Raw genomic sequence first — 106,500 nt, 5'->3', positions numbered from 1 at the left:
GAAAAATACAGAGTTTCTGTGGCTTTTGAAAACTATGATTGCTAGGAAAAATAAAAGTCTTGAAAGAAATGCATGAAGTGACAAGTATTTAAGTCACCAACCTAAATGTTCTCATCTATTTCTTTGCCTCAAACAGAGTGAAAGTATTTAGCCTTCAGTATGGCTCAATGACAGACAACACAAGGGAAGCAATTTATGAGTACTTCATGAAACCATACTTGATTGCAAAGGCAGCCAATTCCAAAGGTATTTTTCCGTGTTCCCTATTCTGTTGTTAGCCAAAGGTGCTTCTTGTCTCTCTTCACTGTGGTTAAAATGTCAGTTTCCTCTTTGATCTTGGAGTTATTTTATACCAGCTTGATAGAAAATATCTTTGTTTTCCTTTAGTTAATTGCAATGCTGGAAGCTTCCAGAACTGGCAGGATTTGAACACTGGAGCCTTTTTCTCCTACTTTTCACTTCAAGAAATCCTAGCACTCTATGGATCATTTACACCGGTACGTCTACTGGAAACTGGTTGAAGTTTGTAGATCCTAGATTGATGGTGAAAGGGCTTAAACTAATCACATGAAATGGGTTCCCATGCTGTAGGGATGTTTACTGCTATACATAGGTTTTGGTCGCATGAGTTAACTGCACACATCTTCCGTGTGTTGTAGAAGAGGAATTGGGATATGCAGAGACAACATCAAATTACTAAAATTGAACTCAAAATACTGTTTCTGAAATGGGTAGTAAAAGGCTGAAGGACTAGAGAAGTGTATTTCAATGTTGGCTCCATCCGGGAAAATTAATAGAATGATTAAAAATAAAATGATAAATTCAGTTACTCTAACCATTGTTTACTGACAAGAAAAATATGATAACTCTTTTCCAGAATGACAGTCTCCAGCAGTCCTGGCTGAATTTGTGACCAAAGGTGATGTTCTCCTCAATGCAACTTTGCTGGAAACATATCTAAGCGCCATCGCATTACAAAATGTCACAGTCTTCCTGCAAGCTCTCTCTACACAGCAATTCAGGTAAATATGAAAGAGCAATCCTTAAAAACATTGTGCTTTGACCAGAAGACTTCTAAAGTTATGCGGTTTTAGGAGACTCTGGTATTTATGTTTGATTAGCATGCAAGCAATAGCGTCTTTTTGTTAACTTTTTCAAAAATCCTTGATTTCTACATGTAGGCAAACTTGTCAGAGGAGCAAGTAACAACAATAAAGACAACACTCCTAGCCACACAGCTCAGGAATCATCAGGCCAACTTCACTATCTATACAACAGATGAGTGGATGGTCTTATTCCAGGATTACTTGTTTAACTTGACTATGTATTTCGACCAAACCATTCTTGAGTTCATTCCTCAGTACATACCCTGCTCATCCTACCAAGCAATGTAAGTACAAAGATGTCTAAGTCAGAAAAATACAGAGTTTCTGTGGCTTTTGAAAACTATGATTGCTAGGAAAAATAAAAGTCTTGAAAGAAATGCATGAAGTGACAAGTATTTAAGTCACCAACCTAATCGGGACCTCCTTCCTCCCGCTGGTGACCCCTCTAGTGATATAAAGATCTATATAGAGGAATCAGGACCTCCTTCCTCCTGCCGGTGACCCCTCTAGTGATATAAAGATCTATATAGAGGAATCAGGACCCTTCCTCCTGCTGGTGACCCCTCTAGTGATATAAAGATCTATATAGAGGAATCAGGACCTCCTTCCTCCTGCTGGTGACCCCTCAAGTGATATAAAGATCTATATAGAGGAATCAGGACCTCCTTCCTCCTGCCGGTGGACCCCTCTAGTGATATAAAGATCTATATAGAGGAATCAGGACCTCCTTCCTCCTGCTGGTGACCCCTCTAGTGATATAAAGATCTATATAGAGGAATCAGGGACCTCCTCCTCCTGCCGGTGACCCCTCAAGTGATATAAAGATCTATATAGAGGATCAGGACCTCCTTCCTCCTCATGGTGACCCCTCTAGTGATATAAAGATCTATATAGAGGAATCAGGACCTCCTTCCTCCCTCCGGTGACCCCTCTAGTGATATAAAGATCTATATAGAGGAATCAGGACCTCCTTCCTCCCTCCATGGTGACCCCTCTAGTGATATAAAGATCTATATAGAGGAATCAGGACCTCCTTCCTCCTGCCGGTGACCCCTCTAGTGATATAAAGATCTATATAGAGGAATCAGGACCTCCTTCCTCCTGCCGGTGACCCCTCTAGTGATATAAAGATCTATATAGAGGAATCAGGACCTCCTTCTTCCTGCCGGTGACCCCTCTAGTGATATAAAGATCTATATAGAGGAATCAGGACCTCCTTCCTCCTGCTGGTGATCCCTCTAGTGATATAAAGATCTATATAGAGGAATCGGGACCTCCTTCCTCCTGCCGGTGATCCCTCTAGTGATATAAAGATCTATATAGAGGAATCAGGACCTCCTTCCTCCTCCTGGTGACCCCTCTAGTGATATAAAGATCTATATAGAGGAATCAGGACCTCCTTCCTCCTGCTGGTGATCCCTCTAGTGATATAAAGATCTATATAGAGGAATCGGGACCTCCTTCCTCCTGCTGGTGATCCCTCTAGTGATATAAAGATCTATATAGAGGAATCAGGACCTCCTTCCTCCTGCTGGTGATCCCTCTAGTGATATAAAGATCTATATAGAGGAATCAGGACCTCCTTCCTCCTGCCGGTGACCCCTCTAGTGATATAAAGATCTATATAGAGGAATCAGGACCTCCTTCCTCCTGCTGGGGGACCCCTCTAGTGATATAAAGATCTATATAGAGGAATCAGGACCTCCTTCCTCCTGCTGGTGACCCCTCTAGTGATATAAAGATCTATATAGAGGAATCGGGACCTCCTTCCTCCTGCTGGTGATCCCTCTAGTGATATAAAGATCTATATAGAGGAATCGGGACCTCCTTCCTCCTCCTGGTGACCCCTCTAGTGATATAAAGATCTATATAGAGGAATCGGGACCTCCTTCCTCCTGCTGGTGACCCCTCTAGTGATATAAAGATCTATATAGAGGAATCCGGGACCTCCTTCCTCCTGCTGGTGACCCCTCTAGTGATATAAAGATCTATATAGGGAATCAGGACCTCCTTCCTCCTGCCGGTGACCCCTCTAGTGATATAAAGATCTATATAGAGGAATCAGGACCTCCTTCCTCCTCCTGGTGACCCCTCTAGTGATATAAAGATCTATATAGAGGAATCGGGACCTCCTTCCTCCTGCCGGTGACCCCTCTAGTGATATAAAGATCTATATAGAGGAATCGGACCTCCTTCCTCCTGCCGGTGACCCCTCTAGTGATATAAAGATCTATATAGAGGAATCAAGACCTCCTTCCTCCTGCCGGTGACCCCTCTAGTGATATAAAGATCTATATAGAGGAATCAGGACCTCCTTCCTCCTCCTGGTGACCCCTCTAGTGATATAAAGATCTATATAGAGGAATCAGGACCTCCTTCCTCCTGCCGGTGATCCCCTCTAGTGATATAAAGATCTATATAGAGGAATCAGGACCTCCTTCTTCTCGGTGACCCCTCTAGTGATATAAGATCTATATAGAGGAATCAGGACCTCCTTCCTCCTGCTGGTGATCCCTCTAGTGATATAAAGATCTATATAGAGGAATCGGGACCTCCTTCCTCCTGCCGGTGATCCCTCTAGTGATATAAAGATCTATATAGAGGAATCAGGGCCTCCTTCCTCCTCCTGGTGACCCCTCTAGTGATATAAAGATCTATATAGAGGAATCAGGACCTCCTTCCTCCTGCTGGTGATCCCTCTAGTGATATAAAGATCTATATAGAGGAATCGGGACCCTCCTTCCTCCTGCTGGTGATCCCTCTAGTGATATAAAGATCTATATAGAGGAATCAGGACCTCCTTCCTCCTGCTGGTGATCCCTCTAGTGATATAAAGATCTATATAGAGGAATCAGGACCTCCTTCCTCCTGCGGTGACCCCTCTAGTGATATAAAGATCTATATAGAGGAATCAGGACCTCCTTCCTCCTGCTGGGGACCCTCTAGTGATATAAAGATCTATATAGAGGAATCAGGACCTCCTTCCTCCTGTGGGTGACCCCTCTAGTGATATAAAGATCTATATAGAGGAATCGGGACCTCCTTCCTCCTGCTGGTGATCCCTCTAGTGATATAAAGATCTATATAGAGGAATCGGGACCTCCTTCCTCCTCCTGGTGACCCCTCTAGTGATATAAAGATCTATATAGAGGAATCGGGACCTCCTTCCTCCTGCTGGTGACCCCTCTAGTGATATAAAGATCTATATAGAGGAATCGGGACCTCCTTCCTCCTGCTGGTGACCCCTCTAGTGATATAAAGATCTATATAGAGGAATCAGGACCTCCTTCCTCCTGCCGGTGACCCCTCTAGTGATATAAAGATCTATATAGAGGAATCAGGACCTCCTTCCTCCTTGGTGACCCCTCTAGTGATATAAAGATCTATATAGAGGAATCGGGACCTCCTTCCTCCTGCCGGTGACCCCTCTAGTGATATAAAGATCTATATAGAGGAATCGGGACCTCCTTCCTCCTGCCGGTGACCCCTCTAGTGATATAAAGATCTATATAGAGGAATCAAGACCTCCTTCCTCCTGCCGGTGACCCCTCTAGTGATATAAAGATCTATATAGAGGAATCAGGACCTCCTTCCTCCTCCTGGTGACCCCTCTAGTGATATAAAGATCTATATAGAGGAATCAGGACCTCCTTCCTCCTGCCGGTGATCCCTCTAGTGATATAAAGATCTATATAGAGGAATCGGGACCTCCTTCCTCCCGCTGGTGACCCCTCTAGTGATATAAAGATCTATATAGAGGAATCAGGACCTCCTTCCTCCGCTGGTGACCCCTCTAGTGATATAAAGATCTATATAGAGGAATCGGGACCTCCTTCCTCCTGCCGGTGACCCCTCTAGTGATATAAAGATCTATATAGAGGAATCAGGGACCTCCTTCCTCCTGCTGGTGACCCCTCTAGTGATATAAAGATCTATATAGAGGAATCAGGACCTCCTTCCTCCTGCTGGTGACCCCTCTAGTGATATAAAGATCTATATAGAGGAATCAGGACCTCCTTCCTCCTGCTGGTGACCCCTCTAGTGATATAAAGATCTATATAGAGGAATCAGGACCTCCTTCCTCCTCCTGGTGATCCCTTCAGTGTTGCACCCCAGAAGAAGTCTATTGCCTTTCCCCTTCCCAGTTACATCAATATAACTAAACAGAAGGTTAGAAGGAAACTTGGGGGTCAATCACATCATGCGTTTCCCCCACAGGAGTCACCACAAATATTCCTGGGGGTGGGGGGCCCTCTAGGAGGCTCAAGTCAGCGGGGGGCCCTCTAGGAGGCTCAGGTTAGTAAGTGGGGAGCCCCCCCAAGGTTAGGGTTAAACACTTTCAGGCAGAAGCGGCACGCTCATGCAGAAATACCCAACACTGGGGGCAGGAGAGAGAATCCCAGAGGCGACATCTGCAGGGGGCAGGTCAGGAAGAGAGTCCATCTGAAGATAGTAAGTGGTGGAGTGGTGATAGTAGACAGGATGTGAGCCGGCCCGCGGGGGAGGTGGTGCGGAGAAAGGGGGACATGGTGCAGGAGAAGCATTGGAAGAAGAAGCGGAGGGGTGGTGATCAGAGCTGAAGGACTGTCCGTGAGAGAGGCTGCGCATTCGGTGGAGGGAGACTTTGCTGGGCCGGTAATGGACGGCCGGTGGGGCGGCTTCGCTCACCACGTAACCTTCTACCAACCTCTGAGATCCTAGGGTGGAATGCCCGGAGTCCACGTGCCGCTGCCGCAGGCTGGCCAGGTTGGGAGCTGTGGAGAAAGAAGAATACAATGAGATGGTGGAAGTTCAATGACTCCGTCAGCTTGCTGCACGTTCCTGGAGGTTCTCCTGGACTTCGAGGTGGAGGAGGTCCTAACCCCATGAAGGTTCAGGAGAATCGGCCAACCGAGCCAGGAACTGGCAAACAAGGCGACATCCTTACCGTCTGCCCCCCTCCCCCAGCATGCAATGTGCCCAGACTGTGTGAACATGCCGAGATCATCAATAAGCCATGCAAGACGTGTGTGAGGACAATTCTACGGAGCTGAAAGAAGTGAACATCCATTCCTGGAAGAGGGCTGCCTACAGAGGACAGGCATGTGGGGGCATGTGTGGGGGGAGGGGGACCAGAAGAGGTCTCATCGCTAAGAATACAGAACGAGAGGTTACCTTCAGTACGTCACAATGATCAGAGATAAGCAGCTGAAGTCACAAACAAATCGTTTTCTGTAACAGGTGGACGTCTCTCCCTGTTGGTTCCCTGAGTTCCCTCTCACTGGGAAGACTTGATTTTCTTATTTACTTGTATTCTCTCCCTGTCAGAGCACAGCCTGCTTGAAGGCCCCACAGAGGCTGTCCTGTGTCCTGCCTGATCTCAGATAACCAACCGGGAAAGAAGATCAGCCAAATGTAGGTTTTCCCTTCTCCAGTCATATATATGGAGCTCTGGATGGAGACAGGACAGCGCCAGAACCCTATATTTACCCCCTGGAACCCCTATCAAACCCCCCCCCCACTATCCCCAATCTCCACTTCCCCAACTTGTCTATCCACCCCCCGGATTTTCCCTTCCCAACGGTCTACTCACACCCCAAATAACCCCCCCAAAGAAACACGTTTACTCCAAGGACCCCCAACCCACCAGGACACTCTCCCTTTCCCCAGAACTGTCCAATAACACCCCCGACATCCTCCTCCCCTCAACTGTCCACTCCCAGGACCCCTCCCCATCCAATAACCCCCAGGACCCCTCCCCATCCACTCCCAGGACCCCCCCACCCAATCACCCCCTAGACACCCCCCCAACTGTCTACTCACCAGGACCCCTCTCCATCCAATCAACCCCTGACACCTTCCAACTGTCCACTCCCAGGACCCCTCCCCATCCAATAACCCCCTAGACCCCCCCACCCAATCACCCCCTAGACACCGCCCCTCCAACCTGCTACTCACCAGGACCCCTCTCCATCCAATTCAACCCCTGACACCTTCCAACTGTCCATTCCCAGGACCCCTCCCCATCCAATAACCCCCTGGACCCCCCCAACTGTCCACTCCCAGGACCCCTCCCCATCCAATAACCCCCTGGACCCCTCCCCATCCACTCCCAGGACCCCCCCACCCAATCACCCCTAGACACCCCCCCCCCCCCCAACTGTCTACTCACCAGGACCCCTCTCCATCCAATCAACCCCTGACACCTTTCAACTGTCCACTCCCAGGACCCCTCCCCATCCAATAACCCCCGGGACCCCCCCAACTGTCCACTCCCAGGACCCCTCCCCATCCAATAACCCCCTGGACCCCTCCCCATCCACTCCCAGGACCCCCCCACCCAATCACCCCCTAGACACCCCCCCCCCCCCAACTGTCTACTCACCAGGACCCCTCTCCATCCAATCAACCCCTGACACCTTCCAACTGTCCATTCCCAGGACCCCTCCCCATCCAATAACCCCCTGGACCCCCCACAACTGCCACTCCCAGGACCCCCACCCAATCACTCCCTAGACACCCCCCCCCCCGTCTACTCATCAGGACCCCCCACCCAATCACTCCCTAGACACCCCCCCCCCCCCGTCTACTCATCAGGACCCCTCTCCATCCAATCAACCCCTGACACCTTCCAACTGTCCACACCCAGGACCCCTCCCCATATCCAATAACCCTTTGGACACCCCCCCAACTGTCTACTCCCAGGACCCCTCCCCATCAAATAAGCCCCTAGACCCCCCCCAACTGTCCACTCCCGGGACCCCTCCCCATCCAATAACCCCCTGGACCCCCCCAACTGTCCACTCCCAGGACCCCTCCCCATCCAATAACCCCCTGGACCCCCCCCCCTCCAACTGTCCACTCCCAGGACCCCCACCCAATCACCCCCTAGACACCCCCCCCCCCCCCCCCGTCTACTCACCAGGACCCCTCTCCATCCAATCAACCCCTGACACCTTCCAACTGTCCACTCCCAGGACCCCTCCCCATATCCAATAACCCCTGGGACCCCCCAACTGTCCACTCCCAGGATCCCCCTCCCCCCAATTTTCCACTCCCAAGACCCCCTCCCCATCCAATCTCCCCCTAAACCCCCCCCCCCCCCAACTGACTACTCACCAGCACCCCTCTCCATCCAATTATCCCCTGACACCTTCCAACTGTCCACTACCAGGACCCCCTACCCATCCAATCTCCCCCTAAACACCCCCCAACTGTCTACTCACCAGGACCCCTCTCCATCCAATTATCCCCTGACACCTTTCAACTGTCCACTCCCAGGACCCCTCCCCATATCCAATAACCTCCGAGACCCCCCGTCCATTCCCAGAACCCCACCATCCAATCACCTCTTGGACCCCCCCCCCCCAATTGTCCACTCCCAAGACCCCCCTCCCCATCCAATCACCCCCTGGACACCCCCCATCCAGACCCGTCTGATCACCCCCTGGACCCCGCCCCCAAGACATCCCCATCCAATCCCCCCCAGACACCCCCCCCCCCCACATCTGCCCCTCCCAGGACACCTCCCCATCCAATGACCCCCAGTCCCCAGAGAGCCCATCGGGGGGCGCTGTCAGTAAAGGGAGGAAAGGGTTAGAGCGGAGAAGTGACAGTTGGAGTTCTACCAGCCGAGTGACAGACAGGAAGTGAGAACATTCCGCCAAACCCGTAAACTTCCAGAGAGCCGAGTCCTCGGAGCAGGTAGACGGGCGCTCGTTGTATCTGCGTCCCATCAGCCACGCGGCATCTGTCTCAACCAATGAGGGGGGAGAATGAGGTGGGAGGGGATAAAAAGTTCTCCCTATCAGAATACACAACATTCACTTCTGGCTGGAGCTCCTCCCCCTCTGGGAATCAGCCACCGCCGGTCCTGGCTCTGCCCAGGTGACCCGAATGAGACTACCAGGGCGGGGATTGGAGTCGGACAATGGTGTGGGGGATGGAATATTAAATGGCAGCAGGTGGGCGGTTCTACCTGCCAGACTCCACCCATTAAAGTGGAACTCTAGGAAACCTGAGTAGGATGATGAATTTGTGATTCTGTCCGGCCGGTCTGGTGATTACCGATCACTGGACTGAGGTGACGACTCTCCATCCAATGAGGAGGCGGTGACACCGGAAGGAGGACTCGGCGACATGCAAGTCACAAGACCGTCTGCACAGAACTCCACAGTTCCATTTCAGTCCCTGGACCTCTTCCTGCAAACACTTCCCGGAGCCGACTTCCTGTTGTGTCTCTGGGACAGGAAGTGAAGGGAATCTTCCTCGGGGGGACACCGACGGGTTTCACCTCCTCTACTCCAGAGAGCTGAAACTAATCTCTGGCGATGAATAGGAGCGCTCCCCTCTGGACGGATCGCCGGTGACCCCGGATCACACTATTAAAGGGCCAGTACACTCCAATGACAACCTCAGGAGGAGGCATCTGGGCTATATACCCCCCCCCCCCCCCCCCCCCGTGAGGGAATACCCCATATTGTACCAAACATGTCACACTTGTGGAACGGCGACTGACAGGCGTCATCGCCAAAGGTTTACAGGTTACCAGCTTGGCGTTTCAGAGGAGTCCTGGGGATAGAATTATCGATCTCACTCACGGCGATACCTCACTTGTGTGGTGTGATCGCCGTTTACATATGTGGGTGTGGCCTAAGTATGTGTTCAACACTGAGCGCGAAGGGGGGCGGATCATTAATAAAATGTTTGGCTTTTTTACTTATTACATTTTTTTTTTATCACTTTTATTCCTATTAGGAGAAATGTAATTATCCCTTGTGAGAGAAATAAGGGGACAACAGGTCCTCTTTATGGAGACATCAGGGGCCAATAAAGCCCCCCAAATCTCACACCTCCACAGAGGCCCCCAAATCTCCCCCCTCCACAGAGACCCCAAATCTCCCCCCTCCACAGAGACCCCCAAATCTCCCCCCTCCACAGAGACCCCCAAATCTCACCCCTCCACAGAGACCCCCAAATCTCACCCCTCCACAGAGACCCCCAAATCTCACCCCTCCACAGAGACCCCCAAATCTCACCCCTCCCACAGAGACCCCCAAATCTCACCCCTCCCACAGAGACCCCCAAATCTCACCCCTCCACAGAGACCCCCAAATCTCACCCCTCTCCACAGAGACCCCCAAATCTCTCCCCTCCACAGAGACCCCCAAATCTCACCCCTCCACAGAGACCCCCCAAAATCTTTCTCCTCCACAGAGACCCAAATCTCACCCCTCCACAGAGACCCCCAAATCTCACCCTTCCCACAGAGACCCCCAAATCTCTCCCCTCCACAGAGACCCCCAAATCTCTCCCCTCCACAGAGACCCCCAAATCTCTCCCCTCCACAGAGACCCCCAAATCTTTCTCCTCCACAGAGACCCCAAATCTCCCCCTCCACAGAGACCCCCAAATCTCCCCCTCCACAGAGACCCCCAAATCTCCCCCCTCCACAGAGACCCCCAAATCTCTCCCCCTCCACAGAGACCCCCAAATCTCTCCTCTACAATGGAAAGCATTAGATAAAGAAAAACATGGATCTAACCAAAGGTTTACATTGGCCTGGAACAGGAAGTGATGTCATGAGGTCACTCCGGTCCTCCTAGACCATAGAGATGAGTGGAGGCCATCAGTGACTGCAAAGGGGCTGCAGGAGATGTAACAAAAGTGTGGCCCCCGCTGACTTCCTGCCCAGGAACCTGATAGGTGTCACTTCTAAATCTTTCCGTGTACTGGCCCTTTAATAAAACGCAGTGACACACCGCTCCCCACACGCAGGCAGAGGTGAAGGACGGGGGTCCCACCAAGGGGGGGAGGGGCCAATTGCACTTACACTGCATGCTGATGGGGGACACAATCTCCCTCATCGAGGTCGTCCAGGTCATCGGTCATTATAAAGTGGGCGGGCCAGGCCGGGCTCCGCCCACCAGACTGGGGTCGAGGTTCAGTGATGCCATCAGGAGGTGGATTCCGGGGTTGTTGACGATCTGGAAGCCGCAGAGAGTCTCGATCTGCTGCCAGCGATGGAGGCGTTCACGGAGCGCCGCGGTCACCTCGCTGAGCGCTTGCCTAGGAGGGGGGAGGAGGGGAGAAGGTGAGACGCCACGGAGTACAAAACCAAAAGGAAAACAAAATGATTCTTTTCTGTGCAGGACTAAAATAAAACTTAATTTCAGCAAAAGGTGGGATCATGCAAATGTCGCATTTCCATTTCCAGCCAGCAGATGGCACTCCTTTTATGAATGTTTACCAGGCAAATCCTAACTGCTTTGCTGAAAAGAAAAGTCCCTTTAAAGTGGAACTCCAGGAATATTTTGACATCAATGGGAGGGAAATTGAAAGTCTATGGCTGCCCAGACTGTTCCGTAAAAACAATCAACAAAAAGGTCAAGCAAAAACACAGAACAGAGGGGAGAAGCAGAACACTCTGAATAATAAAGTCATCCCATATGGAGAAGGAGCATTGAGGAAGACTCAAATCCCTTCAAAAACATCTCATCCCCGATTCCTTCCATCCCAGCCATACACCGAGACAGAAGAGTGGACATCCATCAGACCCAACCCAAGGGAAGTGACCTGAACATTGGGGACACGGGACAACCCAACACAGGAGGGGGGATTCTACAGGCCAGGACTCGCCTTGTATGGAAATGGGACCTTCTTTGGAGGACATTGAGGTCACATTTTGGGCAGAGAGAACAACTGGTCCCCATCAGACCATCTTCACCAGACTGGAACCACCATCCATGAATGGAGATGGGCGCCTTCAAACACGAAGTGCCTTCCATATATATAACGTTTTATCTTCTCCACTCCAATAATGTGACAGATGTGTGACTAGAAACATTATACATCCATCCTTGGTGTCATAACAGGGGGGCTCCACAAATCTCACCCCCCACCCCAAATGCCGTTCTTTGACAATCGACCTCTCCCCCGTCCATAGTCACTGAAGGGTCGGTGCTCCCTGTATGGATATAAAAAGACTAGGGGGATGTTCCTGACACTCCGGGGACTGGAGAAACTACGAAACGTTTACCCCATTCCACGTGACCAACTACCACCAGCTTTGGGTTCCATCTTACTTTGCCGTTAGGATTTTGTGGTCCACATCATCGAGGGAGGAGCTGTGAGCCACGTGAAACGTCCCGAACAAAGTGTTCCTCTTCTTCTTTATCTTCTCTGCCTACGAGACAAGACAGAAGCAATGAGAGACCGTCGCCCCCCGGAGGTCAGGGCTTTGTACTACAAGGGGGAAGATTATACAAGGGGGGGGGAGATTCTGACCCCCATAAAAGCTGCCCAAGGCGTTCTTCTCCCTTTTTAGGCGACGCCCAAATTAAACTCCAGTATAGAGCCGCCTCGCTGAACCTTTCACCCCTGAGGAACCATGGAAACGATTATTTCGGTCCGGGGAAACCCCTTGTAAAACCAGATCACTGGGAAGTCATAGGACCAAGGTAGTGATGTCAATATTCCCCCAGGTCACAGACCCCGGTGGTATCAGAGCTTGCCCAATGGAAGCATGGCAATGGGAAGAAGGGGCGGGCACAGTGAGTATAGGGGGGGCGGGGGGCCATAAAGCAGCAATAGCGGCCTCTGCTGACAGGCTCTTCCATTAGCAGCTTTTCACCAATTTTATTGGACAATTTCTCCCATTGGGTCTGCCCACCCCCTCCCAATCATAAGAGATTTGTCAGCAGGACTGGGGTGGGGGCATTTTATCCGGCTGTATAAACCCCCCCCCCCTTCCGGGTCTTACCCCTTCTTTGGCCAGCAACAGCTGCTTCTCGGCACTCTGCTTCTTGATGTTGTAGTATTGGATCTCCACCTCGTGCGTCAGCTGAAGCCACTTCTGGAGGGACTCCGGGGCCGACCAATTGCTGTGCGACTCCAACTCTTTCTCTGCATTGCGTAGAGCCATCCGCACCTGACAACGTCACACAGAGAGGTTAGAGAGAGGGGGCCGGGGACACTCACCTGATGCGACCCATCGATGTCTGGACACTTTGTATCATCATGGAGATTACTATTCCCTATGACTATGGGGGGTGCCATGGAGATTACTATTCCCTATGACTATGGGGGGTGCCATGGAGATTACTATTCCCTATGACTATGGGGGGTGCCATGGAGATTACTATTCCCTATGACTATGGGGGGTGCCATGGAGATTACTATTCCCTACGACTTTTGGGGTGCCATGGAGATTACTATTCCCTACGACTATGGAGGGTACCATGAAGATTATTCCATATGACTGTAGGGGGGGGGGGGGGGGGGGTGCCATGGAGATTATTCCGTATGACTGTGGGGGATGCCATGGAGATTAATATTCTGTATGACTATTGTGGGTGCCATGCCGGCCCCCCTTTAATTACACAGACAGTTGGGGGGGGGGGGGCTGGGAAACTCACCTGGATGTGACCCATCAACGACTGGACACTGTATCGTCATGGAGATTACTATTCCCTATGACGGGGGGGGGGGGGGGGGTTGGGGTGCTATGCTGGCCCCCTCTCATCACTAAGAGCAGTGGCATCACTAGGGGGTGGCTACTGGGGTTATAGCCCCAAATCTGTGGTCCATAGCTACAAGTGACCTAGGGAACCCTGATGTAATGAAGGGGGGGGGGGGGGCTCTGATGTAAGTGGGGATACACACATGTGTATGCCCGCCCAAGAATACGTCTCTCTTTACTTCGCCTGTATGGGCTCTAGCCCCAAATCTTTTGTAGACCTAGCAATGCCCCTGACTAAGGCAGAGGGAGGGACCCGGGGACACTCACCTGATGTGACCCATCGATGTCTGGACACTATATCATGGAGATTACCATTTCCTAATTTCCTATGACTATGGGGGGGGGGGGGGGCCCCATGCTGTGGGGAATTTGGCCTTGGGGGTTAAAGGGCACTATAACCAATGACCATGGGCAGCATGTGTGGGGGGGGGGTACGGCTGCAATGAGGTCTGACAAGGGGACGGCGCTGAAATAAGGGACCCCAATGGCTGGATTCCCAATGCCCCGGGTATACAGATAAATTTAGTTCCAGGTCATTCAGATGTAGGAGATGGAGTTCAGAGCCCTCACCTGCTCCAGCTCCTGCTCAGCATACTTCTGACGGCTCAGCTCATTCTCCGTCCCCTCCCGGAGCTCTCGCAGCCTCTGCGCCTCATGCTTGGCCAATTGGATCTCACTCTGCAGCTTCTTCTCCAGATGGACCCTTCTCCACCTCCACCGTCCGGTGCTCCTCCTGGGCCTTCTGCAGTCTGAAAACACACAGATAATGACTTACTACTCTGGCCTTCCATCCCTGGGGTCCCCCCCGGTTCAAATCCCAACCAGTATCTGCATGTGCTGCTCCCTGTGCTTGTGGGGGGGGTTTCCTCCAGGTACTTCTGGGTTTGGAAGAAAACCTCGCACAAGGACCACATGTGAGAACAAACAAGGAACCCAACTTACTAATAAGGGAAGCAGAGGGTACATTCCTGAGACACCGATGGAGGGAATGGAATGGAGGACATAGGAAGGAACCAAAGGAAGGAGGAGGACACTGCCTGAGAGAAGAAAAAACACCTTCTTAGAAAGGTAAAAGAGGGAGAGCTCCGAGACCTTGAAGACCACCTTATGGGACAATTTCAGCGAAGGGATCTTCCGAATATGAATAGAAGTTTCTAGAAAACTGAAGGATCAGATTAGGATTAAACGGCTTGAATAGCCTGGACTGTAGGAGTGACACGAGTCCTCCCAGAAATCCATCTGGAGCGATATCGATTGTGGACAACATATGGCAAGTAGGTAAAAATCCCCATAATAAAGCTTTGACCAAACCTTGGGGCTGGAAACCGAGGCAGTGATCAGGAAGGAAAGAGTGTGGAAGCCTGGAGATACGGCTTCCAGGAACCTTCTAGAAATGGTCACAGAAGATGGAGAAGAAAAACGCTCAATGGAACCATATGTGGAGGACAAACAACGAATCCTACTTCCTAATAGAAGAAGACGCAGAGGGTACAATCCTGGGACACCGAACCATGCCCTGGGCATGGAGGACGGAGAAAGGAGGCTTATGGAAGGAGGACACTGAGGGTGGAAGGAGGGAGTCAGATGGAAGGAGGACACTGAGGGTGGAAGGAGGGAGCCAGATGGAAGGAGGACACTGAGGGTGGAAGGAGGGAGCCAGATGGAAGGAGGACACTGAGGGTAGAAGGAGGGAGCCAGATGGAAGGAGGACACTGAGGGTGGAAGGAGGGAGCCAGATGGAAGGAGGACACTGAGGGTGGAAGGAGGGAGCCAGATGGAAGGTGGACACTGAGGGTAGAAGGAGGGAGCCAGATGGAAGGTGGACACTGAGGGTGGAAGGAGGGTGCCAGATGGAAGGAGGACACTGAGGGTGGAAGGAGGGTGCCAGATGGAAGGTGGACACTGAGGGTGGAAGGAGGGAGCCAGATGGAAGGAGGACACTGAGGGTGGAAGGAGGGAGCCAGATGGAAGGAGGACACTGAGGGTGGAAGGAGGGAGCCAGATGGAAGGAGGACACTGAGGGTGGAAGGAGGGAGTCAGATGGAAGGAGGACACTGAGGGTGGAAGGAGGGAGCCAGATGGAAGGAGGACACTGAGGGTGGAAGGAGGGTGCCAGATGGAAGGAGGACACTGAGGGTGGAAGGAGGGAGTCAGATGGAAGGAGGACACTGAGGGTGGAAGGAGGGAGCCAGATGGAAGGAGGACACTGAGGGTAGAAGGAGGGAGCCAGATGGAAGGAGGACACTGAGGGTGGAAGGAGGGTGCCAGATGGAAGGTGGACACTGAGGGTGGAAGGAGGGAGCCAGATGGAAGGAGGACACTGAGGGTGGAAGGAGGGAGCCAGATGGAAGGAGGACACTGAGGGTGGAAGGAGGGAGCCAGATGGAAGGAGGACACTGAGGGTGGAAGGAGGGAGCCAGATGGAAGGAGGACACTGAGGGTAGAAGGAGGGAGCCAGATGGAAGGAGGACACTGAGGGTAGAAGGAGGGAGCCAGATGGAAGGAGGACACTGAGGGTGGAAGGAGGGAGCCAGATGGAAGGAGGACACTGAGGGTGGAAGGAGGGAGCCAGATGGAAGGAGGACACTGAGGGTAGAAGGAGGGAGCCAGATGGAAGGAGGACACTGAGGGTAGAAGGAGGGAGCCAGATGGAAGGAGGACACTGAGGGTAGAAGGAGGGAGCCAGATGGAAGGAGGACACTGAGGGTGGAAGGAGGGAGCCAGATGGAAGGAGGACACTGAGGGTGGAAGGAGGGAGCCAGATGGAAGGAGGACACTGAGGGTAGAAGGAGGGAGCCAGATGGAAGGAGGACACTGAGGGTGGAAGGAGGGAGCCAGATGGAAGGAGGACACTGAGGGTAGAAGGAGGGAGCCAGATGGAAGGAGGACACTGAGGGTGGAAGGAGGGAGCCAGATGGAAGGAGGACACTGAGGGTGGAAGGAGGGAGCCAGATGGAAGGTGGACACTGAGGGTAGAAGGAGGGAGCCAGATGGAAGGTGGACACTGAGGGTGGAAGGAGGGTGCCAGATGGAAGGAGGACACTGAGGGTGGAAGGAGGGTGCCAGATGGAAGGTGGACACTGAGGGTGGAAGGAGGGAGCCAGATGGAAGGAGGACACTGAGGGTGGAAGGAGGGAGCCAGATGGAAGGAGGACACTGAGGGTGGAAGGAGGGAGCCAGATGGAAGGAGGACACTGAGGGTGGAAGGAGGAGTCAGATGGAAGGAGGACACTGAGGGTGGAAGGAGGGAGCCAGATGGAAGGAGGGACACTGAGGGTGGAAGGAGGGTGCCAGATGGAAGGAGGACACTGAGGGTGGAAGGAGGGAGTCAGATGGAAGGAGGACACTGAGGGTGGAAGGAGGGAGCCAGATGGAAGGAGGACACTGAGGGTAGAAGGAGGGAGCCAGATGGAAGGAGGACACTGAGGGTGGAAGGAGGGTGCCAGATGGAAGGTGGACACTGAGGGTGGAAGGAGGGAGCCAGATGGAAGGAGGACACTGAGGGTGGAAGGAGGGAGCCAGATGGAAGGAGGACACTGAGGGTGGAAGGAGGGAGCCAGATGGAAGGAGGACACTGAGGGTGGAAGGAGGGAGTCAGATGGAAGGAGGACACTGAGGGTGGAAGGAGGGAGCCAGATGGAAGGAGGGAGCCAGATGGAAGGAGGACACTGAGGGTGGAAGGAGGGTGCCAGATGGAAGGTGGACACTGAGGGTGGAAGGAGGGAGCCAGATGGAAGGAGGACACTGAGGGTGGAAGGAGGGAGCCAGATGGAAGGAGGACACTGAGGGTGGAAGGAGGGAGCCAGATGGAAGGAGGACACTGAGGGTGGAAGGAGGGAGTCAGATGGAAGGAGGACACTGAGGGTGGAAGGAGGGAGCCAGATGGAAGGAGGGAGCCAGATGGAAGGAGGGCACTGAGGGTGGAAGGAGGGTGCCAGATGGAAGGTGGACACTGAGGGTGGAAGGAGGGAGCCAGATGGAAGGAGGACACTGAGGGTGGAAGGAGGGAGCCAGATGGAAGGAGGACACTGAGGGTGGAAGGAGGGAGCCAGATGGAAGGAGGACACTGAGGGTGGAAGGAGGGAGTCAGATGGAAGGAGGACACTGAGGGTGGAAGGAGGGAGCCAGATGGAAGGAGGACACTGAGGGTGGAAGGAGGGTGCCAGATGGAAGGAGGACACTGAGGGTGGAAGGAGGGTGCCAGATGGAAGGTGGACACTGAGGGTGGAAGGAGGGAGCCAGATGGAAGGAGGACACTGAGGGTGGAAGGAGGAAGCCAGATGGAAGGAGGACACTGAGGGTGGAAGGAGGGAGTCAGATGGAAGGAGGACACTGAGGGTGGAAGGAGGGAGCCAGATGGAAGGAGGACACTGAGGGTAGAAGGAGGGAGTCAGATGGAAGGAGGACACTGAGGGTGGAAGGAGGGAGTCAGATGGAAGGAGGGAGCCAGATGGAAGGAGGGAGCCAGATGGAAGGAGGGAGCCAGATGGAAGGAGGACACTGAGGGTGGAAGGAGGGAGCCAGATGGAAGGAGGGACACCGAGGTGAACAGATGGAGCCCAAACAGAAAACCATCTTTTTTATAAAGGAAATGGAAAGACGCGAGCTCTGAGATCTTCAAGACCACCTTACGGGACAAGTTCAGCAAAAGGACCTTCCTAATTGGAATGGAAGATTCTGGAAAACTGAAGGATCAGATAAGGATCCTACGGCTTGAATGGGCTGGACTCCCAGAATTCCACCCTGGAGCTGCATCAATTATAGACACCTGGACAACAGGTAGGAAGGCGATGATCCAGTCTCAGCCGCAGAAAAGCATGAAGGATTGGAGGATACCACCCAAGGTTGGCCTTCCAAAATCCCATGACAAACTTTACAGGTAGACCGAAGAGCCTTATGCATGGCGGGAACAACACACTCCAAGACTCCTATAGCTCCACCACTTCGGCTTCCAATACCGTGCCATTAATGCCAGGGACTGAGAATTAGTGCAATGGGAGACCTTCAACAACAGATTTGAATGGTTGAGCAGGTGGCACCGTCTCCCAGGAGAGGAACCAGATCCATGCAGCAGGGCTTCCTGGGCCAAGCTGGGGGTTGAATGGAATAACTTCCCGATCAGTAGGGATAGCAGAGATGAGAACTTCCCTACAACATATGGGGAATCATGCTCTCGGCCCAGTGGCTCTCAGTGGAAGGGAGGCAGGTTGGTGTGAAGTGGAGCAGAGATCCAAGAAGCAGAGATGGCGGCCTTGTGTCTGCTAAGAGCCCTACACTTCCTGTATGATGCTTCCCACAGGGGAAGGACCAGGAGGATCCCTGCCTTAAAGTGAGGGTAAAAAATGCCTAGAAACAAAATGTCGGTGGGAGGTGCAGGAAAGAGACGCACCGGCAGTGTATTGGTAAAATTCCAGACCTAAACTGCCGAAAAGAGGTCTCCCTGCCACCCCCCACCCCCCCACTTTCTTAAGGATCAGCACAGGAGCAGTAAACAGATACGATGATTCTGTGGGGATTCGGGGGGCCCTATGGGATCAGGGTCCATTGGCTCTAGAAGGACGGGGTCACTTATGTGACTACAAAGATTCCAGATTGTCACCCCTGCAGGGCCCATGTAGAGCAAGCACCAGGTATGGTCCAGTGCAGAGTCCTGAAAATGTAACCCCCTCATTCCCAGGGCTCCATATCCGACTGGAGGGAAAACTGGGATCAAAAGACATCCGGAAACTTCCAGAACGATCTTCATGGAAAATCCTCCACAGCTTGGAACCCGAAGTCCGAAAAACCTCCCGGCATCTACTAAACGCAGAAATCCCAGTTATAGGTGGAGGGAGCGAGCTCTAGAATCGTTCTCTGGATTCCGGACCAATATATAAACCACTGTGTAGAAAATATACCCCCCCCTCCCCTCCCAGGCAGATACACTCATTATTGACAGGCAGCACCGTGCAAAGACCTCCACTAGGGGTCAGTGTGATGACATTGGAGAACGGAGGGGTCATTCGTCACTGTACACCATTCCCATGACGTTCCCAACATAACCCGGGGGGGGGGGGGGGGGGGGGTGAGGAGAGGAGACTTACGTTATATCACAGACAGGAGGGGGGGGGGGGGGTGAGGAGAGGAGACGTACTATATATCACAGACAGAAGGGGGGGGGGGAGGAGGTGAGGAGACGTACGTTATATCACAGACAGGACTGGTGGGGGCGGGGGGGGATTGGTGAGGAGAGGAGACGTACGTTATATCACAGACAGGACTGGTGGGGGCGGGGGGGATTGGTGAGGAGAGGAGACGTATGTTATATCACAGACAGGAGGCAGGAGGGGGGGGGGGTGAGGAGGAGGAGACATACATGTTATATGACAGACAGACAGGACGGGGGGGGGGGGGGGGGGAGGAGACATTGGTCATATACAACATGTACATTGTAGGACTACGACATAGTGGCAGGGAGGAGCTGGACCAGCATTGACAGTAGTCTATAGACAGAAGACGTGGTAGAGAAGGAGGGGGCTACGACGCGGTAGAGAAGAGGAGGCTACGACGCGGTAGAGAAGGAGGGGGCTACGACGCGGTAGAGAAGGAGGGGGGCTACGACGCGGTAGAGAAGGAGGGGGGCTACGACGCGGTAGAGAAGGAGGGGGGCTACGACGCGGTAGAGAAGGAGGGGGCTACGACGCGGTAGAGAAGGAGGGGGCTACGACGCGGTAGAGAAGGAGGGGGCTACGACGTGGTAGAGAAGAGGGGGCTACGACGTGGTAGAGAAGAGGGGAGGCTACGACGTGGTAGAGAAGAGGGGGCTACGACGTGGTAGAGAAGAGGGGGCTACGACGTGGTAGAGAAGAGGGGGCTACGACGTGGTAGAGAAGAGGGGGCTACGACGTGGTAGAGAAGGAGGGGGCTACGACGTGGTAGAGAAGGAGGGGCTACGACGTGGTAGAGAAGGAGGGGGCTACGACGTGGTAGAGAAGAGGGGGCTACGACGTGGTAGAGAAGAGGGGAGGCTACGACGTGGTAGAGAAGAGGGGGCTACGACGTGGTAGAGAAGAGGGGAGGCTACGACGTGGTAGAGAAGAGGGGAGGCTACGACGTGGTAGAGAAGAGGGGAGGCTACGACGTGGTAGAGAAGAGGGGAGGCTACGACGTGGTAGAGAAGAGGGGAGGCTACGACGTGGTAGAGAAGAGGGGAGGCTACGACGTGGTAGAGAAGAGGGGAGGCTACGACGTGGTAGAGAAGAGGGGAGGCTACGACGTGGTAGAGAAGAGGGGAGGCTACGACGTGGTAGAGAAGAGGGGAGGCTACGACGTGGTAGAGAAGAGGGGAGGCTACGACGTGGTAGAGAAGAGGGGAGGCTACGACGTGGTAGAGAAGAGGGGAGGCTACGACGTGGTAGAGAAGAGGGGAGGCTACGACGTGGTAGAGAAGAGGGGAGGCTACGACGTGGTAGAGAAGAGGGGAGGCTACGACGTGGTAGAGAAGAGGGGAGGCTACGACGTGGTAGAGAAGAGGGGAGGCTACGACGTGGTAGAGAAGAGGGGAGGCTACGACGTGGTAGAGAAGAGGGGAGGCTACGACGTGGTAGAGAAGAGGGGAGGCTACGACGTGGTAGAGAAGAGGGGAGGCTACGACGTGGTAGAGAAGAGGGGAGGCTACGACGTGGTAGAGAAGAGGGGAGGCTACGACGTGGTAGAGAAGAGGGGAGGCTACGACGTGGTAGAGAAGAGGGGAGGCTACGACGTGGTAGAGAAGAGGGGGCTACGACGTGGTAGAGAAGAGGGGGCTACGACGTGGTAGAGAAGAGGGGGCTACGACGTGGTAGAGAAGAGGGGGGCTACGACGTGGTAGAGAAGAGGGGAGGCTACGACGTGGTAGAGAAGAGGGGGCTACGACGTGGTAGAGAAGAGGGGGCTACGACGTGGTAGAGAAGAGGGGGCTACGACGTGGTAGAGAAGAGGGGGCTACGACGTGGTAGAGAAGAGGGGGCTACGACGTGGTAGAGAAGAGGGGGCTACGACGTGGTAGAGAAGAGGGGACCTATGACGTGGTAGAGAAGAGGGGGCTACGACGTGGTAGAGAAGAGGGGGCTACGACGTGGTAGAGAAGAGGGGGACTATGACGTGGTAGAGAAGAGGGGGCTACGACGTGGTAGAGAAGAGGGGACTATGACGTGGTAGAGAAGAGGGGGCTACGACGTGGTAGAGAAGAGGGGGCTAGGTCAAGGAGGAAAAACGCTGGAATAAGATCCACAATCCACGATTTTGCCTATACTGGGATTCCTGAAGTTGATGACGGGGGTCTCTTTGCATTTTTGCAGTTGGAGGCAATCTATACAGTTCCAATCTCGGACAGTTTGGTGATGGGGTGGGGGATGGGTCAGATCCTCAAGGAGTAGAGAGGATCCAACGTACTTCCTCTCAGAGGTCAATCATCGGGGGATGTGCGGGTATTTATATCGGGATATATTTAGTGCCGAGGTCGCGGGACGGTATAAATAGACGAGCCGAGCGGGAGGAAGGAGGACGAAGGTTGGCAGAGCAGTGCTTGGCCGGTGAAGACCATTCTGTGGCCCAGTGAAATGAATGGACTGCAATACACATCCATGGAGGACAACCTGGTGCCGATCTCGGGACACCAATCCACCTACCGATGTGAAGATCGGTGTATCTCACGCCTGCCTGGAGTTCATTGGTAACATCGTATAAAATGTGCAGATGACATAACACCATTAAATAGATGACATCACACGCTTCCACCAATCACTGTGGATACAATCTTATTCCCATATATGGACATGCCAATTCCTAATATAACGAAGACGGTGAGAGGAAACCTCTTACCACCGGCACTTCTCAGTGCCGAATTCCTCAAAACGCGCCGATCCTAGGGAGCGACTCTCCATTGATTTTTATCATTCGGTAATCTGAGGTCTGACCAAAGGCAACACCAATCGCCCAACGCACTCCACCCAGCCCATTGGACGGCGGCTCACCTCTCCTGAAGGTCGTGCAGGCTTTGCTCGGCGTGGTGCAGACCCTCCAGGTCCTTCATCATCTTCTTCATGTGCTCCTTGGAGTAGCGATTCTGGATGTAGGCGAACCAGCAGCCTCCCACCCCGATAACGATGGACACCACCAGCATGAAGTCCTTCAGGTGATTGTGACGGGTCACTGCGAAAAAGGAAGCCGAGAGGTTAGTTGTGAGGTCAGAGAGAAGGAACAAGAGCGGTATAAAGACTGGAGGAGTGACAACTGGCTGATATCGGTCAGCGATCAATTCGAGAAGCGGGGTAAAGGAGTTCTTCACCGCTTCCCTTGTCCTCCACCACCCCCCTCACCCTCCATAGTCCCCTGGTCCTCCACCACCCCCTCCCCTTGTCCTCCACCACCCCCTCACCCTCCATAGTCCCCTGGTCCTCCATTATTCCCTCCCCACATTCTTCTTCACCCCCCTCACCCTCCATAGTCCCCTGGTCCCTCCATTATTCCCTCCCCACATTCTTCTTCACCCCCCTCACCCTCCATAGTCCCCTGGTCCTCCATTATTCCCTCCCCACATTCTTATTCACCCCCCTCACCCTCCATAGTCCCCTGGTCCTCCATTATTCCCTCCCCACATTCTTATTCACCCCCCTCACCCTCCATAGTCCCCTGGTCCTCCATTATTCCCTCCCCACATTCTTATTCACCCCCTCACCCTCCATAGTCCCCTGGTCCTCCATTATTCCCTCCCCACATTCTTCTTCGCCCCCCCCCTCACCCTCCAACCAGATCGTTATCTCCGCTCTGGCATATTTCACCTCACAACAGCAAAACGACTTACAGGATCTCCATCTTATGGTGGAACCTTCATCTATGGTTCCCCCCGTGGTGCAGTTTCTTCACCCCAGTGCCAAATACAAAGCCTTCAACTTCTGGACAGATTCCAACATAGGGGGTCCTAAACCTTCATTCATACAGAGGTAGAGATAGGCAGCGCGGAACATATTCCAGAGGGTAGTATTGGGGGGCATTAGTGGTAGGTTGACTAAAACACATAAACCCAAAAAGGAAAGTATAGTAACAAGTCCTAGTTGCAGTCTCGGAACACCCAATAAGAGGATAGTATGCGACCAATCTAAACTACGTGGCATGGCCACCAATGCCAGGAGCCTGGCGGACAAGATGGGGGAACTAGAGATCCTGTTGTACGAGGAGGATTTGGATTTTGTGGGAATTTCAGAGACCTGGTTCAACAGATCTCTCATGATTGGCTGGCAACCACTCAAGGGTATTCCCTTTATCGCAGGGATAGAGAGGGTTAAAAAGGGGGGAGGGGTATGTCTATATATCATGAATAATGTACAAGTGAATGTGAGAGATGACATCACTAAGGGATCTAGGAAGGAGGTGGAATCCTTATGGGTAGAACTCCAAAAGGGATGAAGCTAAGAGGAAAATAATACTGGGAGTATACTATAGGGTCCCTGACCTGAGGGAGGAGGGGGGAGGGGGATCTCCTATCACAATTTGGATTAGCGGCAAGGATGGGAAGTGTTATCATAATGGGGGATTTTAATTATACAGACATAGACTGGGCGGAGGGAACCGCGCATTCATCTAAGGCTCGCCAGTTCCTAAATGAACTTGCAGGACAATTTCATGGGTCAGATGGCAGACGCACCAACTAGAATAAAGCGTTACTGGATCTACTGATTACCAACAATACAGACCTGATCACGGATGTGGAAATACGGGGCAATTTAGGGAACAGCGATCACAGGTCAATTGTCTTCAGTATAAATCACACAATAGAAAACATAAGGGGAATACAAAGACACTGAATTTAAAAAAAGAGCCAACTTCCCTAAACTACGAACCTCACTAGAAGGCCTGAATTGGGATAAAATCTTAGGAACAAAGAACGCGGAGGAGAGATGGGTTTGCTTTAAGAGCATATTAAATAAGGGCATTAGTGAATAGCTGTGAGTAAGCGCTGTTTGTAGCGCGAAACGCGTCAGCAACCTTGTTCAAAAATCTTTTCTGTTCCCCTTTGCTGTGATGTATTGTTCAATGGAGTTTTGCACCTGCATTTGAAGTAATAAAGGCACCTAATTTTTACTCAACCCGGAGTGCGGCTATCCAGAGTTTTGTTCTGCTTCTACATACTATGTAACACAGACAGTCCTAGGACTTCTCTATTGGTGTGGAGAGATGCCAAGTTTATAGAATCACAATGAAGAGGAATGTGACAGCGGCCTCTCAGCCAGCATTCCTCCAATTTCCCGGATATACTGGGAACGTTCGATGTGGTCATCGTGTAGTGGGGGGGGGGGTTCTCTGTGACTGGAAGGGTTATGAAAGGTGGGGAAGGCTGGTCTCCAGTATGGTGAGATTCCACCAGCAGGAGTTTTGGGTCTTGTGTTGCCATCGCCGTATCCACCAAGTCCTGGCTCTTCTCCGCACTCCCGGCACGTGAACTCCTGGCTCTTCTCCGCACTCCCGGCACGTGAACTCCTGGCTCTTCTCCGCACTCCCGGCACGTGAACTCCTGGCTCTTCTCCGCACTCCCGGCACGTGAACTCCTGGCTCTTCTCCGCACTCCCGGCACGTGAACTCCTGGCTCTTCTCCGCACTCCCGGCACGTGAACTCCTGGCTCTTCTCCGCACTCCCGGCACGTGAACTCCTGGCTCTTCTCCGCACTCCCGGCACGTGAAGTCCTGGCTCTTCTCCGCACTCCCGGCACGTGAAGTCCTGTATATCGCACCGCGGAGGTCCGCATTCCTGAACAACTATTCTGACTTCTTACAAACTCCAGAAAGCGATTCACAAAGCCGAATTAATCATCAGAAAACCTCCGTCTGCCGCCTTCGCCGGTCACGCCGCGCTCATGTCATCCATCACGGGGAACGCAGATCATTATCTACAATTACAGACGCAGCCGCTGGGACTGCGAACTCCTCCGCCTGGCTTCATCTTTGCAGAGACCGCATTGTATACAGAGCATCCGGAAAGTACTCACAGCGCTTCACTTCTTCCACATTTTGTCATGTTACAGCCTTACTCCAAAATGCATTCAATTCATTCACTTTCCTCAAAACTCTACAAACATCCCATAATGACAACGTGAGAGAAGTTTGAAATCTTTGCAAATTTATTAAAAATAAAAGGGCAGTCGGGTCCTGTCAACAGGGGTGCAGCAGTGGAGACCCAGGGACACAGTGGAGACAGCAGGGACCCAGGGGGACCCAGCGGGAGACAGCAGGGACCCAGGGGAGACAGCAGGAGACCCAGGGGGGACCCAGCGGGAGACACAGGGGGGACCCAGGGGGAGACAGCGGGGGACACAGGGGGGACCCAGCGGGGGACACAGGGGGGACCCAGCGGGAGACAGCGGGGGGGACCCAGCGGGGGACACAGGGGGAGACAGCGGGGGACACAGGGGGAGACAGCGGGGGACACAGGGGGAGACAGCGGGGGACACAGGGGGAGACAGCGGGGGACACAGGGAGGGACAGCAGGGGGACCCAGCAGGGACAGCAGGGGGACCCAGCAGGGACAGCAGGGGGAGACAGCAGGGGGAGACAGCAGGGACACAGGGGGGACCCAGCGGGGGGACCCAGCGGAGACAGCGGGGGGACCCAGCGGAGACAGAGCCCACATGTTGTACTCCATATACACGACCTCCGCTGTTGTGCTTAGGAATACACAGGGACCTCCAGCAGGGAAAGGGGTCTATACTTTCATCAATGGGACTGATGTGGTGAGAAGGTCGGAGTCCAGGAAGACCTGACATTTCAGTTTTGGGTGGATGGATAAAGGTGCAGCAATGACATCTGCAAGTGCAAACTGGTCTATCAGAGGGGTCCTCTTCAGGGTTAGAGGTTAGTCAAGGAGGAGGAGGTGTTGTAGAAGGTGAAAACGTTGAGGGTGGGGGTTGGATCCATTCAAGGAGTCCGGTTAAGTTTCTAACTGGAACGGGGGGGGGGGGGGGGGGGGGTTGAGGGTCGGGATCGAGGTCTCCAGATTGGGCTAAGGGTCGGGACAGAGTTAAATGCTGAAGACCAGGGGGGGTTAAGGATCTACTCAGAACCTTGACTGGTTTGTATGAATCTCCGTGTCCCCACCAGCGATTTCCCCTCAACTCCTGTCCCAGTGACACCACTTGTCCCGGTGTGGGGGTTCCAACACTTCTTCACTCCACAAAAAAGGGGGAAAGGAAAAAAGTTTTGTCTGGAGGTGCCCTTTAGGTTGACATTCTCCATGGAGCAGGGGTCTACCAGTGGAGGCGCTCTCTGTGCGGACGGAGTAACGCAGCCGTGCCCGGGTCATTCCGGTCGGCGGCCCCTTTAATCGGCTCAGCGAGGATTCGGCGGTGGATTCCACCCGTTGACATTCTCCTGAGCCTGGCAGTACGGTCCTCCGGCCTCACATCCGTCACACGCCCCCGGCCCCCCCCCCCCAATCCCGGAGGACTCCGCTTCCTCCTATTATGAAGAAATATTTTGGCCGCCGTTGGCCGAGCGGGTCGGGTTTCACGCCGTGCGAATTTATAAATGAAAAGACCTAAAAATAATCTGTGTTTATGGAAGGCGCGGTGTGTACTGAGGGGCCGCCGGTTACCAGGGAGAGAGGAATGCAGAACTCACAGCAGAAGCCTTCCAGAAAAAAAACGTCCTCCAGGGGGGGACAAGACGGACGCAGCGCGGGCCAAGGAACCCGGCCAATCACAGGCAGGAATTCCACACAGATACATATTCTGGGGCCCCAGAGAATTCCATGGACGGGACGCTATCCAGATTAAGATTTTATCTCCGTTGCAGTCCAGTGCTGCGAGATTCCGCAGGAGGATCCAGGAGAAGACCAGGAGGGACAAACAAGTCTACAACCAGCAAAACCCAAGAGCCTTCACAATACATACATTTTAAAACGCCAGCGTCCTTATCGACCAGTAAATATCATGGTTGTTAAGGAGCCGGCGGCCACTGCGTGCTTGACAACCATAACTCATCTGCTGTCTGCAGGGTTCCCCAAGCGTGACCCCGCCCACTTAAGAAGTCATCGGTCAGGACATACTGGGTCAATACGGCAAAGCATCAGGTGTCCTCGACTAGAGACCCCCTTTACATCAGGGGTCCCCAACAGAGTCCCCCTTTACATCAGGGGTCCCCAACAGAGTCCCCCTTTACATCAGGGGTCCCCAACAGAGTCCCCCTTTACATCAGGGGTCCCCAACAGAGTCCCAGAGTTGTTGCGTGCACCCCCCCCCCCCCGTACTGGGAAATCAGTACCCACAGCATGTCCTTCCTCTTTCCACGCAGGCGACAGGTCAGAGGGAGGGAAGGACACATTCCGCCCTCAATCCTCTGCAGTACAGAGCCAAGACTGAGCACAGTTCTCAGTCTCAGCGCTGAATCTTTTCTGCCCCCTGCAGGCTGGAGAGAAAAGAAAGCCGAATTCTCCTTCAAGCAACAGCTATCGGCAGCCACGCCTTCCGACACTGCAGTCTGTCAGTAAGGAGGGGGACGAGTGGCCAACTCAGCAGCAACACAGCGCCTGGGGAAAAGTGCCCAACCCCCACCCACCCCACAGTCCCAGCTCTAAACCTGAATGTTTCTGATCTCCTGTGTCCCTCAAAAGGACGATGGAGAAGGAAATGGTGGGGTGACCCTATATGGCGATATCAGGGGTGCCCAGGTATTGGTGGGGGGTTCTGGGGGTACTCACACAGCGGTGGTCCGAAGAGCACAGTGTCCAAGGCTTTGAGCTGCAGCTTCTGCCGGTGACTCCGGTCCGTCATCTTCAGGAGGGTTCCTGTCATGGTGGCGTTGGTGATGGCCAACCTGCGGGAAAGAGAATGGAGTCAGAGGAAGCCATAGACCCCCCCGACCCACAACAAATAAATCACATTACATAAGAGCAGCCAATCAGAAATCTCAGCTCACAGACTTGACACACGGCATTCTGGGTAATTCTCCTGGTTGGTGACGCATGTTTCCCAGCCGGATCATTACCCCGAATTAGGCGTTATCACTCTGTACAAACAATCAGCCTCATTATCGCTCGTCAATCTGCGCTAATTACATTCGGTGATCCGCGCCGTCTGGGCTCCGAGCCACCAGGATAGGAAAGGATACCGCCGTCACCATGGTGATGACACCATGGCTGAACTATGCAACTGAACCCACTGCCCCAACCTAAAGAGAAACCATTATGGCCTCAAGTCCTATCCCCGGTCCTCGCCTGCTGGTGTCCTGCAAATCAATGTACTTCCTGTATCAGTCCATTCACCTCCATGCACAAACCAGGCAACCAATCACACGGGAAAGGACGGTATTTGTATGAAAGGGCGGGAGCGGCCATGAGAACTGCCGCAGGTTCTGTGCAACACGTCCCGATTCCTACACACACAATAAAGGTTTGCATCCGTGAGCCCGTTCCGTACTTTCATTTCTTGTCATGTGACAAGGATGAGGGGGGAGGGGGGGAGTCCTAGTACAGCGACACCCTCACAATTCAGTGCGGGGGTTTTCATCTATAACCGAACCGTCAGGCATCTCCGGCTCTGGTTCACACTCCATAACTCCTGCTGTAATGAAGTCACCTTCATAAGGAGCGGCAACATTAAAGCAGGAGGTCCGCCCCCCCCCCCACCACAAAAAAACAAGTTCTGGTGACCTGGGACGCCCCCCCCCTCCCCTAAGGTATTCCTCTGATTTGCAGAGATTTCTTCCCACTTCCTGTGTGGCTACGGGACAGGAAGTGAAGGGAAATCTCTGCAATGGGAAACAGTTGGCAGGAAAAAAATAAAAATAAAAAAAGGTGTAGGTAGTTTTGCCTGTAGTTCAACTTTAATGTAACACAAGGATAAGTTAGACACCAAACACGTCTCTATTACTAGGGGCAGATGGCGGATGGGTGGGGACACCTCCTAAATCAGATCTCTATCATATTTGGTGTCTAACTAATCGTAATTTCATGCTGCTAAATGGTTTGTTGGTTGTTGGATTGTAAAACCTTGTCAGATGGGAATATAGATGTATATGGGGCAGGGGGGCAATTAAAGCAGAGTTCCACCCAAAAATGGAACTTCCACTTTTTGGAATCCCCCCCCCCCCCCGGTGTCACATTTGGCACCTTTCAAGGGGGAGGTACCTGTCCAATACAGGTATTTTGCTCCCACATCCGGGCATAGATACCCACTCCACCCGTGGGTATCTAAGCCACTTCCTGTCCCATCCCCCCCCCCCACCCTGCTGTCTTCTGGGAGACACACGGGTCCTAGGAGACAGCAGGGACCAGTGGGAACGCGCATGCGCAGTAGGGAACCAGGAAGTGAAGACGCAAGTCTTCACTTCCTGATTCCCTTACAGAAGATGGCGGTGGCGGCAGCAGCAACTGAGAGCCGAGGGACAGATCGGCTTTGGGTGCGGACATCGCCGGCACCCTGGACAGGTAAGTGTCCATATTTTAAAAGTCAGCAGCTGCAGTATTTATAAAAAAAAAAGTTGCGTCTGCTGAGCATAATAAAACACGCTACAACACACCTACCCTGGACCCTTTGATTGGTGGTATTTAGATCTGTGACGTCCTCTCCGTGGGCAATAAAATACCGCTGCATTTGGGAACTCATTTGACAGACTGGACTCAAGCCGGGTATTCCCGTCCCGAAATCCACCTGGTTCTTTTCAATCTGTGTGTTGCCCCTCTGTATTTAGAAAAGCATTGGATCGTGGCTTGTGTGGACGCAGGGATCCGTCTTTCTTTGTTCATCTGCTCTAGCCAGGAATGAAGGAACTCCCACCATGGAGTCATCTCCTTTACATTCCTGTCTGGATGTGGCAGCAAACAATACCGACATTTCCTTTAAATACCAAGTTGTGCGAACGGTGCCGGTTTCCGGAAAACGATTCAAGCATCGCTTGTGTGGATGCAGGGATTGGTCAATTTATTTTTTTTCCTCCCTTCAACCTGATCTAACCAGCAATGAAGGAACTCCCACCATAGAGTAACCGGTTACATTCCTGTCCGGACGTGGCAGCAAACAAAAATTTCTTCTAAACGCTCAGATGCGTGAACGGTGCCGGTTTCCGTTACCGTTTTCAGTGAAGAACACCGGCCCCGGGGACAATCGCTCAGAGTCTGCTGGTGCTCAGATTGTTGTCCCTCGAGCTGGAAAATCTCTGCTCAGGGTGGGATCTTTCACTAGTTATGGCTGTTCATAGTTATCTGCACTTTGCTATGTCCCCACAACCCACCTGCTCATCTCCTGCACAGGTCCAGCAAAATTTCAGGCTGCCAATCAAAAGGCCCACATGATGGTCAGGCCACTGAGATGCCCCATCCACAATGCAACCACACCACATATGCCCTTGTAATTGTAGAGCAGAAATAGCTTGAACACCTTACGATATCGGTTTGGCCAGACCACCAAATAGTGTAACCTAAAGGACAAAATCCCTCCCCCCGCCCACCCAAGGGACATGAGAGGCTCCGCCCCTTATATTTATTGCCCCATTGGTGTATTTAAATGGAAAAAAACAAATCTTCCTAAAAACAGATAATTTCCCAAATTCTAGTCATGTGATCTAGGCACCACCAATTACAATTGGTCATTGGCGGGGTGAAGGACGAGAGGCTCCAGCATGCTGGGAAATATCTGGGTCCTCCCGGGGGTGGAAATAGATGATAAGGGCCCCTCACCTGGGCATATCCCGACCGCTGAGCTGCAGCTTCCGGAAGATCTCTTCGTACTGCGGCAGCTCCACATAGTTCTTCAGCCACTCCACCACCTCGTCCAGCGTCCAGTTATATACTACGGGAGAGGAGAGAGGCGGGGTCACACAACACAGGGGAGGAGCCAAACACACATTCATTATTTATTCACATGCAGGTTCAACAATAATCCCGATGTCCAATCAGAGTACCGGGATTCAGAGGTTTGTCGTTCGGGAGGTACCTCCTTTATCTACAATCCGGAGATGAAGATGGGACAACCTTCTCAGGAGTTTCCCACTTTACCAACCAATCCCATCTCCGCAGAGGTGTACAGGAGAGCAACGTGTGCCAGCAAGTCACATGTCCGGCCAAGATCCCCCACAGACCCGGACTACGGCTCTGCAGAGGGAATTTCAGGAACTTCTGCCCCAGGGTGGATAAGCCAGAGGCTTCCAAGAGTGGAGACACATGGGTAGTTGGGGTGCAAATGTATCCCACATCCTCCTACACCTTCCGCCAGGCTCTCCTCCAGGTTCCCCCTACACCTTCCGCCGGGATCCCCCTACACCTTCCGCCGGGATCCCCCTACACCTTCTGCCGGGATCTCCTCCAGGGATCCCCCTACACCTTCCTCCAGGGATCCCCCTACACCTTCCACCAAGATCTCCTCCAGGGATCCCCCTACACCTTCCGCCAGGCTCTCCTCCAGGATCCCATCCCCCTACACCTTCCGCCGGGATCCCCCTACACCTTCCGCCAAGATCTCCTCCTCCTACACCTTGCGCCAGGCTCTCCTCCAGGATCCCCCTACACCTTCCGCCAAGATCTCCTCCTCCTACACCTTCCGCCAGGCTCTCCTCCAGGATCCCCCTACACCTTCCGCCGGGATCCCCCTACACCTTCCGCCGGGATCCCCCTACACCTCCCGCCAGGCTCTCCTCCAGGATCCCCCTACACCTTCCTCCGGGATCCCATCCCCCCTACACCTTCCGCCAGGCTCTCCTCCAGGTTCCCCCTACACCTTCCTCCAGGGATCCCCCTACACCTTCCGCCAAGATCTCCTCCAGGATCCCATCCCCCTACACCTTCCTCCGGGATCCCATCCCCCTACAACTTCCGCCAGGCTCTCCTCCAGGGATCCCCCTACACCTTCCGCCAGGCTCTCCTCCAGGATCCCATCCTCCTACACCTTCCGCCAAGATCTCCTCCGGGATCCCCCTACACCTTCCGCCAAGATCTCCTCCAGGATCCCCCTACACCTTCCGCCAAGATCTCCTCCAGGATCCCCCTACACCTTCCGCCAGGCTCTCCTCCAGGATCCCCCTACACCTTCCTCCAGGGATCCCCCTACACCTTCCGCCAGGCTCTCCTCCAGGATCCCATCCCCCTACACCTTCCGCCAAGATCTCCTCCGGGATCCCCCTACACCTTCCGCCAAGATCTCCTCCATCGGGATCCGTCTAAACCTTCTGCCGGGATCACCCTACACCTTTCGCCGGGATCCCCCTACACCTTCCGCCGGGATCCCCCTACACCTTTCCGCCGGGATCCCCCTACACCTTCCTCCAAGATCTCCTCCTCCTACACCCTGCGCCAGGCTCTCCTCCAGGATCCCCCTACACCTTCCGCCAGGATCCCCCTACACCTTCTGCCAGGATCACCCTACACCTTCCGCCAGGCTCTCCTCCAGGATCCCCCTACACCTTCCGCCAGGCTCTCCTCCTGGATCCCCCTACACCTTCCGCCAGGATCCCCCTACACCTTCCGCCAGGCTCTCCTCCTGGATCCCCCTACACCTTCCGCCAGGCTCTCCTCCAGGATCCCCCTACACCTTCCGCCAGGCTCCCCTCCATCGGGATCCCCCTACACCTTCCGCCAAGATCTCCTCCTCCTACACCTTGTGCCAGGCTCTCCTCCAGGATCCCCCAACACCTTCCGCCAACATCTCCTCCAGGATCCCCCTACACCTTCCGCCAAGATCAACTCCATCGGGATCCCCCTACACCTTCCGCCGGGATCCACCTACACCTTCCGCCAGGATCTCCTCCGGGACCCCCCTACACCTTCCGCCAGGCTCTCCTCCATCGGGATCCCCCTACACCTTCCGCCGGGATCCCCCTACACCTTCCGCCAAGATCTCCTCATCCTACACCTTGCGCCAGGCTCTCCTCCAGGATCACCCTACACCTTCCGCCAGGATCTCCCCACACCTTCCGCCAGGCTCTCCCCCAGGATCCCATCCCCCTACACCTTCCGCCAAGATCTCCTCCGGGATCCCCCTACACCTTCCGCCAGGCTCTCCTCCAGGATCCCCCTACACCTTCCGCCAGGCTCTCCTCCAGGATCCCCCTACACCTTCCGCCAGGCTCTCCTCCATCGGGATCCCCCTACACCTTCCGCCAGGCTCTCCTCCAGGATCCCCCTACACCTTCCGCCAGGCTCTCCTCCATCGGGATCCCCCTACACCTTCCGCCAGGCTCTCCTCCATGATCCCCCTACACCTTCCGCCAGGCTCTCCTCCATCGGGATCCCCCTACACCTTCCGCCAGGCTCTCCTCCATCGGGATCCCCCTACACCTTCCGCCAGGCTCTCCTCCATCGGGATCCCCCTACACCTTCCGCCAGGCTCTCCTCCATCGGGATCCCCCTACACCTTCCGCCAGGCTCTCCTCCAGGATCCCCCTACACCTTCCGCCAGGCTCTCCTCCATCGGGATCCCCCTACACCTTCCGCCAGGCTCTCCTCCATGATCCCCCTACACCTTCCGCCAGGCTCTCCTCCATCGGGATCCCCCTACACCTTCCGCCAGGCTCTCCTCCAGGATCCCCCTACACCTTCCGCCAGGCTCTCCTCCATCGGGATCCCCCTACACCTTCCGCCAGGCTCTCCTCCAGGATCCCCCTACACCTTCCGCCAGGCTCTCCTCCATCGGGATCCCCCTACACCTTCCGCCAGGCTCTCCTCCAGGATCCCCCTACACCTTCCGCCAGGCTCTCCTCCATCGGGATCCCCCTACACCTTCCGCCAGGCTCTCCTCCATCGGGATCCCCCTACACCTTCCGCCGGGATCCACCTACACCTTCCGCCAAGATCTCCTCCTACACCTTGTGCCAGGCTCTCCTCCAGGATCCCATCCCCCTACACCTTCCGCCAAGATCTCCTCCGGGATCCCCCTACACCTTCCGCCAGGCTCTCCTCCAGGATCCCCCTACACCTTCCGCCAGGCTCTCCTCCAGGATCCCCCTACACCTTCCGCCAGGCTCTCCTCCAGGATCCCCCTACACCTTCCGCCAAGATCTCCTCCATCGGGATCCGTCTAAACCTTCCGCCGGGATCCCCCTACACCTTCCGCCAAGATCTCCTCCTCCTACACCTTGCGCCAGGCTCTCCTCCAGGATCTCCCTACACCTTCCGCCAGGATCACCTCCAGGATCTCCCTACACCTTCCGCCAGGCTCTCCTCCATCGGGATCCCCCTACACCTTCCGCCGGGATACCCCTACACCTTCCGCCAAGATCTCCTCCTACACCTTGTGCCAGGCTCTCCTCCAGGATCCCCCTACACCTTCCGCCAAGATCTCCTCCATCGGGATCCCCCTACACCTTCCGCCGGGATCCACCTACACCTTCCGCCAGGCTCTCCTCCGGGATCCCCCCTACACCTTCCTCCGGGATCCCATCCCCCTACACCTTCCGCCGGGATCCCCCTACACCTTCCGCCAGGCTCTCCTCCGGGATCCCCCTACACCTTCCGCCAGGCTCTCCTCCGGGATCCCCCTACACCTTCCAACAGGATCTCCTCCAGGGTCCCCCTACACCTTCCGCCAGGCTCTCCTCCATCGGGATCCCCCTACACCTTCCGCCAGGCTCTCCTCCAGGATCCCATTCCCCCTTCACCTTCCTGCAGGATCCCCCTACATCTGTGGCCAGGATCCCCTACACCTTCCGCCAGGATCTCCTCCAGGGTCCCCCTACAGCTTCACCCAGCATGCCTCTATAGGTCCCCCCCCCCATTCCTCTATAGGCTCCTCCTCGCCTCCCCTCTGCCTGACTTTGCCAGTTCCTGGGAACAAGTCATCCCTGCCTCTCCCATCCCCCAACCTCTGAGCGCTTCCACCCAACCATGAAGAGAGGATGAGGGTGGAAACATCATCAGATCTCCGGCTCTTCTCATAAGATTGGATCTCAGAGAAGATAAGAATCTGAATGTTGTTTCCTTCTATGCTCCTCCAACCCCCGACACCCGTATACACGTCACAGTATACAGCTACAGGGTCACTTTTCATAACAGCTCCACCTATCAGCAACAAGTCCCTGACCTCCCTGCTGCAGGCAGAAGGAAGCATTTTCCTAGTCTCCCCTCCCCCAGTGATCAGACTGTACATTGTACCTTTGTGTCAAGTCACTGAGTGAGAGGCTGATCTGTGTCAGACATTTGTAGCCAGGACCTGCACAGGCACCAGGATTTACAGGACTGTCACCTCTGAGCCGTCATCTCAGTTCAGGAAGAAGATGATCATGACAACCCCCAGATGATGCCCAAATAAATACCGTGCCGTCCTTCTGGAGAGGGAAGCAGATGACCATACTGTCATACTGTAGGACTCTACGAGCGTGGGCAGCATGGGGCGTGCAGGAGGAGCGCAGTACAGAGCGCGGGGTGCGCGGGAGGGGTGCAGTACAGAGCGCAGGGCGCGCGGGAGGGGCGCAGAGCTACAATGGAATGGTTTACATCAAAGCATATTCATGTGTTAGAATGGCCCAGTCACAGCCCAGACCTAAATCCCATTGAGAATCTGTGGCCAGACTTGAAAATTGCTGATCACAGACGCTCTCCATCCAATCTGACAGAGCTTGAGATATTTTACAAAGAAGAAGAATGGGCAGAAATGTCCTCTCTAGATGGGCAAAGCTGGTAGAGACACCCCCAAAAAGACTTGTAGAGAAAGGGGGTTCTACAAAGTATTGACTCCGGGGGGCGCCATACAAATGCCCCTCCCCCACACTTTTCTCATATTTATTTGTATCATTTATCATTTTCCTTCCACTTCACAATTATGTGACACTTTGTGTTGGTCCATCACATAAAATCCCAATAAAATACATTTATGGTTTTGGTTGTAACAAAATGTGGGGAATGTCAGGGGGTATGAATACTTCTTCCAGGCACTGTATATGAGCTCCACCCTATATATACAGAATTGTGGGTGGAGCCAGGATGAAGAGCTCCTCCCTGGTAATGATGAAAGGTGAGCATAGGCCGAGCCACATTCCCTGTAATTAGTGATGGGTGGAGCCAGAATTGTAGGTGGAGTCAGAATGTGATTAGTGATGCTGGGTGGAGCTGGGATTGTGGGTGGAGTCAGGAATGATGATGGGTAGAGTCAGGATCACAGGACTCTCTATGCCTTCACCTGATCCCCTCCCCGGAAGGACGGCACCATCTCTACTAAGGCATCATTCATGATCTGTATTAATATTCATTGATCGGTATTGATGAGGAGTCTCCGGTGTTCTATTTGGGGAATCCCTTCTAGGAAGGAATGTGGGGGGCGATTGGTGGGGGTGGGGCGTGTAATCTGGAAGGTTCAGTGTCGTCACTCACCCTCAGAGACCTTCCAGGTTTTCCAGAGATCCTCCACACTGATCAGCTTGTCCTCTCCATGGAAGGAGCTGTGCTTCACCGTCGGATCGGGGTAGTTCAGATCTTCCCTCAGAAACTGCCGGGGGGTAAAGGAGAGTCCGATGAGAGCGGAACACACATCCCCCACCAGTCATAGCACAAGTCCACCCCCCCACCAATCATACGACAGGTCCTTCCCCCCCCCCACCCCAAGTCCACCCCCCCCCCCAACCAATCATACGACAGGTCCACCCGCCCCCAACCAATCATACGACAGGTCCACCCCCCCCCCCACCAATCATACGACAGGTCCTTCCCCCCCCCCACCCCAAGTCCACCCCCCCCCCAACCAATCATACGACAGGTCCACCCGCCCCCAACCAATCATACGACAGGTCCACCCCCCCCCCCAACCAATCATACGACAGGTCCATCCGCCCCCAACCAATCATACGACAGGTCCACCCCCCCACCCCAAGTCCACCCCCCCAACCAATCATACGACAGGTCCACCCCCCCACCCCATCAGTCATATGACAGGTCCACCCCCCAGTACCCCACCCCCATCAGTCAGTCATATGACAGGTCCACCCCCCCCACCCCAAGTCCACCCCCCCAACCAATCATACGACAGGTCCACCCCCCCCAACCAATCATACGACAGGTCCACCCCCCCCCCCAACCAATCATACGACAGGTCCACCCCCCCCCAACCAATCATACGACAGGTCCACCCCCCCCCCCAACCAATCATACGACAGGTCCACCCCCCCACCCCAAGTCCACCCCCCCAACCAATCATACGACAGGTCCACCCCCCCCCCCCCAACCAATCATACGACAGGTCCACCCCCCCAACCAATCATACGACAGGTCCACCCCCCCCACCCCAAGTCCACCCCCCCAACCAATCATACGACAGGTCCACCCCCCCACCCCAAGTCCACCCCCCCACCAATCATACGACAGGTCCACCCCCCCCCCCCCATCAGTCATATGACATGACCACCCCCCCCCCAACCCCCAGTACACCCCTACCAATCATACGGCAGGTCCACCCCCCATCAGTCATATGACAGGTCCACCCCCCAGTGCCCCACCCCCATCAGTCAGTCATATGACAGGTCCAACCCCCAACCCCCAGTACACCTCCCCCCATTCGGTCATATGACAAGACCACCCCCCCAACCCCCAGTACACCCCCACCAATCATACGACAGGTCAACCCCCCCAGTACCCCCCCCCCCCAAATCAGTCAGTCATATATGACAGGTCCACCCCCCAACCCCCAGTGCACCCCCCCCTAATTAGTCATGACAGGTCCACCCACCCAACCCCCAGTACACCCCCCCAGTCATATACGACAGGTCCACCCCCCCTACCCCCGGTACACTCCACCCCCCCCCCCATCAGTCATATGACAGGTCCAACCCCCAAATACACACCCCCCATCATTAGTCATGTGCCAGGTCCACCCCCCAAACCCCAGTACACCCCAACCCCCAGTACAACCCCCCCCACCATCAGTCATGACAGGTCCAACCCCCGGTACACCCTCATTAGTCATGTGCCAGGTCCACCCCCCCAACACCCAGTACACACCACCCCCCTCCACCATCATTAGTCATGTGCCAGGTCCACCCCCCCCCCCCCCAACACCCAGTACACACCACCCCCCTCCACCATCATTAGTCATGTGCCAGGTCCACCCCCCAACACCCAGTACACACCACCCCTCTCCACCATCATTAGTCATGCGACAGGTCCACCCCCCCAAACCCCAGTACACCCCCCCACCATTATTGGTCATGTGCCGGGTCCATCCCCCAACCCCCAGTACACCCCCCCCCACCATCAGTCATGATAGGTCCAACCCCCAGTACACCATCATTAGTCATGTGCCAGGTCCATCCCCCCAACCCCCAGTACACCCCCCAACCCCCAGTCATGACAGGTCCAACCCCCAGTACACCATTAGTCATGTGCCAGGTCCACCCACCCCCCCCAACACCCAGTACACACCACCCCCCTCCACCATCATTAGTCACGTGAAAGGCCCACCCAACCATCAGTCATATGACAGGCCCCCCAACCTCCAGTATACGCCACCCCCCTCCAACGTCAGTTATATGACAGGTCCATTCCCCATTACACGCCCCCCTCCACCATCATTAGTTGTGACAAAACAACACCCCCCTCCCCAAATGGGTTCCCTAACCATCCATTGAAGACAAGGACAGAGTTGCAGGAAGAAATGTGAAGATCTGGCTGTACTCAAATCTGTCCAGCTGGTTTCTGGACCCTGAAGACCAGAAGGTCCACATTTAGTGTCCTCCACCTGCATCACTGGTTCTGGAACACCCCCAGGTGTAGGGCCCATCCCCCAAATCCAGACCCCGATAAACAAGGAAGCTGGACTGGTACATTTTCCAATGAACAAAACTCGGATGAGAAGAAGTTCTGCCCAAGAGAACCCCCAACTACTGCTCCAAACTAACGATTCTTCTCTGAAAGCCCGTGGACACTATGGTGGTGGTGGTGGTGGTGTGGTGGTGGTGGTGGTGGTGGTGTGGTGGTGTGGTGGTGGTGGTGGTGGTGGTGGTGTGGTGGTGGTGGTGGTGGTGGTGGTGGTGTGGTGGTGTGGTGGTGTGGTGGTGGTGGTGGTGGTCCCACTGAAACCGGATCTGAAGTCCCTTCAGCCAGGAGCTCCAGCATTGTAGGGACAACCACTCTTGGAGCCGACTTCTGGAGGTTTAAGAGCCAACCGAACCCGTCTGAAGGTCTGGACCGCTCATATATAACATGATGACCCACAACCAGCACCGAATGTTCCCTCAACAGGAGATCATCCAGACTTCCCACAAGGAGAATGTTCTGGAAGCACAGCAAGGGGGGTCGGTACCACTCGAAGCACGAGAGACAGGCTAAAAGTCACAAACGGCAGGGAGACCGCAAGCGGCAGGGAGACCGCAAACCGGCAGGGAGACCGCAAACGGCTGCAAACGGCAGGGAGACCGCAAACGGCAGGGAGACCGCAAACGGCAGGGAGACCGCAAACGGCAGGGAGACCGCAAACCGGCAGGGAGACCGCAAACCGGCAGGGAGACCGCAAACGGCTGCAAACGGCAGGGAGACCGCAAACGGCAGGGAGACCGCAAACGGCAGGGAGACCGCAAACGGCCGCAAGCGGCAGGGAGACCGCAAACGGCAGGGAGACCGCAAGCGACCGCAAACGGCAGGGAGACCGCAAACGGCAGGGAGACCGCAAACGGCAGGGAGACCGCAAACGGCCGCAAACGGCAGGGAGAGCGCAAACGGCAGGGAGACCGCAAACGGCAGGTGGCGATCAGCTGGAAAGATGGGAACATGAAGTGTCTTTGAGGTGCACAGAGGTTCCTCTAGTTCAGGGATAGGCAATTAGCGGACCTCCAGCTGTTGCAGAACTACAAGTCCCATGATGCATAGCAAGACTCTGACAGCCACAAACATGACAGCCAGAGGCAGAGGCATGATGGGACTTGTAGTTTTGCAACAGCTGGAGGTCCGCTAATTGCAGATCCCTGCTCGAGTTGAAGGAAAGCTATGAAAACCTGGTGGATTCCATGCAGAATGTTTTGGCTCAAATAAAGGGATTTCGTCAGGACTGGGCTCGGTCCTCCCTTCTCAGAGCTCAGGCTAATTGCCAGTACTCATCATTCCACAGTGACTCACCTGATGATCAGATCCTGCTTGACAGCTTCAACTCCTTGGATCAGATCTCCTGTGCCTTCGCCTTGGTCAACATATCCGGATACTCTCTGCTGCGTTTTCCTGTTATAGACTTTTGCCTGGTTCCCCATTCCGTTTGCTGCTTCTGACTACGCTGATCTCTGGATTCCTGTTTTACTGGCTTGTTCTGACTACCGGCTCTGGTTACCGAACCCTGGCTATGTTTTGCCCATGTTTATTCTGTTTGTATCATTTCATGAAAGCAGCGATTCCCAACCAGGGTTCCTCCAGAGGTTGTAGGGGTTCCTTCATCATTGGGCAATTTCTACCTCTTGGATAAGGGGGGGGGGGGGGGTGATCCACTTTTTGGCAGATGACAATGAAAGGGTTGAAGTAAAAGCCCAAAAACAGTCCTGCCATAAGGACATAGGCCACAAACCCAAGAGACCCGCAAGACACTGGCACAATGGAAGCGGGTAGGGGGCAGAAAGTGGAACTCATATGAGACCTCCAGAGTCAGTCATCAAAGGTAAAATATGGACCATAAATTTGGTCTGCTGGTTCTGGTGGGTTTTGTGCCGTGTCACATAATCCCGCCTCCCCGGGGCTCAGCTATTGCCCTTTGTAAAATAGACTGAAAGAGGAAAACTGATATCTTTGCCCCAATCATCCAACAGCGGGGACACTGAGGGGCAATAACCAACATACACCACCCAATCCTGAGATTTCATCATCATTTCTTGGACACCACAACAGTCCAGTCTACTGCTGGGATTTGTACACCTGACTTATGAGGGGTTCCCAACATCCTTGTGCTGAGTTCCCGGGTCTCTACACCCGCTGTGCCCATTATGAGGGGTTCCCACCATCCCTGTGCTGAGTTCCCGGGTCTGTACACCCGCTGTGCCCATTATGAGGGGTTCCCACCATCCCTGTGCTGAGTTCCCGGGTCTGTACACCCGCTGTGCCTATTATGAGGGGTTCCCACCATCCCTGTGCTGAGTTCCCGGGTCTGTACACCCGCTGTGCCCATTATGAGGGGTTACCACCATCCCTGTGCTGAGTTCCCGGGTCTGTACACCCGCTGTGCCCATTATGAGGGGTTACCACCATCCCTGTGCTGAGTTCCCGGGTCTGTACACCCGCTGTGCCCATTATGAGGGGTTCCCACCATCCCTGTGCCGAGTTCCCGGGTCTGTGCACCCGCTGTGCCCATTATGAGGGGTTCCCACCATCCCTGTGCTGAGTTCCCGGGTCTGTACACCCGCTGTACCCATTATGAGGGGTTCCCGCCATCCCTGTGCTGAGTTCCCGGGTCTGTACACCCGCTGTGCCCATTATGAGGGGTTCCCACCATCCCTGTGCTGAGTTCCCGGGTCTGTACACCCGCTGTGCCCATTATGAGGGGTTCCCACCATCCCTGTGCTGAGTTCCCGGGTCTGTACACCCGCTGTGCCCATTATGAGGGGTTCCCAGCATCCCTGTGCTGAGTTCCCGGGTCTGTACACCCGCTGTGCCCATTATGAGGGGTTCCCACCATCCCTGTGCTGAGTTCCCGGGTCTGTACACCCGCTGTGCCCATTATGAGGGGTTCCCACCATCCCTGTGCCGAGTTCCTGGGTCTGTACACCCGCTGTGCCCATTATGAGGGGTTCCCACCATCCCTGTGCTGAGTTCCCGGGTCTGTACACCCGCTGTGCCCATTATGAGGGGTTCCCACCATCCCTGTGCTCTCATTCACACCCTTAGTGAGTAAACTCCCCATCTCCTTGTCTGCTCTCCTCCTCAGTGTTCCCCTACAATTCCCATTCACAGAATAGCGCCCTTTGCTTCCTGTTGCCATTGTTGGAGGTTTCTTTCATCTATAAAACTGTCTGGAAAGCAATAAATGCGAATTAGCGATGATTTCACATTAATAGTCTCACCTCATCGCTCTCTTCAACATCTACATTTCCATTGGCATCATCGTCCATCTGCTTGTGGATGCTGACCACCGCCTCGAAACTCAGCAACTGCTCTTCATTGTGACACAGGAGCTCATCGATCCGACAGAACTCTGCAGAGAAGAGAGAGCCATGAGAAGACATCCAACCTGCACCCCACCATGAGGAGACATCCAACCCCCGCCCCACCATGAGGAGACATCCAACCCCCGCCCCACCATGGGGAGACATCCAACCCCCGCCCCACCATGGGGAGACATCCAACCCCCGCCCCACCATGAGGAGACATCCAACCTGCACCCCACCATGAGAAGACATCCAACCCCCGCCCCACCATGAGGAGACATCCAACCCCCGCCCCACCATGGGGAGACATCCAACCCCCGCCCCACCATGAGGAGACATCCAACCTGCACCCCACCATGAGAAGACATCCAACCCCCGCCCCACCATGAGGAGACATCCAACCTGCACCCCACCATGGGGAGACATCCAACCCCCGCCCCACCATGGGGAGACATCCAACCCCCGCCCCACCATGAGAAGACATCCAACCTGCACCCCACCATGAGAAGACATCCAACCCCCGCCCCACCATGAGAAGACATCCAACCTGCACCCCACCATGAGAAGACATCCAACCTGCACCCCACCATGAGAAGACATCCAACCCCCGCCCCACCATGGGGAGACATCCAACCCCCCACCATGAGAAGACATCCAACCTGCACCCCACCATGGGGAGACATCCAACCCCCGCCCCACCATGGGGAGACATCCAACCCCCGCCCCACCATGGGGAGACATCCAACCCCCGCCCCACCATGGGGAGACATCCAACCCCCGCCCCACCATGAGAAGACATCCAACCTGCACCCCACCATGAGAAGACATCCAACCTGCACCCCACCATGAGAAGACATCCAACCCCCGCCCCACCATGGGGAGACATCCAACCCCCCACCATGAGAAGACATCCAACCTGCACCCCACCATGAGAAGACATCCAACCCCCGCCCCACCATGAGAAGACATCCAACCTGCACCCCACCATGAGAAGACATCCAACCCCCGCCCCACCATGAGAAGACATCCAACCTGCACCCCACCATGAGGAGACATCCAACCTGCACCCCACCATGAGGAGACATCCAACCTGCACCCCACCATGAGGAGACATCCAACCTGCACCCCACCATGAGGAGACATCCAACCTGCACCCCACCATGAGGAGACATCCAACCTGCACCCCACCATGAGGAGACATCCAACCTGCACCCCACCATGAGGAGACATCCAACCTGCACCCCACCATGAGGAGACATCCAACCTGCACCCCACCATGAGGAGACATCCAACCTGCACCCCACCATGAGGAGACATCCAACCTGCACCCCACCATGAGGAGACATCCAACCTGCACCCCACCATGAGGAGACATCCAACCTGCACCCCACCATGAGGAGACATCCAACCTGCACCCCACCATGAGAAGACATCCAACCTGCACCCCACCGTGAGAAGACATCCAACCTGCACCCCACCATGAGAAGACATCCAACCCCCGCCCCACCATGAGAAGACATCCAACCTGCACCCCACCATGGGGAGACATCCAACCTGCACCCCACCATGGGGAGACATCCAACCCCCCACCATGAGAAGACATCCAACCTGCACCCCACCATGAGAAGACATCCAACCTGCACCCCACCATGGGGAGACATCCAACCCCCCACCATGAGAAGACATCCAACCTGCACCCCACCATGGGGAGACATCCAACCTGCACCCCACCATGGGGAGACATCCAACCCCCGCCCCACCATGAGAAGACATCCAACCTGCACCCCACCATGGGGAGACATCCAACCCCCGCCCCACCATGAGAAGACATCCAACCTGCACCCCACCATGGGGAGACATCCAACCCCCGCCCCACCATGGGGAGACATCCAACCCCCCCCCCCCCCGTGAGATGACATCCAACCTGCACCCCACCATGGGGAGACATCCAACCTGCACCCCCCCCCCCGTGAGATGACATCAAAACCGCGTCCCCCACCATGAGAGAACCCAAGTACCACCTTCCCTCTGAGGATCCCCCACAGATGATCAATAGGGTTTAGGTCTGGAGACATGCTTGGCCAGTCCATCACCTTTACCCTCAGCTTCTTTAGCAAGGCAGTGGTGGTGTTGGAGGTGTGTTTGGGGTGGTTATCATGTTGGAATACTGCCCTGCGGTCCAGTCTCTGAAGGGAGGGGATCATGCGCTGCTTCAGTATGTCACAGTACATGTTGGCATTCATGGTCCCCTCAATGATCTGTAGCCCCCCAGTGCCGGCAGCACTCATGCAGCCCCAGACCATGACACCCCCACCACCATGCCTGACTGTAGACAAGACACACTTGTCTTTTTCAGATCCTCAGAGAGTTCTTTGCCATGAGGTGCCATGTTGTACTTCCAGTGACCAGTATGAGAGAGTGAGAGTGATGACACCAAATTTAACACACCTGCTCCCCATTCACACCTGAGACCTTGTAACACTAACGAGTCACATGACACTGGGGAGGGAAAATGGCTAATTGGGCCCAATTTGGAGATTCTCACTTAGGGGGTGTACTGACTTTTGTTGCCAGCGGTTTAGACATTAATGGCTGTGTGTTGAGTTATTTTGAGGGGACAGGAAATTTACACTGTTATACAAGCTGTACACTCACTACTTTACATTGTAGACAAGTGTCATTTCTTCAGTGTTGTCACATGAGAAGGGAGAAGAAATGTCACTGAGGGGTGTACTTACTTTTGTCACATACTGTATATGTGTGCAATATATATATACACACACACACACACACACACACACACACACACACACACAGTATTAGTTTTTTTTTTTTATTTCAGTGTTCTGGGATTAGAGAAAGCGCGGTGTGCAGGAGGAGTGCGGTGGTGACATGGACAGGAAGTGGAGGAGGAAGTGGAGGAGGAAGTGGTGACGGATGTAATGAGCAGAGATGACACAATCCCCGGGGAGAGATGTAGCCGGGTCACCAGAAAACCACTTGGGGTCTGAGGGGAGACGTCCCTTCACCCACCTGGCTGGACCCGACACTTCTGTGTGGATCACTATAGGTCAGTGATGGTGAACCTTGGCACCCCAGATGTTTTGGAACTACATTTCCCATGATGCTCTTTCACTCTGCAGTGTAGCAGAGCATCATGGGAAATGTAGTTCCAAAACATCTGGGGTGCCAAGGTTCGCCATCACTGCTATAGACCTTCTCTATGGTTCAAACTCCTCTCCGCATCCCCCTCTGCCCCCCCTCACCCCCTCTCCCTTCCTCTGCATCCCCCCTCTCCCCCTCCTCTCTGTGCCCCCCTTACCCCGCCTCCTCTCTGCATCCCCCTCTCCCCTCCTCTCTGCGCCCCCCTTACCCCTCCACCTCCTCTCCGCGCCCTCCTCTCAGCATCCCCCCTCTCCCCTTTCTGCGGCCCCCTTCTCCGCTTCCCCCTCTTACCCCACCTCTCCGTCTCCTCTCTGCATCCCCCTATCACCCCTACTCCCCCCTGCTCTCTGCACCCCCCCTTACCCCGCCTCTCCACCTCCCCCTCTCAGCCCCTCCTCTCTGCATCCTCCCTCTCCCCTCGCCGTGTTCCCCTCTCCACTTCCTCTCAGCACCCCCTTCTAAGCCCCCCCCCCCCTCTCACCACCTCTGCGTCCCCCTCTTACCCCCCTCCCATCCCACCTCCTCTCTGCGTTCCCCTCTCCCCCCCTCTGCGTCCTCACGCCCCCTTCTCTCTGTGTCCCCCCCACCTCCTCTGCATCCCCCCCCCCTCTTACCGCCCTCTCACCCCCTCTGTGTCCCCCCCCCCTCATTCCCCCCTGTGTCCCTCCTCTCAGTCCCCCCCTGTGTCCCCCCTCTCAGTCCCCCCCTGTGTCCCCCCTCTCAGTCCCTTCTCACTCCCCCTCTGCGTCTTGTGTCCCCCCTCTCCGCGCCCCCCTCTCACCCCCTCTCCTTTGCTCTCTGCGTCCCCCTCTCCCCCCTCCTCTCTGTGCCCCCCCTTACCCTGCCTCCTCTCCGCCTCCTCTCCGCCTCCCCCTCCCACCAACACCACAGAGTACGGAGCGCAGACTGATTGAGACGTTCTTCTCCCCTGTATCAGAAGAGTCATCAGACCGGTCAGACCAGCCCAACCTCCCACATACCTCCATCTAACACCCTCTGGGGGGGAGGGGCAGATGGTGACAGGACACTTGGGGGAGATGTCAGACGGAAGCACACGATGGGATGGGTCTGATCTGTGAACAATCAGATCTGTGCGAGTGCCGGGCGATGTTCCAGGTCATGTGACCCCCCCCACACCCCAAAAACCAACACCGCCGATGGCAATACTAGGTGTATGATGGCGGCCGGCCAATCCTTCCAGTGGACATCCACCCACATCAGGTTTCTTAGGGTTTAGATGGAATGGGGGGGGGGGATTTCCTGAAAATTCAACCATCCAATCAGATCTCAGAAGTCCTCACTTCCCATATTATACACCCAGCACAGAGCGCCCCCACCTCGGGGTACCGGAGGGGGAGGGGGGGCCACATACAGACCTCCCTCGTCATAGGACCGGAACCCACCCCATGTGGATCCTTCTGACAGCCTCCATCAGGTTTCCCCATTCTCCCCGGAGTTCCCCTATAACCACCTGACCTCCGAAAGGTTCCCCCCCCCCCCTTTATGGCTTGGTTTGCTATTCAGCACTGCGCTACTTTACACCAACCACATTTCTATCATTTCCTTCACACAGATCGAGCTTTCCATTGGTGGGATTTAATCACCGGGGGGGGGGGGGGTTTGTTAAATATTCCCCCAGTGACTGCAGTGCAAAGGAGATCACGGGGGGACCACAGGTCTGCGGTCTCCGAGCCCAGTGCTGAAAAGTTGGTAGAACTGTCTTGGGACCCCCTCTCCTCCCCTAAATGGCGGAACCCCGGGTCCTGGTCACAAGTGCGACTGTTACAACCCTGGAAGTTCTGCCGCTGGTCAGAGCTGAATTGGCTTCCCGGTGCTGCATGTCCGGGTGTGGGGTGGTGGGAGTTGTGCCGGCGGTGGATGGGCTGGTGGGAGCCCGGGGCAACGGAATGGCATTTCTGGCACCTGGGATTTGTAGTTAAAACATCTCCAATCTTCAGACAACGCCGGCCCCCCAGTCGTGGGACGAGTGTCCTCCCGCGGTCCCGGACAACGCCGGCCCACCAGTCGTGGGACGAGTGTCCTCCCGCGGTCCCGGACAACGCCGGCCCACCAGTCGTGGGACGAGTGTCCTCCCGCGGTCCCGGACAACGCCGGCCCACCAGTCGTGGGACGAGTGTCCTCCCGCGGTCCCGGACAACGCCGGCCCACCAGTCGTGGGACGAGTGTCCTCCCGCGGTCCCGGACAACGCCGGCCCACCAGTCGTGGGACGAGTGTCCTCCCGCGGTCCCGGACAACGCCGGCCCACCAGTCGTGGGACGAGTGTCCTCCCGCGGTCCCGGACAACGCCGGCCCACCAGTCGTGGGACGAGTGTCCTCCCGCGGTCCCGGACAACGCCGGCCCACCAGTCGTGGGACGAGTGTCCTCCCGCGGTCCCGGACAACGCCGGCCCACCAGTCGTGGGACGAGTGTCCTCCCGCGGTCCCGGACAACGCCGGCCCACCAGTCGTGGGACGAGTGTCCTCCCGCGGTCCCGGACAACGCCGGCCCACCAGTCGTGGGACGAGTGTCCTCCCGCGGTCCCGGACAACGCCGGCCCACCAGTCGTGGGACGAGTGTCCTCCCGCGTTCCCGGACAACGCCGGCCCACCAGTCGTGGGACGAGTGTCCTCCCGCGGTCCCGGACAACGCCGGCCCACCAGTCGTGGGACGAGTGTCCTCCCGCGTTCCCGGACAACGCCGGCCCACCAGTCGTGGGACGAGTGTCCTCCCGCGGTCCCGGACAACGCCGGCCCACCAGTCGTGGGACGAGTGTCCTCCCGCGGTCCCGGACAATGCCGGCCCACCAGTCGTGGTATGAATGTCCTCCTCCAGCAGAACGCACCAATCCTGAACTTACACAGAACAGCAAAGTTTCCTCTCATCTAGAATCAGGTCACCCATATTCAGCATCAGCAGAGGACTCATCCGACTAATTAACCTGGAGGCCCCCGGGACCCCCCCGGGACCCGTCTGCCCTCACCGCTCATTACACTTCATGGAAGAGAAAAAACAAAACATTCCATCTGGATGGGATCCGAGGCCGGCTCAGTGCCAGAAACTGTTCTACAAAGGATGAGAGCCGAGGAAAGAAGAAAAATACAATAGTATCCCGACAGAGAGAGGAGACCGCAGACCATAGTATCCCGACACAGAGGAGACCACAGACCATAGTATCCCGACACAGAGAGGAGACCGCAGACCATAGTATCCCGACACAGAGAGGAGACCGCAGACCATAGTATCCCGACAGAGAGAGGAGACCGCAGACCATAGTATCCCGACACAGAGAGGAGACCGCAGACCATAGTATCCCGACAGAGAGAGGAGACCGCAGACCATAGTATCCCGACACAGAGAGGAGACCGCAGACCATAGTATCCCGACACAGAGAGGAGACCGCAGACCATAGTATCCCGACACAGAGAGGAGACCGCAGACCATAGTATCCCGACACAGAGAGGAGACCACAGACCATAGTATCCCGACAGAGGGGAGACCACAGACCATAGTATCCCGACACAGAGAGGAGACCACAGACCATAGTATACCGACAGAGAGAGGAGACCGCAGACCATAGTATACCGACAGAGAGAGGAGACCGCAGACCATAGTATCCCGACAGAGAGAGGAGACCACAGACCATAGTATCCCGACACAGAGAGAGGAGACCGCAGACCATAGTATCCCGACAGAGAGAGAAGACCACAGACCATAGTATCCCGACACAGAGAGGAGACCGCAGACCATAGTATCCCGACACAGAGAGGAGACCGCAGACCATAGTATCCCGACACAGAGAGGAGACCGTAGACCATAGTATCCCGACACAGAGAGGAGACCGTAGACCATAGTATCCCGACAGAGAGAGGAGACCGCAGACCATAGTATCCCGACAGAGGGGAGACCACAGACCATAGTATCCCGACAGAGAGGAGACCACAGACCATAGTATCCCGACACAGAGAGGAGACCACAGACCATAGTATCCCGACAGAGAGAGGAGACCGCAGACCATAGTATCCCGACAGAGAGAGGAGACCACAGACCATAGTATCCCGACAGAGAGAGGAGACCACAGACCATAGTATCCCGACAGAGAGAGGAGACCGCAGACCATAGTATCCCGACAGAGAGAGGAGACCACAGACCATAGTATCCCGACAGAGAGAGGAGACCGCAGACCATAGTATCCCGACACAGAGAGGAGACCACAGACCATAGTATCCCGACACAGAGAGGAGACCACAGACCATAGTATCCCGACAGAGAGAGGAGACCACAGACCATAGTATCCCGACAGAGAGAGGAGACCGCAGACCATAGTATCCCGACAGAGAGAGGAGACCGCAGACCATAGTATCCCGACACAGAGAGGAGACCACAGACCATAGTATCCCGACACAGAGAGGAGACCACAGACCATAGTATCCCGACACAGAGGGGAGACCACAGACCATAGTATCCCGACACAGAGAGGAGACCACAGACCATAGTATCCCGACACAGAGAGGAGACCACAGACCATAGTATCCCGACACAGAGGAGACCACAGACCATAGTATCCCGACAGAGAGGAGACCGCAGACCATACTATCCCGACACAGAGAGGAGACCGCAGACCATAGTATCCCGACAGAGAGAGGAGACCGCAGACCATAGTATCCCGACAGAGAGAGGAGACCGCAGACCATAGTATCCCGACACAGAGGAGACCACAGACCATAGTATCCCGACACAGAGGAGACCACAGACCATAGTATCCCGACACAGAGAGGAGACCACAGTATCCCGACAGAGAGAGGAGACCGCAGACCATAGTATCCCGACACAGAGAGGAGACCACAGACCATAGTATCCCGACACAGAGAGGAGACCGCAGACCATAGTATCCCGACACAGAGAGGAGACCACAGACCATAGTATCCCGACACAGAGGAGACCACAGACCATAGTATCCCGACACAGAGAGGAGACCGCAGACCATAGTATCCCGACACAGAGAGGAGACCACAGACCATAGTATCCCGACAGAGAGAGGAGACCACAGACCATAGTATCCCGACAGAGAGAGGAGACCGCAGACCATAGTATCCCGACACAGAGAGGAGACCACAGACCATAGTATCCCGACAGAGAGAGGAGACCACAGACCATAGTATCCCGACAGAGAGAGGAGACCACAGACCATAGTATCCCGACAGAGAGAGGAGACCACAGACCATAGTATCCCGACAGAGAGAGGAGACCACAGACCATAGTATCCCGACAGAGAGAGGAGACCACAGACCATAGTATCCCGACAGAGAGAGGAGACCACAGACCATAGTATCCCGACAGAGAGAGGAGACCACAGACCATAGTATCCCGACAGAGAGAGGAGACCACAGACCATATTATCCCGACAGAGAGAGGGGACCGCAGACCATATTATCCCGACAGAGAGGGGACCGCAGACTATATTATCCCGACAGAGAGGAGACCGCGGACCATATTATCCCGAAAGAGAGGAGACCACGGACCATAGTATCCAGGACAGAGAGGAGACCACGGACCATAGTATCCAGGACAGAGAGGAGACCACGGACCATAGTATCCAGGACAGAGAGGAGACCACGGACCATAGTATCCAGGACAGAGAGGAGACCACGGACCATAGTATCCAGGACAGAGAGGAGACCACGGACCATAGTATCCAGGACAGAGAGGAGACCACGGACCATAGTATCCAGGACAGAGCTGGGCCAGAGGTCAGAGAGGAGACCATAGTGTCCCGACAGAGACCAGCCGGAGGACAGAGTGTTGATAGGACAGATTGGACCTTGTATGGCGACACTGAACTCTTCATCCCTACCAGGAAGCCACCCCCCACCCATAGACTGACACAGAGTGGGGGGGGGGGATTCCCTGGAAGAACGATCGTCTTATCAAACCGCTCCGACCTCCTCATACACCACAACCAGCCAATCCATCCACATGGAGAGAAGGACGACAGGTGTGTGCGTGGGGGGGAGGGGGGGCGAGGAAGAATGTAGATATGCAGAGATCAGAGAGATGCCGTAGATCACTGACCCCCTTTCAGAGATCGATCGCAGGACCCCCCCCAGATAATGCCTTCATCTCATCCCCTCTCCAGCAGCTGGTAACATCTGTTCAGGCATCACCCAGAGTCGCCGTCTACTTTCCAGGCTTCGGACTAAAATAAAATCGAACTGCAGCAAAGGAAAATCAAAGGTCTCTTGCTTCACCAAGCAGAGCAGTGTAAATCTCAGGACTGAATGGACACAGACTGTCAGTGATATGATCAGACTTTTCATGGAGTGACGGTCATGTGGGTGAAGTCAGCACATCAGGATGATTCTCCCACAACCCAGAATCTGATATTCACAAGGAAGTGTGAAATACGGGACAGCAAGGAGCCGAGCGGCTCTTCATCCTTACATACTGTCACATGACTCCCCGACAATGCCTCCATCTCTCCAACTGGACGGCGCCATTTCTATCAGTATATGGGGCACCAAGGAATGGGGAGACGTTCCGGGGAGCAGTATATGTGGCCTGAGATAAGTGGATCCTATTCGTGACCCTTCAGGGGAGATATGAAGTATCTAATTCGAGAGTTATTTATAGATGGAGGATAATCCTTCCCGAGCCTGAAAATTCCTCCATCCCGGAACAGAACGCGGTGCAGCGTCTGGAAACATCTCAAGATAATAATCAGAGCAGCTGTTGTGTTATCCAGCCGGCTTCTTCCAAGTACTGGAGGCTGAGAGGACAAGACCGACCCCCGGTGATTCCCACCACCTGGAGCAAGACGACGAGAGACTCCATTTCCATCGAACCATCTCATCAAATGATCTCCCATCCAACGTTCTACCACCCAACCGCCTCCCATCCAATAATCTACTATCAAACCATTGTCCCACCCAACCGCTTCCCATCCCACCCAATGTTCTACCACCCAACCGCCTCCCATCCCATCCAATATTCTACCACCCAACCGCCTCCCATCCCATCCAACGTTCTACCACCCAACCGCCTCCCATCCCATCCAACGTTCTACCACCCAACCGCCTCCCATCCAATAATCTACTATCAAACCATTGTCCCACCCAACCGCCTCCCATCCCATCCAATGTTCTACCACCCAACCGCCTCCCATCCCATCCAACGTTCTACCACCCAACCGCCTCCCATCCAATAATCTACTATTAAAACCATTGTCCCACCCAACCGCCTCCCATCCCATCCAATGTTCTACCACCCAACCGCCTCCCATCCCATCCAACGTTCTACCACCCAACCATTTCTCATCCAATAATCTACTATCAAACCATCGTCCCACCCAACCGCCTCCCATCCAATGTTCTATCACCCAACCGCCTCCCATCCAATAATCTACTATTAAACCATTGTCCCACCCAACCGCCTCCCATCCCATCCAATGTTCTACCACCCAACCGCCTCCCATCCCATCCAATGTTCTACCACCCAACCGCCTCCCATCCCATCCAATGTTCTACCACCCAACCGCCTCCCATCCAATAATCTACTATTAAAACCATTGTCCCACCCAACCGCCTCCCATCCCATCCAATGTTCTACCACCCAACCGCCTCCCATCCAATAATCTACCATTAAAACCATTGTCCCACCCAACCGCCTCCCATCCCATCCAACGTTCTACCACCCAACCATTTCTCATCCAATAATCTACTATCAAACCATCGTCCCACCCAACCGCCTCCCATCCAATGTTCTACTATCAAACCATTGTCCCACCCAACCGCCTCCCATCTCATGCAATGTTCTACCACCCAACAATCTACTATCAAACCATCGTCCCACCCAACCGCCTCCCATCCAATGTTCTACCACCCAACCACTTCTCATCCAATGTTCTACTATCAAACCATCGTCCCACCCAACCGCCTCCCATCCAATGTTCTACCACCCAACCACTTCTCATCCAATGTTCTACTATCAAACCATCGTCCCACCCAACCGCATTCCCATCCAAAGTTCTACCATCAAACCATTGTCCCACCCAACCGCCTTCCATCCAATGATCTACCACCCAACAATCTCCTGCAAATACACCGGGAACCCAGCATCTGAAAAGGGACAACGTCTCGTCTCAGAGAGAATCTTTATCATATACACACACCAGCTCTTCCTCTGCAGAGTCCTATTTCCGCTACAGTGACTCACTTCCTCCTCCCTACCAACTTATATTGATGATAAACAGAGTGATGGCCACATGAAAACCTCAAAAAAAGATAACTTTAGCCATAGAAGACCCAATATCTATAAGAGAAATATCCTCTAAACTGTCTGACATACAGTTATTATTAGTCACTTCTCTCCAATATATCACCAACATATAACATAGTACAATTTTAGTTAATTGCGTATTTTGTTATTTGGCGAATACTAGAAAGTCCCTGATAAACACCACCATCCCTGTGCCCATTATGAGGGGTTCCCACCATCCCTGTGCCCATTATGAGGGGTTCTCACCATCCCTGTGCCGAGTTCCCGGATCTGTACACCCGCTGTGCCCATTATGAGGGGTTCCATCATCCCTGTGCTGAGTTCCCGGGTCTGTACACCCGCTGTGCCCATTATGAGGGGTTCTCACCATCCCTGTGCTGAGTTCCCGGGTCTGTACACCCGCTGTGCCCATTATGAGGGGTTCCCACCATCCCTGTGCTGAGTTCCCGGGTCTGTACACCCGCTGTGCCCATTATGAGGGGTTCCATCATCCCTGTGCTGAGTTCCCGGGTCTGTACACCCGCTGTGCCCATTATGAGGGGTTCTCACCATCCCTGTGCTGAGTTCCCGGGTCTGTACACCCGCTGTGCCCATTACGAGGGGTTCCCACCATCCCTGTGCTGAGTTCCCGGGTCTGTACACCCGCTGTGCCCATTATGAGGGGTCCCACCATCCCTGTGCTGAGTTCCCGGGTCTGTACACCCGCTGTGCCCATTATGAGGGGTTCCCACCATCCCTGTGCTGAGTTCCCAGGTCTGTACGCCCGCTGTGCCCATTACGAGGGGTTCCCACCATACCTGTGCTGAGTTCCCGGGTCTGTACGCCCGCTGTGCCCATTATGAGGGGTTCCCACCATACCTGTGCTGAGTTCCCGGGATTGTACACCCGCTGTGCCCATTATGAGGGGTTAATTTTGTTTATTGAAAATCTTACAAACAACAACTTATATACAATAAAAACATAATAAATAAATAAAACATATTTACAAAATAATTGAATACAATTATACAAACCAGAAAGAACAAGAACAAAATAAACAGTGCAAAACAAATTGCACACAACATAATACCTACGGGAGAGCCAGACTAAGGAACATCACCGTCACCATGCATGTAGCCTTTTATCAAAATTATATTGGATCTGAAAATCTAAGGGAGTGAAAGAAGAATACAAAGAAAGCCGCACACCCCGAGATCAACAGGCAGCAGCTACAGAGCCCTGATATTCCTCCACGCCTTTATCCAGGCCTCCTGCTGCCACCTGTCTTTCTCAAGACCCCGAATCTTCCCAACCTCACCCAGAATGTTCTCCACCACCACTTCCACAGGGAGGATTTTACCCCGTAAGGATACCTGACACCGTGCGCTCCACGTGAAATAACGGACTACTAAACTAACTAAAAAAAGTGTTTCCAAATCATAATCCCGACGAGTCTGGAAAGCCCCATACACCCACTCTGCATAACTCATATGGGGGAGGAAGGGTATACTCAGAGCCCTCCCCACCCTCTTGTACACCTCTATATTAAAAGGGCACTGAAGTAGAAAGTGATCCATGGACTCCACCACTCCTCCACACTCCACTCTCGGGCAGCCCCGATCACTCATGGAAAGAAACTTCAAGTTGCCCTTCACATATAGTTTTCCATGAAAGGCAAGCCAAGCCTGATCCCTAAACTTCATTGGGATTCTCTCCAAATTAATCAACCGCAAACCCACCCCCAAAACCAGGCTTGGGCAATCCCTCAGGGCCAGTGGCTCGCAAAAAACAGAGCTCATGATCCGCTTCTCAAGAAGTTTCCTTGGAAGAGATCTGACTTCCCCTGCCGTTACTTGCCACTGCCGAAGCATTTTCAAACACGGGGCAACATAAGCCGGGAGCTTATCATGCTTGACCCTCAGGCTTTTCACTGGCCCACCATTTTCCCAGTCTCGCAGAAAGGGCCTAAACCAGGACTGGAAAATACCAACCCACCCAGGCGGTCTCTCTGCCAACATGTTACCAAGATTGTACTTCACAAACATCAGAGAGAAAAAGACTACAGGGTTGATCATCCCTAGACCACCCTCCCGCCTAGAAAGGTAAGTCACATTCCTTTTGACAAGGTTTATTCTGTTCCCCCATAACAGCTGGAAGAAACAAGTATAGACCCTGGTATAGAGAGAAGCTGGCAAAACGCAAACAAAACTGACATATAGAAAAATCGGAATCAGGTAAGTCTTGATCAGATCAACCTTTTCCCTCAAGGAAAGCTGCCAACCTTTCCAGCTTGCCACCTTGGCATCGGCATTCTCCAGCCTGTTCACCCAATTTGCATGACCATAGTCACCTGGGCCAAATTCAATGCCTAGAACTCTAATTTTTTGCTGGGGCTCCGGGAAGTCATCCGGGAGAACAAAGCTCTCACCTTCCACACCCATCCAGAAAGCTTCACACTTGTCCTGGTTGACCTTTGAACCTGATGCCTCTGAATACCGTGTTATCACTGAGACCACCTCCTGCGCCTCCCCAGTCCCAGAGACAAAAACAGAAACATCATCAGCATAGGCCACAACCTTCAAAGGAGGCTCACCAGCGATGCCCAAAGGTACCCCACACAATGGCCCATTCTCCAGCCTTCTGATGAAGGGGTCAATTGCAAATGCATATAACAGAGGACTCAATGGGCACCCCTGACGCACACCCGAGCCAACCACAAAGGGCTGCCCGACCCAACCATTAACTAGCGGAAAGCTTTCAGCCCCTTTGTACAAGATCTTAAGCCAATCAATGAAACCCCCCTCCAGGCCATATCTGCCAAGAAGGAGCCATAAGTACTCATGATTAACCCGATCAAAGGCCTTAGCCTGATCCAATGTCAGCAAAAATTTACCCCAACCAGCAGCCCTACAACGCTCCAAGGCCTCCCGGACGGCTAACACTGCTGAGAAAGTGCTTCTACCTTGGACCGAACAGTGCTGGTGGTGGGATAACAAACTGCCTGCCACTGGTGATAATCGCCAGAAAAAAATCTTTGCCAGTATCTTTCTATCGACATTAAGAAGGCTAATGGGGCGCCAATTCTCAATAATCGAAGGATCTTTACCCTTTGACAGAAGGATCACTGCAGATTGCCTCATGGAGGGAGGGAGAGAACCCTCCTGCAAACAGCCATTAAAAACCTCCGCAAGGTAGGGAGCCAGGATCGTCTTAAAACATTTATAAAACTCAGCTGTCAACCCATCTGGCCCTGGCGTTTTCTTGATGGCCAGTTTATCAATAGCCTGGACTACCTCATCTGCAGTGATTTCATCTGTCAAATTCATCAAAGGAACATTACTTTCCAGTCCTGGTGTAGAGTCCAAAAAACCCAACATCCTTGTCCGATCAAGGTTCCTTCCTCCCAGGAGATCGGCATAGTATGACCTGACAACCTCCAGGATCCCTGACCTAGACTTCGTCAGAGAGCCCGTACTGTCCTTCAGGCCATGGACCGTCTTAACTGCTACGCTCTGTTTACAGTTCTGGTAAGGGTCAGGCGAATGGTATTTCCCGTAATCCCTCTCCTGAACCAAAGAGGCGTGCCGGTCATATTCATGTCTCCTAAGGAGGAGCTTCACCTCAGAGATCGCCCCAGAATCTCCTCCATTCGAAACAAGGCGGTCAAGTTTCCTCCGCAAACGCTGGTAGGTGATATACTTATCTTGCTGCTTCTTTCTTCCTATGGCCTTGAAAAGCCTAACAGTCCGCTGTTTTACAAGCTCCCACCATTCTGACTTGCTGTTGCAAAAGTCTAGGATCGTTACCTGTGCTTGAAAAAAGTCCTCAAAGGATTGTCTTACTCTCTCGTCTTCCAGGAGGGCCGAATTCAATCTCCAGATACCCCTCCCCCTAGGTGGCATGTCTGAGGCATTCAGAGTCACAGATAGAATACAGTGATCAGAAAACTCCACTGCCCGACACACAGGTGCCGAAAAAGCAGAGTCTCCCTTTAAAAAAAACCTATCTATCCTACTCTGACTACTACCTCTCTGAAAAGTGAACCCCGTGCTGTCTGGGCAACGCTTAATGTGCGCATCTACCAGACCTGCTTCCCTAACTATCGCATTGAGAAAAAGGGTGTCATAGCCCAGCTTATCTCTGAAACCTCTCCTGTCTTTAGACCTAGTAATGGTGTTAAAATCACCTCCAAAGATAACCTGCTGGGCCGTAAAAAGAAAAGGCTTAATCTTTGTAAAGAGGCATTTCCTGTCCCACTTCGTCTGGGGACCATAGATGTTAATCAGGCGCAAGTCCTGCCCCCTTACAGAGACGTCCAAGACCATGCATCTCCCAATCTCTACCTCAATTACCCGCCGGCACGTTACCATACCAGAAAAAAGGACTGCAACCCCGCTGTAAGGCTCGGCCGCAAGAGACCAAAATGAGGGACCACGTCTCCACTCCTTCTTTGCCAGATGTATATCAGCCAGACTACTCAGATGGGTCTCTTGTAAAAACAAAATGTCAGCATCAAACTCGCTGAGCAAAAATAAGGCCATATGACGAGCGCTTACTGATCTCAAGCTGGCAACATTAATGGTTGCCACTTTTAACGGAGTGGGAACTGCCATTAGGGTAATTGAGGTAGACGTTTCTTAGCCTGACTACTCCCTCTCCCTGGAGAACCAGCACGCTTTGTTGCGCCCTGGCACTCATCGTCCATAGAGGACGCTGAACTGAACGAGTCCCACTCATCATCATCATCATCCGACAGGACCTTAAACTTATTTTCCAAAGGCAAAACTACAGGATTTAAGGGAACTGAACCCCTTTTTTTCCTTCTTTTGCCCCTCCTCCTCCTATCCTCCAACCACTCCATATCATCTTTGGATAAACCACAACCAGCCTCCCCACACCTACCCTCCCCTTCAACCCCCTCCCCCCCACTCTCCCTTCCCTTATCTACCACCAGACCAGCCTCCCCACTATTTTCCCCACTCCTCTGGCCCCCACGATCTGCAATAGGAACCCTGCAGCGTCGGGGGAGGGGGACTGGCACCACACCTGATGCACCAGCCTCAGCACCTCTTGCTGCCTCTGCAATTTTAGAAGACACAGAAGGATTGGACACAGAAGGATTGGACACAGAAGGATTGGACACATTCTTGGCAACTGAAACTTTACATACAGGCTGGGAGGACACAGACACATTGGGTACTGGCACAGACTGGGGAACCACAGACTGGGGAGACACAGACCCATTGGGTATGGGCACAGACTGGGGAGACACAGACACATTGGGTATTGGCACAGACTGGGGAGACACATTGGGTATTGGCACAGACTGGGGAGACACATTGGGTATGGGCACAGACTCCAATGGAATCACAGGCCCTCCAGCTGATGAGCTCTGTGCATCCTCCATGTCCAGACGGAAGAACTCTCTCATGAGCTCCGGCTTGTTGTGCATTGCCTCAGGACACTGACTATAAGGATGTCCCACTGCATTGCACAGATTACACCTGATAATATTACAATCCTTTGCCAAATGCCCTATACCCTGACACAGAGAGCACTTCATCACTGGACAGGAGGATGCAAGATGCCCTTTATCTCCACATTTATTGCAGAGCTTTGGCTGGCCCGGGTAGAAGATGGTCAGCCTGTCCCTCCCCAGGAAAGCTGAGGATGGCAGATGTTGGACAACATTATCAATAACCTTTAGTTTCAGCTGCACAGACCATCCCCCTGTCCATATTCCCCGATCGTCCAAAATCTTTCTCAGGGGGCTCAGGACGTCCCCATACCTCCTCAACCATACAGTCAGATCCCCTTGGGGTATGGATTCATTGCGCACAAGTATTGTCACCATCTTAATGAGGGGCTGGCGGGAAATAAGTTTGGGGATGAGCCCTTTCCAGTCCGGCAGGCCCCTACACACGTGTTCAAACTTCTCCCAAAATATGTCCAAAGACTCGGGACGGATAAAGGACAAATCATATTCATAGGAACCTGCCGGACTGATCAGGGCGAAGATATCCGCAGGCCTAAACCCCATCTGCAGGATTTTATCCACCACCACCCTCCTATGTGGGGGGTTTCCATCACCTTCCCATTTCAATTGTACAACATTCCTCCTTTTAAACAGGGAGAAAGATAAAACGTCCCCATGCTCCTTCCCTGCTAGTTCCCCCTTCCCAGATCCTGTGGCAGCAACACCAGCATAAGTTTTTCTTCCAGCTTTTGCAGTCTTGTCCTCAGATACATTCAAACCTGCTGGCAGAGAGTCTGAATCAGCTGGGATAGCAGTCTTCTGATTAGCAGGACCCACCCCCTCCCCCGAACACTCAGCTTCAATCCTGGGAGCCGTCACAGTCTTGGCTGCTGCAGACTCCTGGAGAGCTGTAGTACTACTGCTCCCAGCATCACCTCCACCATTCACAGGAACAGCCGCTGTGCCTGGTCCAGGCAAAGTCACTGTATTGTCCATGGACCTCTCTGCAGACTGAAGCTGACAGTTACTAGCAGATGTTATTGCTTGCTGTACATTGTCTATGGGTCTGGGCTGACTGTCTGCAGTACCACAACCCTCAGCAGGCCCATTGTTATTAAAGATCCCACCATCCTGCACACACACAGTACCTGCAGCTGCTCTCTCCACAGGTCTTTCCTCCACAGGGCTGGGAATGGTGTCCATCTTCTCCTCCTCACCTTCCTGGGGAGCTGAATCTGGACTGGCCTCCAGTTTGTTGATCAAATCCAACATGTTAGAACCTTCATCCTCCTGCACGGATGTTCCACATTGCTGGGGAGGGAAGGGGACAGAGGCCTCCGCCATTGAGGGTTCAGCAGGTGTCTGAGATGTTGAAGAGCTGGGCTCATCCTCCGGGCCCACTTTCTCACTCTCTGCTTCCATCTCCTCGCTCTCCATGCAGGAAGAAGCTCCTTTCCTCATTTGATTAAATCGCTCCTCATTTTTATATTTTTCTTTAAAAGCTCCACTATTCTCCTTCAGAGAACTCACCAATTCTTTCTGCTTCCGCAGAGCTTGTTCCAGGTCCTTCAATTCAGGCCTCAGAGCCGGTCTCTTCTTACTGAAGACTTTGGCACAAAACTGCTTTTTCTTTTTAAATTCAGCTTTCAAAGCTCCCAACTTCTCCTCTTCCTTCTCAATCCGCTTCAGCGTTTCCACAATCCTCCGTCTAAAGGAAGACAGAGATTCATCCTTCCTTGGGCCAGGCCCAGAATCTTCCGCAGGTTGAGGCCTATCCAGGGGGCCCCCGCCAGGGTCCTCCCCAGGATCCAGCATCCTTCCTGGGGCAGAGGAGTAACTCTAACCCCTGGTCTCTGGAAGCACAGGAGCAAAGGAACTAGCAACCTCTCACCTCGCTGTCAAGGAGAGGAATGGCAGTTTCCCACCATCCCTGTGCTGAGTTCCCGGGATTGTACACCCGCTGTGCCCATTATGAGGGGTTCCCACCATACCTGTGCCGAGTTCCCGGGTCTGTACACCCGCTGTGCTCATTATGAGGGGTTCCCACCATCCCTGTGCCGAGTTCCCGGGTCTGTACACCCGCTGTGCCCATTATGAGGGGTTCTCACCATCCCTGTGCTGAGTTCCCGGGTCTGTACACCCGCTGTGCCCATTACGAGGGGTTCCCACCATCCCTGTGCTGAGTTCCCGGGTCTGTACACCCGCTGTGCCCATTATGAGGGGTCCCACCATCCCTGTGCTGAGTTCCCGGGTCTGTACACCCGCTGTGCCCATTATGAGGGGTTCCCACCATCCCTGTGCTGAGTTCCCAGGTCTGTACGCCCGCTGTGCCCATTACGAGGGGTTCCCACCATACCTGTGCTGAGTTCCCGGGTCTGTACGCCCGCTGTGCCCATTATGAGGGGTTCCCACCATACCTGTGCTGAGTTCCCGGGATTGTACACCCGCTGTGCCCATTATGAGGGGTTCCCACCATACCTGTGCCGAGTTCCCGGGTCTGTACACCCGCTGTGCTCATTATGAGGGGTTCCCACCATCCCTGTGCCGAGTTCCCGGGTCTGTACACCCGCTGTGCCCATTATGAGGGGTTCCCACCATCCCTGTGCCGAGTTCCCGGCTCTGTACACCCGCTATGCTCATTATGAGGGGTTCCCACCATCCCTGTGCCGAGTTCCCGGCTCTGTACACCCGCTGTGCTCATTATGAGGGGTTCCCACCATCCCTGTGCTGAGTTCCCGGGTCTGTACACCCGCTGTGCCCATTATGAGGGCTTCCCACCATCCCTGTGCTGAGTTCCCGGGTCTGTACACCCACTGTGCCCATTATGAGGGGTTCCCACCATCCCTGTGCTGAGTTCCCGGGTCTGTACACCCGCTGTGCCCATTATGAGGGGTTCCCACCATCCCTGTGCTGAGTTCCCGGGTCTGTACACCCGCTGTGCCCATTATGAGGGGTTATCACCACCCCTGTGCTGAGTTCCCGGGTCTGTACACCCGCTGTGCCCATTATGAGGGGTTATCACCATCCCTGTGCTGAGTTCCCGGGTCTGTACACCCGCTGTGCCCATTATGAGGGGTTCCCACCATCCCTGTGCTGAGTTCCCGGGTCTGTACACCCGCTGTGCCCATTATGAGGGGTTCCCACCATCCCTGTGCTGAGTTCCCGGGTCTGTACACCCGCTGTGCCCATTATGAGGGGTTCCCACCATCCCTGTGCTGAGTTCCCGGGTCTGTACACCCGCTGTGCCCATTATGAGAGGTTCCCACCATCCCTGTGCTGAGTTCCCGGGTCTGTACACCCGCTGTGCCCATTATGAGGGGTTCCCACCATCCCTGTGCTGAGTTCCCGGGTCTGTACACCCGCTGTGCCCATTATGAGGGGTTATCACCACCCCTGTGCTGAGTTCCCGGGTCTGTACACCCGCTGTGCCCATTATGAGGGGTTCCCACCATCCCTGTGCTGAGTTCCCGGGTCTGTACACCCGCTGTGCCCATTATGAGGGGTTCCCACCATCCCTGTGCTGAGTTCCCGGGTCTGTACACCCGCTGTGCCCATTATGAGGGGTTCCCACCATCCAATGATTGGAAGGTCCACTTTAGGGTGGAGCTCCGCTTTAAAGTCAATTCATTGAACACCCGCCGGGGATTCCCCTGATGGTATAGGTGGGCGATATTGTAGAGTCACAATGAGGGGAGCAGTACAGGAACATTTCTATACAATGTATCGGGGGGGGGGGGGGGGGGGGGATGTTCAGAGCTCAGGGATGGAAATAAAGGTAACATTGTAGACGGAGACGTTCTCTTCTCCCCCCGGTACGGCGGCTCGGGTTGTAGAATGACTTGGCACTGTTTACAGATCTCCATGGTAACGGTGGTAGCCGGGGATAACATTACAATGACATTAATAGCCGGGATGTGGAGAAGAATCACACGGTGGGGTGGATGGTGCCGGCGGCGTTCTAACGATTTGTGCCCTCCGATGGAAAGTGCCCGCGCATGCCCAGAACGGAAGGGCACACCAGCCGAGTTGCCGATCGGCTGCAGTGACGTCCCTTTGCGCACATCGTAGGAGTCGTTTTTGCGAAGGGAGATACCATTTCTCGGGCACAATTTAGCACTATGCAAAGAGCGGAGGGACGCCGCACTTGTCATGTTGCGCCGCACTTGTCATGTTGCGCCGCAGGTTTACACGAGACACAATCTGTACGGTGCACCCCTCCCCTATATGAATAGCTTTCAACTGCGGCCGAGAAATGGTATCGGCCGTCGAAAAAACCCTCCTACGTGCGTACGGCGCTAAGATGAAACAATCGGCTTCATTGTGCCACCTTCCTCCAGGCCAGCTCCACATTTCTGGGGAATCAGATGGTTGCCAAGGGTAACAGCCGCTCCCCTGCAGATGGTCGCCTGGGGGGACAGACAGACTGGGGAATTTGTTTGCACTAATTATCTGGCAGAGATCATTGAGGAGGAATCTACAAGTCAGAACTTCGTACAGAATCCAGATATTCACCCCGAGGGGCTGCGAGTCCCGCCAGTGCCTGCCATCTCCTCAATAACCCGGGAAAGGTGGAACATTCCAGAGGTCAGAGGAGAGAAGCCGAAGAATGTGAACCAACAACCCGCCTGTCACTCACCTCACCGCCTGCATGAGGTCCCCACATGTCACCATTTACACACAGGGGGTGAGAACGGGATACAGCAATGAAATGTCAGCTGTTAGGTGGAGGCCGGATAGACTTCCCTGAAGGAGGTTTCAGGGATCTCCTAGAGGAGGACGACAGGTAGGAGAGCCAAACAGATTGGGGTAGAGAGTGTCCCAGAGGCTGGGAGAGGCTCAGGAGAAGTCCTGGAGGAGACAAAAAGGCTAGGGGGGAGGAGAGGATGATGATGTGGGTAGGATTGGCCGAGAGGGGTGGAGGACACTGAATGGAGGTCAGTGGAGGGATTGGTAGAGAGGGGTGGAGGACACTGAATGGAGGTCAGTGGAGGGATTGGTAGAGAGGGGTGGAGGACATTGAATGGAGGTCAGTGGAGGGATTGGTAGAGAGGGGTGGAGGACACTGAATGGAGGTCAGTGGAGGGATTGGTAGAGAGGGGTGGAGGACAATGAATGGAGGTCAGTGGAGGGATTGGTAGAGAGGGGTGGAGGACAATGAATGGAGGTCAGTGGAGGGATTGGCAGAGAGGGGTAGAGGACACTGAATGGAGGTCAGTGGAGGGATTGGTAGAGAGGGGTGGAGGACAATGAATGGAGGTCAGTGGAGGGATTGGTAGAGAGGGGTGGAGGACACTGAATGGAGGTCAGTGGAGGGATTGGTAGAGAGGGGTGGAGGACACTGAATGGTGGTCAGTGGAGGGATTGGTAGAGAGGGGTGGAGGACATTGAATGGAGGTCAGTGGAGGGTTTGGTAGAGAGGGGTGGAGGACACGTAATGGAGACCAGTGGAGGGATTGGTAGAGAGGGGTGGAGGACACTGAATGGAGGCCGGTGGAGGGATTGGTAGAGAGGGGTGGAGGACACTGAATGGAGGCTGGTGGAGGGATCGGTAGAGGGGGGTGGAGGACACTGAATGGAGGCCGGTGGAGGTAGATCCAGTCTGCTTGGAGTCTGGAGGACAGGTTGGGATTTGGTGATTTATGGTGAATACATTCAGCATCGTCAGTCAGCAAAGACAACCAGGAGCTCACCATTCCTTATCCGGGGTGAGGGAGCACAACAAGCCCCCCCAGGGAGAGGAGCGTCTCCAGCTGTCCCCGGTGACACCGCGCCATGTGCTGCTACCCGTCACTGTCATAGTAAGACACTTGAAGGAACACAACCCTCGCCATACCTCCAGGGAGGCTGCACAGTAGAAAGCACTACATACACTTCCATAGTCATCAGATGGAAAGGTCGGGAGTTTATCGATCAGTACAATCTCCGATTGTCTTTAGCCACGTTAATGCAAAGTCAAACCTTTATTAAAAAATAAATTCCTGTGATCCCGCCATGAAGGTCACTTCCTGTTAAGAGGGTGACAATGCTCTGTCCCCGTCACCCAGTTGCTCCTCTGTTGTCACATGAGCTTTAGGGAGAGGACAATGAGGGGTTTGGTGACACATTACACAGACACGGTCCAATGTTGTCACCATCAGGAGACCCACCCTGAGTAACGTCCTACAGCCACCAGCACCAAGGGGTCCCCCGACCATGGTGAGAAATACGGGGCACATTAGTCTTCACAACCATCTACAGAGCTCCAGCCCAGAACACACAAGGATCCTTTTCTGTGGCTCACAACCCCCATCATTCAACGTTTCAGCGGACAAAATCCCAATTTCAGCCCCATAAAAAAACTAATATAAGACTCCTCCGTGTTCCTGAGGACACTGGTCCCTGTGACACCACAATTCAGAGATTTCAGAAGACTGCAGACTATGATCCGGGAGAATCATGTGTTGTCACCACGGACAGCTCAGTCATGGAACTCCAACCAGAGGTCACCATGTACATTTGGATCCAGAGAATTCCATAGGGGAACCCAAGAGAGGACAATGCAAGATGAGACCCGGGAAATCCACGCCAGAGTGGTGAAAACACCTGGAACTCACCATGGACATTCGGATCTGGAGGATTCCATAGGGGAACTCCAACGAGAAGCCATCAGTGGAGACACAACAGAAGACGTGTGTAGTGACAACACCTGGGAGCTTAATGGCCAATCTGTGGTGACAACATTTAGAACTCCAACCTGAGGTCATTGTGGACATTTGGACCTGGAGGATTCCATAAGTGAGCCCCAAGGAGAAGCCACGAGTGAGGACTCCACAGAATGTGACCTCAGAAATCCATGATTGACCCGTCTGTGCCAACAACACCCGGAACGCCAACCTGAGGTCATCGTGGACATTTGGACCTGGAGGATTCTATATGTAAGCCCCAAGGAGAAGCCACGTGTAGGGAGAGCAAAGCATCCAACCAGGAGATCCATGACTGAGCCGCCTGTAGAGACAACACGTGGAGCTCCAACTGGAGGTCACCCAGGCCATTGGGATCTGGAGGATTCCATAAGTGAGCAACAACAAGAAGCCACGAGTGGGGACTCCACAGAATGTGACCTCAGAAATCCATGACTGAGCCGTCTGTGCCGACAACACCCGGAACGCCAACCTGAGGTCATCGTGAACATTTGGGTCTGGAGTATTTCATAGGGAAGCCACGAGTGGGGACCTCGGAGACTGAAGACCCATCTGTGGTGACAACAACCAGATCTCCAATTAAGGGGTCATCATGTACATATTGGATGTGATGGATTCCATAGTGGAGCCCCAGAAAGAAGCCATTTACGAGGTCAGCGTAGGAAGAGAATGAGGCGGATACAATGCGAGGGTCAGAGGGGGGGACAATGGTGAATCCAAAGCAGGAAAGTTCTGGTCTATACATCTTCCATACTTCCTGTACTATACAATGAACTGTTATCAGGCACAGACCTCGATGTATAAAAGGTGAGTGCATGGGGCTCTCTACTAAGCGTTCCCATACGGCATGGTGCCAAGTGCTGGGGGGGACACAGGATCAGAGCTTGCAGCCAAGAGGGGAAATAAGGAGGAGCACCGGTGTACTGAGGTAAGTAGCGGTATCTCAGCGCTGAGAGTCACCCATCACATAGTCACGTTCCTTTCAACTTGGCGCAGATCCAATCTCCTTCTCACCTCCCAGATACATCCTGGTTGGCTGACGGCAAAGTCACAATCATTTCACTGCATCATCGAGGCTCCGGCAGGCAATCAGGATGTGCAGGAAGATTAAAAGGTTCAAAGTGTGCGCTGAGGCCTGTGAGGGGGGGGGGGGAGGAGGGCAAAGTTATGGGGGGGGCACCCCAATCTCCTTTTTAGGAAAGTCAGTCCTGAGAGCCCACAGACCTAAAATCCAGTGGAGGAGTCTCCCCATGACCCCCATCAACACGGAGGAGTCTCTCAGTGACCCCAAGAATCCGCCGGAGGTTTGGAGGGCACAAGACTGAAAATTCCACTCTCCTCCCCTTCCAGACAGGGCTGTGCAAATCTCAGGACTGTATGGACCCAAATACAAATCCTCTCGTCATGTAAAGGTCTCTGAACTACGTATTTATGCATTGCCCAGAGTTCAGCTTTAATCTCCAGCGTAGCGGTAAAAGGAGACCCCGTGGCGCCCCGGCCAGCAGGAGATCGGATGACTGCGCTCTTTATTGATCCTGCAGTTGGCGAGTTGCCACCGGTGACGGGATCTTTGGTATGACATCACCCGCATCGTTTCCAGCCCTCCGGGGTCAGGCCGCTGCTTGGCAGGCAGATCTGAAAACTGTTCTTCTCAAAAAACGTGAACCTCTAATAAGAGCAGAGCGACTGCCAGACACACGAGACCTCCGATAGCCATTCCACACCACCAAACACCCGATCCCAGGGGCCCCCCCGAGAGTCAAACTTTCCAAGGAGAGGCTGCAACCTCAGAGCTCAGGACATTCCTGAACACATGCTGGGTCAGCACCTCTGCAGAGGCTGGAAACTTCATTTCATAGCCAAAAGCAGCTTAGAGACCCCAACAGGAAACCACCAGAGAGGCTCGGCAGCCAGGAGACGTTTCCACTCTTTTACCCTCAACACGTAGGCCGATTCTACAGCCAGGCAACATTTCCAATGAACACGGAGGCCAAATCTACAGCAAAATCACAACAGGAGTACAGGAGGCCGGGCAAGACAACTTTTGGTGGCCTTTCGTGCCAGGGGGCACTTCAAGTTACACCCCGATACTGATAGCGTCTATTTTACCATCTCAGATATAGACCCACCTTGGGGCAAGTGGTGGAGGTCAGGAGGACAATGTGTCTTCCTGTGCCACAGGGTACATCAAGGAACCAATTGAATCCGTCCCATCACTGCTGGTGTCCATTTTACAATGGAGGGTCACCATATCACAGATGGACTCCCCCCAAGACAAGTGATGGAGGTCTGGAGGGACAATGGGGCACCAATTTCCTCCATCCCGTCACTGCTGGTATCCATTTTACAATGTTACCATCTCAGAGACAGACCCACCTTTGGACCAGTGATGAAGCTCAGGAGGACACTGGGCCGTTCGGGGCCACACATTACTTCAGGGAACCAATTTAACCCTTCCCATCACTACTGGTGTCTATTCAATTTAAAGTGCTGGGTTACCATCTCCGACATAAGCCCACCTAGGGCAAGGGATGGAGGTCAGGAGGACACTGGGCGTTCCTATGTTATGGGGTTCCTTGAAGGACACATTTCATTCTTCCCATCTCAGACATAGACCGACCATAGGACAAGAGATGGAGGTCAGGAGGACACTGGGCTTTTTTATGCCACAAGTACCTTAAGGAACCATTTCCCCCTTTCCAGTCACTGTTGGCTTCAACTTCAACAGTTTTGAGACCCACCATGGAACCAATTCACAGTGATGGAGGTCAGGAGGACATTGGACAGTGCGGGCAACCTGGATTTATTCTATATAGAAATGATCTGCTCTACCTGAAGTCTGTGGATATCATATCTGGGTGTAAGATTGCTGGGAGTACACCCCTAGGAGGCCGGGAACGGGGAGACCCCCAGGAGGCCGGGAACGGGGAGACCCCCAGGAGGCCGGGAACGGGGAGACCCCTAGGAGACCAAGAACAAGGAAGCCAGGAACGGGGAGACCCCCAGGAGGCTGGGAACGGGGAGACCCCCAGGAGACCGGGAACAAGGAAGCCAGGAACGGGGAGAACCCCAGGAGGCCGGGAACAAGGAAGCCAGGAACGGGGAGACCCCCAGGAGGCTGGGAACGGGGAGACCCCCAGGAGGCCGGGAACAGGGAGACCCCTAGGAGACCAAGAATAAGGAAGCCAGGAACGGGGAGACCCCCAGGAGGCTGGGAACGGGGAGACCCCCAGGAGGCCGGGAATGGGGAGACCCCCAGGAGACCGGGAACAAGGAAGCCAGGAACGGGGAGAACCCCAGGAGGCCGGGAACAAGGAAGCCAGGAACGGGGAGACCCCCAGGAGGCTGGGAACGGGGAGACCCCCAGGAGGCCGGGAACGGGGAGACCCCCAGGAGGCCGGGAACGGGGAGACCCCCAGGAGACCAAGAACAAGGAAGCCAGGAACGGGGAGACCCCCAGGAGGCCGGGAAGACCCCCAGGAGGCCGGGAACAAGGAGACCCCCAGGAGGCCGGGAACGGGGAGATGCCTAAGAGGCCAGATACAGGTGACCTCATGGACTAATCCGAGGTCACCATCACTTCATCCTAATGATGGTCACATGAAGTGTTAAACCTCTGGAGAATTTTCTGCTGGGCCCCAGAATCCAGAGGGCTCCTCACTCTCCTCAGACAGACCAACACTCCATATTCATTGTGTGTGAAGGGTCTCCGCTCTCCAGCATTAATCACATTCAGCTCCTTCTGTAATGTTCAAGACGTTTCACAGAGTCTCCAAGCAACTTCTTCAGTTCTAATGAGAGTCAGAAATTAATCAACATCCAGCTTGACACATTCCATGGTGAATGGCGTCTGAGCAACCTATCTTGACAATACGTTCATCCAAATGATTGATAACACAAAACTTACAGCATACCGACCCTGCCAGAAAACCAGTTCACATAAGGGGTTCCCACCATCCCTGTGCTGAGTTTCCGGGTCTGTACACCCGCTGTGCCCATTATGAGGGGTTCCCATCATCCCTGTGCCGAGTTCCCGGGTCTGTACACCCGCTGTGCCCATTATGAGGGGTTCCCATCATCCCTGTGCCGAGTTCCCGGGTCTGTACACCCACTGTGCCCATTATGAGGGGTTCTCACCATCCCTGTGCTGAGTTTCCGGGTCTGTACACCCGCTGTGCCCATTATGAGGGGTTCCCACCATCCCTGTGCTGAGTTCCCGGGTCTGTACACCCGCTGTGCCCATTATTTGGGGTTCCCTCCATCCCTGTGCTGAGTTCCCGGGTCTGTACCCCCGCTGTGCCCATTATGGGGGGGTTCCCACCATCCCTGTGCTGAGTTCCCGGGTCTGTACCCCCGCTGTGCCCATTATGGGGGGGTTCCCACCATCCCTGTGCTGAGTTCCCGGGTCTGTACACCCGCTGTGCCCATTATGAGGGGTTCTCACCATCCCTGTGCTGAGTTCCCGGGTCTGTACACCCGCTGTGCCCATTATGAGGGGTTCCCACCATCCCTGTGCTGAGTTCCCGGGTCTGTACACCCGCTGTACCCATTATGAGGTGTTCCCACCATCCCTGTGCCGAGTTCCCGGGTCTGTACACCCGCTGTGCCCATTATGAGGGGTTCCCATCATCCCTGTGCCGAGTTCCCGGGTCTGTACACCCGCTGTGCCCATTATGAGGGGTTCCCACCATCCCTGTGCCGAGTTCCCGGGTCTGTACACCCGCTGTGCCCATTATGAGGGGTTCCCATCATCCCTGTGCCGAGTTCCCGGGTCTGTACACCCGCTGTGCCCATTATGAGGGGTTCCCACCACCCCTGTGCCGAGTTTTCGGGTCTGTACACCCGCTGTGCCCATTATGAGGGGTTCCCACCATCCCTGTGCTGAGTTTCCGGGTCTGTACACCCGCTGTGCCCATTATGAGGGGTTCCCACCATCCCTGTGCCGAGTTTTCGGGTCTGTACACCCGCTGTGCCCATTATGAGGGGTTCCCACCATCCCTGTGCCGAGTTCCCGGGTCTGTACACCCGCTGTGCCCATTATGAGGGGTTCCCACCACCCCTGTGCCGAGTTTCCAGGTCTGTACCCCCGCTGTGCCCATTATGAGGGGTTCCCATCATCCCTGTGCCGAGTTCCCGGGTCTGTACCCCCGCTGTGCCCATTATGAGGGGTTCCCACCATCCCTGTGCTGAGTTCCCGGGTTTGTACACCCGCTGTGCCCATTATGAGGGGTTCCCACCACCCCTGTGCCGAGTTTCCAGGTCTGTACCCCCGCTGTGCCCATTATGAGGGGTTCCCACCATCCCTGTGCCGAGTTTCCAGGTCTGTACCCCCGCTGTGCCCATTATGAGGGGTTCCCACCATCCCTGTGCTGAGTTCCCGGGTCTGTACACCCGCTGTGCCCATTATGAGGTGTTCCCACCATCCCTGTGCTGAGTTCCCGGGTCTGTACCCCCGCTGTGCCCATTATGAGGGGTTCCCACCACCCCTGTGCCGAGTTTCCAGGTCTGTACCCCCGCTGTGCCCATTATGAGGGGTTCCCACCATCCCTGTGCTGAGTTCCCGGGTCTGTACACCCGCTGTGCCCATTATGAGGTGTTCCCACCATCCCTGTGCTGAGTTCCCGGGTCTGTACACCCGCTGTGCCCATTATGAGGTGTTCCCACCATCCCTGTGCTGAGTTCCCGGGTCTGTACACCCGCTGTGCCCATTATGAGGGGTTCCCACCATCCCTGTGCTGAGTTTCCGGGTCTGTACCCCCGCTGTGCCCATTATGAGGTGTTCCCACCATCCCTGTGCTGAGTTCCCGGGTCTGTACACCCGCTGTGCCCATTATGAGGGGTTCCCACCATCCCTGTGCTGAGTTCCCGGGTCTGTACCCCCGCTGTGCCCATTATGAGGGGTTCCCACCATCCCTGTGCCGAGTTTCCAGGTCTGTACCCCCGCTGTGCCCATTATGAGGGGTTCCCACCATCCCTGTGCTGAGTTCCCGGGTCTGTACACCCGCTGTGCCCATTATGAGGTGTTCCCACCATCCCTGTGCTGAGTTCCCGGGTCTGTACACCCGCTGTGCCCATTATGAGGGGTCCCCACCATCCCTGTGCTGAGTTCCCGGGTCTGTACCCCCGCTGTGCCCATTATGAGGGGTTCCCACCACCCCTGTGCCGAGTTTCCAGGTCTGTACACTCGCTGTGTCCATTATGAGGGGTTTTCACTATCCCTGTGCTGAGTTCCCGGGTCTGTACACCTGCTGTGCCCATTATGAGGGGTTCCCACCATCCCTGTGCTGAGTTCCCGGGTCTGTACACCCGCTGTGCCCATTATGAGGGGTTCCCACCATCCCTGCTGGATGAAGATATATCATGGGTAATGTAAGAGGAGTAGTAGGGTGGGGGAGCAGAGCGGGAATTGTGGGACAAGCAGTGAGGGGGAGGAGTCAGCTCACCAGGCTCCACTTAGACCCAAATTGTTTTTTGGGTACACTGCCCCTTTAACACCATGGCAGTGGTGCACACACATCTCCATGGCAGATATTTACTCTCATCAAAGCTGCACCTTCCTCTCCTCCCAACACGCCAAAACAAAGTCACCCGGCCGGCGCACACCGCCGTCACCATGTGTGTTGTGGAAACAGAACCAGAGACGGGAACCGGCCACGTCAGGGCCAAATAATCATCTCCATTCACTGTGAATCAGGACCGCAGAGCCCCCTCGTCCCCGGGCACCCGTAGCTCCTTCATTCCAGGGGTCCGCGCCCCCCGCCCATGTTCCTGGGGCCCCAACGTGGCCCCCCACTTCATTTCTAGGAAGTACACACCCAGCATTGGCAGAGAGCTTCAGGAAGAGAAGGTCAGAGGTCACAGCCTGGTCCGATCCTTCCGGAACCCCTATATGAGAGGACTGTCCTCAGATCTCACATGTGACCCCCAAATATCCATTGGACAAAGGCACGCGCCACCCGAAGGTGGAGGACAGGCCGGGGGGATTTCTATACCCAGACGGGGTCAGGTGCCACCAAGGCAGTTTACTAAAAATCCCTTCACAAGTCATCCCAGGGGCCAGCTGTCTACACACTCCATTGATATGTACAGTCTGGAGGAAAGAAGGGAAAGGATGGACATGACTGGAAGGGAGGTCGGGGGGGAGGGGGGGGGTGCTATATAACGGAAGGGAGGTTGGGGGGGTGCTATATAACGGAAGGGAGGTCTTGGGGGGGTGCTACATAACGGAAGGGAGGTCTTGGGGGGGGGTGCTACATAACGGAAGGGAGGTCTTGGGGGGGTGCTACATAACGGAAGGGAGGTCTGGGGGGGGTGCTACATAACGGAAGGGAGGTCTGGGGGGGGGGGGGGTGCTACATAACGGAAGGGAGGTCTGGGGGGGGGGGTGCTACATAACGGAAGGGAGGTCTGGGGGGGGTGCTACATAACGGAAGGGAGGTCTTGGGGGGGGTGCTACATAATGGAAGGGAGGTCAGGGGGGGGTGCTACATAACGGAAGGGAGGTCTTGGGGGGGGTGCTACATAACGGAAGGGAGGTCTTGGGGGGGTGCTACATAACGGAAGGGAGGTCTTGGGGGGGGGGGTGCTACATAACGGAAGGGAGGTCTTGGGGGGGTGCTACATAACGGAAGGGAGGTTGGGGGGGTTCTACAAAACCGAAGGGAGGTCTGGGGGAGGGGGGGTATTTTTCACAATCAGAAGTCCATCAAGTTCAACTGTAAAAAATAAATAATAATAATATAGACGGTGTGGGGGGTCGGGGATAAGAGGGGTATATAGAAGGATGTCGGTACTTCCTCTTGTTATCAGATGTGATGAAGAGTCGGGGGGGGGGGGGGGGGGGGAATGTCCATCACTGGAAGGTGAACATGCTGGGTGATCTGGAGCTCTGATTGGAGCCAAGAACTGTGACCTGTACCCGTGTGCCGCTGACCTGTGATCTGTACCCGTGTGCCGCTGACCTGTGATCTGTACCCGTGTGCCGCTGACCTGTGACCTGTACCCGTGTGCCGCTGACCTGTGACCTGTACCCGTGTGCCGCTGACCTGTGACCTGTACCCGTGTGCCGCTGACCGGTGTGCCGCTGACCTGTGACCTGTACCCGTGTGCCGCTGACCTGTACCCGTGTGATAAGACACGCCTGTCTGCTCTTATGTTTATATTACTGGACAGCCTGTGAGCCGCCCCCCCTCCCCTCTCCCTGATCCCTACAATATATATATCTCTCTCTCTCTCAGTCCCAGGAAGGTGATAACCCCCAGCGGGGGAATTCCTCCAATCTGCTCCAGCGGGGGGGGGGGGGGGGGGGGGGGAATTCCTTGCCGATCCCTGAGAGACGATGGGAAGTTCCCGGATCTCCTTTCCCTATAAATGTCCCCCCTTCCCCCCCCCCCCCCGATATATTCAGGAATCCGACCTCCTTATAGAAATCTATTGATCTGTCCGGATCCACCTCCTCACACCTCTTACTGGAGAGAAACCTTTCTGTGTTTGGGGGGGGGGGGGGTGAGTCATTGGGTGGACGGTGACAGGGATCTCACTGGGTGGACTCTATGGTGGGGGGCTCCTCCGGGGCGGACTCTATGGTGGGGGGGCTCCTCCGGGGCGGACTCTATGGTGGGGGGGCTCCTCCGGGGCGGACTCTATGGTGGGGGGGCTCCTCCGGGGCGGACTCTATGGTGGGGGGGCTCCTCCGGGGCGGACTCTATGGTAGGAGGTCCTCCGGGGCGGACTCTATGGTAGGAGGTCCTCCGGGGCGGACTCTATGGTAGGGGGTCCTCCGGGGCGGACTCTATGGTAGGGGGTCCTCCGGGGCGGACTCTATGGTAGGGGGTCCTCCGGGGCGGACTCTATGGTAGGGGGTCCTCCGGGGCGGACTCTATGGTAGGGGGTCCTCCGGGGCGGACTCTATGGTAGGGGGTCCTCCGGGGCGGACTCTATGGTAGGGGGTCCTCCGGGGCGGACTCTATGGTAGGGGGTCCTCTGGGGCGGACTCTATGGTAGGGGGTCCTCCGGGGTGGACTCTATGGTAGGGGGTCCTCCGGGGTGGACTCTATGGTAGGGGGTCCTCCGGGGTGGACTCTATGGTAGGGGGTCCTCCGGGGTGGACTCTATGGTAGGAGGTCCTCCGGGGTGGACTCTATGGTAGGAGGTCCTCCGGGGTGGACTCTATGGTAGGAGGTCCTCCTGGGCGGACTCTATGGTAGGAGGTCCTCCTGGGCGGACTCTATGGTAGGGGCTCCTCTGGGGGTGTACTCTATGGTAGGGGCTCCTCCGGGGCGGACTCTATGGTAGGGGCTCCTCTGGGGGTGTACTCTATGGTAGGGGCTCCTCCGGGGCGGACTCTATGGTAGGGGCTCCTCTGGGGGTGTACTCTATGGTAGGGGCTCCTCCGGGGCGGACTCTATGGTGGGGGCTCCTCCGGGGCGTACTCTATAGTAGGGGGTCCTCCGGGGTGGACTCTATGGTAGGAGGTCCTCCTGGGTGTACTCTATGGTAGGGGCTCCTCCTGGGTGGACTCTATGGTAGGAGGTCCTCCTGGGTGGACTCTATGGTAGGAGGTCCTCGGGTGGGAGGGGTGACTCACCTGCCTGTAGGGACTCCTCCGGAGGGGCTCCGGTAGGTCTCTCGGCCCGCCCGTGGTTCAGGAAGGAAACACAGACAATCCACACCACCAATCGGGACCACAAATCCATCACTGGGCCCAGGAGCTGACACTTCAATACATCCCGGGGGAGGAGCCACACGCCGACCCCCCAATACACTCCGATCACCCGGACAGTGCGGCCTCCGATCACTGCTGTGTGCGGCTTCTCTACAACTCCGCCCCCTGACGTCACACAACTCCGCCCAACACGTCACCTCTCCTCTCCCCGCTCGGCCCTGAGAGCTGCTGACACCTGTCCCCGCCCCGCCCACATATCTGCATATAGCAGTCTACCCCGCCTACCTCTCCGCGTTCCCGCCCCCTCCACACGCTGTGCTACCAGCACACTCCGCCCCCCGCCTCTCATCTTCAGCGGGACCCCGCCCATTCCTCTCCGTCTGATTTCCGCCCGCATTTCTTACGTCCCTCCTTTACTCCGCCCCTTCCTCTATTCCCCGCCCCGACCAATGACGTCACGATAAAGTCCTTTTATTCTGACGGAATATGACACCCCCAAATATTATCTTATATTATTATCATTATATTATATTATATTATATTGTATTTTATTATTATCATTATGTTATCTTATATTATATTATAAATTACATTATGTATATTATATGCCATTACATCTGCAATTAGTGGACCTCCAGCTGTTGCAGAACTACAAAGAGCATGATGGGACTTGTAGTTTTGCAACAGCTGGAGGTCCACTAATTGCAGATCCCTGCTCTATTACATTCCATTATATATACAGCAGAGGCCCAGAGGACTCCACCACCTTCCTACTGAGGGGTGTACCAACATGGCCACCGCCACCTTCCTACTGAGGGGTGTACCAACATGGCCACCGCCACCTTCCTACTGAAGGGTGTACCAACATTGCCACCGCCACCTTCCTACTGAAGGGTGTACCAACATGACCACCGCCACCTTCCTACTGAAGGGTGTACCAACATGGCCACCGCCACCTTCCTACTGAGGGGTGTACCAACATGGCCACCGCCACCTTCCTACTGAGGGGTGTACCAACATGGCCACCGCCACCTTCCTACTGAGGGGTGTACCAACATGGCCACCGCCACCTTCCTACTGAGGGGTGTACCAACATGGCCACCGCCACCTTCCTACATGGCCACCGCCACCTTCCTACTGAGGGGTGTACCAACATGGCGACCGCCACCTTCCTACTGAAGGGTGTACCAACATGGCCACCGCCACCTTCCTACTGAGGGGTGTACCAACATGGCCACCGCCACCTTCCTACTGAGGGGTGTACCAACATGGCCACCGCCACCTTCCTACTGAAGGGTGTACCAACATGGCCACCGCCACCTTCCTACTGAGGGGTGTACCAACATGGCCACCGCCACCTTCCTACTGAGGGGTGTACCAACATGGCCACCGCCACCTTCCTACTGAAGGGTGTACCAACATGGCCACCGCCACCTTCCTACTGAAGGGTGTACCAACATGACCACCGCCACCTTCCTACTGAAGGGTGTACCAACATGGCCACCGCCACCTTCCTACTGAGGGGTGTACCAACATGGCCACCGCCACCTTCCTACTGAGGGGTGTACCAACATGGCCACCGCCACCTTCCTACTGAGGGGTGTACCAACATGGCCACCACCACCTTCCTACTGAGGGGTGTACCAACATGGCCACCGCCACCTTCCTACATGGCCACCGCCACCTTCCTACTGAGGGGTGTACCAACATGGCGACCGCCACCTTCCTACTGAAGGGTGTACCAACATGGCCACCGCCACCTTCCTACTGAGGGGTGTACCAACATGGCCACCGCCACCTTCCTACTGAGGGGTGTACCAACATGGCCACCGCCACCTTCCTACTGAAGGGTGTACCAACATGGCCACCGCCACCTTCCTACTGAGGGGTGTACCAACATGGCCACCGCCACCTTCCTACTGAGGGGTGTACCAACATGGCCACCGCCACCTTCCTACTGAAGGGTGTACCAACATGGCCACCGCCACCTTCCTACTGAAGGGTGTACCAACATGGCCACCGCCACCTTCCTACTGAGGTGTGTACCAACATGGCCACCGCCACCTTCCTACTGAGGGGTGTACCAACATGGCCACCGCCACCTTCCTACTGAAGGGGTGTACCAACATGGCCACCGCCACCTTCCTACTGAGGGGGGTACCAACATGGCCTCCACCACCTTCCTACTGAGGGGTGTACCAACATGGCCTCCACCACCTTCCTACTGAAGGGTGTACCAACACAGCCTCCACCACCTTCCCACTGCAGGGTGTACCAACATGGCCACCTTAATACTCCCCCGTAATACTTACCTGAGCCCCCTCTTGCAATATCCACTAGTGTTTATCAGCCTACTACTCCCCTCATGGTTGGCTGAGATAGCAGCATGGCGCCATTGGATCCCGCTGATGTCAATCAAAGTCACTTAGCCAATGAGGAGAGGGAGGGGGCGGGGGCCGGGCTGTGACCCGGCTAGAAAGCTGCTGACTGCTGGGGCACTTGGCATGAGGGAGGGACTAGAGGTGAGGAGGTTCGGGGCCACTCTGTGCATATGCATTACAGAGACTGTCCAATCAGAGATACGGGGTGACGCCCACCGCCGTATATCACCCAATCCAGCAATGTGCCGCTGCTACCTGATTGGTCAGCACATCTTTACTGACGTCACTCAGAGCTACTGTGTGACAAGCAAGGAGTTAACAATGCTGGCCAAGTGTTCCCGCCCCCTCCAGGATACCCCAGAGCCTCTGTGGGGGCAGAATTTTGGAACAATGGAGCCCCCTCCTGGGGGGGAAGAGGAAGTGCAGGGATTCCTAATACAACTGATCACCTTTTCTACTTATTCATCCGATGTGACAATATCTCCCCCTTGTGGATAACACACAGAACTGCACCCTTATCATGAGAACCGCAACTTGTCATCTGCCTAAAGTACACTTACCTAATGGGGCACCACAGAGCTATCTATAGGAAAATATCACTGTCAACTACCCCTCCCTACCGATCCCTCTACTGACCTCCATTCAGTACCCTCACCCCTCCCTACCGATCCCTCCAATCAGTGCCCTCACCCTTCCCTACAGATCCCTCCACTGATCTCCATTCAGTGTCCTCCACCCCTCTCTACCAATCCCTCCACTGGTCTCCATTCAGTGTCCTCCACCCCTCTCTACCAATCCCTCCACTGGTCTCCATTCAGTGTCCTCCACCCCTCTCCACCAATCCCTCCACTGACCTCCATTCAGTGTCCTCCACCCCTCTCTACCAATCCCTCCACTGACCTCCATTCAGTGTCCCCCACCCCTCTCTACCAATCCCTCCACTGACCTCCATTCAGTGTCCTCCACCCCTCTCTACCAATCCCTCCACTGACCTCCATTCAGTGTCCCCCACCCCTCTCTACCAATCCCTCCACTGACCTCCATTCAGTGTCCTCCACCCCTCTCTACCAATCCCTCCACTGGTCTCCATTCAGTGTCCTCCACCCCTCTCCACCAATCCCTCCACTGACCTCCATTCATTGTCCTCCACCTCTCTCTACCAATCCCTCCACTGGTCTCCATTCAGTGTCCTCCACCCCTCTCCACCAATCCCTCCACTGACCTCCATTCAGTGTCCCCCACCCCTCTCTACCAATCCCTCCACTGACCTCCATTCAGTGTCCCCCACCCCTCTCTACCAATCCCTTCACTGACCTCCATTCAGTGTCCTCCACCCCTCTCTACCAATCCCTCCACTGACCTCCATTCAGTGTCCTCCATCCCTCTCTACCAATCCCTCCACTGACCTCCATTCAGTGTCCTCCACCCCTCTCTACCAATCCCTCCACTGACCTCCATTCAGTGTCCTCCACCCCTCTCTATCAATCCCTCCACTGGTCTCCATTCAGTGTCCTCCACCAATCCCTCCACTCACCTCCATTCAGTGTCCTCCACCCCTCTCTACCAATCCCTCCACTGACCTCCATTCAGTGTCCTCCACCCCTCTCTACCAATCCCTCCACTGACCTCCATTCAGTGTCCTCCACCCCTCTCTACCAATCCCTCCACTGGTCTCCATTCAGTGTCCTCCACCAATCCCTCCACTCACCTCCATTCAGTGTCCTCCACCCCTCTCTACCAATCCCTCCACTGACCTCCATTCAGTGTCCTCCACCAATCCCTCCACTCACCTCCATTCAGTGTCCTCCACCCCTCTCTACCAATCCCTCCACTGACCTCCATTCAGTGTCCTCCACCCCTCTCTACCAATCCCTCCACTGACCTCCATTCAGTGTCCTCCACCCCTCTCCACCAATCCCTCCACTGGTCTCCATTCAGTGTCCTCCACCCCTCTCTACCAATCCCACCACTGACCTCCATTCAGTGTCCTCCACCCCTCTCTACCAATCCCTCCACTGGTCTCCATTCAGTGTCCTCCACCCCTCTCTACCAATCCCTCCACTGACCTCCATTCAGTGTCCTCCACCCCTCTCTACCAATCCCTCCACTGACCTCCATTCAGTGTCCTCCACCCCTCTCTACCAATCCCTCCACTGACCTCCATTCAGTGTCCTCCACCCCTCTCTACCAATCCCTCCACTGGCCTCCATTCAGTGTCCTCCACCCCTCTCTACCAATCCCTACACTGATCTCCATTCAGTGTCCTCCACCCCTCTCTACCAATCCCTCCACTGACCTCCATTCAGTGTCCTCCACCCCTCTCTACCAATCCCACCACTGACCTCCATTCAGTGTCCTCCACCCCTCTCTACCAATCCCTCCACTGACCTCCATTCAGTGTCCTCCACCCCTCTCTACCAATCCCTCCACTGACCTCCATTCAGTGTCCTCCACCCCTCTCTACCAATCCCTCCACTGGTCTCCATTCAGTGTCCTCCACCCCTCTCTACCAATCCCTCCACTGACCTCCATTCAGTGTCCTCCACCCCTCTCTACCAATCTCTCCACTGACCTCCATTCAGTGTCCTCCACCCCTCTCTGCCAATCCCTCCACTGGCCTCCATTCAGTGTCCTCCACCCCTCTCTACCAATCCCTCCACTGGTCTCCATTCAGTGTCCTCCACCCCTCTCTACCAATCCCTCCACTGACCTCCATTCAGTGTCCTCCACCCCTCTCTACCAATCCCTCCACTGACCTCCATTCAGTGTCCTCCACCCCTCTCTACCAATCCCTCCACTGACCTCCATTCAGTGTCCTCCACCCCTCTCTACCAATCCCTCCACTGGTCTCCATTCAGTGTCCTCCACCCCTCTCTACCAATCCCTCCACTGACCTCCATTCAGTGTCCTCCACCCCTCTCCACCAATCCCTCCACTGACCTCCATTCAGTGTCCTCCACCCCTCTCTACCAATCCCTCCACTGGTCTCCATTCAGTGTCCTCCACCCCTCTCTACCAATCCCTCCACTGACCTCCATTCAGTGTCCTCCACCCCTCTCTACCAATCCCTCCACTGACCTCCATTCAGTGTCCTCCACCCCTCTCTACCAATCCCTCCACTGGTCTCCATTCAGTGTCCTCCACCCCTCTCTACCAATCCCTCCACCGGTCTCCATTCAGTGTCCTCCACCCCTCTCTACCAATCCCTCCACTGACCTCCATTCATAGTCCTCCACCCCTCTCTACCAATCCCTCCACTGACCTCCATTCATAGTCCTCCACCCCTCTCTACCAATCCCTCCACTGACCTCCATTCAGTGTCCTCCTCCCCTCTCTGCCAATCCCTCCACTGACCTCCATTCAGTGTCCTCCACCCCTCTCTGCCAATCCCTCCACTGACCTCCATTCAGTGTCCTCCACCCCTCTCTACCAATCCCTCCACTGATCTCCATTCAGTGTCCTCCACCCCTCTCTACCAATCCCTCCACTGACCTCCATTCAGTGTCCTCCACCCCTCTCTACCAATCCCTCCACTGATCTCCATTCAGTGTCCTCCACCCCTCTCTACCAATCCCTCCACTGACCTCCATTCAGTGTCCTCCACCCCTCTCTACCAATCCCTCCACTGGTCTCCATTCAGTGTCCTCCACCCCTCTCCACCAATCCCTCCACTGACCTCCATTCAGTGTCCTCCACCCCTCTCTACCAATCCCTCCACTGACCTCCATTCAGTGTCCTCCACCCCTCTCTACCAATCCCTCCACTGGTCTCCATTCAGTGTCCTCCACCCCTCTCTACCAATCCCTCCACTGGTCTCCATTCAGTGTCCTCCACCCCTCTCTACCAATCCCTCCACTGACCTCCATTCAGTGTCCTCCACCCCTCTCTACCAATCCCTCCACTGACCTCCATTCAGTGTCCTCCACCCCTCTCTACCAATCCCTCCACTGACCTCCATTCAGTGTCCTCCACCCCTCTCTACCAATCCCTCCACTGACCTCCATTCAGTGTCCTCCACCCCTCTCTACCAATCCCTCCACTGACCTCCATTCAGTGTCCTCCACCCCTCTCTACCAATCCCTCCACTGACCTCCATTCAGTGTCCTCCACCCCTCTCTACCAATCCCTCCACTGACCTCCATTCAGTGTCCTCCACCCCTCTCTACCAATCCCTCCACTGACCTCCATTCAGTGTCCTCCACCCCTCTCTACCAATCCCTCCACTGACCTCCATTCAGTGTCCTCCACCCCTCTCTACCAATCCATCCACTGGTCTCCATTCAGTGTCCTCCACCCCTCTCTACCAATCCCTCCACTGGTCTCCATTCAGTGTCCTCCACCCCTCTCTACCAATCCCTCCACTGGCCTTCATTCAGTGTCCTCCACCCCTCTCTACCAATCCCTCCACTGGTCTCCATTCAGTGTCCTCCACCCCTCTCTACCAATCCCTCCACTGACCTCCATTCAGTGTCCTCCACCCCTCTTTACCAATCCCTCCACTGACCTCCATTCAGTGTCCTCCACCCCTCTCTACCAATCACTCCACTGACCTCCATTCAGTGTCCTCCACCCCTCTCTACCAATCCCTCCACTGGTCTCCATTCAGTGTCCTCCACCCCTCTCTACCAATCCCTCCACTGGTCTCCATTCAGTGTCCTCCACCCCTCTCTACCAATCCCTCCACTGACCTCCATTCAGTGTCCTCCACCCCTCTCTACCAATCCCTCCACTGACCTCCATTCAGTGTCCTCCACCCCTCTCTACCAATCCCTCCACTGGTCTCCATTCAGTGTCCTCCACCCCTCTCTACCAATCCCTCCACTGGTCTCCATTCAGTGTCCTCCACCCCTCTCTACCAATCCCTCCACTGACCTCCATTCAGTGTCCTCCACCCCTCTCTACCAATCCATCCACTGGTCTCCATTCAGTGTCCTCCACCCCTCTCTACCGATCCCTCCACTGGTCTCCATTCAGTGTCCTCCACCCCTCTCTACCAATCCCTCCACTGACCTCCATTCAGTGCCCTCCACCCCTCTCTACCAATCCCTCCACTGACCTCCATTCAGTGCCCTCCACCCCTCTCTACCAATTCCTCCACTGACCTCCATTCAGTGTCCTCCACCCCTCTCTACCAATCCCTCCACTGGTCTCCATTCAGTGTCCTCCACCCCTCTCTACCAATCCCTCCACTGACCTCCATTCAGTGTCCTCCACCCCTCTCTACCAATCCCTCCACTGACCTCCATTCAGTGTCCTCCACCCCTCTCTACCAATCCCTCCACTGGTCTCCATTCAGTGTCCTCCACCCCTCTCTACCAATCCCTCCACTGGTCTCCATTCAGTGTCCTCCACCCCTCTCTACCAATCCCTCCACTGACCTCCATTCAGTGTCCTCCACCCCTCTCTACCAATCCATCCACTGGTCTCCATTCAGTGTCCTCCACCCCTCTCTACCGATCCCTCCACTGGTCTCCATTCAGTGTCCTCCACCCCTCTCTACCAATCCCTCCACTGACCTCCATTCAGTGCCCTCCACCCCTCTCTACCAATTCCTCCACTGACCTCCATTCAGTGTCCTCCACCCCTCTCTACCAATCCCTCCACTGACCTCCATTCAGTGTCCTCCACCCCTCTCTACCAATCCCTCCACTCACCTCCATTCAGTGTCCTCCACCCCTCTCTACCAATCCATCCACTGGTCTCCATTCAGTGTCCTCCACCCCTCTCTACCAATCCCTCCACTGGTCTCCATTCAGTGTCCTCCACCCCTCTCTACCAATCCATCCACTGACCCCCCATTCCAGACACCACAAGATCTCCTTACCATGATTGACACTTTTTCCCAACTAGGGATCAGCTTTGAGTTCGCCTCGACCATTGCCTGTTCAGCGAACAGTGAACAATTTGGGGTGTTCGCTGCAAATTTGAAAAGAACACCCTGTACAAGTCTATGGGAGAAATCTAAAGTGGTAATTTTAAAGGCTAATATGCAAGTTACTGTCCTAAAAAGTGTTTGGGGACCCGGGTCCTGCCCCAGGGGACATGGATCAATGCTAAAACAAAGTTTTAAAAACTGACGTTTTTTCCAGGAGCAGTGATTTTAATAATGATTAAAGTGAAACAATAAAAGTGTAATATTCCTTTAAATTTCATACCTGGGGGGTGTCTATAGTATGCCTGTGAAGGGGCTCATGTTTCCCGTGCTCAGAACTGTCCCTGCACAAAGTGTCATTTCTGCAGGAAAAAAAGTCCTTTAAAATCACTCGCGGCTATAAGGAATTGTCGGCTCCCGTAATACAGAGAACACTCACTGAAAGTCATTGACAAAACAATAAATTTAAAAAAAAGCGTGGGGGTCCCCCAAATTCAATTACCAGGCCCTTCAGGTCTGTTATGGATTTTAAGGGGAACTCCACGCCAAATCTAAAAAAAAAATGGAATGGAGTTCACCCTAAAAATCCATACCAGACCCTTTATCCGAGCACGCAACCTGGCAGGCTGCAGGAAAAGAGCGGGGACGAGAGAGCGCCCCCCCCTCCTGAACCATACCAGGCCACATGCCCTCAACATTGGGAGGATGCTTTGGGGGTCTGTGACCCCTCAAAGCACCATGTCCCCAGGTTGATGTGGAGAAGGGCCTCATCCCCACAACCCTGGCCTGTGGTTGTGGGGGTCTGTGGGCGGGGGGCTTATCAGCATCTGGAAGCCCCCTTTAACAAGGGGACCCCCAGATCCCGTCCCCCCTGTTTGAAATGGTAAGGGCCCTACCATTTCACACAGAAAGTGAAAAAAATGGTTAAATAAGACAAACACACTTTTGAAAAATTCCTTTATTAAAAAAAAAAAAAAAAAAAGATTCCAGCGGTGCTAATCCACTCTTGCTATCCAGTGATGGATGATCTCTTCTCCGGGGTCCAGCGATGGATGATCTCTTCTCCGGGGTCCAGCGATGGATGATCTCTTCTCCGGGGTCCAGCGATGGATGATCTCTTCTCCGGGGTCCAGCGATGGATGATCATCTCTCCAGGGTCCAGCGAAGGCTGATCTCTTCTCCGGGGTCCAGCGATGCATGATCTCTTCTCCAGGGTCCAGCGATGGATGATCTCTTCTCCGGGGTCCAGCGATGGATGATCTCTTCCCTGGGGTCCAGCGATGCATGATCTCTTCTCCGGGGTCCAGCGATGCATGATCTCTTCTCCGGGGTCCAGCGATGGATGATCTCTTCCCTGGGGTCCAGCGATGCATGATCTCTTCTCCGGGGTCCAGCGATGGATGATCTCTTCCCTGGGGTCCAGTGATAGATGATCTCTTCTCCGGGGTCCAGCGATGGATGATCATCTCTCCGGGGTCCAGCGATGGCTGATCTCTTCTCCGGGGTCCAGTGATGGATAATCATCTCTCTGGGGTCCAGTGATGGGTGATCTCTTCTCCGGGGTCCAGTGATGGATGATCTCTTCTCCGGGGTCCAGCGATGGATGATCTCTTCTCCGGGGTCCAGTGATGGATAATCATCTCTCCGGGGTCCAGTGATGGCTGATCTCTTCTCCGGGGTCCAGCGATGGGTGATCATCTCTCCAGGGTCCAGCGATGGATGATCTCTTCTCTAGGGTCCAGCGATGGATGATCTCTTCTCCGGGGTCCAGCGATGGCTGATCTCTTCTCCGGGGTCCAGTGATGGATAATCATCTCTCTGGGGTCCAGTGATGGGTGATCTCTTCTCCGGGGTCCAGTGATGGATGATCTCTTCTCCGGGGTCCAGCGATGGATGATCTCTTCTCTGCGGTCCAGTGATGGATGATCATCTCTCCGGGGTCCAGTGATGGCTGATCTCTTCTCCGGGGTCCAGTGATGGATGATCTCTTCTCCGGGGTCCAGCGATGGATGATCATCTCTCCGGAGTCCAGTGATGGATGATCTCTTCTCCGGGGTCCAGCGATGGCTGATCTCTTCTCTGGGGTCCAGCGATGGATGATCTCTTCTCCGGGGTCCAGTGATGGATAATCATCTCTCCGGGGTCCAGTGATGGCTGATCTCTTCTCCGGGGTCCAGTGATGGATGATCTCTTCTCCGGGGTCCAGCGATGGATGATCATCTCTCCGGAGTCCAGTGATGGATGATCTCTTCTCCGGGGTCCAGCGATGGCTGATCTCTTCTCTGGGGTCCAGTGATGGGTGATCTCTTCTCTGGGGTCCAGTGATGGGTGATCTCTTCTCCGGGGTCCAGGGATGGATGATCTCTTCTCCGTGGTCCAGAGATGGGTGATCATCTCTCCGGTGTCCAGCGATGGATGATCTCTTCTCCAGGGTCCAGCGATGGATGATCTCTTCTCCGGGGTCCAGCGATGGATAATCATCTCTCCAGGGTCCAGCGATGGATGATCTCTTCTCCGGGGTCCAGTGATGGATGATCTCTTCTCCGGGGTCCAGTGATGGATGATCTCTTCTCTAGGGTCCAGCGATGGATGATCTCTTCTCCGGGGTCCAGTGATGGATAATCATCTCTCCAGGGTCCAGCGATGGATGATCTCTTCTCCGGGGTCCAGCGATGGATAATCTCTTCTCCGGGGTCCAGTGATGGATAATCATCTCTCCGGGGTCCAGTGATGGATGATCTCTTCTCCGGGGTCCAGCGATGGATGATCTCTTCTCCAGGGTCCAGCGATGGATGATCTCTTCTCCGGGGTCCAGCAATGGATGATCATGTCTCCGGGGTCCAGCGATGGATGATCTCTTCTCCGGGGTCCAGGGATGGATGATCATCTCTCCGGGGTCCAGTGATGGATGATCATCTCTCCGGGGTCCAGTGATGGATGATCTCTTCTCCGGGGTCCAGGGATGGATGATCTCTTTTCCGGGGTCCAGTGATGGATGATCTCTTCTCCGGGGTCCAGCGATGGATGATCTCTTCTCCGGGGTCCAGTGATGGATGATCTCTTCTCCGGGGTCCAGTGATGGATGATCTCTTCTCCGGGGTCCAGTGATGGATAATCATCTCTCCAGGGTCCAGCGATGGATGATCTCTTCTCCGGGGTCCAGCGATGGATAATCTCTTCTCCGGGGTCCAGTGATGGATAATCATCTCTCCAGGGTCCAGCGATGGCTGATCTCTTCTCCGGGGTCCAGTGATGGATGATCTCTTCTCCGGGGTCCAGCGATGGATGATCTCTTCTCCAGGGTCCAGCGATGGATGATCTCTTCTCCGGGGTCCAGCAATGGATGATCATCTCTCCGGGGTCCAGCGATGGCTGATCTCTTCTCCGGGGTCCAGCGATGGATGATCATCTCTCCAAGGTCCAGTGATGGATGATCATCTCTCCGGGGTCCAGTGATGGATGATCTCTTCTCCGGGGTCCAGGGATGGATGATCTCTTCTCCGGGGTCCAGTGATGGATGATCTCTTCTCCGTGGTCCAGGGATGGATGATCTCTTCTTCGGGGTCCAGGGATGGATGATCTCTTCTCCGGGGTCCAGCGATGGCTGATCTCTTCTCCGGGGTCCAGGGATGGATGATCTCTTCTCCGGGGTCCAGCGATGGATGATCTCTTCTCCAGGGTCCAGCGATGGATGATCTCTTCTCTGGGGTCCAGCGATGGCTGATCTCTTCTCCGCTGTCCAGTGATGGATGATCTCTTCCCTGGGGTCCAGTGATAGATGATCTCTTCTCCGGGGTCCAGCGATGGATGATCATCTCTCCGGGGTCCAGCGATGGCTGATCTCTTCTCCGGGGTCCAGTGATGGATAATCATCTCTCTGGGGTCCAGTGATGGGTGATCTCTTCTCCGGGGTCCAGTGATGGATGATCTCTTCTCCGGGGTCCAGCGATGGATGATCTCTTCTCCGGGGTCCAGTGATGGATAATCATCTCTCTGGGGTCCAGTGATGGCTGATCTCTTCTCCGGGGTCCAGCGATGGGTGATCATCTCTCCAGGGTCCAGCGATGGATGATCTCTTCTCTAGGGTCCAGCGATGGATGATCTCTTCTCCGGGGTCCAGCGATGGCTGATCTCTTCTCCGGGGTCCAGTGATGGATAATCATCTCTCTGGGGTCCAGTGATGGGTGATCTCTTCTCCGGGGTCCAGTGATGGATGATCTCTTCTCCGGGGTCCAGCGATGGATGATCTCTTCTCCGGGGTCCAGTGATGGATAATCATCTCTCCGGGGTCCAGTGATGGCTGATCTCTTCTCCGGGGTCCAGCGATGGGTGATCTCTTCTCCGGGGTCCAGTGATGGATAATCATCTCTCCGGGGTCCAGTGATGGCTGATCTCTTCTCCGGGGTCCAGTGATGGGTGATCTCTTCTCCAGGGTCCAGCGATGGATGATCTCTTCTCCGCGGTCCAGTGATGGATGATCTCTTCTCCGGGGTCCAGTGATGGATGATCTCTTCTCCGGTGTCCAGCGATGGGTGATCTCTTCTCCGGGGTCCAGTGATGGGTGATCTCTTCTCCGGGGTCCAGCGATGGATGATCTCTTCTCCGGGGTCCAGCTATGGCTGATCTCTTCTCCGCGGTCCAGTGATGGATGATCTCTTCTCAGGGGTCCAGTGATGGGTGATCTCTTCTCCGGGGTCCAGCGATGGATGATCATCTCTCCGAGGTCCAGCGATGGATGATCTCTTCTCCGCGGTCCAGTGATGGATGATCTCTTCTCAGGGGTCCAGTGATGGGTGATCTCTTCTCCGCGGTCCAGTGATGGATGATCTTTTCTCCGGGGTCCAGCGATGGATGATCTTTTCTCTAGGGTCCAGCGATGGATGATCTCTTCTCCGGGGTCCAGCGATGGATGATCTCTTCTCCAGGGTCCAGTGATGGATGATCTCTTCTCCGGGGTCCAGCGATGGATGATCTCTTCTCCGGTGTCCAGCGATGGCTGATCTCTTCTCCGGGGTCCAGCGATGGATGATCTCTTCTCCGGGGTCCAGCGATAGCTGATCTCTTCTCCGGGGTCCAGCGATGGATGATCTCTTCCCCGTGGTCCAGCGATGGCTGATCTCTTCTCCGCGGTCCAGTGATGGATGATCTCTTCTCTAGGGTCCAGCGATGGATGATCTCTTCTCCGGGGTCCAGCGATGGATGATCTCTTCTCCGGGGTCCAGCGATGGATGATCTCTTCTCCGGGGTCCAGCGATGGATGATCTCTTCTCTGGGGTCCAGCGATGGATGATCTCTTCTCTGGGGTCCAGTGATGGATGATCATCTCTCCGGGGTCCAGCGATGGATGATCTCTTCTCCAGGGTTCAGCGATGGGTGATCTCTTCTCCGGGGTCCAGTGATGGATGATCTCTTCTCCAGGGTCCAGTGATGGATGATCTCTTCTCCGGGGTCCAGCGATGGCTGATCTCTTCTCCGCGGTCCAGTGATGGATGATCTCTTCTCCGGTGTCCAGCGATGGGTGATCTCTTCTCCGGGGTCCAGTGATGGATGATCTCTTCTCCGGGGTCCAGTGATGGATGATCTCTTCTCCGGGGTCCAGCGATGGCTGATCTCTTCTCCGCGGTCCAGTGATGGATGATCTCTTCTCCGGGGTCCAGTGATGGGTGATCTCTTCTCCGGGGTCCAGTGATGGATGATCTCTTCTCCGGGGGCCAGCGATGACTGATCTCTTCTCCGCGGTCCAGTGATGGATGATCTCTTCTCCGGGGTCCAGTGATGGGTGATCTCTTCTCCGGGGTCCAGCGATGGATGATCTCTTCTCCGGGGTCCAGCGATGGCTGATCTTTTCTCGGGGGTCCAGCGATGGATGATCTTTTCTCTAGGGTCCAGCGATGGCTGATCTCTTCTCCGGGGTCCAGCGATGGATGATCTCTTCTCCGGGGTCCAGCGATAGCTGATCTCTTCTCCGGGGTCCAGCGATGGATGATCTCTTCTCCGGGGTCCAGCGATAGCTGATCTCTTCTCCGCGGTCCAGTGATGGATGATCTCTTCTCTAGGGTCCAGCGATGGATGATCTCTTCTCTAGGGTCCAGCGATGGATGATCTCTTCTCCGGGGTCCAGCGATGGATGATCTCTTCTCCGGGGTCCAGCGATGGATGATCTCTTCTCCGGGGTCCAGCGATGGATGATCTCTTCTCCGGGGTCCAGTGATGGATGATCATCTCTCCGGGGTCCAGCGATGGATGAGCTCTTCTCCAGGGTTCAGCGATGGGTGATCTCTTCTCCGGGGTCCAGCGATGAATGATCTCTTCTCCGGGGTCCAGTGATTGGTTATCTCTTCTCTGGGGTCCAGTGATGGATGATCTCTTCTCCAGGGTTCAGCGATGGGTGATCTCTTCTCCGGGGTCCAGCGATGGATGATCTCTTCTCTAGGGTCCAGCGATGGATGATCTCTTCTCCAGGGTCCAGTGATATATGATCTCTTGTCCGGGGTCCAGCGATGGCTGATCTCTTCTCCGCGGTCCAGTGATGGATGATCTCTTCTCCAGGGTTCAGCGATGGGTGATCTCTTCTCCGGGGTCCAGCGATGGATGATCTCTTCTCTAGGGTCCAGCGATGGATGATCTCTTCTCCGGGGTCCAGCGATGGATGATCTCTTCTCCAGGGTTCAGCGATGGGTGATCTCTTCTCCGGGGTCCAGCGATGGATGATCTCTTCTCTAGGGTCCAGCGATGGATGATCTCTTCTCCAGGGTCCAGTGATGGATGATCTCTTCTCCGGGGTCCAGCGATGGCTGATCTCTTCTCCGCGGTCCAGTGATGGATGATCTCTTCTCCGGTGTCCAGCGATGGGTGATCTCTTCTCCGGGGTCCAGTGATGGATGATCTCTTCTCCGGGGTCCAGTGATGGATGATCTCTTCTCCGGGGTCCAGCGATGGCTGATCTCTTCTCCGCGGTCCAGTGATGGATGATCTCTTCTCCGGGGTCCAGTGATGGGTGATCTCTTCTCCGGGGTCCAGTGATGGATGATCTCTTCTCCGGGGTCCAGCGATGGCTGATCTCTTCTCCGCGGTCCAGTGATGGATGATCTCTTCTCCGGGGTCCAGTGATGGGTGATCTCTTCTCCGGGAGCCAGCGATGGATGATCTCTTCTCCGGGGTCCAGTGATGGGTGATCTCTTCTCCGGGGTCCAGCGATGGGTGATCTCTTCTCCGGGGTCCAGCGATGGCTGATCTTTTCTCCGGGGTCCAGCGATGGATGATCTCTTCTCCGGGGTCCAGCGATAGCTGATCTCTTCTCCGGGGTCCAGCGATGGATGATCTCTTCTCCGGGGTCCAGCGATAGCTGATCTCTTCTCCGCGGTCCAGTGATGGATGATCTCTTCTCTAGGGTCCAGCGATGGATGATCTCTTCTCTAGGGTCCAGCGATGGATGATCTCTTCTCCGGGGTCCAGCGATGGATGATCTCTTCTCCGGGGTCCAGCGATGGATGATCTCTTCTCCGGGGTCCAGCGATGGATGATCATCTCTCCGGGGTCCAGCGATGGATGAGCTCTTCTCCAGGGTTCAGCGATGGGTGATCTCTTCTCCGGGGTCCAGCGATGAATGATCTCTTCTCCGGGGTCCAGTGATGGATGATCTCTTCTCTAGGGTCCAGCGATGGATGATCTCTTCTCCGGGGTCCAGTGATTGGTCATCTCTTCTCCAGGGTCCAGTGATGGATGATCTCTTCTCCGGGGTCCAGCGATGGCTGAGCTCTTCTCCGCAGTCCAGTGATGGATGATCTCTTCTCCGGGGTCCAGCGATGGATGATCTCTTCTCCGGGGTCCAGCGATGGCTGATCTCTTCTCCAGGGTCCAGCGATGGATGATCTCTTCTCCGGGGTCCAGCGATGGATGATCTCTTCTCCGGGGTCCAGCGATGGATGATCTCTTCTCCGGGGACCAGCGATGGCTGATCTCTTCTCCGCGGTCCAGTGATGGATGATCTCTTCTCCAGGGTCCAGCGATGGATGATCTCTTCTCCGGGGTCCAGCGATGGATGATCTCTTCTCCGGGGTCCAGCGATGGATGATCTCTTCTCTAGGGTCCAGCGATGGATGATCTCTTCTTCAGGGTCCAGCGATGGATGATCTCTTCTCCGGGGCCAGCGATGGCTGATCTCTTCTCCGCGGTCCAGTGATGGATGATCTCTTCTCCGGGGTCCAGCGATGGCTGATCTCTTCTCCAGGGTCCAGCGATGGATGATCTCTTCTCTGGGGTCCAGCGATGGCTGATCTCTTCTCCGCTGTCCAGTGATGGATTATCTCTTCTCCGGGGTCCAGCAATGGAAGATCTCTTCTCCGGGGTCCAGCGATGGCTGATCTCTTCTCCGGGGTCCAGTGATGGATGATCTCTTCTCTGGGGTCCAGCGATGGCTGATCTCTTCTCCGCGGTCCAGCGATGGATGATCTCTTCTCCGGGGTCCAGCGATGGATGATCTCTTCTCCGGGGTCCAGCGATGGATTATCTCTTCTCCGCGGTCCAGCGATGGATGATCTCTTCTCCGGGGTCCAGCGATGGATGAGCTCTTCTCCAGGGTTCAGCGATGGGTGATCTCTTCTCCGGGGTCCAGCGATGAATGATCTCTTCTCCGGGGTCCAGTGATGGATGATCTCTTCTCTAGGGTCCAGCGATGGATGATCTCTTCTCCGGGGTCCAGTGATTGGTCATCTCTTCTCCAGGGTCCAGTGATGGATGATCTCTTCTCCGGGGTCCAGCGATGGCTGAGCTCTTCTCCGCAGTCCAGTGATGGATGATCTCTTCTCCGGGGTCCAGCGATGGATGATCTCTTCTCCGGGGTCCAGCGATGGCTGATCTCTTCTCCAGGGTCCAGCGATGGATGATCTCTTCTCCGGGGTCCAGCGATGGATGATCTCTTCTCCGGGGTCCAGCGATGGATGATCTCTTCTCCGGGGTCCAGCGATGGATGATCTCTTCTCCAGGGTCCAGCGATGGATGATCTCTTCTCTAGGGTCCAGCGATGGATCATCTCTTCTCCGGGGTCCAGTGATGGATGATCTCTTCTCCGCGGTCCAGTGATGGATGATCTCTTCTCTGGGGTCCAGCGATGGATGATCTCTTCTCCGGGGTCCAGTGATGGATGATCTCTTCTCCGCAGTCCAGCGATGGATGATTTCTTCTCCGGGGTCCAGCGATGGATGATCTCTTCTCTAGGGTCCAGCGATGGATGATCTCTTCTCCGGGGTCCAGTGATGGATGATCTCTTCTCCGGGGTCCAGCGATGGATGATCTCTTCTCTATGTTCCAGCGATGGGTGATCTCTTCTCCGGGGTCCAGCGACGGATGATCTCTTCTCCGGGGTCCAGCGATGGATGATCTCTTCTCCGGGGTCCAGCGATGGATGATCTCTTCTTCGGGGTCCAGCGATGGATGATCTCTTCTCCGCGGTCCAGTGATGGATGATCTCTTCTCCGGGGTCCAGCGATGGATGATCTCTTCTCCGGGGTCCAGTGATGGCTGATCTCTTCTCCGCGGTCCAGTGATGGATGATCTCTTCTCCGGGGTCCAGCGATTGCTGATCTCTTCTCCGAGGTCCAGTGATGGATGATCTCTTCTCCGGGGTCCAGCGATGGATGATCTCTTCTCCGGGGTCCAGTGATGGCTGATCTCTTCTCCGGGGTCCAGCGATGGATGATCTCTTCTCCGGGGGTTCAGCGATGGATGATCTCTTCTCCGGGGTCCAGCGATGGATGATCTCTTCTCTGCGGTCCAGTGATGGGATGATCTCTTCTCCGGGGTCCAGCGATGGATGATCTCTTCTCTGCGGTCCAGCGATGGATGATCTCTTCTCCGGGGTCCAGCGATGGATGATCTCTTCTCCGGGGTCCAGCGATGGATGATCTCTTCTCCGGGGTCCAGCGATGGATGATCTCTTCTCCAGGGTCCAGCGATGGATGATCTCTTCTCCGGGGTCCAGTGATGGATGATCTCTTCTCCGGGGTCCAGCGATGGATGATCTCTTCTCCGGGGTCCAGCGATGGATGATCTCTTCTCCGGGGTCCAGCGATGGATGATCTCTTCTCTGCGGTCCAGCGATGGATGATCTCTTCTCTGCGGTCCAGTGATGGATGATCTCTTCTCCGGGGTCCAGCGATGGATGATCTCTTCTCCGGGGTCCAGCGATGGATGATCTCTTCTCTGCGGTCCAGCGATGGATGATCTCTTCTCTGCGGTCCAGTGATGGATGATCTCTTCTCTGGGGTCCAGCGATGGCTCATCTCTTCTCCGGGGTCCAGCGATGGATGATCTCTTCTCCGTGGTCCAGCGATGGATGATCTCTTCTCCGGGGTCCAGCGATGCATGATCTCTTCTCCGGGGTCCAGCGATGGCTGATCTCTTCTCCATGGGTCCAGCGATGGCTGATCTCTTCTCCAGGGTCCAGCGATGGATGATCTCTTCTCCAGGGTCCAGCGATGGATGATCTCTTCTCCGGGGTCCAGCGATGGATGATCTCTTCTCCGGGGTCCAGCGATGGCTGATCTCTTCTCCGTGGTCCAGTGATGGATGATCTCTTCTCCGGGGTCCAGCGATGGATGATCTCTTCTCCGGGGTCCATCGATGGTTGATCTCTTCTCCGTGGGTCCAGCGATGACTGATCTCTTCTCCAGGGTCCAGCGATGGATGATCTCTTCTCCGGGGTCCAGCGATGGATGATCTCTTCTACGGGGTCCAGCGATGGCTGATCTCTTCTCCGCGGTCCAGTGATGGATGATCTCTTCTCCAGGGTCCAGCGATGGATGATCTCTTCTCCGGGGTCCAGCGATGGATGATCTCTTCTCCGGGGTCCAGCGATGGATGATCTCTTCTCTAGGGTCCAGCGATGGATGATCTCTTCTTCAGGGTCCAGCGATGGATGATCTCTTCTCCGGGGTCCAGCGATGGCTGATCTCTTCTCCGCGGTCCAGTGATGGATGATCTCTTCTCCGGGGTCCAGCGATGGCTGATCTCTTCTCCAGGGTCCAGCGATGGATGATCTCTTCTCTGGGGTCCAGCGATGGCTGATCTCTTCTCCGCTGTCCAGTGATGGATTATCTCTTCTCCGGGGTCCAGCAATGGAAGATCTCTTCTCCGGGGTCCAGCGATGGCTGATCTCTTCTCCGGGGTCCAGTGATGGATGATCTCTTCTCTGGGGTCCAGCGATGGCTGATCTCTTCTCCGCGGTCCAGCGATGGATGATCTCTTCTCCGGGGTCCAGCGATGGATGATCTCTTCTCCGGGGTCCAGCGATGGATGATCTCTTCTCCGCGGTCCAGCGATGGATGATCTCTTCTCCGGGGTCCAGCGATGGATGATCTCTTCTCCGGGGTCCAGCGATGGATGATCTCTTCTCCGGGGTCCAGCGATGGATGATCTCCTCTCCGGGGTCCAGCGATGGATGATCTCTTCTCCAGGGTCCAGCGATAGATGATCTCTTCTCCGGGGTCCAGCGATGGATGATCTCCTCTCCGGGGTCCAGCGATGGATGATCTCTTCTCCAGGGTCCAGCGATAGATGATCTCTTCTCCGGGGTCCAGTGATGGGTGATCTCTTCTCCGGGGTCCAGTGATGGGTGATCTCTTCTCCGGGGTCCAGTGATGGATGATCTCTTCTCCAGGGTCCAGTGATGCATGATCTCTTCTCCGGGGTCCAGTGGTGATGGATGATCTCTTCTCCGGGGTCCAGCGATGGCTGATCTCTTCTCCGCGGTCCAGTGATGGATGATCTCTTCTCTGGGGTCCAGCGATGGCTGATCTCTTCTCCGCGGTCCAGTGATGGATGATCTCTTCTCCGGGGTCCAGTGATGGGTGATCTCTTCTCCGGGGTCCAGCGATGGATGATCTCTTCTCTGGGGTCCAGCGATGGATGATCTCTTCTCCGGGGTCCAGCGATGGATGATCTCTTCTCCGGGGTCCAGCGATGGATGATCTCTTCTCTAGGGTCCAGCGATGGATGATCTCTTCTTCAGGGTCCAGCGATGGATGATCTCTTCTCCGGGGTCCAGCGATGGCTGATCTCTTCTCCGCGGTCCAGTGATGGATGATCTCTTCTCCGGGGTCCAGCGATGGCTGATCTCTTCTCCAGGGTCCAGCGATGGATGATCTCTTCTCTGGGGTCCAGCGATGGCTGATCTCTTCTCCGCTGTCCAGTGATGGATTATCTCTTCTCCGGGGTCCAGCAATGGAAGATCTCTTCTCCGGGGTCCAGCGATGGCTGATCTCTTCTCTGGGGTCCAGTGATGGATTATCTCTTCTCCGGGGTCCAGCAATGGAAGATCTCTTCTCCGGGGTCCAGCGATGGCTGATCTCTTCTCCGGGGTCCAGTGATGGATGATCTCTTCTCCGGGGTCCAGCGATGCATGATCTCTTCTCCGGGGTCCAGCGATGGCTGATCTCTTCTCCATGGGTCCAGCGATGGCTGATCTCTTCTCCAGGGTCCAGCGATGGATGATCTCTTCTCCAGGGTCCAGCGATGGATGATCTCTTCTCCGGGGTCCAGCGATGGATGATCTCTTCTCTGGGGTCCAGCGATGGCTGATCTCTTCTCCGTGGTCCAGTGATGGATGATCTCTTCTCCGGGGTCCAGCGATGGATGATCTCTTCTCCGGGGTCCATCGATGGTTGATCTCTTCTCCGTGGGTCCAGCGATGGCTGATCTCTTCTCCAGGGTCCAGCGATGGATGATCTCTTCTCCGGGGTCCAGCGATGGATGATCTCTTCTCCGGGGTCCAGCGATGGCTGATCTCTTCTCCGCGGTCCAGTGATGGATGATCTCTTCTCCAGGGTCCAGCGATGGATGATCTCTTCTCCGGGGTCCAGCGATGGATGATCTCTTCTCCGGGGTCCAGCGATGGATGATCTCTTCTCTAGGGTCCAGCGATGGATGATCTCTTCTTCAGGGTCCAGCGATGGATGATCTCTTCTCCGGGGTCCAGCGATGGCTGATCTCTTCTCCGCGGTCCAGTGATGGATGATCTCTTCTCCGGGGTCCAGCGATGGCTGATCTCTTCTCCAGGGTCCAGCGATGGATGATCTCTTCTCTGGGGTCCAGCGATGGCTGATCTCTTCTCCGCTGTCCAGTGATGGATTATCTCTTCTCCGGGGTCCAGCAATGGAAGATCTCTTCTCCGGGGTCCAGCGATGGCTGATCTCTTCTCCGGGGTCCAGTGATGGATGATCTCTTCTCTGGGGTCCAGCGATGGCTGATCTCTTCTCCGCGGTCCAGCGATGGATGATCTCTTCTCTGGGGTCCAGCGATGGATGATCTCTTCTCCGGGGTCCAGCGATGGATGATCTCTTCTCCGCGGTCCAGCGATGGATGATCTCTTCTCCGGGGTCCAGCGATGGATGATCTCTTCTCCGGGGTCCAGCGATGGATGATCTCCTCTCCGGGGTCCAGCGATGGATGATCTCTTCTCCAGGGTCCAGCGATAGATGATCTCTTCTCCGTGGTCCAGCGATGGATGATCTCCTCTCCGGGGTCCAGCGATGGATGATCTCTTCTCCAGGGTCCAGCGATAGATGATCTCTTCTCCGGGGTCCAGTGATGGGTGATCTCTTCTCCGGGGTCCAGTGATGGGTGATCTCTTCTCCGGGGTCCAGTGATGGATGATCTCTTCTCCGGGGTCCAGTGATGCATGATCTCTTCTCCGGGGTCCAGTGGTGATGGATGATCTCTTCTCCGGGGTCCAGCGATGGCTGATCTCTTCTCCGCGGTCCAGTGATGGATGATCTCTTCTCTGGGGTCCAGCGATGGCTGATCTCTTCTCCGCGGTCCAGTGATGGATGATCTCTTCTCCGGGGTCCAGTGATGGGTGATCTCTTCTCCGGGGTCCAGCGATGGATGATCTCTTCTCCGGGGTTCAGCGATGGATGATCTCTTCTCCGGGGTCCAGCGATGGATGATCTCTTCTCCGGGGTCCAGCGATGGATGATCTCTTCTCTAGGGTCCAGCGATGGATGATCTCTTCTTCAGGGTCCAGCGATGGATGATCTCTTCTCCGGGGTCCAGCGATGGCTGATCTCTTCTCCGCGGTCCAGTGATGGATGATCTCTTCTCCGGGGTCCAGCGATGGCTGATCTCTTCTCCAGGGTCCAGCGATGGATGATCTCTTCTCTGGGGTCCAGCGATGGCTGATCTCTTCTCCGCTGTCCAGTGATGGATTATCTCTTCTCCGGGGTCCAGCAATGGAAGATCTCTTCTCCGGGGTCCAGCGATGGCTGATCTCTTCTCCGGGGTCCAGTGATGGATGATCTCTTCTCTGGGGTCCAGCGATGGCTGATCTCTTCTCCGCGGTCCAGCGATGGATGATCTCTTCTCCGGGGTCCAGCGATGGATGATCTCTTCTCCGGGGTCCAGCGATGGATGATCTCTTCTCCGCGGTCCAGCGATGGATCTCTTCTCCGGGGTCCAGCGATGGATGATCTCTTCTTCGGGGTCCAGCGATGGATGATCTCTTCTCCGGGGTCCAGCGATGGATGATCTCCTCTCCGGGGTCCAGTGATGGATGATCTCTTCTCCGGGGTCCAGGGATGGATGATCTCTTCTCCGGGGTCCAGCAATGGATGATCATCTCTCCGGGGTCCAGCGATAGATGATCTCTTCTCCGGGGTCCAGCGATGGATGATCTCCTCTCCGGGGTCCAGCGATGGATGATCTCTTCTCCAGGGTCCAGCGATTGATGATCTCTTCTCCGGGGTCCAGTGATGGGTGATCTCTTCTCCGGGGTCCAGTGATGGGTGATCTCTTCTCCGGGGTCCAGTGATGGATGATCTCTTCTCCGGGGTCCAGTGATGCATGATCTCTTCTCCGGGGTCCAGTGGTGATGGATGATCTCTTCTCCGGGGTCCAGCGATGGCTGATCTCTTCTCCGCGGTCCAGTGATGGATGATCTCTTCTCTGGGGTCCAGCGATGGCTGATCTCTTCTCCGCGGTCCAGTGATGGATGATCTCTTCTCCGGGGTCCAGTGATGGGTGATCTCTTCTCCGGGGTCCAGCAATGGATGATCTCTTCTCCGGGGTCCAGCGATGGATGATCTCTTCTCCGGGGTCCAGCGATGGATGATCTCCTCTCCGGGGTCCAGCGATGGATGATCTCTTCTCCGGGGTCCAGCGATGGATGATCTCTTCTCCGGGGTCCAGCGATGGCTGATCTCTTCTCCGCGGTCCAGCGATGGATGATCTCTTCTCCGGGGTCCAGCGATGGATGATCTCTTCTCCGGGGTCCAGCGATGGATGATCTCTTCTCCGGGGTCCAGCGATGGGTGATCTCTTCTCCGGGGTCCAGCGATGGATGAACTCTTCTCCGGGGTCCAGCGATGGATGATCTCTTCTCCGGGGTCCAGCGATGGATGATCTCTTCTCCGGGGTCCATCGATGGATGATCTCATCTCCGCGGTCCAGCGATGGATGATCTCTTCTCCGGGGTCCAGCGATGGATGATCTCTTCTCCGGGGTCCAGCGATGGATGATCTCTTCTCCGGGGTCCAGCGATGGATGATCTCTTCTCCGGGGTCCAGTGATGGGTGATCTCTTCTCCGGGGTCCAGTGATGGGTGATCTCTTCTCCGGGGTCCAGTGATGGATGATCTCTTCCCCGGGGTCCACTGATGGATGATCTCTTCTCCGGGGTCCAGTGATGGATGATCTCTTCTCTGGGGTCCAGCGATGGCTGATCTCTTCTCCCCCGCGGTCCAGTGATGGATGATCTCTTCTCCGGGGTCCAGCGATGGATGATCTCTTCTCCGGGGTCCAGTGATGGATGATCTCTTCTCCGGGGTCCAGCGATGGCTGATCTCTTCTCCGCGGTCCAGTGATGGATGATCTCTTCTCCGGGGTCCAGTGATGGATGATCTCTTCTCCGGTGTCCAGCGATGGGTGATCTCTTCTCCGGGGTCCAGTGATGGATGATCTCTTCTCCGGGGTCCAGTGATGGATGATCTCTTCTCCGGGGTCCAGCGATGGCTGATCTCTTCTCCGCGGTCCAGTGATGGATGATCTCTTCTCCGGGGTCCAGCGATGGATGATCTCTTCTCCGGGGTCCAGCGATAGCTGATCTCTTCTCCGGGGTCCAGCGATGGATGATCTCTTCCCCGTGGTCCAGTGATGGATGATCTCTTCTCTAGGGTCCAGCGATGGATGATCTCTTCTCTAGGGTCCAGCGATGGATGATCTCTTCTCCGGGGTCCAGCGATGGATGATCTCTTCTCTGGGGTCCAGTGATGGATGATCATCTCTCCGGGGTCCAGCGATGGATGATCTCTTCTCCAGGGTTCAGCGATGGGTGATCTCTTCTCCGGGGTCCAGCGATGGATGATCTCTTCTCTAGGGTCCAGCGATGGATGATCTCTTCTCCAGGGTCCAGTGATGGCTGATCTCTTCTCCGGGGTCCAGCGATGGCTGATCTCTTCTCCGCGGTCCAGTGATGGATGATCTCTTCTCCGGTGTCCAGCGATGGGTGATCTCTTCTCCGGGGTCCAGTGATGGATGATCTCTTCTCCGGGGTCCAGTGATGGATGATCTCTTCTCCAGGGTCCAGCGATGGCTGATCTCTTCTCCGCGGTCCAGTGATGGATGATCTCTTCTCCGGGGTCCAGTGATGGGTGATCTCTTCTCCGGGGTCCAGTGATGGATGATCTCTTCTCCGGGGTCCAGCGATGGATGATCTCTTCTCCGGGGTCCAGCGATGGATGATCTTTTCTCAAGGGTCCAGCGATGGATGATCTCTTCTCCGGGGTCCAGCGATGGCTGATCTCTTCTCCGCAGTCCAGCGATGGATGATCTCTTCTCCGGGGTCCAGCGATGGATGATCTCTTCTCCGGGGTCCAGCGATGGGTGATCTCTTCTCCGGGGTCCAGCGATGGATGAACTCTTCTCCGGGGTCCAGCGATGGATGATCTCTTCTCCGGGGTCCATCGATGGATGATCTCATCTCCGCGGTCCAGTGATGGATGATCTCTTCTCCGGGGTCCAGCGATGGATGATCTCTTCTCCGGGGTCCATCGATGGATGATCTCATCTCCGCGGTCCAGTGATGGATGATCTCATCTCCGCGGTCCAGCGATGGATGATCTCTTCTCCGGGGTCCATCGATGGATGATCTCATCTCCGCGGTCCAGTGATGGATGATCTCTTCTCCGCGGTCCAGCGATGGATGATCTCTTCTCCGGGGTCCAGCGATGGATGACCTCTTCTCCGGGGTCCAGCGATGGATGATCTCTTCTCCGGGGTCCAGCGATGGATGATCTCTTCTCTGGGGTCCAGCGATGGATGATCTCTTCTCCGGGGTCCAGCGATGGATGATCTCTTCTCCGGGGTCCAGTGATGGGTGATCTCTTCTCCGGGGTCCAGTGATGGGTGATCTCTTCTCCGGGGTCCAGTGATGGATGATCTCTTCTCCGGGGTCCACTGATGGATGATCTCTTCTCCGGGGTCCAGTGATGGATGATCTCTTCTCTGGGGTCCAGCGATGGCTGATCTCTTCTCCCCCACGGTCCAGTGATGGATGATCTCTTCTCCGGGGTCCAGCGATGGATGATCTCTTCTCCGCGGTCCAGTGATGGATGATCTCTTCTCCGGGGTCCAGCGATGGCTGATCTCTTCTCCAGGGTCCAGCGATGGATGATCTCTTCTCTGGGGTCCAGCGATGGCTGATCTCTTCTCCGCTGTCCAGTGATGGATTATCTCTTCTCCGGGGTCCAGCAATGGAAGATCTCTTCTCCGGGGTCCAGCGATGGCTGATCTCTTCTCCGGGGTCCAGTGATGGATGATCTCTTCTCTGGGGTCCAGCGATGGCTGATCTCTTCTCCGCGGTCCAGCGATGGATGATCTCCTCTCCGGGGTCCAGCGATGGATGATCTCTTCTCCGGGGTCCAGCGATGGATGATCTTTTCTCTAGGGTCCAGCGATGGATGATCTCTTCTCCGGGGTCCAGCGATGGCTGATCTCTTCTCCGCGGTCCAGCGATGGATGATCTCTTCTCCGGGGTCCAGCGATGGATGATCTCTTCTCCGGGGTCCAGCGATGGATGATCTCTTCTCCGGGGTCCAGCGATGGGTGATCTCTTCTCCGGGGTCCAGCGATGGATGAACTCTTCTCCGGGGTCCAGCGATGGATGATCTCTTCTCCGGGGTCCAGCGATGGATGATCTCTTCTCTGGGGTCCATCGATGGATGATCTCATCTCCGCGGTCCAGCGATGGATGATCTCTTCTCCGGGGTCCAGCGATGGATGATCTCTTCTCCGGGGTCCAGCGATGGATGATCTCTTCTCCGGGGTCCAGCGATGGATGATCTCTTCTCCGGGGTCCAGTGATGGGTGATCTCTTCTCCGGGGTCCAGTGATGGGTGATCTCTTCTCCGGGGTCCAGTGATGGATGATCTCTTCTCCGGGGTCCACTGATGGATGATCTCTTCTCTGGGGTCCAGTGATGGATGATCTCTTCTCTGGGGTCCAGCGATGGCTGATCTCTTCTCCCCCGCGGTCCAGTGATGGATGATCTCTTCTCCGGGGTCCAGCGATGGATGATCTCTTCTCCGGGGTCCAGTGATGGATGATCTCTTCTCCGGGGTCCAGCGATGGCTGATCTCTTCTCCGCGGTCCAGTGATGGATGATCTCTTCTCCGGGGTCCAGTGATGGATGATCTCTTCTCCGGTGTCCAGCGATGGGTGATCTCTTCTCCGGGGTCCAGTGATGGATGATCTCTTCTCCGGGGTCCAGTGATGGATGATCTCTTCTCCGGGGTCCAGCGATGGCTGATCTCTTCTCCGCGGTCCAGTGATGGATGATCTCTTCTCCGGGGTCCAGTGATGGATGATCTCTTCTCCGGAGTCCAGCGATGGATGATCTCTTCTCCGGGGTCCAGCGATGGCTGATCTCTTCTCCGCGGTCCAGTGATGGATGATCTCTTCTCAGGGGTCCAGTGATGGGTGATCTCTTCTCCGGGGTCCAGCGATGGATGATCATCTCTCCGGGGTCCAGCGATGGATGATCTCTTCTCCGGGGTCCAGCGATGGATGATCTTTTCTCTAGGGTCCAGCGATGGATGATCTCTTCTCCGGGGTCCAGCGATGGATGATCTTTTCTCCGGTGTCCAGCGATGGCTGATCTCTTCTCCGGGGTCCAGCGATGGATGATCTCTTCTCCGGGGTCCAGCGATAGCTGATCTCTTCTCCGGGGTCCAGCGATGGATGATCTCTTCCCCGTGGTCCAGCGATGGCTGATCTCTTCTCCGGGGTCCAGCGATGGATGATCTCTTCTCTAGGGTCCAGCGATGGATGATCTCTTCTCCGGGGTCCAGCGATGGATGATCTCTTCTCCGGGGTCCAGCGATGGATGATCTCTTCTCTAGGGTCCAGCGATGGATGATCTCTTCTCCGGGGTCCAGCGATGGATGATCTCTTCTCTGGGGTCCAGCGATGGATGATCTCTTCTCCAGGGTTCAGCGATGGGTGATCTCTTCTCCGGGGTCCAGCGATGGATGATCTCTTCTCCAGGGTTCAGCGATGGGTGATCTCTTCTCCGGGGTCCAGCGATGGATGATCTCTTCTCTAGGGTCCAGCGATGGATGATCTCTTCTCCAGGGTCCAGTGATGGATGATCTCTTCTCCGGGGTCCAGCGATGGCTGATCTCTTCTCCGCGGTCCAGTGATGGATGATCTCTTCTCCGGTGTCCAGCGATGGGTGATCTCTTCTCCGGGGTCCAGTGATGGATGATCTCTTCTCCGGGGTCCAGTGATGGATGATCTCTTCTCCGGGGTCCAGCGATGGCTGATCTCTTCTCCGCGGTCCAGTGATGGATGATCTCTTCTCCGGGGTCCAGTGATGGGTGATCTCTTCTCCGGGGTCCAGTGATGGATGATCTCTTCTCCGGGGTCCAGCGATGGATGATCTCTTCTCCGGGGTCCAGCGATGGATGATCTTTTCTCTAGGGTCCAGCGATGGATGATCTCTTCTCCGGGGTCCAGCGATGGCTGATCTCTTCTCCGCGGTCCAGCGATGGATGATCTCTTCTCCGGGGTCCAGCGATGGATGATCTCTTCTCCGGGGTCCAGCGATGGGTGATCTCTTCTCCGGGGTCCAGCGATGGATGAACTCTTCTACGGGGTCCAGCGATGGATGATCTCTTCTCCGGGGTCCAGCGATGGATGATCTCTTCTCCGGGGTCCATCGATGGATGATCTCATCTCCGCGGTCCAGTGATGGATGATCTCTTCTCCGGGGTCCAGCGATGGCTGATCTCTTCTCCGCGGTCCAGCGATGGATGATCTCTTCTCCGGGGTCCAGCGATGGATGATCTCTTCTCCGGGGTCCAGCAAAAGATTATCTCTTCTCCGGGGTCCAGCGATGGATGATCTCTTCTCCGGGGTCCAGCGATGGATGATCTCTTCTCCGGGGTCCAGCGATGGATGATCTCTTCTCCGGGGTCCAGTGATGGGTGATCTCTTCTCCGGGGTCCAGTGATGGGTGATCTCTTCTCCGGGGTCCAGTGATGGATGATCTCTTCTCCGGGGTCCACTGATGGATGATCTCTTCTCCGGGGTCCAGTGATGGATGATCTCTTTCTGGGGTCCAGCGATGGCTGATCTCTTCTCCCCCGCGGTCCAGTGATGGATGATCTCTTCTCCGGGGTCCAGCGATGGATGATCTCTTCTCCGGGGTCCAGTGATGGATGATCTCTTCTCCGGGGTCCAGCGATGGCTGATCTCTTCTCCGCGGTCCAGTGATGGATGATCTCTTCTCCGGTGTCCAGCGATGGGTGATCTCTTCTCCGGGGTCCAGTGATGGATGATCTCTTCTCCAGGGTCCAGTGATGGATGATCTCTTCTCCGGGGTCCAGCGATGGCTGATCTCTTCTCCGCGGTCCAGTGATGGATGATCTCTTCTCCGGGGTCCAGTGATGGGTGATCTCTTCTCCGGGATCCAGCGATGGATGATCTCTTCTCCGGGGTCCAGCGATGGCTGATCTCTTCTCCGCGGTCCAGTGATGGATGATCTCTTCTCAGGGGTCCAGTGATGGGTGATCTCTTCTCCGGGGTCCAGCGATGGATGATCATCTCTCCGGGGTCCAGTGATGGATGAGCTCTTCTCCGTGGTCCAGCGATGGATGATCTTTTCTCCGGGGTCCAGCGATGGATGATCTTTTCTCTAGGGTCCAGCGATGGATGATCTCTTCTCCGGGGTCCAGCGATGGATGATCTCTTCTCCGGTGTCCAGCGATGGCTGATCTCTTCTCCGGGGTCCAGCGATGGATGATCTCTTCTCCGGGGTCCAGCGATAGCTGATCTCTTCTCCGGGGTCCAGCGATGGATGATCTCTTCCCCGTGGTCCAGCGATGGCTGATCTCTTCTCCGCAGTCCAGTGATGGATGATCTCTTCTCTAGGGTCCAGCGATGGATGATCTCTTCTCTAGGGTCCAGCGATGGATGATCTCTTCTCCGGGGTCCAGCGATGGATGATCTCTTCTCCGGGGTCCAGCGATGGATGATCTCTTCTCCGGGGTCCAGCGATGGATGATCTCTTCTCTGGGGTCCAGCGATGGATGATCTCTTCTCTGGGGTCCAGTGATGGATGATCTCTTCTCCGGGGTCCAGCGATGGATGATCTCTTCTCCAGGGTTCAGCGATGGGTGATCTCTTCTCCGGGGTCCAGCGATGGATGATCTCTTTTCTAGGGTCCAGCGATGGATGATCTCTTCTCCAGGGTCCAGTGATGGATGATCTCTTCTCCGGGGTCCAGCGATGGCTGATCTCTTCTCCGCGGTCCAGTGATGGATGATCTCTTCTCCGGTGTCCAGCGATGGGTGATCTCTTCTCCGGGGTCCAGTGATGGATGATCTCTTCTCCGGGGTCCAGTGATGGATGATCTCTTCTCCGGGGTCCAGCGATGGCTGATCTCTTCTCCGCGGTCCAGTGATGGATGATCTCTTCTCCGGGGTCCAGCGATAGATGATCTCTTCTCCGGGGTCCAGTGATGGGTGATCTCTTCTCCGGGGTCCAGTGATGGATGATCTCTTCTCCGGGGTCCAGCGATGGCTGATCTCTTCTCCGCGGTCCAGTGATGGATGATCTCTTCTCCGGGGTCCAGTGATGGGTGATCTCTTCTCCGGGGTCCAGCGATGGATGATCATCTCTCCGGGGTCCAGTGATGGATGATCTCTTCTCCGGGGTCCAGTGATGGGTGATCTCTTCTCCGGGGTCCAGCGATGGCTGATCTTTTCTCCGGGGTCCAGCGATGGATGATCTTTTCTCTAGGGTCCAGCGATGGCTGATCTCTTCTCCGGGGTCCAGCGATGGATGATCTCTTCTCCGGGGTCCAGCGATAGCTGATCTC

At 55.1% G+C, this 106,500-nt stretch overlaps 1 protein-coding gene across 1 annotated transcript; it reads right to left on the bottom strand.

Moving 5' to 3' along the window:
- Positions 1 to 5,793: 5,793 nt before the first annotated feature.
- LOC143958889 (stromal interaction molecule 1-like) lies at positions 5,794 to 76,070 on the bottom strand (the record flags this gene model as incomplete). Its single annotated transcript, XM_077467871.1, is given in 14 exon segments — positions 5,794 to 5,860; positions 10,918 to 10,945; positions 10,947 to 10,997; positions 11,000 to 11,153; positions 12,170 to 12,270; positions 12,847 to 13,014; positions 14,176 to 14,307; positions 14,309 to 14,354; positions 22,599 to 22,776; positions 28,313 to 28,428; positions 31,289 to 31,400; positions 36,908 to 37,022; positions 42,559 to 42,689; positions 75,802 to 76,070. Coding segments are annotated over 14 exon segments (1,508 nt in total), but the record flags the coding sequence as incomplete, so codon positions are not given.
- Positions 76,071 to 106,500: the final 30,430 nt, after the last annotated feature.

This window comes from Lithobates pipiens, unplaced genomic scaffold (assembly GCF_037356315.1).
Source record: "Lithobates pipiens isolate NorthernLeopardFrog02 unplaced genomic scaffold, aLitPip1_a1.2 Scaffold_63, whole genome shotgun sequence".
Lineage (NCBI taxonomy): Eukaryota > Metazoa > Chordata > Amphibia > Anura > Ranidae > Lithobates > Lithobates pipiens.
Note: the sequence above shows the minus strand (reverse complement) of the source record. Positions and strands in the feature narration are given on the sequence as shown.